At 47.1% G+C, this 128,549-nt stretch overlaps 2 protein-coding genes and 1 pseudogene across 2 annotated transcripts; 2 read left to right on the top strand and 1 right to left on the bottom strand.

Moving 5' to 3' along the window:
• The first annotated feature begins 17,054 nt into the window (after positions 1 to 17,054).
• On the top strand, positions 17,055 to 95,470 carry JPH3 (junctophilin 3). The gene is made up of 5 exons (XM_066637640.1): positions 17,055 to 17,436; positions 43,018 to 43,795; positions 87,067 to 87,191; positions 89,979 to 90,886; positions 95,384 to 95,470. The coding sequence occupies exons 1-5, from the start codon at positions 17,055 to 17,057 to the stop codon at positions 95,462 to 95,464; spliced, it is 2,274 nt and encodes a 757-aa protein (XP_066493737.1). The 3' UTR covers positions 95,465 to 95,470.
• On the top strand, positions 89,366 to 89,485 carry LOC136660818 (5S ribosomal RNA; annotated as a pseudogene).
• A 5,171-nt stretch (positions 95,471 to 100,641) lies between the features above and the next one.
• KLHDC4 (kelch domain containing 4) lies at positions 100,642 to 122,037 on the bottom strand. The gene is made up of 12 exons (XM_066637285.1): positions 121,826 to 122,037; positions 120,812 to 120,903; positions 119,689 to 119,767; positions 117,372 to 117,470; positions 114,541 to 114,677; positions 113,148 to 113,240; positions 111,961 to 112,120; positions 108,815 to 108,884; positions 106,906 to 107,114; positions 105,605 to 106,028; positions 103,005 to 103,124; positions 100,642 to 101,015 (listed from the first exon to the last, which is right to left on the bottom strand). The coding sequence occupies exons 1-12, from the start codon at positions 121,922 to 121,924 to the stop codon at positions 100,837 to 100,839; spliced, it is 1,761 nt and encodes a 586-aa protein (XP_066493382.1). The 5' UTR covers positions 121,925 to 122,037; the 3' UTR covers positions 100,642 to 100,836.
• Between the last annotated feature and the right edge of the window lie 6,512 nt (positions 122,038 to 128,549).

Here is a 128,549-nt window from a genome sequence, read left to right as displayed (position 1 = left end):
CGTGGCTGCCGCCCCTCTTCCTTCCTCCCTCCCCTCACGCCCCGGTTGCAACCGCCACTAGCGCGGCAAATAGTCCCCGCGGGAGGCAAGAAGGCGACGGCGGAAGCACACGCCTCGCCTCTCCTCCCGCCGCCGTTACGTGTGTATGATTCCAGCGGCGGAGGGATCCCTTCTGCTGCTGAGGCAGTGAAGAGACCCGGCCGGCGCGCTGGGGAGGGGGAGGGGGACGGGACTTGCTCGCGCTCATAGCCACGCCCACTCTCCCCTCCGACGGCTCGCGATTGGCAGGCGCTTCCCCACCCTTCCCTTCATCTCGCCCGTCGCCCGCCGCCCACCTCAAGGCGACCCGAGCAGCCGCGGCTGTCAATCATGGGCGGCCAAGCTCCGCCCATCGGAAAGCGGTTTGATTTCCCTGGAAATCCCTGTGGCAGCGGAGACTGTGTGGGCGGGGCTTTCTGTCTTGTTTCTGTGGGGCGGGGCTTTCTGTGTGGGCGGGGCTTTCTTTCTTATTACTGTGTGGGTGGGAATTGTGTGGGCGGACCTTTGCATGTGGGCGGGGCTTTCTGTCTTGTTTATGTAGGGCGGGGCTTTCTTGTAACTGTGCGGGCGGGGCTTATGGTATGGGCGGGGCTTTCTGTCTTGTTTCTGTAGGACGTGACTTTCTGTGGGGCGGGGCTTATTGTGTGGGCGGGGCTCTGTAGCTTGTTTCTGTAGGGCGGGGCTTACCATGGGGGCGGGGCTTTCTTTCATGTTTCTGTAGGGCACGTGCTTTGCCTTCCCTCTGGCAAAAAGCCAAGAGCCTGGACCAATAGGAGAAGGGGGAAGTGCTGGTTACCTAGCAATGAGGGAAAGAGCGGGGCAGGCCTGAGGGAGGGGGAAGAGGGCAGGCTCAGAGATGGAGGAGAGAAGTTGTGGTTGCCTAGCAACTGCAGTGGTGGGCCAAATGGGGATGAGGACTGGTGCCTGCTTGGTGCAGGGAGGCAGAAGAGAGGACGGAGGGGGGACAAGGGAAGAGGAGGGGGCTGGGAAACTGGGGCATGAAGCCGGCATGTGGTGGGTGGGGAGGCAGGTGAGGCAGAGCCTCCCCACCAGAGTCCTTCGAAAAGCACCGCTGCCATGTGAGACACCCAAACACTCCACTCCGGCGGGAAGGCTCTGCCTCCCCTGCCTCCCCACCACCACATGTCCCTGGCACAAAATGGCCTTCGCACAACACAACAGCACCCAAACACAGAGGAAAGAACAAACATGCAGGCAAAGTGTGATGCAGAACAGCACCCAAGGCGGGCACTGGCCACTTGGTGGGTCTAGAAGCAGAACACTCAGGACAATTTGTTCAGGCGCATTCATTCATTTTACTTTTTTGTTTACAACATTTCTGTTCCGCCTTTCTCCCCAAAGGGACCCCTGGCAGCTTTTTTTACTTTGGTGTCTTTCCTTCCAAACATAGTAACATTCAAGGCAGCGATCAAGTACCACACAATGTGAAACAAAACAGCAACCCCCCCCCCTTTCCAAACTGGCCAGAACACTGCAGGGAAATGGGCAGCCCAAGCCTGTGCTTCCCAGTACCCAGGACTGTAGCGCCGCCGAAATGGCAACCGATGCATCCAGTGGAAGTGCCAGTGCAGTGACCGCTGTATCCAGGGAAGTGCCAGTTCTCTTCGGGGTGAGGGAACTTATGTTCCCTCACTTCGTGTAGCGACTAGGCAGCCCCAATGGGTCTTCTTGGATCTGCGCCCGGTATTGAGGGGCTATTGGGCCAGAAGGGGGATTAGGTTATGGCAGCAGAGCCTGCTGCTATTTCCACGCCCCTCCCGCCCCGCTGTCACCCCCTGCCCTGCCTTCCGACTTACCTGGCGCTCCAGGCAGCATGCAACTGGGGCATCCTGGGGCATTTGGTGAGCCACTGTGAGATACAGGAAGCTGGACTAGATGGGCCTATGGCCTGATCCAGCATGGCTCTTATGTTCTTATGACTGGCCTCCGCCTGGCGCTGGCTCAGTGTGGACTTGCACTGAGCCAATGCTGTACCAGTGGTGAGTGTTGCAGTCGTGCTTTACAGCATGTTTGCAACACTCAGTCAGCAGAGGGCCAGTGCTAGCCCAGTACAATCGGGCCCTAACTGTGTACACCTGTGTGTGTGAGTGCATGCGCATGGTGACAATTTATTTTGAAATTGCATAGAGCTGGCGTCAGGTGCAAAATGCTGCTTTTGGGGCAGAGCCAATTGCTTCCTGCACTCCATGATCCATTGACAAAGATGACCTTCATATACAAGTACAGTGGTATATCCGAATCACTACAGATTAGGACTGCTAACATAGGGGGACCAGATGTCATAACTGCAAAAGAGGAACAGGCACCCCAAAATGTAGGACATCCAAGAAAAATGTAGGACACAACAAAAACAAAAGCTAAAAACATTAATATATTGATTTCATGTGGTTAATTTAAGCACTATATTGCTTATTATTAAATTTAAAACTATATTACGTATAATTTATTAATTACAAGGAGGATATGAGCTGCCTGCTCACAGGGAAAAGGACATTTAAGTTTTTCCAGGACATGAAGCTAAAAAAGAGGACATGCCCTGGAAAAAGAGGGTATCTGGTCACCATGTACCAGCATAAAACTCCAAAATTGGTCAGTAGAGCTGCACAAAGACTGGCCAAAGGCAGTCAAGTAATATTCTTATTTGACAAACAAAGAACACTGAGAGCTGAGAAGTGATCAACATAAACCTGCCCAGTGGCAGAGACTTCTCTTTCTTGCCATTTTGCATGCTGTGAGTCAGAAACCCTTGCCCAACTGCTGGAAATTATTCAGAGATCTACCAGCAGATCCTGATCTACCTTCTGTAACCCTCTGATGGCTATATCTGTTCAAAGGAGCTTAGATGAAAACTCTTTCAATGAGAGAAGGACCACTGACTTGCAGAAATGCTGGTTCGACTGTAGGATTGAGGATTAGAGCAAAATTCTATATTTGTCTACTCAAAAGTAAGCCCATTGGGTCCAATGGGGTTAGTCACAGGAAAGTGTATAGATTTGCAGCCTTACATAACTGAGAGCAGGCTGTGGCTATGGCTTCTAGGCAAATGTCTTCAATACAGAATAAAGATATTCAGGAAAGACAGTTTCCTATCCAGTAGCAAGGCATTTGCTAGCCTCACTGAGACACAGACAGATGCCCTGAGTGCTTGGCCAAGGAAACGCAAGGAGCACATCACAAAGCCAGCTGCTCAGTGCCACGTCTTCCCTTTTGTTCCCACATGCTCCTTTCGTAAGGCACACATAGCTAATACTGCAACTGTAGATCAAGCATGTATTTATAGACCCACACTCTGCAAAGAACACAATTGGTTGTTGCCATGGAAACTGGGATTCTAAAAGTATTCAGAGAGGGAGATTTGTTCAGAGAGAGAGACTGAAAGCCAAAGCATGGGCTTTAAAACAGTGGGGTTTTTAAATTGTGGTGATCTGAGTTCAAGAGGCTGCAGTTTGGAGTACCTCTTGGGTTAGAGAGCAGTATGCAACTCCCCACCCCCCGCCCCCGCTTTTCATAGGATTTGCACATATTTTCGGGAGTGGAGCATTCTTGGCCTGTCATTTGGAGGTATGCAATGCAGCTGCTGCAGCCAGTCTCTGAGGGCTGCGCTGGCTAGCCTCCATTTATTCAAAACGTTACCTGCAATGTCTCTGGTGCAACTCAGGTGGCGGTTGAGTTTTGCAAGTGGCTTTGAAAAGAGTTTCATGCACACCCTGCCAGCTTGATCTTCTCCTCCATTGCACTCTCTACCTGTCCCTTCCTGCCTTCTTGCTGGCTGTCACTAAGGGCCCAAGCCAGACATGATGACACAGTGCAGGAGAACCATGACCAGAGCCTCTCCCAACTCTTTTTGGTCATATAAAGCAGCTGTGAATTTGACTGGAGCAAAGGAGCTGGGGGAGGGGTGTTTTGCCCTCCCCCCCTGCTGTTTTCCCATTCTGAACTGTCTCCTCCCACACAGCTGCTGTTAGCTGCAAGGGGGGTGGGGGGAGAGAAGTTAAACCTTGACATCAGCCAGCCTGTGACCCTCAGTAGTGCTATCTGGCCCTTCCCAGGTTTGGTGAGCAAACTACTTTGCATGGAACTGTGCCAAAGGCCATCCTACTAAAGCCTAACTATTGCATACTGTTATAGTCTTGATGTAAGGTGGGACAGTGTGACAATTAGGTTCAAATATTGACCTCTGGCTCAGTGATTGCTGCTAGTTGCTGCTAGCAGAGGAGGGCTCCTTCTGTATTGCTTAGGATTCCTGGGGAGCAGAGATGGCGCCTGGATCAGAGTCTGGTAAGGTGTACTACTCCTTGGCCACATGACCAGGCCTCCCAGCGCAAGACTGGAAAGGACTGGGTTAGAGGGCACATGGGCATTTCTGGAGCATGCGGCAATGCCTCTGCACAATGGTCGGAGAGAATGACAGAAGTTGCCCTTGATATTTGATCAGGATGTCCTTTGGGGAATCTCTCAGTGCAGAACTTGGTAAACTCATTTGCTAGGTTATTACAGCAGTGGAGATTGGAGGGGTGGAGCAGAAGCAGCAAAAGAAAACCTCATCAAGCAGTTGCAATTGCTCACTTTTTCCACTGGAGGGAACCTGGGACCTTCCTTTGCAAGATGTCTTTACAAAGAATCAACTCCCCATACAAAATTACACCCTCAGTCTGGGATAATTGGATTGCTGCCAACAGCCTTTTACTGTTCTCCCTGCAAGACCAGAAGCTCATAGATGGGAGGAGTGCCCAACCTGACACTCAGTCCCACTTAAAAGTTTTGTGAGGCCTGCATCACCTCTTTCCAGGGGGGTCTTCCCTGCCTAAAGAGAGCCGTTTCCCCTCCTGACCACAGAGTAGATTCTGAAAGGCCTCTGGAACTGTTGTGTGGGTGAGTGTGCTTTTGCACATATGTGTGGGGAGCACTCCTGTACACAAGAGAATGTACACTATGTGTTGGCATCCTTCAGTCTTGGAAGACTATGGTATCGCGCTCTGAATGGTGGTTCTGGAACAGAGTGTCCTCTCCAGTGCGCGAAGCCTGGGTAAAGTAGATATGGAGGATAGACTGTTTCCCATGCAGCAAATACCCCCTCTCCACGTCGCTGAAATGGTCCAATGGAAAGGCAGAGGCCAATACGGTTGGTTCCAGCGGCGTCGCAGGAGTTGCCAGAACGTGTCTGTGTTCAGCCATGAACTGCCTCAGGGACTCCGGCTCCGGATTTTGCCTCGAGGTTGACTCCTGAAGCCTTTTCCATAACTGGATCTACAAGGCAGTGGAGGTTTGGGATCAGAGTTTTCCTTCTCTTAGATGAGCTGCCTTCCCAGGCTGACGAGTCCCATCTACCCGGTGGCTGTTTAGTCGCCTCTTACAACAAGTACAGCCAAACTGAGGGCCTATTCTTATCCCCAGCCCCCAGGGGAAACACTATGTACACTGTGTACAGCAAAAATAAGACAGGCTATTCTGATTAATGTCTAATGCACAGGAGCAAGACCTGAAAGTCACCCTATAATGTCACTGTGTTCATAGGGCAAAACCTTCCTGGGCTTTTAACAGTGTGTGACAAGCAGAAAACCAACAGGTGAAGTACTTCCTGTCATGGCATCCTGCCCTGGAGGCAGCCTCACCTGATATATCATTGCCTATCATGAAATTGGTAAAGGTGGGGTTGTGGCTCTGCCAAGAAAAGGAGATGGTGACTCTCCCAAGCAGGGCAGGGTTCAATAACTCACCTGTGGCAATTCTTCGGCAACAGCAAGTCTCCTGATTAAAGAGCCTGTGCATTAAACTCAATGCCACCCTCCTTCTCTTTGAAACCCTTGTTGGGATTCTAACAGTTCCAGACCTTCTGCTCTGGTTCTGTGCCACAAGAACACTCTGTATGGATGAAATGTGGCTTCTGTTTCATAGGCATTCGATCCAGATGGAGGTGCTATAAAATTTCAGCGTGAGGCCAAAAAACCTACTTTCAAACCAAAATGTTATTAACTACCACTAAGGATGTGAGGAAAGCGTATACAAGATCATAGAGGCCGGAAAGATAGCTTATTTCACTATGCGAAATGCAGGATTGTTATATGCCAAACTCTCTTCTCTTTTAAATTACTAATTATAAGATCACTACAGAATTTGTTGGTCTTTCTTCTGCTTTTCCTTTGCTGCTATTGTTTCATGGCCTCTCCCCATCCCACTATTTTAAGAAGCTTTTTGCTCATTTTTGCTACAGCATCTGTAAGCTAATACAGGCCCAAATCCTAACTGAATTTCTAGCACTGACACACAGCCCAATCATATCCACAATTTGCACAATTAACTGCAATGGGACTTACTTTTGAGTAAACATGCATAGGGTTGGGCTCACAGCTGTACCAATGGGGCATGTGCTACATCCTGTGGTGGAAGAGCATTCATGGAGACCTCCTCAAGGTAAGGGAATGTTTGTTTTCTTACCACAGATCTACATTGCCCTTACTGGAATGTTGCCTGTTCTGGAAAGTTGGTTAGGATTGCATTCCAAGATGAGCTTTGCAAGAGGTTGACTGAAAGTAATGACTGGCAACAAAACAACAACAAAAAACCCTGTTATCTATTGTTCCATCTTACCTGGTAACAATATGTCTAGTAGATAACAAGACAAGTATTTTTAATGTAAACATTAAAGTAAATAAAGTGATCCCTGGGTGGTCTTTACCTGGCTGTACATTCAATAACTGGAGCTATTCTTCCAGCCAAAAGAATGGAGCATGACAGGTGTTCAGAAGTACCCAAGAGCACAATGCAACAGACAGAAAGTTGCAAGGAATCTTGAAAGCCAGCTGAAACAGCTGGGGTGGACAGGGAGGGGGGATTCAGGCTGATGGAACATACTGTACAGTAATTAACAAATCTGGGATTTGGCCAGAGAAATTATCCAGCATCTGGTACAAACTATGGACAAGATACACCAGGCTTTTTTCTTGTTACAAATGAATGAAGTTGCCTTCTACTGAATCAGGCTGTCTAGTACTGTGACTGAAAGTCTGACTGAGTGCTCCACGCTTCCCTAGCCTCCTACCAGAGGCCCTTTAACTGTGTGCAAAGAGCAGTCTTCTTTTCCTGAGCTTTGGCCCTCTCTTGCTGTTATTCTTATTGTTGATAATGCATAAGTCTGCTTGGAACAAGGGAACTTGGCCTCTGACCACTTCAGAAACAGCTGTGCAGCTAGTTTACTACTTACAGGGCTTCTATCTATAAGTTTTGGGATTGGTAGTTTTGTGGGATTGCTGAGTATGTTCTGCTGGAGAGCTCTCCTTCCCTCACAGAACTACACTTCCCAGGATTTCTTAGCAAGAAGTCCAGCTGTGGCTCCCCTGCTTCCAAAGCATCCTGCACCATCACAAAACTTCAGATGCCTTAAACTGCACCTGACTAGATGGCAATGCACATGTGTATTTTATTCCTTGGTGTTTCACAGCTATGGATGGTCTCCTTCATCACTGAGGCAAACTGCAGAAGCTGTTATATTGTAACTGTGATGGCTGCTTCGCACATGCAGGTCTTTCCTTGATGCCTGCATCACTGAGAATTTCATCAAGCATGTGTGAACTCTTTCTTATTTCAGAATCTTCCTGTCTAATGAAATAGATGCTCCAACCATTACAATGTCCCACGGGTCAGTAAACATGCACAGGACTGCACTGTGTTTTGTATTTTGATATACTTTTGGTAAGCTGCCTTGACACTATCATGAAAGGTGGGACATAAATACAAACCAGCTTCTGTGATAAATACAACCATCTGTGGTCTACAAACCAACTTTTACTTCTGGTTTGTTGGCCCCAAGCAAACCACAGTTAGCGGGTAGGCTTGGGTTTGAATGTTAAAGTAAGCCATGGTTTGTTTAACTATGGTAACCAAACTAACCAAACCATTGTTTCTCCACGTGTCTGAACCCAGCTCCAGGCAGCCCAATCCTAACTAACAGCCCAATCTTATCCCCAGCGGCTCAGCCTGTTGCAGCGGTGCAAAAATGGCTACCACTGCATCGAGTGGCACCACCAAGGCCATGGGAGATCTCCTCGGAGGAAAGGGACTTTTGACCCCATCCTCCAGGGAAAGCCCCAAGCCCCACAATGGAACTTCTCAAGTCTGTGCCATTTATTTTGCCAGCACAAACTTGATAGCCTCTGTGTCGGGCTTTTCAGGCTATCTGAAAAGAGGATAGGATATGCAGTCCCACACCCTCCAGGGCAAGTTCCTCCCCCTGCCCTGTTCCACCCACTCTCTTCCTCCCCCACCTCCCCCCTGCCCTAAAAATACTCACCACCAGCTGGTGCTTTTTGCAGTGCTGAGACTCAGTGCAGATTGACACTAGCCCAATGCCAATGGCCCTTCCCTTCTGGGTGTTGCGAACATGCCCTATGACACCCAGCACCAGTGCTGGAGCTCAGCGCCAGTGCTAGGGCCAAATAGGATTGGGCTCTAAATCACCACACAACGATGCAGTGGCATTGCACGCTGCAGGGGATTTTCAACTGCTGGAAGTCTCACTTGGGTAAGGCAGCAGTTCCCAAACTTACCACTTCTGCAACACCCTCAGAACCCAGAAGTGAATGATGATGACACGAAACGCATCACAATGGTGATGTCACCACTATCCACTTCTGGGTTCTGAAGCCTAACGTAAGGCTTCAAACACTGGTAAAGGGTCAGGGTGGATGGGAGGGCTTTTTGCAGCATGTGATTTTCGTGTGCCACTGGCTGGCACTGTCTGGAGACTGGTGCTATAGTCTCACTGCTAGGCAGCAGGCAGCTTGTGACACCCCAGCAAGTGCGTCACAGCAATCCAGGGTGTTGTGATGCACAGACCGGGAACCACTGGGTAAGGGGACATTTGTCCCTTTACCCTGGGGTAGGCCCCAACAGTTGCTATGGGTTAACTCAGACCTGCATCACCAGCAATATTGCTAGTGCACATCCGAGTTAATCGGTGCAAGTGGATTGGGCCTAGAAAGGGGGTTAGGATTTGGTGTGTGCCACCGCTGCCAAACCCGCCCCCCTCCCAGCTCAATCCACATACCCCACCCCATCTGCTCCCCATTCTGTCCTCCCCCTGCTCCAATCATCCCCCTGCCCACCTCCCCAGTCTGTCCTACCTTCTGTGCTCTGCTTACCTGTTCCAGCTGTTCTCCATTTCTCCACTGGTGCACGGGGCAGGGCTCCAGCCTTACCACTTGCATGCTGGCTGGCTGCATTGCTACAATGTGCTTTACTGTGCACTTCCTTTCAGTACAATTGGGCTAAGTCTTCAGGTCTCTTTCAGACAAAAGAAGCAAACCCTGGAACTTTTCACCAACCAGGGAAGTGGGGAGCGTTTCACTGTAGAAGAGCACAGAGGCCACCAAGTCTACGTGGTTGTTACCTATTTTTCCTTATTGCTCTGAAAGGATGCATTTTGCGAAATTCCACCTCGGTTTGGATGCTCAGCTCTTCCCCGCCCCCTCCTTCTTGCTGCCTTAGTGACCTACCAGCAATGTGGGAATGACTCACTAAATGCTTGTGGCAGGTCCACGCCTTTTTTGACACTTCTATTTTAGTTGTTGCTCTGAAAAGGAACCAGAACGGGGGAAGCCTGGGAACGGAGAGATAAGAAGGAAATAGCTCACTCTCCAGAGAATCTTTGGCCTAGCTGATCACTGGAGCTCCTCACTTGCCTTCCAGCCCGTGGAAGACATGAGACATTTTGAATGTGTAAGCCTGGATGTGCATGGCAGTGGAGGGGGTGGCAAGGATGTAAAACACCAGTAGCAGCATGGCCTGCATGTGATTTTTCTGTAATCCAGTGGTGTCCAAAGTTTTTGGCAGAAGGGCCACATCATCTCTCTGACACTGTGTTGGGGGCTGGGGAAAAAAAGAATTAATTCACATTTAAAATTTGAATAAATTTACATAAGTTTACATAATTGAATATACTAGAGGTGGAACTTATATGAATGAATGAAGGTCTCGCAATAGTTCAAGGCCTATAAAAGGCCTTGCACAAAGCAAGGCTGGCCTTTTCTTTGCTGCTGCTACTGCATCATAGATGTGAAACAGCAAGCAGTGGAAAGAGCCCTCAACCCACAGCTCACACAAGAGGTCAAACAATTACCCTCGCGTTGAGAGCAGTTGCGTCGAGCTAGTGCGGGCTCCAGCAAGTTTCCGGAAGGCCAGAGACTCAATGGAGACTGGGATGTCCCTGAGGGCCGCTTTGGGAATCCTAAGGGCCACAAGTGGCCCCAGAGTCAGGGTTTGGGCACCCCTGCTGTAATCTAACAACACCCAGATGCATTTGCTGGACAGGGGAAGCTCAGTGTCCCAGGGCAGCAAAGCAGCCGATGCCCAAACCTGTCCACTGCAGTTCTCTGGTACATGACAAGGTACCTGTTCTGTTCATAGGAAGCAGAGCCCCACTGCTACCTAAGAGAAGAGCCCCTCTTGTTTCAATACAATGTATTGAAGAAGGCAGCCACTGTCTAAAGAGACTAGTCAAGGAAAACCAGGCTTGGGGAAGGTATTAATACCCTACCCAAGATCCTGAAAAGAAGACCCTGATGGTCCAACATTGAGCATCTCTTCTCAGAAGTAAGTTCAGTGGGACCTACTTCCAAGTGGTGACCTAAGGCTACAATCCTATCCAATCCTGGGAGTAAGCCTATCCTAACCAATCCTATCCAATCCTATCAATCCTCACTGACTGTAATAGTACTTACTTCTGAGTAGACATGCATAGGATTGGGGTCTAAGGGCACAATACAGAGCAGTAGATAGACCGGCACAAGTCCCTTGCACCGGTCTATCATTATTGCAAAAGTGCAATAAAGCACTTTCGTGCTGACCTAAGTGGGGTTAGGCAAGTGCATGGGCAGGCACCAGCCTCCCTAGCGAACGGGTGAGTTGCATTGGTCGAGCTTGGCTGATGCAGACATCTGGGGGGCATCGGGAGGGCAGGGAGGAGATGTTTCAGGGTGGGGGGAGGAGGATGGGCAGCAGGCAGGCGGCGAGAGGCGGGGCTAGGATCCAGCTGTTATGCTGAATCCTAACCCTGTTTCCAGGCAGCCTGGGCCAGTCCCAGGCTGCTCGGATTTGTGCCACCGATTTTGGTGGCGCAGTGCAAGTAATCCCATTGGGGCTGCAGTGGCTCTCCCCAGGGTAAGGGGAAGCAATTCCTCTTGCCCCGGGCTGAGCCACTTAGTGCCTGAAACTTGCGCAGGATACAACACAGGCCCACTGGCCTGCCTGTTCCAGCACAAGTTAGGATTGCACTGCCCATCACCTAACCGCTGTTGAATTTGCATTTCCTTCAGCTTGCACCACTCTCATTACCTGCCCCTCCCCCTGCCAGTGCTGAATCCAATATTCCAGCATCACATGGTGGGCAAGTGCCTCCCTTGGGGATCAGGGCATTGATCAACAGCTGCTGCTGGCTGGAGACACAGCTCCCCTCATCCCTCCATTTGCTTGCAAGACTGTGCAACCAGCTGATGGCAGATACAGCTTCTCTGTTGTCATTGAGGAGTGCCTGATCCCATGTGCAGTTCTGTGGTTCATAAAGTATGAGGTAAGGGTGAGGCATCCTGCCCAAGGCTCTGCAACACCAAGCCCATGTAGCCTAGCAGCTGGGTCAGGTTCTCAACAGCCCTCCCTTATTTCTGCAGGCCTAGATGTCAGGGTCTGCAGATCATCCTGCAGAGTCAGATGGCGTAGTAGTTCAGGAGTTGGACTTCAACCTGGAAGATCCAGTCAGCTGCACCCATCTCACAGGGTTGTTGGGAGGACAAAAGGAGGAAACATGTACACCAACCTGTATTCCAATCATGTACTCAAACCTGAGCTCCTTGGAAGCAGGTGGTATAAAAATGTGGGGGAAAAAATACTCAGGTCTAAGTTCCAATGTGACCAAATTGGGAGCACAAAATCCTGGGGACTCCGTGCTCCCTGAGGGATGGCCTGAGGCTACTCCTGACACTGCCCTACTCAAGGGCACTCCCACCGTGGGCATCAGAAGATTCCTTGCTGGGACTCCGGCCTCTGCTACTGACCTTTATCCCCAATGGGGCCTCAAGAGCAGTGATTGCTAATGGACCAGGCCCAGCTCTGGTCCAATGAAGCTTCTCCTGCCTGGCAACCTGAAGCTGCTCAGTCACCTGCCCCCGCTTTACCTGATGTTGTGTCAGGCTCACGTCTTTCCACTACCTGGAATGGAAAAGAGGACAGAGCGAAAGAGAAAGGGCAGAGGAGAGAAGAGTGGTCAGGCTAGAGTGGGCCAAAGCAACAGCAATGCCCCAGCCCCCCACTCTCCTCCAACCTCCTCCTCCTTTTTCAATCTGGGGAGTGGGAGGAGGCATGATGGAGGTGAGTGGGTGGATAGAGGCAAACACCCCTCTGCTAATCTGCTGCCTGAGCCAACTGCCTCAGCTGGCCTCTTCGGTGAGCCCGGCCCGGTCACACTTCGTCTAGTGTGTGACCGATCAACCCCCTTCTTGTGCTGCTGTAGTTGAACCTCTTGATTTTCCTTTGTGGAGACCGGCTCTATTTTTATCCAGCTAAGGAAGATCAGATTTGCAGTAATTGGCTGGATAAACAGACACACTCTGTACAAACCAATTTAATGGGATACAGCCAGTGGCCAGCAAAGGCACTTTGCAGATGCCCCGCCCAAAGTGATCAGGATAACTTCTGGCACTCATGTTGCTGGCATGTCCATTCAAAGCTTCATTTGAGTGCCCCCCCCCCACCTTGCACACAAAATCTCTTCTCCCCTTGCAGAGCTTGCAAAGCCTTGTGTTCGTCAGGAGTAAGTATGCAGCATTTCCTGACCACTGCTAAAGCTCTTAGCAAAATGGAATTAGAGTCAAACATGTGCCCAGGTTTCTCTTTCCGGTTAACCCAGGTCCTGACTTTTATTGACCTGAAAGAGATTATTGATATAATTGCAGTGGGCCCCTTACCAAAGGGAGGTGAGTCACTGATGGGAACATCTGTGTGAAATCTTTCCATTTCCAAAATGTCTAGCAGCCTGTTAAGAGGATAATAGACCAGCCAATTATTCTTTACTTTTTAAAAGGATACTTTCCCCTTCCTTCCTCCAAGAAACCCAGGCCAGTGTACGTGGTTCTTCCCCAACCCATGTAAGCCATTCTGATCATCATTATTATATCATAATTATATATATTATATTATATCAGATCCCTTCCCTGACAAGCTTTCAGGCTTAAAGATCAGCCAGAATGGTGTAATGGTTCAGGAGTTGAACTCAGACCTGGAAGAGTCAGGTTAAAATCCCCACTCGGCCACTGAGCTTCCTGGGTAACCTTGGGCCAGACATTATGTGTCAGCCTCACCTACCTCACAGGGTTGTTGTGAGGACAAAAGGTGGAGAGGAAATGTGTACACCACCGAAGATACAAAAATGTGAAAAATAAATAAATAAAAGGCAACACAGGAGAAAAGATAGCGGACAGGGTGGTCCAAGCAATAGGGTTACTGAAGCCCTTTGCTATCTCTCCATCAGCAGAAGCTTCTGCCCATCCACCCCCTTCACAATCACCCTCCAGACTCCACAGGGCAATTGGGAAGTGTAGGTGCAACCAGCAAGAGGTCAAGTGAGTAGGGTTGGCCAGGGCAGTGTTAGGCAGGTGAGGGGTGCACAGGATGCCCTTTCCTCACTAGTCCTGTATCACAAGCTGCTGCCTGAATCAATTGCATCACCCTGTCTTGTGGGCTGCCTGGGTTTGGTAGAGGAGAGGGAGAAGACAAGCAGCAGAACCCAAGAAATAGGTCAGCAACAGGCCATGGTCATGCTGTGCACCTATTTCCAAAAAGGGTGCAAAAGGTGGCTCACACATGCATGCCCAGTCTGGGTCCACATGTATATTGATGTATACACACATGCTTATTTAACACATGCTTGTTTCTAACTGCTACACGAATCACATTCCATGTAGCAGCTCTAGGTCTAAGGACTGCTGTAGCTCTCCTTATATAATGCCCATGGGCCAGAAGTACTTTCTCTGCTGGAGTCTCCTGATAACTGGTTCACCTGCTTCTCCCACTCCTGTTCCCCTACCACTAGGCTGAGTATCCCTTGAAAAGGTTATTCAGCAGCTGAAAAGGCACCAGTGATGTGGCAGGAATTCAGAGAATGAGATGCTCACACATTCACCCTGTTATCATAGAGCACAATGTGAAAGAGCCACTAGGAAAAGATCAGAAAAGAGATTGCACATCAGAAGAGCAAGCATTATTTCAGAAATGTGCCATCGAAGGTGTCTCATGATGATGCTGCTGCTCCCAGTTGCCCCTTCTACCTGGAGTTCTACTCTGGCCAACTCTTCCAGAATGCAGCAACTAAAATCCCCCCCCCCATTTTTTCCCATAGGTTAATTAAATGTGAATTAGTCAAAAAGCCAAAATAGGGTAATATCTTTTTTAAAAAAATCAAAACCAAATAAACCAAAATATAAGCCAATCAACCAGTAATATCACAGGCTGGATGCTAAGCAAAACATGGAGTAGACAGAGATAATTGGGTGTGATGTTGGTGCCCCATGACTCCAGTTTAATGCGTGCACGTGCTTTGTTACATGTTACATTTTTATTGTTTACATTTTTTGCTCCACATTGGGGGTCTGCATTTCATTGAAGATGTACTGGGTTTTCAAAAAACTTTCTGTAAAAACATTCGAAAGCTTTATAATAAGTGTTTTAATGAGTAAATGACTTTCAGGGTCAAGTGTTTAATTTTGGTGCACACTGTGTAGTGCAGCCCCATTCTGGAAATTAATCAGTTCCAGATGGACAACTCAGAAGTGACAAGAACATAAGGAGCCCCCCTGCATAGTGGAGGGAGGGAGGAGGTGTTACTGGGTCACGTTTACATTTTTAAATGCTAGGTAGTGGTGTTGATCTGGGGGGGGGGGAACCCAAAATCCACTGTAGGGTATTGCCTGTATTTGGAGCAAGTTAAAATGGCCTCTGGGGTAGCTCTGGCCACACAGGCCTGTGAAAGGAGGCTGTGATGCAGGTCAGCAAGACACAGGCTAGGCAGGAGGGATGAGCAGGCACCACAATCCAGTAACTCCAAGATCCAGTGGGTTAGGAGGTATTTCCATATCCTGTGCTAAGTTACTGTAATGCACTGCACACAGTGCTGCCATTGATGACTGGTCTTAAAACTACTATTATGCACTCAGACACTAAGGCTGGTAGAGCATTTAAACAGGTAGGCATTATCACTTTTGGTTAATGGGTATCTAGGAGGGAGTACCTAAAAAGATTTAGTGTAGGAGTGCCTTATTTTGGGTATAGTGGGGAGGGTTACAGTTGTACATTATTTTTAATTGGTCCTATATCTGTGGTTTGCTCATTTTGTCAGTTAACGGCAATCCATGACAGAGAACAAATGTAGGTCTTCCAGGTGTACAGATATTTCAGAAAAGATTACCGTATATATACTAACTGCCCCCCATCACCAGTAGCTGCTTCTGGGAAAACTTTGCAGTGGATCAAATATGCTATATTAAAATATCAATTTTTTTACCTGATGCAGATCTAATAATCAATGATTAAATCCCAGCTGAGTTGGTGGGAATGCAGAGAAGAGAATTGGCAGCGGCCCCATAGGGATGCTGAAGCTGCAATCTTTACTTGCTTCTTCCACTGAAATCAGTGCCACTTACTGGCAAGGAAATATGGTTAGGCTTGGATGGTAAGTGTGCAAGACCACCACTCTCTCACTTCTTGCCTGCCCTTAGAAAACCCCTCACTCAGAACACCCCTCTTTGATTCCAGCCTGCCTTTAAAATGCATTCCCTTCTGGCCAACCCTGTGGACAGAAAGAGATGTTTTTCCCCCTCCTGTCTCCAAGGAAGTGATAGAGAGAAGAGAGATCTGCTCAGGGAAAATGTGTGTTACACAGTTCCTGTACCTTTAAATCCAAGGAGCTTGAGCTGAGACAGAGAGGAGGAGGAGGAGGACAGAGAGAGAGAGAGAGAGAGAGAAAGAGAGAGAGAGGATCTGTTCCCCTTAATAAGCAAGATTTATATCCATTGGGAGGCAGGAAGAAGAGAGTGAGGGGCCTACAGGGAAGAAGAAGGGGGGATGCAAGAAGATTCCAGTCCTTCCCAAACCAGAGCTTCGAAAAAGGACCCCCACCCCACTGCTTTCCATCCATCCTTGGTCCCTTCCGCCTCCTACATCCTTTCCTTTGCCACCCTGCTGAAACCAGCCCTTCGGAAAGGGCATCTCTGGAAGCCAAAATGTGGGACTCATTCCAAAACACAAGCCAAGATCTAACGGAGTGAGGTTTGCCTGGTGGTGGGAGGTGTGGGGAGGAAGAAAATGAGAACAGTGGATTTTGTAGGGTGAGGTGTAGGTGTGTTCCTGTGTGTGCATGTGTGTGTGTGAGAGAGGGAGAGATAGAGAGAGAGACAGAGAGAGGAAGAGAGTGTGCGTGAGATTGAGACAGAGACAGACACTGCATTGCTGCTGCTATAGGGATCTCTCCAGCACCAAGATGCTGCTTTGGCTTGGACTCGCTGATCCATTTCACCATCGCAACAGCAGCAGGTGGAGGTCACAGAGGGGGATTTGAGACCCTGCCCTGCCTGGGTGTTATATATATATATTTTTGCTCCAAAGCCAGGAATTATTATCAGAATTGTGGGTTGGCACTTGGCCTCCTTTTCCCACCCTTCGCTCTCTGAGTTTTGCCTCGGATGGTTTTAAAAGAGACTCGTTTGCACCAAAACCTGCCTGATCTGCTGCTCTTGATGGTATTATCCTTGCTGCTTTGGTCCAATACAGCCCCCACAGCAGGAAGACGAGAGGACGGATCCCAAACCTCCCCCTAGAGAATGTGCCAGCGGCAGGAATTGATTCAAACAGCTCTTTGGATTTGGTGCATTATTTAAGGTGTATTGTTTTTTTCTTCCCTTCCTTTTCTGGCTTTTTTTTCACCTTTTTGAGAATTTGCAAACCGAGTTACATGCATGTCCAGTGGGGGAAGGTTTAATTTTGATGATGGAGGGTCTTATTGTGGAGGCTGGGAGGACGGCAAGGCTCACGGCCATGGAATATGTACCGGCCCAAAGAGTCAAGGCGAATATGCAGGTTCTTGGAGTCATGGTTTTGAAGTGCTGGGGGTCTACACCTGGCCAAGTGGCAACACATACCAGGGCACCTGGGCGCAAGGAAAGCGCCATGGCATCGGCGTGGAGAGCAAAGGGAAATGGGTGTACAAAGGCGAATGGACTCATGGATTTAAGGGACGTTACGGAGTGCGCGAATGCACTGGCAATGGAGCCAAGTACGAAGGCACTTGGAGTAATGGACTTCAGGATGGATACGGGACGGAGACCTACTCGGATGGAGGTACGTGCCATTGGCATGTTCTTCTTGTTAGCTTGGTCTTTTCTTTTCTCCTCTGGATAGAGACCCTTCGTTTGTAGAACATCTCTGTAGACATCACAGTCCCATGCATGGATGGGAGCATCTATCACACAGCAGTTTCCTCCAAGACAGAGGAAAGCAGCCCACCCCTGTTATGATCCAGTGTCGGTTTTTATGTCTAGGGCGTGCCTATATGAGGCACTGTCAGAGCCATTTCTGTTCAACTCCACTCTGCCTGATTAGCAGAGAACTGTTTTCCAGAGCTAGTTGTAGTGGTGGTTTCAGGAGACCAGCTTTGAATCCCTTCTCAGCCAGGAGGCTTGCTAGATGTCTTAAAAGCACAAGGCTACACTTATCTTCTCAGAAGTACCATTATGTTCAATGGGGCCTACACCCCAGTAAGTATGGATTGGATTGCAGCCCTAGTTCCTCTCTCTCAGCCCAGCCTACCTCACAAGGCTGGAGCAAGAATAATGAAGCAGTCCTGTGTTGGGAAAAGAACTTAGAAATGGTTCATCAGTGGTTGTAAGGAAGAATCTAGAGGCATAATGGGAGGAAGGAGAAAGTGGAGGGGCCGGGTAGAAAGGAGTTCAGCTGAACTGCAGTAGGAGTTGGGCAGGCCTAGGTCTTTCTCACGTCTGATGCAGAAACATGCAAACTGCTCCCCCTCTGCCTCTGATTAACCTGAAGCTCCATTCAGCAGGAAGTGATGTAAAAGCCTCATCTGAATGAGGCTTGAGCAGGAGAACTTCCCAGGGGGTTGTGTCCCATGAGCCAGGCCTGTGTATCTGTCACTCTGCCGTCCTTAATGGCACTCATAATCTGTCCCCCACATTGACCATCTCACCTCATCTCCTGGTTGGGCCACCTCTTGAAAAGAAAGTGTAGTTCTGGGTGCAGCACCATAACCTGTAGGAATTTCAGCAGCTAGGCTGAGTAAGAGAGGGGCTGAAAAATCCACCATGCAATGCAGGGGAACCTCACTTGGCTGTTGCAAAACTCTTGCTGTGCTTAAACCATATTTAAGCTGTTATCATTCTTCTAATTCCCCTCCAAGCTCAGAGCTCAACTTGATGCACTTGCAGCTTACCTATAAAACAATTGCAATTCATACAGGATTCTTATGCTGAGATTTCACAGCTTAATGCAGAAGCCCAGAGGTGTCTGTGAACTGCTGTTCTTAGCTCAGGACGGGCCTGCAGGTGTTATTGGGGGAAGGAGTAGATGGGAGCAGGGTGGAGGGCTAAAAGCAAAAACATGTTCAGCCAAGACAGAGAAAAGAAAAATGTGTGGACTTATATAATTTTGAGGTCCAATCCTGAGAAAACCGCTGCCTTTCTTCCTCGAGGGACTGAGGGCCCAATCCTTTCCAACTTTCCAGCACCGGTGCAACCACAATGCAGCCCTGAGATAACAGACCAAACATTCCCTTACCTTGGGGAGGCCTTTGTGACTGTCTCCCCACCACAGGAAGCAGTGCATGCCCCATTGGCACGGCTGCACTGGCACTGGAAAATTGGATAGGATTGGGCCTTGAATTATTCCATCTAGCTCATGTTCAGATACTATTTCCTAAGTTAACCTTCCTTCATAGGTCTGGGCCTACTTACCAGAACCCTGTGGAAGCAAACTCAAGCTTTCTACGGACTCAGTGTTCTGTTGCCACATATCCCCATGACTGTGTTTTTTTTCTGTGTTGCTCTGTCTGTTCTAAAGCTGCTCAGTGGAGGAAGAGGACATGTATATGTGCTTCCCCTATCAATCTTGAACAATTATATTGGCATTGATGGGAAAAAGGGAAAAACAAGAAAGATAGAGAACTGCAAAATACAGCTCTGGAAAACAGAGTTCACTGTTTGGCAGTAACAGGGACCAGCAATGAGCAAACTTTGCCTAACTCTGCTTTTACAACCTGTGTGGTGCTGATGAATTTACTTTTCAAATGGTTTAAAGAGTGGAAGGTTGGCTTTATTGAACACATGATCAAAAAGAGCAGAGCATGTCTTGGTACATTTAACATGCCTCGGCTCTGCCTGTACTGCCTTTATCATGCCATAAGGAGGCCTTAGATTTTGCTGATATGCTTCTCTATAAGGACACAACTGAGATCAGGATTCAAGGATCTAAAAGTGGTATCCATGGGATGAAGGTTTTCAAGAGGATGCTTAGCATGTTTGTGCCTTTATCCAGAAATCAGGTGGGCATGATTGTTTCTTACTATAGCACTGCAATTTCTGAAATAATCTGGAATTCAAATCTGGAATGTATATAGAGGGGAAAAATAGACAAAATAGGAAAGTAATTTGAAGAACCTCCAAAATCCACCAGGCATTAAAATCTACAGCTGCTGGCCTGCTGGCCTCTGAATCTTGTCTCTTAGACTTAAGAGGCAATGTAAAGAAAAGAAAAAAAACCCTTAAATTTCAGAGTTAAAATCATTTAGGAAGAAATGGTTCATTGAGGTAGAAATGGTTCATCGAGGTAAGCAAAAATCTACCCAGCAGTGTAAGGAAGAAGCATCACTGAACATGTATATTCTGTGTTATTGATTAACCATGTGGATGTTAACATAGAAACGGAGCTAAATGCATAAAATAATACAAGCCCCTAAGAATACCCAGCACTGGTTTAGTCTCTTGTCTCATACAGCTTTCCCCTCCTTGTGGTTCATCTGAGGATGAATGAACCCTGTGAAATTCTGTTGATCTCCTGAGAGGAGACCACAGATGTCTCCACTCAGTCTGAAGTTGCAAACCTAGCTTGAAGAACAGAGCATCTCCAGGCTTCCTGATCAACTCCCTACATTCAGATAATCAACTTCCTGCATTCAGATAATAATAGAGTCAGGATGTGTGTATGGTGATTATATTGCACTGAGCAGGAATGGCTTCCTGATTATCATGAGAAAAGCGGCAGCTATTGGGGAATTAAGGCTCATACGTCTTTTAATCCACCTGATTTATTAGCCTCATCACTTCCTGGGATGCCAGAATTATTATCTACCACATGCCATTTTAAAAAACACAGATAAATAATAGTAAGCAGCTGAAGGGATGCCGATAGGTTTAGAAAAGACTTGGGTCTATTAAGAGTCTGAAGTCAGGACCTATGTATTCTTGTGAAAGAGATAAAGAAACCATCCAGGAACCATCCAGCCGTCAAGACTTGGCCAAATGGCCAAGACTTTACAAATGGCCATGAATAAAGGTGTGGTCTATTGTGCACACCACTATAACTTGAATTTGGAATGAGGGATCCAGACAGCTCTATTTTCACCAGCTGTTCATCTCCTATTCACCTGTTGCTCCTCTTTCATCCCCTGTTGCATTGATGCTCATTTACCATGTGCAAATGGCAAACGTTCCCATACGTTCACTCTGGTTTTTCACATGCACACACAAGTACATCAGGGCTGTCATACATGTAACAGCCATCCCATATGCCCATACCCAGGCCTAGCTCAGGATGGGCCTGCAGGTGTTATGGGGGTGAGGAGTAGATGGGAGCAGGGTGGAAGGCTACAAGCAAAAGCATATTCAACCAAGACGGAGAAGAGAAAAGTGTGCAGACTGATATAATTTTGAAATCCAATCCAGAGAAAACTGCTGCCTTTCTTCTTTGGGGGACTGAATTACTCAATCTATCTCATGTTCAGACACTATTTCGTAAGCTAACCTTCCTCAAAAGTAGGGATAGGCCTACTTACCAGAGCTCTGTGGAAGCATACTCATGACTCCCCGTTTGCTTCCAGACATGCCTGTCAGAAATGCCACATGCAGTTATCTCTCACAGCCACATGTGCTGCGGAATCCATGGGGCAGAAACACTGTTAACAATCACTCAGAACCACACAGATGCATCACATCATCACAGAGGTTCAGTCAATGCTTCCATAGAGGACATGGAAGTTTTGTGACTGGAGCTCCTGGTGTTTTGTTTTTCTTTAAAAAAAACAACAGCCGAGGTGGGCCCTGATTTGGATCAGGATCGTAGCATAAGGGAAGGGGCTTAATGAAAATTGCTCCCCTCACCCATTGGCTATAGAGGGGAAACCCTATAAGCACAAATTTGTGGCTAACAGAAGTTTGGGGGAGATTTGATTTAGGGCCATAACACAGGGGAAAGGATTAGACTCCCTACACTATATATCCAATACAAATACAGGCATGTACCACTTAACAATCTTCTGCTTAACGACAGACCGCATATATGATGGTGGTCAAAGCACAACAAAGAGGCTCTTAATGAACCATCATAACCTGCAGCAGAGTGTCTGTTTACACAGCTAAGAGGCTCTTAATACAAAGAAGAGGCAATCAGCCTTCAGTATCCTGTGCAGCCAGTGAGTGTCTGTCAGGGAATGTCTACACAACAAAGGCACTAGATTGGGCTGAATGTTCGCTTAACAACCTAATCCCATAACAACAGGGGTTGGAGAACGTATCCCCGTCATTAAGTGGCACACACCTGTAATCCCCCGGCTGCTTTTTGAAAAAGAGAAGATGTTGAGAGTTCTCACTATGGAGCACCTGTGGAATGTTGAGTCTGAACCATAATAGACATATCCTCTTGACACAAACAATAGTTCACTGAGGTCCAAATCACAAACATGCTGAGCTCACTCTTCTTAAAGTCACAGACTCACATCTGCATCCTTGCTGCTTACACGAGCATATGCACTTGGACCTGTATCAGCCATGACCACACTGCTATTGACATAGTGAGTCCCATGCAGACTCTCAGCAAGCATTCATGCACAAACTTTCCTGTGCTGGGGAAAGGGTTTGGATATGTGGTTGCTTTCCAGTCCCACAATTCTCTCCCTTTCTGGTGTGACAGTTTCAATCTTAAAGCATGTGCATGTACCAAGAAAGGCAAAACTTTGTATTTCTGCTTACAAACTGTTCTTACAATGATAGTAACAGTATGACAGTGATAGGAGAGGTAAAGGAGAGAAGCATGCACTGGTTTCAAGTTTCTAGGCCAGTGGTTCCCAAACTGTGACTCCCCAGGGAACTATGGAAACCAGTTAGGGGAGTCGCAGAACCATTGCAAAAAACTCACCACCCTATACAATGTATAGGATTGTAGTCCTAATGGGGAGTTGTGGCCAATGGCCCAGTAGGTCAAGGGGGCCACCAGTCAAAAAAGTTTGGGAACCAGTGTTCTAGGCTGAAGTTTGCAGTCTATGTAATAAAGAAACAAGCCTTCAAATTCATTGTGTATCCCAGCAATCTCTACTTTAGCTGCAATATATTTGGAAATTCAAGCAGAGTTAACCAAATAATACCTAAGAGGCAGCCCACACCTGGAAATAACTAAGCGATACAGTGACTATGTCAGGCTGATGTGAGCAAATTGAATTAGCCTAGCCAATCCCCAAGAATGTGTTTTCCAAAACTCCCCCAAGTTACATTTCTAGCACTCTAATAATCTCAGAAAAGCCACATTCACTCTTTCACCCTCTTTTTCACCTCTCTTCCTGTTTCAGCACCTCGGAGAGCAGCCACTACAGTACTTGAGCTGAGGGTCAAACTACCCTTTATGTTAGATTGGCAGTTTGGCCCTCTGTGTTTGTGGTTTTTGTTTTGTTTTTCAATGTTAATGGCAGCTGCAGGGCTCCCCCAGCATTGCATGGGGGAAGGAGGAAATTTGCCTCTTCCCCCACTATGTTCCCAGTTTGGATTTGACTCCCTGTGGCTGCTGTTTGTCCCAGGGGAAGGGGTCAAGAAGCTCCCTTTGACACCAATTCATGGTGCAGTCCAGTCCTATGCAGCGCTGACACAGTGGAGCTGCATGGCCCACACTGTATCCAGCACTGAAATTGAGCATGTTGGACGTTTCCTCAGGGTAAGGAAACATTTGTTGAGCTTCGGTCTGCCCAATGGGGCTACTGGGGTCTGCAAATCACTGGTGCAAGCCTGAGAAGCCTTGTGCAGGGCTTCCAGGCCCAGGAGGAGATTAGGGTATTGCAAAGGCTTCTTCTGCCGACCCTGCTCCTTCCCAGGCCTGAATCGCCTGCACCATGCTCCCCGTCCCAAAACAACTCTCCCTACCTCTGTTCTGCCCTCCCCCTGCACCACCCGGTACATAGCACTGTACTTACCAGCACGAGTAGCTGCAGCTGCAGATCTGGAGCCAGTGGGTTGGCATAGGCATTCCCACCAGCACTCCCTACTTCTGAATCATTGCAAACATGTCCTATTGCACATTTATGATGGCTAGCAGCTGCATAGTAACTGTGGCTCCAGCACTAGCCCCAAATAGGATTGGGTTGTGAGTGTATTGAGCTGCCCTCTACTGATTCAGACCACAAGTCACTGTAGCTCGGCATTGTTAACACCAACTGCTAGTGGCTCTCCAGGGTTTCAGTTACGGGTCTTTCTCCCTGCAACAGCTTCTTCCTCTCTACCTGAAATGAATGGATCTTCAGGGCCATAATATTTGATCTGTATCAATCTTGGCTCACTGCGAGAACAGCACCCAGATGGCAGTTACAAAGGAGGATGTATGTGCATCAGATGCAGTGTTGTCTCCCTGCAGCTCACGTGTGTGAGCTCCATCCTAGATTGGTTGCAATACAGTAAAATATATTAGCTCTAATCATGACCTACACTTGTCCTGTGCTTCACATTGTTTAGGGAAAGACCAAAGTTCTCCCCAAGGAAACATCCACTGTTCATATGGCATGAGTATCACTTTGATAATGGTGCCATATTTTGAAAACACTTCTTGATTGACCAAGGGCTAGTTTATTAGTTTCCATATGTCCAACCTGCACAGCTGGTAACTCACTCAGGCCAAATGCAACTCACTAGTAGAGATTGCAGCTGGACTTGTGCTTCACAGACCCTTTATTTTTGCAGTCCCAGGTAGTAACAAAGCAGGAATTCCTGGGGGCTTGCCATACAATGACAGGTGGCCTCTGCTTCACTTGGTAGATCACAAGTTGTACATGCATAATGCATATCGCTGTTTGGAAGTTTTATCTGCTGTGTGTTATCTGTAATGTTTCCTTCACCCATGCAAGCAATCTCTTCATCCTGCAGTCCGCTGTCTGGTAAACAATCATGTCTGAAGTCACCCTAAACATGCTCCAAATTTATCATTTGGTTGCTCAACTGGATGTGGTGAAAGCTGATGTACAAACCTGCCTAAAATGCCACCCAGAAAACATGCACTTCTGCAGATTTATCAGGGTATGTGCACATGTGTACAATTGGCTGGAAACAGGGACATTTTTACTTGTGCATTTTTCTCTCCACTTTTTTTTTTTGGAGTAATAGATTTCCCTAACATAATTTAACAATCATGTCTGAAGTCACCCTAAACATGCTCCAAATTTATCATTTGGTTGCTCAACTGGATGTGGTGAAAGCTGATGTACAAACCTGCCTAAAATGCCACCCAGAAAACATGCACTTCTGCAGATTTATCAGGGTATGTGCACATGTGTACAATTGGCTGGAAACAGGGACATTTTTACTTGTGCATTTTTCTCTCCACTTTTTTTTTTGGAGTAATAGATTTCCCTAACATAATTTAACTAGCTAGGGAACAATGACAAGTCAAATGTAGGAAGTTTCTCCTTCTATGTCATATAGACATTTAGAATCATTAGAGGCTTTGGTTGTCAGCAGAGGTGTCTGTGCACTCTGTCATCCTCCTTCCCCTACCAATTTTGCAGTAAATTTGGTACTAGAAAAAACTTGTTGTCACCATGGATAACCTGGTGAAAGCAGCACCTCCAGAACTGTCTACACTACAAACTTATAATGGTTTTATGCCCATCAAAGCTTCCTTCACAGAATCCTGGAAACTGCTCTTTGGTGACCATGCTGGGTTCTTTGTTATGGATCCCTAGCACTCCTTAGAGCAGTGGTTCTCACACATTTAGCACCAGGACCCTCTTTTTAGAATGAAAATCTTTCAGGACCCACCGGAAGTGATATCATGACCGAAAGTGACATCATCAAACAGGAAATTTTTAACAGTCCTAGGCTGCAATCCTACCCATGAGTAAGTTCCATTTACTATCACTGTTAAAAGCATATAGTAGCCTATTAAAAGCAGACATGTGACATTTCCCCAAATGTAGTCACATACCATGGGAGCATCAAGTCTAATATATTGAAAATAAAATATTGAAATGAATGGGGACCCACCTGAAATTGGCTCATGACCCATCTAGTGGGTCCTGACCCACAGTTTGAGAAACACTGCCTTAGAGAACAAGGAGCTGGGGTACTATATACATGCAGCAGCTCTGTGTGTATATCACAGCAAATACAAGGCTCTGCCTCATAGAAATGCCATAAACACATATATAAATAAAACTGCGCTGGAACATTGTATCCAGTGCAGGGTTTGAAGTGGATCCCATGCAACTTGGAGTAAGGGGATTTATTTCCCCTTACCCCGTGTCACGTGGGAGCCACCTCAATGGGGCTACTTGGATCTGTGCCAGCAAAATCACTGGTGCAAAGTCAAGCAGTGCAATGTAAAGTCAGGCTTCTCGGGTGTGGGGTTAGGATATGGCCTAAGTGCTGGAGTCTGGTCCCACTTCCCTTCTGGGCCAGTTAACCCAGCCACCCTCCCCCCACCCTTAAATGCCCTGTTCCACCTTTCCCCTTCCCTCCTCAACCCCCCACACTGGCCACCCTTGGCTGGTGCATCTGTTCTTGATGTCGACAGCGCAGGGGCTGGATTTGGCCTCCATGGGCTGGTGTGTGACCTCACCCTGGCCCCACTGACTCCCAAGTTGTCACAGACATTCCTTACAGCATGTATGCAACAGCCCTGGGTTGTCTGGGTTTGCACTGAGAGCGCTCTGGGTTGCGTTCTAAGCCTAACAGCCGAATTCTACTAAAATCCCCATGCAGTGATGCTGTGGCACTGGCATGGTTTCTGCTGGGGGATTTTCTTCTGCTGGAGGTCTCCTTGGGGTAAGGAGGCATTTATCCCCTTTCCCCAGGGTAATCCCCAGCAGCTGCCATGGAGCAACTTAGATCTGTGCCAGTTCAGGGCCCAATCCTATTCAATTTTCTGGTACTGGTGCAGCTGCACTGCAGCCCCAAGGTGAGGGGACAAATCTTCCCTTACCTTGAGGAGGCCTCTTTGACTGCCTCCCCACCACAGGATGCAGCACACACCCCTTTGGCACAGCTACACCAGCACCAGAAAATTGGATAGGATTGGGCCCATAATCACTGGCACAAGTTTGCATTACTCCATAAAGGATATAGCTCCAGGTCAGAAATACCCTACTGAAATCCATCATCCCACCTTCTGCAGGAAGTGAAAGAATTTTGTTCCTGCAGCTCCAGTCATTAGCAGGACTTGTCACTCTCATCAGTGCATATGCACCAAATCTGTCATCTTCAGCAGAAGCTAAAGACAAATTCTATGATGACCTGGCCACCACTATCAAGAAAATCCCTGAAAAAGAGCCATTGTTCATCCTTGGCAATTTCAATGCTAGAATTGGTGCTGATCACAGTTCGTGGCCCACTTGCTCAGGCCAGTTCGGCATTGGGAGGATGAATTAAAATGGCCAGCACCTGCTAGAGCTTTGCTGTCATCATGTTCTCTGCATCAGCAACACCTTCTTCAACACGAAGCCCCAACACAGAGTCTCCAAGAGACTCCCAAGATCAAAGCACTGGCACCAGCTCGACCTGGTTCTCACCAGACGCTCCAGCCTTCCCTGCATCAAGATAACATGCAGTTATCAGGGTGCTGCCTGCGACACTGACCACTCCCTGGTGTGCAGCAGAGTGAAACTGCTAACTAAGTGACTGTATGACACGAAAAAGGAAGGAAGACCTCGCATTGACGCCAGCAAGACCTGGGACCATGGAAAAGTGGAGGAATTTGCACAAGTGCTTGAGGAATCTCTTCCAGGCTCAGCCGATGCAGATGCATCCAACAGATAGGAACATTTCAAAAATGCTGTTTGCAACACCGCCTTGTCCATATTCAGCAAGAAGACCAACAAGACGGCAGACTGGTTTGAAGCCCATTCTGAGGAGTTGACACCAGTCATTGAGGAAAAGAGGAGAGCTCTAGTAGCATACAAAGCCTGTCCCAGTGAGCACAACCTGCAGGTCCTCCAAGCTGCTCACAGCAAAGTCCAGCAGACTGCCAGGAGATGTGTTTATGACTACTGGCTCCAACTCTGTTCCCAGATACAGATAGCAGCTGACATGGGCAACATCAAGGGGATGTATGATGGTATCAAGCTGGCCCTAGGTCCAACACAGAAGAAAACTGCCCCTCTGAAGTCTGCCACAGGCGAGGTCATCCAGGACCGGGCGCAGCAGATGAGACGCTGGGTGCAGCACTACTCTGAGCTATATTCCTGAGAAAATGCAGTAACCGAGGAAGCACTGAACAACATCGAGTGTCTGCCTGTGTTGGAGGAGCTTGACAGTGAACCAACCCTAGCAGAACTTCACGTGGCCCTGGACTCCCTCACCTCTGGCAAGGCACTTGGAAAAGACAGCATCCCTGCTGAAGTCCTAAAGTGCTGCAAAGAGATCATCGCCACTGAGCTGCATGAAATCCTCTGCCTCTGCTGGAGAGAAGGTGGAGTACCACAGGACATGAGGGATGCAAACATCGTCACGCTGTACAAGAACAAAGGCAACAGGGGTGACTGCAATAACTACCGCGGCATCTCTCGCCTTAGCGTTGTAGGAAAGCTGTTTGCCCAAGTTGCACTGAAGAGGCTCCAGGTACTTGCAGAGAGCGTCTACCCAGAATCGCAGTGTGGATTCTGAGCCAACAGGTCCACCACCGATATCGTATTCTCCCTTAGACAGCTGCAGGAGAAATGCAGAGAACAATGACAGCCACTCTTTATAGCCTTCATAGATCTCACAAAGGTTTTCAACCTGGTCAGCAGGGACGGCCTCTTCAAGATTCTCCCCAAGATTGGATGTCCACCCAGTCTCCTCAGCATCATCAGGTCTTCCACGAGGACATGAAGGACACTGTTTGATGGCTTCACATCAGACCCCTTTGACATCCGAAGCGGAGTGAAGCAGGGCTGTGTTCTTGCGCCGACTTTGTTTGGGATTTTCTTCACTGTCCTGATGAAGCAGGCCCTTGGAACTGCAACAGAAGGCATCTATCTCCGGACCAGATCAGACAGAAAGCTCTTCAACCTCTCCAGACTGAGAGCAAACTCCAAAGACCAGCTGAAATGTCTGTGTGACTTCCTCTTTGCCGACGATGCAGCTGTCACCACCCACTCTGCCAAAGATCTCCAGCAGCTCATGAACTGTTTTAGCAAGGCCTGCCAAGACTTTGGACTGACAATCAGCCTGAAGAAAACACAGGTCATGGTTCAGGATGTGGACTCACCTCCCTGCATTGCAATCTCTGCGCATAAGCTGGAGGTTGTCCATGACTTTGTGTACCTTGGCTCAACGATCTCCAACACTCTTTCTCTGGATACCGAGCTAAACAAACGCATTGGTAAAGCAGCTACCACATTTTCCAGACTCACAAAGAGAGTCTGGTTCAACAAGAAGCTGATGGAACATACCAAGATCCAGGTCTACAGAGCTTGCGTCTTGAGTACACTTCTGTACTGCAGTGAGTCATGAACTCTTCGCTCACAACAGAAGAAGCTGAACGCTTTCCACGTGCGCTGCCTCCGACGCATCCTCGGTATCACCTGGCAGGACAAAGTTCCAAACAACACAGTCTTGGAATGAGCTGGAATCCCCAGTGTGTATACAGTGCTGAAACAGAGACACCTGCGTTGGCTTGGTCATGTTGTGAGAATGGGCAATGGTCAGATCCCAAAGGATCTCCTCTATGGAGAACTTGTGCAGGGAAAGTGCCCTATGGGTAGACCACAGCTGCGCTATAAGGATATCTGCAAGAGGGATCTGAAAGCCTTAGGAGGGAACCTCAACAGATGGGAAACCTTGGCCTCTGAGCGTTCTGCTTGGAGGCAGGCTGTGCAGCATGGCCTTTCCCAGTTTGAAGAGACACTTGCCCAACAGACCGAGGCAAAGAGCCAAAGAAGGAAGGCCCATAGCCAGGGAGACAGACCAGGGACACACTATACTTGCTCCCAGTGTGGAAGGGATTGTCACTCCCAAACTGGCCTCTTCAGCCACACTAGACGCTGTGCCAGGACCACCATTCAGAGTGCCATACCATAGTCTTTCGAGACTGAAGGTTGCCAACAATAAGTTTGCATTGCTCCATGAAGGCAGATCAGGCCTGGGAAGGGGCTCAGAACTTGGCATGTGCTGCCGCCAATCCCGTCCCTCCTGGGCCTGATCCACCCTCTTGCCCCATTACATGCATCCTTCACCCATTCAGCCCACCACTTGCCCCGTTCAGCCCACCTCCCACCAACCTCCCACGCTGGTATACCTAACCTGGTAGGTGTCCGATGTCCAACAGCGGACAGAGCTGACTGCTCAGGCAACCAGCCTGCGTGCACTGACCTAACTATATTTGCAATGGCTGTATAGGAGTTTATGCCTGTAGGACTGGGCCATTAGTGTATCTGAAGTAATTGCATATGCTTCTCCAGTCTTTCCCTGCTTTCAAGTAACAGTAAAGAAACACACACATTACCACCTCTATCGTGTGTGTGCATGTGTGCGTGCGCGTGCGTGTGTGTTTAAAACATTTCTTTGCAGCTTAGGAATTCCCAGGGCAGTACACAACAGTTGTAAAACAATACGAAATAAAAACATACACATTACTCCCACAAAACCAAACCAACAACCCAGCAGCAACCAAACATTAAAAGGCAATAAAGGCAGAAGATTAAAATCAGCCAGGTAATAAGCTGGAAGGCCTGGGCAAATAAAAAGGCCTTTGAATGGTGCTGGAAATGCATCAGGCTCGGTGCCAGGTGAGCCTCCCTAGGCACATGTGTTCTGAAGCAGAGGCGCCAGACTCACTCCAGTTTGGACCTGGCTCACTCCAGAAGGCAGGGACGTGATGGATGGTGAAGATCTTAAAGTTCAGGCAGGAGGCTGTCCTTTAGGTACATAAACTGGGCTTCCACCCATTAAGTTCAGTGTCTAACTCTGACCACCTTGAAAAAAATCCAAATTGTTTTCAGACCTGAATCTTGGATATAGAACAAACCATCCAAATTCAGCTCAGTGCAACAGTTGCTTATTTTTTAAACAGTTCCTAGTCCAGGAAGGCAAGGTATGCAGCATGTACTCTACCCATCCTTCTAGTTCAGTGTTTCTCAAACTGTTGGTCAGGACCCACTAGGTGGGTCGTGAGCTAATTTTAGGTGGGCCCCCATTCATTTCAATATTTTATTTTTAATATATTAGCCTTGATGCTGCCCTGGTATGTGACTGCATTTGGGGAAATGTTACTTTTAACAGCTGCTATGTATTATGCTTTTAACAAAGGTAGCCAATGGGGCTTACTCCTGGGTAAGTATGGGAAGGATTTCAGCCTATGATTGTTAAAAATGTTCCTGCTTGATCATGTCACTTCCAGACATGACATCACTTCCGGTGGGTCCCAATTCTAAAAAGTGTGTCCCTTTGCTAAAAGTTTGAGAACCACTGTTCTAGTTCATATGTCTCCCTTTCTGGCAGGGAAAACATCTGGACAACCTCAAGATTATGCAAGTCTTTTGGTTTAGCTGTTTACAATTCATCTTGGTGCACTCGTAAACGTATCGTCATGCATTTCATAAAGGAGACGAAAGGCCTTAACGGCAGTGAAGGGAAGCAAGTGAGATCACAGAGTTCGTGATGAGGAAACTTGAGGATTAGTGAAGAGAGAGGGGAGGCAGAGGGAGAGAGAATTAGCCAGATTCTACTGTGCTTTGTGCAGGAAGCGTATTAGAAATAATAAGGCAGTTGAATGAGTTTGGGAGCATTTAGCATCCTGCACGCAAGAGTTTCAAACAATTTGTGAAACTAATCCTGCCGTCGTAAACACAAAAGAATGATCCTGGTTCACATAAGGGCTGTTTGCAAGTTCAGTTAGAACTCTATTGCCTATCTCCAGAGAATAATTGAATGTTAAGAGTTGGAAGTGACCATGGAGGTCATCTAGTCCAGCCCTCTGCTCAGAGCCAGCCACTGCTCCAGCATCCCTGGCATGTGAATGTCCAGAAAACTTTTCAATGACAGAGAGCCCACAGATGCACAAGGCAGACTGTTGCAGCATCATACGGCTCTTAGTAACTACATCCCCTCCCTTGAAGGGAGGTTTTCATCTCGAGGACACAGAGCTCTTGGGGATAGATGCTCAGTGTCACATGCTCTCTAAGCCACATGCATGAATATTGCCATAGATACAGGTCCTTGTGCCTCATTTGCTATTCAATTGCTTGGGTGATGCCTGCCTTGATCGCCCACGTGCAGGCATAGCAAAGAGGCTCTCTCTTCCCCCACCCCCACCCCATCAATCACCATCTTGTCTGGAGGGAAGATTCCTGTTAGAAAAAGATTCAGTACCCAATTGCGAGTAGATCAGAAGGTGCCTACTATGTCATTAAGTACCCCTGTCATCAATGACTTTCCATCTCATGCTTTGGACAGAGGAATGTGTGGATTGTAGAATTGGCTGTTGCTGAATAGGTCTTATCCCTTGAAGCATTTCTCCTAAGCATTTATCCTAACTAGGGATCAGAAACTGTAGATCCCTGGGTCAAATCTGGGCTGCTGAGGGCTACAGTAGCCATGTGTGGGAGTTCCATGATTAGAACTGCTGATATCCTTGTTTATTTTGTAAAAAACAGGCACATGGAGGGGGTGATTTGAACCAAGCTATGCTGCTGGGCAGCAAGAGAGGCCCAACCCTTCCTTTCTGTATTAGACCCAATCCAAGCCCCCTACCCCACTGCTGTATTGTTAAAAACTAGCAGTATAACAAAATAACACACAAGCAGCTGCAACATACACTAAAACAAAGTACAGGTAGTAATACAACATTCAGTAAAGCAAACAACAGAACAAAACTGAGTTGAAAGCTCTGGAGGGAAAAAAAGGCATCTTCCTAGTATATCTTTAGTGGCTAAGAAATGAATCAGGACTTTGCCATTTGAATTTTGCCTCTGCCAGGAATGCCTTGGATAAGTCACTTTCAGTCTCATTCTTCCCTGCCTGCAAAATGGAGCTAATAGAAGTGTGGTAAGAATTCCATCAAGATAATATATGGGAATATATAATTGCACACTCAGAAAGCATTACACAAATGCTATTATTTATTGGTGTCAGAAAGATAATAATGAAGGTGCTTTCTGGATTTGTCTAGGGAAGGTATTCCAAAGAGAGGATGCCACTGATAAGAACCTTTCCCATTTGCCATCTGTATAGTCTCTGAAGGCAGGAGAAATATGGTGAAGAGCCTCTGAAGCTAGATTTTAAGGACAAGGGAGAATCCTATGGAAGAAAGAAGTCCTTTCACTACCTTGTTCCCAAGGCGCACAACAAAGCATAACACAAAATACTGGAGGTTTATATATATTGAGACATTGGGGGGGGGACGACTCTCATTCCAAACCTAAAGACAAATTCAATTTTTTTGTGGAACAAGGTAGAATGAGTTGTCCACTTTCAAATCCTAGGTAGGATAGAAACTCATCAGATCACCTTGGACAAGTTCCTCTGCCTCACCCTCAGTTTTCCTACCTAGAGAATGGGCATAATAGTGCCTTGTCTGGTCTAATAATGCTTTTTCAAGAATGAATGAGGTATGGACAGTGAAGCACATGGTATCTTAATGGAAGCTCATAAATCTTGCCCAACTGGTGTGATTATAAATTCAAAAGAAATAAAAACCAATTTTTGTAGCATTTGTGCAAGTGTAAGGACAGTAGTATTGAAAGCAGAGATGTGATGGCTGCTTGTACGGTGTTTGCTTTGTGCTAGAGTGCAGTTGATGAAGGCTCTCCCTTGGGAACCTTGTAAAAACAAGTCTTTTCTCTCAGGAGGTTACAGGGCAGCAAGCCCAAGAGTTCAACAAATAAACAAAATGCTGGAAGGATCTTCTTTTGGAATGTGTTGCACATGGAGCCCTCTCTGTTAACACTGTATCAAGCTTAGATTCACTATTAGTACAGAGTCTGTGGTACTTTCCCCAATAAATGTTGTTGCTGAATTGTTCTTCACACAATGCATAATTAATGTATGGAACTTCCTGCCACAAGATGCAGTTCAGGTACCACTGGTTTCGGTGGCTTTAAAGAGAGTTAGAGATGTTCATGGCGAGGCCTAGCATCAGCTGTGAGTCATGATATTTGTGTGGAACTGTGTGCACCAAGCACATTCCACAGAGGCAACCTGTCTCTGAACTGTTGGTGCTGGGGAGGGGAAACATCAGAAGAGGGTTGTTTGCTTCATGTCCTACTTCTGTGTTTCCTGTAGACATACAGCACAATCCTATGCATGTCTACTCAGAAGTAAGTTCCTTTGTGTTCAGTGGGGCTTACTCCCAGGAAAGTGTGTATAGGTTTGCAGCCTTAGTTCACTAGTCGGCAGCCACTCCTATGCTTTCCGGTGCCCTGGGGAACAGCAGTGCCAAAATGGCTACTGCTATATCCTGCAGGTGCAGGGAAGCCACTGGATGTCTCTTTATAGGGCAGGACTTTTATCCCCTTCCCTCGAGAAAAGCCCCAGGCTCTGCTTCTCAAGTCTGCACTGGCTATTTTGCTGACACAAAGACTTGAGAACATCCATGTAGGGCTTTGCAGCCCAACACAGAGGATAGGATCAGGCACAGGAGGCCTCTGCTGGTCCCACCCTCCTGCTGTCCCAGCCCCTCCACCGCTCCATCCTACTCTGTTCTGGAATGCCTCCCCTTGCCTCAAAAGGCTGCACCATCACCCAGCAGTCTTATGTTCCTCTGGCGGCCACCCGACATCCTCCTTCTGGCACTGGGCCCAGCACCAACTAACGCTGGCCCGGCACTGATGCTCCCTCCTCCCATGGTGCCATAAACCTGCTTTACGGCATGTTTACAACACCTAGCACTGGTGCTGGAGCTCAGTGCCAGCGCTGATGGCCCATAGGATTGGGCCCTAGGAAACAGAATCCTGGGCATGATGGATCTTTGGCCTGATCCAGGAGGGCTTTTCCTTTCTCCTTAAGATAGCTAAGAATAGAACCTCCAAGTTTAGAGGCAGTCAGCCATTAAATAATCAGATGTTGGGGAGCAACAGTAGGAGTAGGCTATTGCCAACCTGGGTTCTGGGTGCAATCCAGAACGCCACCTGATGTTGTCGCAGGTCTGGTGCCTCTGCGCTACAAAAAAAGCAACCCAAAATTCTTTCCATGCTCCTTATGCGCTACAGACCAACATGGAAGTGCATGACTTCCAGATTTGATGGCAGCATGCGAAGAGCGTGATAAGAAGGGAATGATCTGCTTCTCACTTGAGCAGGTGGGGAGCAGATTGGCACACTTTGCATTGACAGCAAGTTGGAGGGAGGTGGCAGCAACTGCAGGCTACGGTGAAAGGCACCCTGAATCCACCAACCCCTCACTGCTGCTGATGAAACCTTCATAGGTGGTCTATGGCCTCATAGATGGGCCAACCATGGCTATTGCTTTCAACTCCTGTTGGTGGGCTTCACCAGAGGCATCTGGCTGTTCTTCACATGCCATTTCCTCCTTTTCCTGCTTGCAACTCCGTGATGGTGGAATTTAGTTTAGTGACTGTCAGGAAGCCATAATGAACAGTGTCTATGACATCAGTTGTGACAAGTGGCTCAATGCTTCCCAGTGCCTTGCTATCTTTGTGAACCTTTTAATGTTGGTGGTTGCTGCTGCTTTTAAAATGATCTTTAGAGGCTCAGCATTCTCTTGCTCAAGCGCCAAAGCTCTTAAAACCCGCTGGCTGTTCCTAGGCATCCATCATGCACAATCTGGGGACTGACTCTCTGAGTCACATTACGCGATCACTGTGTCTTTAAGAGCAGCTTCTGTTTTCATTGTTGACGACCTCAGCTTTTCAGCAAGAGCTTTGCTCCCTGCAAGATATTGCAGAGTTTCTTTTTGTTTTGCCCATTATGTGTCTGAGATTCTTCTCCACAGCCGCTTTGCATGGAAATGAAGCCTGCATTCCCCGTTCACCATTGGAGGATAATGCAGCAGATTTTCAGGCTTGCAATTCAAAAATCGAAATCCAGGTCGACACTCTGGTGCAGTGTTCGCGTTCCTTTCCCTGCTCAGGAAAGATTCAAGCCAGAGCACCTCCCATTTCTCCATAGCATGATTCTCCCCCTCCCACGCCCCGGTGTCCCAGTGTCCTTCCCTTTTTCCTCTTAAAGTGAGTCCATTTCCTCCCTGGCACTCCACCTTCTGCAAATGCCTCCTCCAAGAGCTTTCTGCTCCTGTAGAAGCAACATCCTCCACAAGTTATCTAACAGTTTAGCAGCTTCTGTTACATCAGTTGCTTCCCGCTCCATCTCTAATTATCTTTTCAACTCTCCCCTACTTGTTTTGGGTAGTCAGGCTTTGCAGTTCTGCTGTCTTCTGCCTCATCATTGGTATTACTATTTTCTAAGAAGCCTGTTGCTCCAGCACCCAGGCTGAAACCAGCAGAGATTACATAAGAACCTAAGAAGAGCCCTGATGGATCAGGCCAAAGGAGCCCCAACTAGTCCAACCTCCTGTTGCCCACAGTGGCCCACCAGCCGCCTCTGGGAAGCCCACAAGCAGGAGAGAAAGGCAGACATCTCTCCTGCCATTGCTCCCTCGCAACTGGTATTCAGCAGCAAACTGGTGCCAAACTGGAATTTTTCAACCTCTGAAGGAGTTCAGAACTGGGTCTGTTGGTAGTGGGGGGCACACCAAAGAAGCCACCCTTTTCTTCCATATTACAACCAAGGTGATGGTCACCCCAAACGGAAGAGCTAAAGGGGTATGTGTGAGAGAGGGGGCGGGAAGCAAATTTTGCCAAATGTATTTGCAGATATTCAAATACAAATTCTCCTAATTCAGACATTTTCCTGACACTTGGTTACGGTCACTGTTAAATGTTAAGGGTTTTAGCAAAAAACAGGGCATAGAGCTGCTGCTGTGGCGCTCTCTTCCTCCTCCACAACTCATATGCTGACATATGCTGATATCATTTGAGCAATGATATGAGCTCTTCCAGGCTGTTGCTGACACAGTCCAAGTTGCTACCTTCCTTCCACACTGCAGTTGTGAGAGCTGTCTGGGGGCACTTGCATTGTGCTGTGTCCTCTTTGGTGGACTGTGTATAGCAGATAATACTTGGGGCATGATTGGCTGAGCCTCCCCTTTTTAGCATGCTGTGCAAGAGTGGTGCTGCTCCCTACAGATCACACGTGCAATCTGTGCTGTGCTGCTGTTCTCCAAAAGGACAGGTTTTCAGCATTAAGGAATGCAACAGTTAAAGCTTGGGGGAAAATGCAGGTGGACTATAGACAAATGTCCTATTCCAGGTGTGTCCAAACTTTTTGGGAGGAGGGCCACATCATCTCTCTGACACTGTGTCAGGGGCCGGAAATAAAATTTGAATACATTTACATAAATATATTAGAGATGGAATTTATATGAATGAATGAAGGTCTTGCAAGGCCTATAAAAGGCCTTGCACAAAGCAAGCCCAGTGTTTTCTTCACTGCCACTGCTGCATCACAGATGTCAGACAGCAAGCAACCCTCATCCCACAGCTCCTGCAAGAGGTTGAGGTCACCCTCATGCTGAGAACAGTTGCATCAGTCCTGTGCAGGCTCCAGCAATTCTCCGGAGGGCCAGAGGCTCACTGGAAACTGGGGGTTCCCCGTGGAGTCCCTAAAGTCCGTAAGTGGCAGTCCCTGAAGGCTGTAAGTGGCCCCCGGGCCAGGGGGCCTATTCTGTGGCACATTTCTAGAGTGAATAAACAAGGTGTGGCTATGGAGGAAGAACTGCCATTCAGCAGCAGAGCTCATGCGCTGATGCAGGAGGTTCAGTCCCTGGCAGCATTTCCAGGTAGTGCTGGGAAAGACCCCCACCTGGAACCCTGAAGCTTGCCAGTCAGTGTCGACAACAATAAGCTATAGCTGGAGAGATTCATGGTCTGATTCAGTAAAGGCAGGTTTCCATCATGTAATCCCAGACTAAACAGCCTGTCTGAATAAGCCTGTTGGGTTACTATATTATTGGCACTGGCTTGGGGTAGGATAGCCCCGAGGATAAAAGATTTTGTGTGATGGTGGTGGAGAATGCTTTGTCTCATCAAGCACAAAGGCCCAATGTATTAACTCATGATGTTCTCAGAGCCCATTTCAGAAGACCTGGGGGCACAGCTAAAGTAATGTTTCCCAACCTGTGGGTTGAGAGCTAATTTTTAATGGGTTGTGAAACGTTTTTGAAACATTTAAAAAAAACAAAAACTTTGCAAGCACCCTTACCCAGTCTGCAAATTAAAATTGTTATGGAATGCAAATGTGGAATGCAAATGAGGTAATCTTCATACCCCCAAATTCAAATGCCACATTTTCCAATATTCTCTAGTAATTGACGTGCCACAGATCACATGTGAACCCAGTTTCAGGCATTTGTCTTTCCTTGAAATCCCTGACTGCACTTCTAGCTCTCCAGTTCAGCCTTCTGGGTACTCTGGAATTACTGTAAAGATTTGGGGGAACAGTTCTTGAACTCCTTTTCTAGGGAGGGTCTAGCAAATATGTACACACACACACACACACATTATATGTAAGGACGTATCCTCAGGAGCATAGATAAACAAATAATTGGTGTCCTATCTATTTATTTACTATAACAACAACATTCTTCCTCTCTCGCGCTCTCTCTCTCTCTCTGTCTCTCTCTCTGTGTAGTGAGTCACTATAGATCAGTGTTTTAAAAAATGAGTTTTGAAGCTAAAGAGTTTGGGAAGCACTGAGCTAGAACAGTGGTTCCCAAACTCTTTAGTATCAGGACCCACCTAAAAAACAGTTTCACTTTACCAGTCACTCAAGCCTGTGGGACTATAATGGTGATTGGGCAGCAATGCTCCCTCCAAGTAGCAGGATGCTTAACCCTAGATGCCCATAGCCTAATCTGCCTTGTCAGGTTCATTGTTACCAAAAAGGCTGTTTTGTTTAGGGGAATTATTTATACTAGCCTTCTGGAAACTTTTGGGACCATAGGCTGGATACAAGACAGCATAGAGCAAAGAAATTCCTTTGTTTAGCTTAATGAGGAGACTGGGAGGAAGGTAACTTTCAATCAAAGGATTATATTTTTATTGCAAAAACACACAAAGGTAACATAATACACATGGAGAATCGATAAGTATATACTTGTCTGGTGTACCTAACTCGTGGTGGATGCATGTGCTATGTATTTGAGTGCATCCGAAAAAGAAACAGAAATGGTTAGGGTGTAGGAAGGTATTTTAGGGGTTCCTTAATCTGCTAAACCCAGTTGCTGACTAAAGATGGGGGGAGAAGGGAGGAATAGGTAGGGAAGAAGGGGGGGGAGTTTAGACGCACGATATATTTACCTGTGGGGAGGGGAGCAGTTGGATGAAGAGAGTCCTGTGTATGGCCCCTCTAGCAGGTGGGCAGTCAGAGAGAGAGAGAGACCTGAGCTCTGCGTTCTCTCTTATAAGAGTTGTCTGACCTGGAAGTCAATCTAAACTGACCGGAAGTATCCCAGAGCTGTGGGCATGCTCAGTAACACACAATGGTACACGTGGAGTATGTGATGAACCTGAAGGAAGGCAGCTTACCAGCCAGGCTGACCTTCTGGTTGGAGGGATGCAATCTGCATAAGGTGCTTAAGAGTGTTAAAGCTACAACAAAAGAACAATAGACTTCCTCCTCTGTAGGTGCATGCTTGTTTTGCATAATCAGGAGACACAGTGATTAGGTTCTACATTGACCTGCAAGGAATTGGGGGTTGTGTAATTCATGTGCTTGTAGCTTGGCCATGGCCCCTTAGAAACATGTGCTGGGGGAGGAGTGGCCTGCTTGCTTGGTCTGTATAGTCCAAAATACATAACTAGATATAAAAACACAACTTGGAAGGGAAAAGGGGATTTTCACGTAACATTATGACCCACCAAAAATTGGGTTGTGACCAGGGTGACCAGATACAGTGGAGGACAGAGTGCCTGTACCTTTAAACACTATATAAGGGGGAATTTTGGCAGGTACAGCTCAGCATGAAAGGGTTTTATAAAGCTGCACCTGCCAAAATTCCCTCTTCTATACAATGGTTAAAGGAATGGGCATTCTGTTCTCCATTGCATCTGGTCAACCTAGTTGTGACCCACCCGGCAGGCCCCAGGCCAACAGTTTGGGAACTGTTGAGCTAGAGCAGGGGTTGTTAAACTTTTCGGCCGAAGGGCTGCATCAAATATCTGGCACAGTGTCAATATCTGGCCGGCATCAAATATCTGGCCGGAAAAAAAAATTAAATCTAAAATTTAAATAAATACATTAGAGATGGAACTTAGATGAATGACTGAAAAGAATGAATGAATGGGCTCAAATGTCCAGGATTTCTCCAGGCATGAACACAGCCCAAGAAATAAAGCACACACACTTAAATGGACCCCCATTCCCCCATCCCACAAGCACAACTCTGGTTGTGTTTGGTCAACTGGGCCAGAGGCTCTCAGAGGATCAGAGGCTGGCCGCGGGCCAGATAGAGGCACTTCGCGGGCTGCATCTGGTCCCCGGGCCGGGGTTTGGAGACACCTGAGCTAGAGTTTTGGTGTGACAAAACCTCCTCACTCCAAAATGGTCTTTCTGTATTTTGTGACTTGTGCAAGTCAGATTGGCTGGTTGTGACTGCGTGGTGAAGGTGGCACAGTTTGATTGGGGAAGTGGATTTGAATGCATTCAACTGCTGTGATTATCAAATGAAAACCAAGTGTCAGATTAACATCAAACTTTTTTTTTGTTAAGGGTACAAGCGAACAAGCTTAAGCTTCAATTCACACCAATTTGTTTAAATCAAATTAGCAGATGGGTAAAGCACTGATCATGTACATTTCAACTCAATTAGATTCAGTTAACTGGATTCCTAACCCAAGCCCAAGTTTGACATGCATTAATTGATTTTATTAACTCAAATCCCACAGAAGGGTTTCTTTAACTTGGACTGGGCTCATATAATTGTCACTCCACCCAGCCTTCCAGTGTCTGGGGACTTTTGTTCAGTTTGCAAGCTACCCTTTTATGCATCTTAAGGATGTCACCAAAAACACATATGTGAAGATGCTAACTTGAGATTAATAAGATAAGATGTAGCTCAAGTCTAGAGGAAAAAGATGGGGAGAAACAGCCAACTTCCACCGCTTTTGGCATTATAGGCAGCACAGCCTGCCTGCCTTGCATATTACCTTTTTGATGGAGCAGTGTCCTCAGATTAATTTTTTCCAGCAGTAACAGATTATAGTGACCAAGTGCATCCCTTCATGGCTGCTCTGTCTGCAATGCTGTATCAATTGGGATTAAAGTGGAGTAGATCCCCTGTACCTCTCTTCTCAGGTGAGCATAGAAATGAGTTGCCCTGCATTTCCTTGGGCATGGCTGTGAAGAGAAATGCTCTTCCCAATGATTCAGTACCAAGAGAACTCATAAAAACAATAGAAAAGCTTTGCAGGATCAGACCATAAAGTTAGTGCAGCCCAGCATTCTGCTTTCATCATCCATAACCAACCAGAAAGCCCACAAGCAAGAGGGGAAGTCCAGGTTCTTCCCTGTTGTTGCTCCTCAGTGACAGATATTCAGTAGCACATCCAGAGGCGTCCCTGGGGTGGGTGCCACCTGATGTGATGCTTGCCTGAAGAGACTAGGAGTTCTGGAAGTTTGGGGGTGGCGTAATAATGTAATCACATAGCCCAGAAGATCAGGGGATATCTCATTGCTTTAAATGCAAAGAAAACACCTCTGGACCACCTCCATTTGGTGATCATCGGCCCACTCCAGACCCAGTTGGTTTGTGTTGTCGCCAGCCATTGGAGGAAGATTGCCAAAGAGAGGCTTGGGTGGTGTGGTGTCACCCCTCCTGAGGGTGACACCCAGTGCAGCCCACACCCACTGCACACTTCTTGTGATGCTACTGAGCACATTGTCTCTGAACGTGGAAGTGCCATCCAGTCAAAATGCTTTTTCATCCATGATCGACTTCTCCTCCTCTATAAATTTGTCTACTTCTTAGGTGACCCCAAGTTTTAATATTCTGAGACTATGATCCTATCCACACTTAGCTGGGAGCAAGCCCATAATGAGACTTACTTCTGTATAGGACTGGGCTCTGCAAGGGGAAGAAAATTACTCTCTCCACCCCAGGCACTATTGTGTAAACCTCTGTAATGTCCCTTCAGGACATCTTTTGCCCAAACTGAAATGCCCCAGGCACATTAGCCATTTCTCAGAGGAGGGCATTGCCGCTCCCTGACCTTTCCTGCCCCAGAGCAACCCATTTGTTTTATCTTTTGTACAACACCCATCACCAGGGAATGTTGGTGGCTTTTGGCACACCTCCTAAGGCACCAAGAGGCCTTGGGTGGGCCCTGGTTGGGAAGGACCTCTCCTGGAGGCCTTAGAAAGTTGCTGCTGCTCAAAGAAAGCAACACCAGGCTTGAAAGGACAAGGTTGCTCTGAAGCCTTTGCCCAGTGACTTCCTTCAGCCTATGGTGCTCCTGGTCCACCTCTTTGCCTTTCCTTGGCCATCTCATTTTCCATGTTGTAGCCAATTCCAAAATGAGCCTCAACTCCTAACCCTCCTCATCCTAATCCCTAATCTTTCCCTATTTCCCTACGCTAATCCTATAAATCCTCAATTAATCCTATCTGTCTAATTCTGTCTCCGTCACCCTTCTCTGTCTTTATGTGCAAACTGAGGAGGGAAGCAGGGACAAATCGAAGACAGAAATGGCTTTTGCATGCCTTCCCACTGCAATATTTAATAGGCCTGGTCACTGGTTTGCTTGCGCCATGTGTGCAGGTGTGCGCATCTTCCTGAGGTGTGTGGAGTTTGTGTCTGATCATGCAACGCACCTGCTGCGTGCCCCTCCTTGGCTGGTAAAATTCAGTCCCTCTTGCTTGGGCAAAGGATCTGACAGTTGTTGCTTCCTCCTTGGCATTAGAGTGGGGTATAAACATCACAAATAGCTCGTGAAACATTTGCTTTAAGATAAGCATTGCTGTGTGACACAGACCACTGACCTCTTCTGGACCAATGTAGAATTGCTTTGCAGTATTTCTGGCTTTCAGCTATGGTGATCTTGCAGAAGCCCAATGCCGCCCCCCCCCCCTTTGGTCACAACCTCGATGCACCATTTGTGATGGCAAATGATATTGCCTTTGGCTGTTGACACCAAACCCCACTCATTCTCAGCTTTCTTGGGCAGTGGGTGCTCGGAATAGCCCTTCATAATAAGTGCCATTTTAAAAAAAATCTCTGTTTTTTAAAATAGTACAGACTAAAATGTTGGTGGAATGTTCTCAAGTTTTGGGGAATTCTGTGTGAACTGAGTGCAGCAAGCTCAGAGGAAAGGTCTTTGTGGCTCAGAGTGTGTCGTTGTTGTTGTCAGCCTGCTCACCTGACTCCCTTTCCTTTCCTGCCTCTTTGCTCACAGGGACATACCAGGGCCAGTGGGTTGGAGGGATGCGACAGGGATACGGCGTCCGGCAGAGCGTACCGTATGGCATGGCTGCGGTTATCCGATCACCCCTAAGGACATCAATCAACTCTCTGCGCAGTGAACACACCAATGGCACAGCTTTGCATCCAGATTCTTCTCCCGCTGTGGCAGGGAGTCCTGCTGTCTCCCGGGGAGGATTTGTCCTGATGGCTCACAGCGATGCAGAGATCCTGAAGAACAAAAAGAAGGGCATCTTTCGACGGTCCCTGCTGAGTGGGCTCAAGTTGCGCAAGTCCGAATCCAAGAGTTCCTTGGCCAGCCAGCGGAGCAAACAGAGCTCTTTTCGTAGCGAGGCGGGCATGAGTACTGTGAGCTCTACTGCCAGTGACATCAACTCCACCATCAGCCTTGGTGAAGGGGAGGCCGAGCTCTCTGTTATCGAAGATGACATCGATGCCACCACCACTGAGATCTACGTGGGAGAGTGGAAGAATGACAAAAGGTCAGGGTTCGGGGTCAGCCAACGCTCTGATGGGCTCAAGTACGAAGGGGAGTGGGCCAACAACAAGCGCCACGGCTATGGCTGCATGACCTTTCCGGACGGCACTAAGGAAGAGGGGAAGTACAAACAGAACATTCTGGTCAGTGGCAAGCGGAAGAACCTCATTCCACTGCGGGCCAGCAAGATCCGTGAGAAAGTGGATCGCGCCATAGAGGCAGCGGAGCGGGCTGCCACTATAGCCAAACAAAAAGCGGAGATAGCAGCGTCCAGGTAAGGCTTCACCAGTGGCCATATCAGGCAGCCAGAGAATGGGGGGCACCTGTAGCTAGGGTTCAGATTTCTGGAAGGCTGTTGCATGTAGATTCCCTGACACTTGGTGACAGTGAGGCACAGCCCTCTGTTATTTCTTTGTTATAGATGAAGCTGCGAGGTGGAATCAAGGCTGGTAACCTTGAGGGCCAGGCCAATGTCATGTTGCAAAGGTTTTTCCCTTTGATGTAGAAGCTGTGGGTAAAAAAAGCACACATCTGATGGTTTCTTTGCCACACTTCAGGTAAAGAGTAGCAGAAGTTTCAGTTGGAGGGGAAAAGTGTGAAACATGCAACATTCGTTGGAAAACCATTTGGAATGGAGAAGGAGGAGATTGACAGAAGGAAGATGGAGGGAGGGGCACAGCTGGCCCAACCATGAGGCCATCTGTTGCAAGTTGCATCAGTGGCAGATTGTGAGGGGTCTGAGGGGGTGGTGGATTCAGGGTGCTGATTCCCTCCAACCTGCCACCAACGCTTTGCTCCCTGTCTTACTGTGTTCATCTCATGCCGCTGCAAAAATTTGGAAGTCCTGCACTTCTGGTTTTGACAGTAGCATGCAAGGAGCATAGTAAGGGTTTTGATGTGTGTGTTTTTTTGTACCACCGAGGCAGCAGACCCAAGACAGCTTCAGGTGGCATTCTGGGTTGTGCTCAAAGTGTGATTGAAAGATCAGAGCGCTCCAGAAGGTATTTTGATCTCTGTTTCCCATGTGCTTTAATCTGAACCTAAGAGAGCTGGTGATCTTCTTGTGTGCTGGGATTGGACAGGATGGTGTGCTCTGATGGTCGGTTGTTTTCTGCTAAAGGCTTCATTCATCCTGGACCACAGACATCCCATACTGACATGTTGATAGCTCCTGTCAGCAAAGTCCTTCTTGGGTCTTGTTATGGACTTTCCTTCCCACTTGAATTTAGGATTCCCACTTGAATTTGTATAGGATTTCAGTGCCTCTGTGACAGGCAGAAACAGAACAGGGGCAGCTGTTTCTAGTCATGAATCTCTAGGCCAGGAAAAGCTGCACCTGTTAAATATGTGTCTGAGGCAGTCTTGGAAGGCAAAAGGAATGCAACTACAACTGTGCTGGTAATCCTATGCATACCACAGCAATCTGGGAAGCACCACAGGTGCTTCTGCATCAAATGACTAGTGTCTGCTTAATGTATAGTGGTGGTGGTGGTGGTGGTATATGGTGCTTGACAAAGGACAAGTTCCTGCCCTGAGAATCTTACAATTGAAAATTCGACACAGAGGAGAAAGATGCATTTTTTTTCCAGCTCTGCATACCTACAGCACAATTTTATGCATATCTACTCAGAAGTAAGTCCCACTACATTCAGTGGGGCTTATTCCCAGGAAGGTTTTTATAGGATTGCAGCTTTAAGCTTATTTGCAACAGGGAGTGGGGACTAAAAGTTGTGCAAGGGCTTCAGAGAAAAAGTTGGGTTTGCAGAGTTACTTAAAGTAAGTGAGGAAATGCAAATATCCCTGGAGGGTTTTCAGGCATAAGAGACAGCAAGAAAAAAAGGGCAGAGCTCTTGTGGAGAGTGAGTCTGTCCAGGGCTACTGGTCATGAGGGCTGCATGAAACTGCTGGGTCAGAGGCAGATGGCATTCCTAGAAGAACACAATTATCCTACATGCTACCAACAGTTCAGTACATACCGTCTGCCCTTTTAATCCGTGGGGTATCAATTCCAGGACCTCCCACAGGTATGCAAAACTGCAGCCACTTCCAGTTTGATGAGCAAACCAGAAGTGGCTTTCCTCTGGTATCCACACCATCCACAGTGAGTCCAAACCGCTGACGCCAGATCTGTAGAGACTGGGGGTACACTGCACTACAAACGCTGCTGTGTGCAAAACAGCCCTAAGTTCTGCCGTAATCTTTGTATTTGCATTTACCTACATGTGCATTGATGAAAAGATGCATCCATTCCTCATTCAGAGGTTGAACCTCTAGAGCAGTAGTTCCTAAATTTTTTTGATTGGTGGTTCCTTGAGCTACTGGGCCATTGGCTGTGGCTCCCTATTAAAGCTACAATCCTATACATTGTATAGAATGGCGGGTTTTTTATGAGCATTTTGCAGCTCCCCTGGTTGGGTGCCACGACTCCCCAGGGAGCCAAGCTCACAGTTTGGGAACCACTGCCCTAGAAGAGACTGGAGAGGGAACAGTTGTCTAAAATTAACCCCCCCATTCCAAATTATTTTGTCTTTTTTTCCCCCATTTCTGTCCAGAGGGGGTACCTATGCATTACATCTTTTTTCTAGTCCAAAGCCTTGTACTCATCTAGAAGGGAGAGGACATCTTGTACCTTGGCAAGGATTGTGATCATTCCCTTTACTGTGTTTCTTTCGGGGGGATAAATAATCGTCCTGCCTTTCCACCTTGTTTTCAGACAGGCCCTTGATTACAAGCCCAAATGTTGGCCTCTTTTCAGCTGACGGTTCCTCACCACTGCCAGGCAGTAAGGACTTCTTGTCCCCAAAAACTCATGCATGCCCCAGAAAGGCAGACAGTTTCCACCCAGAGGGAGCTTTTCCAATAATACAGTCGTCACCGAGCTACACTGGCCACCTGTGGGACAGGCCCAATTTTATTCCTATTGTTTAATTACATGGATATTCCAAATTTAATTAAATTTTTAACAAAACAAAAAAAAGCATTTGCTCCAGAACACCATGATAATCCTTTCTTTCTTTTCTCAGACTCCAGGCCCTTTCATTTTTAATCCCAACCTGAAACAAGATCCAATTTAAAAGAACATATATCTTCCCTTCTCTCTGTTTCTGTTTTTCCCCTTCTTCCCATCTTCACAGAGCATACTTCCACTGCGGACACAATGGTTCAACAGTCATCCCTTCTCTCTAGGAAACATTGGGAATGTTTGGCGAAAGGTCCCCCCCTCCCCCAAGACACTACAATTCTCAGGATTTCCAAGCTGAAACTAGTATAAAACCAGTTCAAATCTCAAGTGTTGACTGGGTACCCCCTATTTCTCCCTCTTTCTTTTCAGGCCCAAACCTTTCCAACTTTCTAGTGCAGGGGTGGGCAAATATTTTGGCAGGAGGACCACATCATCTCTCTGACACTGTGTCAGAAGCCAGGAAGAAAAGAAATTGATTCACATTTCAAATTTGAATAAATTTACATAAATGACTACATTAGAGACAGAACTTATATGAATGAATGAATTTTACTGAGCTTATTTACCATACACATGAGAACTATAATACAGGCATGTAGGACCACATGAGAACTACAAACTCTTTGCCACACACCTCTTGCACAATGAAAACAAACAGACCAAGCCAGAAACACATGGAGTCATAAATTGTTCAGAGGCAATTTGGGGAGGAGGGTTAAAATAATTCCTGTGGGCCAGAGTGGGCTCCAGCAGTCTCTGACGGGCCAGAGGCTCATTAGAAACTAGGGTATCCCTGTGGGACTAATTGGGGGCCCCAAGGGCTGCAAATGGCCCCCAGGCCAGGGTTTGCCCACACCTGTTCTAGTGCAACGCAGCCCCAAGGTAAGGGAACAAACATTTTGTTTTTCTGTAAAAGGGAATAAACATTCTCTTACCTTGAGGAGGCCTCCATGACTGTCCCCCACCATAGAATGCACTGCGTGCCTTGTTAGCACAGCTGCATCATTGCTGGAAACTTGGCTAGGATTGAGCTCTTCCTCTGTCTTTCTGCTTGATCTTGAACTGTTTTGGTGCCACATGCATCAACCACCTTTAGTCAGACCTTGACCAGACCAATGTGCCCCTAACTGTGCTAAGTCTTCAGGGTTGTCTTGGAGTTTTAAAAATGGCCCCATATGCAGGTTTGGGAAGCAGGGTGCAGACCATTTTGCACTAGTAGCCCAGAATGGCTCAGAAGGGAAGAGGGAGGGGCTGCTTGCAAGCTGAGTTGAGGCACTCTGCAAAACTTAGCGTTTTGCACCCCTTCTAGCTACACTACTGCGTGGGGGTAAAGAGACATTAGTGTGACCTTGCACTAAACCACAGAGATACTTGACATTAGCAAGGGAGATTCACTCCTCTTGGCTCTGGAAAACAGTAGAGGAATTTCTATGACTCCTGCTAAGTCTCAGTATGAGCTGGAGAGAGGCTACTGTCTCCTCTGGAGCCAGGAGTAGGGTAGGGAGGAATCTCCCATACAGACACTGAGTTCTAGAACAGTGGAGACCCTGAGGTGGCTCTCAACCTGACCTCAGGGATGTCATGGCAGAACTGCCACTGTCCTTTCCTTTGGAAGCTGAGCTCTACATAGCTTGAACAGGGTTGAGCTTGAGTCAGGGTTCCAAAATGCACAGGGTGACCAGATGTCCTCTTTTTTTAGCCTTGTATCCTGGAAAATAACTTAAATGTCCTCCTATTCCTTAGAAGCAGCAGCGCATAGTCTTCTTGTAATCAATAAATTATTTGTAATAAATTAGATGTAACATAGTTTTAAATTTAATAAGTAATATAGTGTTTAAATTAACAACATGAAATCAATATAAGAGTGTTTTTAGTTTTTATTTTGCCATGTCCTATCTTTTTCTTGGATGCCCTACATTTTGGGGTGTCCTCTTTTATGGTTATGACATCTGGTCACCCTGAAAACACAAGACATTCTGCTAGAAACATTGGCTTTGGAGGGGTTTGCTTTGGCCAAGGCATCCTCTCCAGTTTTCAGTAGTCCCCATCTGTTTTCCACCCATCCACCTGCTCTCAGCTGGTTGCTTGCTTCTTTAATCCAAGCAGCCCTGAATGCACAATCTTCAGATACTGGGGGCCCAATCCTATCCAACTTTCCAGCACTGATGCAGCGTTGCCAGTTTGGTGTGTGCTGCATCCTGTGGTTGGGGGGTAGTCATGGAGGTCTCCTCAAAGTAAGGGAATATTTATTCCCTCAGGACTATGTTACAGCTGCACTGGCACTGGAAATTTGGACATGATTGAACCTGTGTCAAACCTGCAGAAAACCCTCCTGAACTCCTGATTTCACAAACTGGTGGTTAGGGAACTCACAACTTGTTCTCTCTATGTACCCTCCTTTCTTCTGCTGACCATCTAGCCCAGTGATTTTCAACCAGAGACTTTCAACCAGTTCAACCATGGCACATTGGTGTGCCACAAATGATCTGCTGGTGTGCCACGGGAATTTGGTGGAGGGTCATTTATTAGTAGGGCCATTGGGGGATATGAGCCCCCCACTGGCAGTGTGCTGTACCTCAGGGCTTCTCAAACTGGGGCATTGTGATGCCCCAGCCTGTGGGCCCTGGACTCTGGCCCCTTAAGGGGTGGCAGCAGGTGGAAGGCAGTGATGCGATCCCCAGGGCTCCCCATGTCTTAGAAAGTGAAAATGGAGCGGTCATGCTCCACTTCTGGTTTGTGATTGTAATCGCTCTGCTTTCTGATGGTTGGGGAACCCCGTGAAGGGTTGTGCAGGGCTCCCTGCACCCCAGGGGGCTGCAGCAGGGACTGGTAAGTGCATGCCAGTCCTTGCACCCCCCCCTTAGCGACGTGATCCTGGGGATCCAGTTGCTGCCTTCCTGGCACTGCCGCTGCCTTCCCCCATTCCCCTTTCTGTGGTCCTCAAACTCCCTGAGAGTTTGAGAACCGCTAGTGTCAATTGTTAAAAAAACTGATGGTGTGCCTTGATAATTTTAGCACCTTATCAGTGTGCCATGAAATGAAAAACATTGAAAAACACTAATCTAGCCTGATGACAAATATTTTTGGATTATAAAGCATCCTTTTTGATGCCTGGTGACTTTGGGTTGGTCTTAGAAAGGCATCCCCCTACTTTGAATTGTGGATGCTTCTCCTAATGGACCAATACAGCTGCCTGCAATTTTATGAAAACTGAAAACGGAGTCCCTTAGAAAGCTTGCCCAGAAGGAAGGAACTTGGCGGAAGGAGTTCCTTGGATGCTGAGAGATGCTGCCCCTTCATACCACGTGGTGCTCTGCAGGGGAGCCCGATTATCCTGGCAAAGCTCTCATCCTCTGAATTTTTCTGAATGGGTCTGAAATAAATGAGGAAGCGAAAGGAGGAGGTGTTGGCTGAGGCCATTCAGGCCTAACTGGATTAGATTAATTGTACGTTTCAATCATGTAGAAGATTCAAAGTGACACTTAAAACCCTTTATCAGAAAGCCTGCTGCCTCCCTTATCTGCAGAATGAGAATGAACCCTGTGGGCCTGCTCTGCTGGCGTGTGTGTTTGATGGGGTTTGTGGCAATGCTTGAAAGATTATTGTCAACACTGGAGAGAAAACCGACTGAAGCTGCAGCACTCCTTGTGCCTTTGAAGCGGGGCTGGTCTTGCTCCCACAGATTTCTCAGGGTGTCATCACCAGGCTTTGTATTCAGTGGCAAAAGTCAGTTCCCACCCCATGAAAGCTGGTGTTGAGCTGGTGTTGTGTAGTGGCTAAAAGAATGAGCTGTGAATCAGGACTTCCCTGGTTCAAATCTCATTTCTGCCATGAATTTTCCCTAGGTGGCCTTAGGTAAGTCACTCCCTCTCTGCCTCAGTCTTCCCCTTCGTATATAGGAAAAATAACACAGGCCTACAAAAACCTTTTTTTTTTTTTTTTAGTTGCCAAGGAAATGAATTTAGGATATTTGGGGGGTCCTGAATCCAAAAATGGCATTGGTTTTGCCCGATTGGTTCTAGTTTTGGGGTACAGCATAGCTACCTTATATGCTGATTCTAGCAACTTCCTTGTGAGGAAGCCGGCACCATGGCTTCCTCATGAGGAAGTTGCTTGAATCAGTATATAAGGTGGCTATGCTGTACCCAGTAGTGTCCCCAGAGGGGGGCATAGTGCTATGTTTTGCAGGGTGCCTCAATGTAAGCTGCCTCTCCTCCTCACTGTTGGAACCATTCCAGGTGGCAAGAGCAACATGGAGGAGATGCCTCCACATTGCTCTTGCTGCCTGGAATGACTCTGACTGCAAAGGGCAGTGTGTTGATGTAGCACTGTGCCCCCCCCCTTGGGAACACCACTGGCCATATCCCCCAAGCTAGAGCCAATAGGGCAAAATGGATGCCATTTTTTGATTCAGCACCCCAAATATACCTAAGAATAGGACTAACTTTTATGTAATTTTTACTTAGGTAGAGGTGTTTCTTAGGCAGAGGTGTTTGTTTCCGGTGAGTAAGATAGGATTACAGCCTACGTCTTACTGAACACAATGGGCTTACTTCTGAATAAGGAAAATAACACCGTATTCAAACACCTCTGCTTATAGGGTTGTTGTAAGGAATGCACCGAGATAACTAAGGTGCAGTGTTTTAAACAAACATACTAAATATTGTTAAGAAAATATGTGTACAGTATTGTAATTTCAAGTTCCAAAGGAGATGCAAAATGGGCAAATGGGAGAAAAGACAGCAAAAGACATGGGAACTTGGAGAGAAGGGTGCAAGATTGATCACCATGATGGGAAGAAGGAAAACTAGAGGCCCAGGGGTAGGGTCAATGCAGTTGATTTAGATTGCTGCTAAGCCTGCCTCCTCTCCCCACCCTGCTGGTTTCCATGAGCATTTGACTATTAGTAGCTGTCCATTTCCAACTTTCCTTTAGCCTCCTAAGAACCAGGGCCTTGCAGATGTAGATTGCCCAGAAGCTCTACAGCAGGGGTGCCAAACTCGTTTCATACCGAGGGCCGAATGGCATTCACGATGTCTGCTGAGGGCCAGAAGTGATGTCATTAGGCAGGAAGTGATGTCATTGAACAGGTCATAACAAAAAATGAGCACTTTTCTCACTTAGGAATTCATTCACTACAAATGACAGAAGAGAAAACACAAAAATCTTGATCATATTTTAAGATATGGGAGAGCCCAATTTTCGTGGGGGCTGTCCTTTTGGCAGTAACACCTCAGCACTGCTCAGCAGCTGAGAGCCTGAGGGCCAGATAAAAAGCTTCCGCGGGCCACATCCAGCCCCCGGGCCTTATGTTTGACAACCCTGCTCTACAGACCTGAATTGACTCACAGCCATTGATAGACTCCCTCCTCCATGCTCAAATTAGAGAGACAGCATCATGGCCCCCTTACCTTTTGTGCTGGCTCCCTTGATACTGTTTTTAGAAGGCTATAGGGAGAAGAAGAAATGGCTCAAATTGAGGAGGAATCTTGGGTTGGTGTGTGTGAGTTTAATTCAGGTCCTCAGTCCTTTCCCACCCATTGCTTGATCACTGCTTCTCTTCAAGAATTGGCCTAACGGCTTTTCGACCATGTGAGCCAATGGCCAGACTCTCATCCGTAACTTATGTGCTGTGCATGAGGAACCCTTTTCTTTTGTCTGTCCTGGACTTGCTGCCAGCTGATCGATGTGAGCTACTCACCAGTGCCCCACAGCTCTGTTGTCTGGAGTTAAGGAAGGATGTTCCATGGGGGGAATGTGTCTGCTTCCAGGGCTAGTACAGATCATGCCTCACAGCATGCAGACGGGCTGCTTTGTTCCTTGCACAGATACCAGAGGCACAGAAGGAGGAAGCGTGGCTCCTGCTTTGAAGTCCTGCTCGGCACAGGCAGCAATAAAAACCTGACGTTTTGCTGAAGAGATGCCTGCCTGCCTGCCTGCCTTTCCTCTCTTCATTCCATTAAACTTCTTACTTTTTCTGCCACGACAGGCAATGCCTGCATTTGTCTTTTCTGGAGAGATTTGACAGGTGACTTTCCAAACAACAGATGCTGTAGCTCAGCTATTTTCAATCTTTTAAATCTCACTGCACACTGTCAAGGCCCTAAAAATGATCAAGGCACACCATTAGGTTTCTGATAATTGACAAGGTACACCATGCTGCCAGTGGGAGGGGGGTACACATTCCCCATTGGCCTTACTAATAAATGACTTCCCTTCAAGTTCTTGTGGCACACCTGTGGACCACTCGCAGCACACCAGTGTGCTGCAGCACAGTGATTGAAAATAGCTGTGTCAAGCTGTTGCTGCTGGCTACTTGTTACACATTTTCTGTCTGTTTCTCTAGCCATGTCTTGGCTACTGGAACAACCTTGGTCACTTTCCTGGGCTGGACTGAGACCTCCTGGTGCCTGAGGTGGTGGACCAAGTGCTGTCCTTCTCCTGTGATCAACCAGCCCAGCACTTCCTGCTCCCTGAATTGGAAAAGGAAGAGGGGAATGGTGTGGAAGACGGGAGAGGAGAGTGCTGGGCTAGAGCGTCTCTGACACCCCACTCCCCTCTTCCTTTTCCAATGCAGGGAGGTGTGGAGGTGGGCATCCCCCATCAATCCACTCCCTTAGTCAGCTTCATGGATGGCTCAGCCCTGTGAGTTTTTATTAACCCTCACGATGTCCTTCCAAACTGCATTAATATAGGGTTGTTTTTTCTACCAGGTAGACAGAAATATATGTGAAACTGCCTGATACAGAGTCAGATCATTGATCCAGCTAGGGATTCAACCTGGGCCCTCTGTGTGCAGGAAGGCCACTGTACCACTGTGTTCCCCTTCCCACACGTATACCCAGTGGACAGGGCTTTACTTTTGCCATGTAAGTGATGAGAGCAGAGGTTGCAGTTTCCAAGTAGTCCCTGGAACCAAAGTGCAGCAGATGGGCCAAGGGCATGACTGCGTCTGCACATGAATATGCCAGCCTCAACCCTTGCAGAAGTGGAAGTATGGAGTAAAGATGACACAAGGAAAGCTTGGAGACAATAAATAAATAAATAAATAAATAAATAAATAAATAAATAAAGCACCTCCTGCCAAAGAAGCTGCACCCCTCCAAACACATGTACTCTCCCTGCACTTTGCCGCAGGCTGGTCCCACATGTCAGATCCCATCCAGGATGCGTACAGAGAGCAGAGAGCAGGATGTGGTACAGAGAGCAGAGAGCAGAGCACCATGCTGCCAGTGATTCAGTAGGTGGCATTCCCCCACTTCTGAGGCAGGATCAAACCAAAGTCCAAGCATGATGGGTTCAGCAGGGTCTATAGGGCACAGTGAGAGGGCCTCCAACTTTCTGAATATACTCTGGTCTTGGAAAAGATGTCAGAGCACTGAAGCTGACCTCATCAAGAAGCAAGCATAGCCAGTAACAGCTTTGCAGTGATCCATGAGCAATCAGAATGTGGAACTTCCTGCCACTGGGGACTTGTTCAGTACTTTGGTTCAATGTTCGCCCATCTGTGGAATACCTTGTTTTATAAGCAGTCTTAGGTTTATCTGCTGTTTTATTGGCTTTTTATTCTTTTTGTCTGCTACTTCTTTTTATTGTCTTATCTGTAGCTCATCAGCAACTGTTACCCTGCACATGCCCGATTTCAGAAGCTAAGCAGGGTCAGGCCAGGTTAGTACTTGGATGGGAGACTGCCTGGGAATACTGGGTGCTGAAGGTTGCCAACCAACCAACCATTTTCAAGTGTTGATGTATTGATAAGTTATCATTGTTCATTTGCAGACATTAACCACCTTGAGTGGTTTGTTAGAACCAGAACTGCACTTGCTCCCGGTGTGGAAGGGATTGTCACTCCCGAATCGGCCTTTTCAGCCACGCTAGACGCTGTTCCAGAACCATCATTCAGAGCGCAATACCATAGTCTTTCGAGACTGAAGGCTGCCAACTACCAACTAGAACCAAAAAGAGAGAACAAAAAAATTATTTAATGAATTAATTAATATTATGACCAGCACATGGAACCTTCTTTAAATCTCTCCTTGTGGCTGCTGTTCATGCTTGCTGAGCTGTTTGTGTGCTTTGGGCAGTTTATTTTCTAGACCACTACAAACCTCTATGGCAGCAGGAAGCTGGGAAGAGGGTCAGTGGGCTGGGGCTGAAAGGTCATCCAGGCAGATGGAGGTTGGAAGCCTTCTGAGAATATGGAAAGAAAGAACAAAAGCTGAAGAGCTAACCCTAGGAGTTGGCTGTTTTCTGGCCCTCTATGGGTACATGGGAGCAAAGGTTGCCACTTAGCCTCTTGGACTAAGATTTCCACACAAGGATGGGTGAGGATGGGCAGTCAGATCTTGAGATAGCAGGTAGAGTCACCATATTTCTCATTAAGACCCTGCAAAACAGAGAGCAACATACAAATTAGACCTGAGCATGGACAAAATAGCTTGGATTCTGCTGAGCAGGTAGGTGGGAAAGAGAGTGTATCTACAAAGTGGAAATGATGGAGATGGGGACTGTAGGAACACTCAAAATGAGTGCACCGGACAATCAGATGCCTTGTGCTGTTCCTCCTCAGCCCCTTTCTCTGCAGCTCTTGAATAGGTGTAGTGAAGGAGAAAGGGAACAGCCTCTCTGAGAATGGAAGCCTGTGTTCTTTTTATCTCTGGGGAAAAAAATGCCTCTGGTATGGTGAGACTCCTTCCTTTTTGTAAAAGTCCCTTGCTGGTTCTTTTATGTCTTTCTTGTTGAAAAAGAAGGGGAGGGGGGACAGAGAGGTGCCTGAGGGGTGTGATCTGCGCATGGGCAATGGAAAGGTAAATAAACATGTTTTCCTGGCCACCGGATTGCTCAGAATGGGGGCCAAGTGCCTTTTAGCCATTTACATCAGTGGTGCTCACACTTTTAGCACCTGGACCCACTTTTTAGCATGAGAATCTGTCAGGACCAACAGGAAGTGATGTAATGATCAGAAGTGACATCATCAAGCAGGAAAATTTTTAACAATCCTAGGCTGTAATCCTACCCAATCCTGTTAGTATTTTATGTTGTTAAGTGCCTATGTTAGGATGCTGTGATGGGTCGTATGTACATATGTTCAGTTGTATACTATGAATGTATTGTTATTTTTATGCTGGTCGATGACCGTAATAAAACTGACCGGAACTGAATGGAATGCACACATATCCAGGAGTAAGTCCCATTTACTACCATTGTTAAAAGCATATTCAGAGTAGCCTGTTCAAAGTACAGGTCTGTAACAGTTCCCCAAATGCAGTCATATACCATGGTAGCATCAAGCCTAATATATTAAAAATAAAAGATTAAAATGAATGAGGACCCACTTGAAATTGGCTCATGGCCCACCTGGTCCTGACCCATAGTTTGAGAAACATTGATTTACATGATGCTCCTGTAGGAAAACTTTCAGTGCCAGTAGCATGACAGCCCATCCACCCTGACATTGGTGTATGTCCAGTGGCTGAATTATATACCCTTTTGTGGAAGAAGGTAGAAGGTATGGCCACCATGACAACGGAATGTGCTATCCAGAGGGAATGTTGCATTTCTCCAGATATAAAATCTATTACTGTGTTTGCTTGGAAGATTCACAAGGGTCTCTGCTAACATGTGGTGAGGATGAGAACAATGATGTCATAACTAATATGAGGGCCTAACCCTATCCAATTTTCCAGTGCTGATGCAGCCACATAGCAACCCCAAGGTTGCAACAAACATTCCCTTACCTCGAAGAGGCCTCCATAACTGCCCTCCCCGCCGGATGCAGCACACGTCCCATTGGCATGGCTGCATCAACACTAGAAAGTTGGACAGGATTGGGCGCTGTGTCAACTTTTATGGCTGGGTCATAGACATCTGTACATGTGCAGAAGTAAAAATGACAAAAAATGTGCTGGGGCATATGCAGAGTGCATTCCTCACACCAATATTTAACCCATTTTTGCCCAGCCCAAAGATGTGCACATTTGGTCCCTGTTGTGTATATGCAACGCTGGTCAGAAATGGCTTAACCACAACCACCCACCACACATGAAGTACTAAGGGAAGTGGTTGGTTACTAGGTTAAATAGAAGTTCAGCCTTTCTAATATGGCGTGTAAATGCTGAGGGGGGAGGTTTCAGATGTTCACACTGGAAACATCTGAGCAGGGAAAAATCTGTTTTGTTTCCGCCTTGACTGGGACCCATTTGGGGTTGTGTGTGAGAAAGATTGTGTTTTAAGGTGAACTAGGTCAGGCCTAAGCAGGATTCTTGAGAAGCAATCCAGGCATGAAGGTTCATCTTGCAGGAAAAGCAGCAGCAGACCATGTCCCGCCCTGACCTCTTTTCTAGAGCATCCACAAGAGTGCTTGTTAGCACAGGCAGTAAACCAGGGTGGATGCAGCTGGTGGCTCTGAGCAGCAGAAAGGGCACCCATTCATAACAGTCTCCTTCCTTTGGGAATGAGCCTGGGGAGCAGGCATATTTGTGAGCTTCCCAAAGGCATCTGTTTGGCCACTGGGTGAAGTAGATGATGCATCCGTCGGACCCAACAGGGCTTTTCTTGTGCTCCTAGATTACCTGCAGTCTGTTGGTGCCAACATAAGCAGTCCTGTTTTTATCTTCCTTACTCTGTGTATTGTCCAGTTGTGTGCATGGCATGGATTGCCAGAAATATGCCAACCCCTGGTCAAGTGCAGACATGATGCTGATTGCAGCTGGACCATGTACCAGATACCATTGCCAGCCGGCCAGGAAAAAAAACAAAAACCCTGACTTTGCCTTCTGCTGTCCCTTTAACAAAGGTTTGATATGCAGAAACTAGAAAGTGAATAGAAAAGAGAAGGGAAAGATAATAGATAGAGGGGAAAGGTAATCACTTGCTGTCAAACACCCAAATGTAGCTAACTGGTAACTAACTCCTGGAGGAAGGAGGTCAAAAACTGGAAACACAGAGTGTGCAAAATGAGATTGTTTGCACATGCCCTGCCAACAATAATGGTTTGGGGGCTATGCATGAGCAGTAACCTCTTAACTGGCCCTTTCATTTTACATTTTAAGTGCTTTGGAGGTGAAAGGGTATGTCCACCTCAATGTGAAGGACCCCCAGTGGTTCTTCAGACCCTACAGCCTCCCTGGTCAAGCGTAGACATTGTTTGCAGTTCCAAAGGTGATGCTTTCATTTTTGATATTATTGGACTGCAGTCTGAATGAATGCAAATACTAGATTCCATTGCCTGGTTCTAGTACTCTCCCCCCCCATGTTGTGTGTGTGTGTGTGTGTGTGTGTGTGTGTGTGAGAGAGAGAGAGAGAGAGAGAGAGAGAGAGAGAGCGCGAGCGAGCGAGCGAGCGCCAGCAAGCTTGTTTCTCTTGTATTTTCTAGTCGTCATAGCATGGATATCAATGCTTTCCCCACATTCTTCCAATGGGAGTAGGGCCTCAGGAGCAAGACTCAATTGCTGTGCAGGAGGAAGGAAATAATTTCTGTTCATGTGTCCACATACACACAGATTCAAAGGGTTTTGCTCTTCTTCTCTGCTTTACAAACGAAGGGCTTGTGTGTGTGTAAATTCTGCACCATCTCCTCCTCCTCCTCCTCCTTGCTGACAAGGGTCAGATGATAACCCCCATCAGATGTGATTAGGATCAACTGTTGTTCCTCCCTCTTGCATCCGCCTATTGAGCTGGGAGGCTGGATAACAGGGGCTTCTCCTCTGACTCATTCATAGTGTGGGTTGTGCTCGCTCTGGGCCACTGAAGGTTCTGTGAATGGCACAGAGCAAAGCTGGACTTGACCAGCGCTGAAAGTGCCCTGGGCACACATCATCGGCTTTGTTTTTAGATACTGCACTACACCTGTCTCCAGCTGCTACCTGCCTGCTATTTGTTTAGCATACGGAATATCTACCTTACCTATGGAACCCCACCTAGCCCTGCCTTGTAAGATTGAAACTGCAATCCTATGCATGCTTTCCCAGGAGTAAGCCTCATTGCCCAGAATTGAATTTACTTCTGAGTAAACATGCATAGGCTTGCATATCACTTACTAGGAAATAAGTCCCATTGAAGTAAGCTAGTCTTCCAATTAAACATGCATAGGATTGTACTTATATAGATTTTTAAGATGCCAGAAGGCTCTTTTGGGGGGTGGATTTTATCCATCACTTGCCAACGCCTTCCGGTCCTCGACCTGCAGGGGTCAACAGCATCTGACACCCATGAGACATACTCCTCTTCCTGAGTCAGGAGGACCTGTTTTCATACAGTGAAATACTGAACAGAGCTTATACTGTTCCAAATACTGAATCCAGAGCTTTAGGCCCCCAAAACCTGTTTTAGCTTTTCTCCTGCAGCGTGAAGCCTCATGGAGGCTGCTGGGGGCCATCTGGGGGTCTCTCACTGAAATGCGCAGGAGAAGAGAGCTCTGCCTCTTCACAGGGCGGAATGAGCACCAGCACTCCACCGTCTGTCACTCCCCTGCAGAGAGTCAGCCTCCTCCTCCTCCTCCTTGCCTGCCCAAAGCTCCTGTGTTAACAAGCCATGGACACAGAATACAAAATCAGTGCTGCAGAGTTTTCCCTGGCAGCAGAGCATCAAGGGCTGGACCGTCTGGAGCATCGGCATTGCCAGCCCCTCCTCATCTCTGTTGTTTTGGCCGTTCTGTCATTTGGGGGAGGGTGAATAGCATGATGTAGCATTGTTGAACCTCTGCCTCCACTCTCTGGAAGGATCTGGGAGGAGAAAGCTACAGGTTCCCTTCAGAGTAAAGGACACATCCTCAACTGTTGTTGATCCTGGGACACTTGTGGCTTTGCAACCACCTTGGTGAGCAGCAGAGGGGAGCCCCCACAGCTCAGATGCTGTTCCGTGGCAGGAATGGTGTGGCCTCCCTGATCCATCTACATGGCTGGAGTTCACATCAGGGCTTGGAGAGGGGGCTGTACTGTATTTGTTTTCAAGGAGAATGGCCAGGAAGTGAAGCAAGGATAGACGTGTCCTTATTTAAATCCAAGGGACGCTCAAACTGCCAGGTGCAGGTAGCTGCGGCTTGGATTTTTCCATGATGCTTTGCTTGCGAACTTCCTGTGGCATTTTTGTGCTCACAGCTGGATCTCACACACACTCCAAGCATTCTAAGTACAGCCCCTGTTTTCTGGTTCTTTCCCTTGCTAAACTGCTATCTCTGTTTTGTCTCTATTTCTGGGTGTATCTTCTTAAGCCATTTCTGCCCAACATTGCATATACGCAACAAGGATCAAATATGTACACCTGTGGGCTGGGCAGAAATGGGTTAAGTTGTTGATGTTATGTGTTGCTAGAGGCCTCCAGAAGTTCAGTGCTCAGAAACTTCAGCTGGTATGAAATGTGGCTGGCTGAGTGCTGATGGGCATCTGTTTGTATGCTCCTGTGACACTACTGGGGATGCAGCTGCATTGCTACCTGTATGTTTCTAGGCACAACTCAAGCCTGACACAGCTTCAGGCTCCAGAACTGTTTCCCCCACCATGAGTTGCCCATCCTCCAAGATCCTTTTGGGAGTTGTGGGTCCTTCGGATGTGCAGCTGGTTTTAGCCAACCCTGTGAAATTCCTCAGGCACCATCACACTTCCAAGCAGGAGGGCAAGCTGAGAGGCCACATCCTCTCTCAGGACCACACCACAAGGGTCCACAGGGCTGAGGAAGATGTGCAGGGAGGGTGTGGCTGAAAAAAAGTCAGTGTGGAGCAGAACTTTCAGCCCCAACAGTCTCTGGATGTTTTTAAACAACAGGAGCAGATGGAAGCAGGCAGGAGTGGCACGGCAGGGTAGCGAGTCAGGAAGGAGAAAGGAAAGATGCGGGTGATTCACTCCTGGCACCAAACTGCTTTTCCAAGGAGGGCAGTGTGCGTTGGAAGGGAGAGTAGACAGGCAGAGTGCAAGGGAGAAACATGACACCTCCTTCCTGGCTCTAGGCTAAGCCACTGGATCTGGCTCTGCCCTCCTTCCCTCTGGTCCCCACCTCCTCTTAGTCACAGCCACTTCCTTGTTGCTATGTCTGTCTCCCTCTTGCTCTCTGGCACAGATGATACCATTCAGAAGATCCCTCTCATGGCATGCACTGAGTTCCACTAATAAGTCTGTCATTTTGATTAGGGTGGGATGGGCCAGGATGGCATTCCAGGGATTGGAAAAACATGTGAAGGGGGGGAATTCAAAGATTCAGGCTACTTTCAAGATTAAACAGCAAAACAGCAAACAGAGCCTCTTACCATCATTTCCTATTTCACTATGTCAATAGCACAGGACAGGGGTGCCCAAACCCCAGCCCAGGAGCCACTTGTGGCCCTCGAGAGCCCCCATTCTCCAATGAGCCTCTGGCCCTCCAGAGGCTTGTTGGAGCCCGCGCTGGCCCAACGCAACTGCTGTCAGCAAGAGGACAACTGTTCGACTTCTCACCTGAGCTGTGGGACAAGGGCTCCCTCCACTACTTGCTGTTTCATGTCTGGAATGCAGCAGTGGCAGTGAAGGAAAGGTTGGCCTTGCTTTGTGCAAGGCCTTTTATAGGCCTTGAGCTACTGCAAGACCTTCATTCATTCATATAAGTTCCATCTCCAATATATTCATTTATGTAAATTTATTCAAATTTTAAATTGTAAATTAATTCTTTTTTTCCCAGCCCCCAACACAGTGTCAGAGAGATGATGTGGCTCTCCTGCCAAAATGTTTGGACACCCCTGGTATAGGACAAACAAGCACCCACCCACCCCCATTTCAGTGCTTTTGCTTTTGCCACCCCACTGAATTGCTTATACCATTTACTCATGGGAGGAAACAGTGAGTTGGAATAAGGGAGCTCCTGAGGAATCTTCATATGTGCCCACCATAAATACACAGAGGAAGGGTACATGTCCTTCAGAGCTTGAATTGGGTGGGGCAAGTGCAGGGGCCCATTCTGCCTGGAAGTGAGGTCTGTTGCTGCCATGGTACTGTCCCCCACTGGTAAGCTGGGCCCAGGGAGATACAAAGTGGGCAATTGTAGGAGAGGAGCAGCAGACCTCCATCTCCTCCTCCTCCCCCCAGCACCATTGTCCCTCACTTTCTGGGTGGGTCAGCCCTCTGTGGAGTCATAAAATAAGATGGGGAATGGGGCTCTAATTCCTGAAGGTTGGTGACAAGGTGTTTGTGTGCCCATCCATGCAATTTTTTTAAAGTAACGGCTGATATAGAATAAGTAATAAAAATAATTCATCCAAACGATCATTACTGCCATTAAGGGACACCTTGATGAGGGAGGTACAAACTCTGGGGAAAAAAATGACTTTACTGTTTGAAAAACCCAAGTGCCAATCAGGGCAGAATGTGGTTTTTAGTGCGGATGGCCATGTCGTGACTGGTACACTCCCAAATATGTACTGAAGTGGAAATAGGCTTGTGTGGAGATACTTGGATAAGCATGCATGAAGCAGCCCAGTATTGTCTACTCTGAGTCATAGTGTGTCTCCAGGGTCCTTGGCTGAGCTCTTTCCCATCTCCTGCTACCTGAGGTCCTTGTAACAGGTTAAATGGGAAACTTTAGGCCTGCAAAGCAGTCCTGAACTAAGCTGAACATTCAACCCACGCAGTTTAAGACATTTACTATGACTTTCCAGGCTCTCACCCATCACTTTCTCCTTACAAATGAAAGGATTAAGGTTGGGAGGACCCACTCCGTGCAAAGCAGGTGCTCCTTCACTGAGATAAGGCTCCTAGCTTTGTGGTGTCATTCCCTCCCACTACCCCCCTGCTTTTTTGCTCTCTCCCTTTTTTGTGCATTTACTATGCAGAGAGAGAGAGACAGCCAGGCTGCCATTCCCTGCAATTTCAAGAAGAAAGAGGAGCACACCTCCTACTCCCTTGTTTTCAGGCATCTTGGCAAGTGTGCCTGTATTTCTGGGCTCCTCTACATTCTCCTTCCTGCCTTCCCTCCCTACGGGGGCTGGGGGTGGCTCTGTGACAAGTTAAATAGGAGTAGGTGGAATCCCAGGGCTGTGTCTTGGAGGAGGTAGAGCTTGACAAATTACTGCTCTTACACATTCCGTAGCCAAATGAGGGCAGCTGTATCTAACTGCATAATCTAGTCCTGTTTCCAGATGGGCTATTGATTATTTGGTTTTTAAAAAACATTTATATTCTGCCTTCGAACTGAGATTTTTCTAGGCTGCAAACCAAAGAGTGCAATGGAAAATAGCAGTTAAACAGGTGAAGCCTGACAAATAAAAATATCACAACGGGAGGAATAGCAATAAAGCTGTATCAAGGAGAGCAGCATTCAAATATTTCAATCAGTTAAAAGGGTGGGCCACAAACCAGGCAACCGGATTGATCAGGACACCAAAATTGAAAAGATGCTTTCACCTGTTGCTACCTTCCTAACCTCTGAGCTGCCTTCTGTGTCCAAATTTTCCCTAATTACTAGGGACAGTTTTTGTGTCCTGGTACCTGTTCCAGGTAAATCACTTTCCCTCTTTTATCCTCTCTTTGCTTTTTAAGATGCTTAAATGAATGAATGAATGAATAAACCTTTATTAGGCATAGATTTAAGATGCTTTGTTAAACTGTTCTCTGTGTGAGCTGCTGGACTTGTTGATCTTTGGGGCTTAACTTCCCCCCACCCTGGGTCTCTAGAAGTGTGTCTGAGTTGGGAACAGATGCATCTCATCTCTAACATGCATGCATGTTAATGAATGCACATGCATGATAAAGCATCAGGCAGTGCAAACTCTGCCACTTCACAGGCTTGGGAGAGGCTCACTTTGAGTCCTGCTGTGATAGACTGCAGGACTGAAATGCCATCCTAGTATAGCTTGAACTGGCAGAACCAGCTTTTAAGAGCATGTTGGAGAGACTGTGGCAGGGAAAGAAATCCAGGCTACAAATAGGCAGAACAGAATCATTTACAATGCGCAATGGGCAAGGGGGTGCAGGCAGTGACTGTTGGCCTGAGAACAGAGCTCCTACGAACATCTCACAGTTTTCATCCATGAAATTTTGGAGGGTCGATATATAGATAGCCTCCAGCATTCAAGCTGGAAAACAGGTGCAGCATTTTATATATAAGGAAAATCAGGGGCTTCTGATACAATGGTGAGCAAGCTGAAGGAGCATGAGAAGCTTCCCCTGTGGCCTGTTGGGATGCTCTGCTCAAGAGGTTTTGGAATATTGATTTCAAAAGGCAGATTTTATTACAGCCCCAGAACATACATTTATCTGGCTTGCTGAGATGTCACATCCATTTTAATTATCACAGCCCATCTCAGCAGATGCTGAGTCCTGGGCTGATGCCGCCTTTCCTTCTCCTGGCAGGAGTCCTGTTCCTTTAAGAGCTGCTTGTCATGCAGAAGGAAAGCAGGTGAAGCTTTTCCTGTTTCTTCAGCTCCATGCTAGGAAAAAAATACTTCACCTGATATAGTGCTGTGGGAGTCAAAATGGATACACCATCTGTATAATAAGAGCCCTGCTGGCTCAGGCCTACCTCGTCCAGTATCCTGCTTCTCAGAGTGAACAACTAACAGATACCACAACAGGAAGACCAAAATCATAGTATGAAGGCAATAGCCCTCCCCTGGTGCCAGTGGTGTTCCTAGAGGGGTGTGGGTTGTACTGGGTAACACACACAGGTGGATGAAACCACTACCGGCCAAAATGTTTTAAGTCTTGATATTTTTGAATAATACCCTCATGGTATATATCATTTGATGCATACTTCATGCAGAATGCAATGAAACAGACTGTGTTGAAATATCTCAATTGTATCAAAAGTTATAGCCCCAAAAACCAGCAGGGCGGGGCAATGGTACATCACCACACCTAACACCCAGAGCACTGCCCTGCCTACTACATGGAAGGAGAGTCATCATGGGTTGATGCCCTGGGCTCCTGCACCAGGTGAAGAAAACCTTAGGGATGCCATTGCCTAGTGCATGTCCCCAGCATCTGCCTCAGACAGAGATGAACTGGTTCTGAACATGGAGGGTCTATTTAGCCCTTGTGGCTGATAGCCATTTACCTAAATGAGACAATGTATGTTCTGGGGTTATGCAGCTGTTAAAGGCATGGGAGTGCGCCTGTAACAAATGAGCAAAACCATCCATCATGTTTGGTACTTGCTAGTTACTGGAACAATTTTGAAGCTATTCTGTAAATGCTGTTGCCTTTTGAAAGTGTGCCAAATTCTGCAAATATTTCCAGTACAACTGACTGGATCCAGGCCTTACATGAAGCCAGATGATATGTGGTTAGTGTAGCTTTCCATTTTGCTGTGGTACTGTGATGGCAGAAGCAGCACCTGAGAAATTTATGCCTTCATAGGGATCATTAGAAGCTCTATTATACAGAGTTGGGCCAGGTCAGTATTGTCAGCACAGGCTGGAACCAGAACTTCCAGGATTTCAGACAGGAATGTTTCTTTGCTGTACCTGCTGCCAAGCACAGAATCTGGGGCCTTTTGCACATGCAAATATGCCCTCAGCCAGTGAGCTGGTCTCTTAAAGGAACAGAAGCCCTGCCGCAGGGCTGGGCATCATTCATCTTTAATAAATCATTTCCGTTGTGTTCTTCAAAGAGGGAAAAAGCAACAAGCTGTGGATCCTTTGTAATCCAGGAAATTAAAGGCTTTGGTCTCAGACCCAGCTCAGCCAGCCTCAGGTGGATTTAACTCTCATGGATCCAGAGATTATCCTCCTAATGTTGTGACTCTCCAGAGGGTGTCAGTCAGCCCCTTGGGTCAGCAAGGGGACACTTAGGCTGCAGCAATCAGGCAGACATTGGGGCTGTGAGCTGTCTTGGCACTCCCAGGCCTTGCAATGCCAGCCCTCTTGATTCCAGGCATCCTCTGCCATTCTGCACAATTTGCAAGTTTGAAGTGGTTCAGCTTGGCCATAAGATGCTCTAGTAACTAGGAAACATAGCTAGGCATCCTGTCCTTGGCACTGAGATTGGGAACATCTATAAAGTGCTTCCTCTGGGGCCAATAGCAGCTTTGGGGAGTGATTTGGATCTGGGCTTCAGTGCCAGGGGAAAGGTTTGGGTGCCCCTTCCTACCACGCCCCACCCCAGCAGCTATTTTTTTTTTTAAAACAGAGAAGGCTGCCAGTTACCAACTTCCCAGGCCACATTTTGGCTCTTGCTGCACCATCTTAGCCAGAAGCCAGTCCTTTTCTGCAGCAGGGTTTACTCTCAGGAAAGTTGTAGGGTTGCAGCCTTAGTATAGTGGCCAAGAATGGGAGTTGGAAGCCTTTGGTACAAACCTTACCTCTCCCATGCACCCATTACATACCCTTTTGCATCCTGCATTCTCTTAGCTTCATCCCTCACCTCCACAATACAGGGATGGTAATATTGACCTACACTACACGGTTGTTGAAAAGCCCTCTGAATGTTTTAAAATTCTGTGTAAATGCTGAATCTTTCTAACTTCAATCTCACAGTATGGGGGGGGGGAAGTGGGGTATAAATGTATGAAATAGAAGCAGGAACTGTGTTGCATTTTGTACACAGAAAGTCTATAGGAATCATGCCTCATAATGATCCTTTGGGGGAATGGTCAGGGTTTTTTGACCCCTTGGGAAGGGGAAAAGAATTTTTCTTTTGTTTTCTGGTATGAAGTGTTGGGGGCTTTTTGAACTCAAAGGATGGGTTGGAGGAGGTAGAAGAGTCATTGCCCAATGGAAAGCAAATCTGAAGTGAGATTAGGAAATTGACTCTCTTGCTGATGGGGCCTGAAGTTCTAATCAGGAAAGAGCCTGCCAGTTGCCACAGCAACAGCGCTGATCTTGGTGGTGGACCGCCACTTAAAACTGAGAAGGGTGGAGGGGGTGGGGGGAGGAAGGCTGGTTCTGGGACAGATTGTCAGTGTGAATGCCAGGAGATAAATCCCAGCCTTTTCTGTTCTGAGGCTGGCAGGAACATTTAGCAAAGAGCATCCTCTTTTCCTTCCAGGAGGTCCAATTTAGGATTTCTGGCAGTGATGTGGGCTCCCAGAGTGATAGCAGCCATATTCATCTGTAGCAACAAAACAACCAAAAGTAGTGTGACACCTGCAAGCCTGACACGTCTCTTCCAGCAGAAGCTTTTGTGGACGGATGAAGTGGACAGCAGTTGCCGAACACTTATGCTGAAACGAACATTGTTGTCTTCCACATACCTCAGGATTCTTTCGGCAATTTTCCTGCCACTCATTGGCAGGAATTCCTCTTATGGCTACCCCAAAGTTTTGGATCTCACAGAGTCCCTTTCACAGGTGGGTAACCAAGTGTTCTGTTTAACCTGAGTCCATTTCTGCAAGCTGCTGTTAAACAGAATTCTTGCCTCTCCTACCTTTAAAAACAAAACAAAAACTCGGTGGGACCCAAAACATGGGCTGTCCATTAGAGGTGCCTCAACCATCTTCCTCTCAATTAAACTGAGTGTCTTGCAATTTCTGTGTTATAATGTGCTTCACTCAAAGCAAGAGGAAGTTGAGTGTATGTAATGCAGGCTGTTCTTGACAAATGTCTAGAAACTTCACCTGATGTTCACAAGTTGGGGCACCTGATGCAATACCAGGCAATAAATTCATACAAGTGTGGACACAGCTGGAGTTTGTTCTCATTCTTCCCCATTAGTATCTGAAGGTTTGCAAATAAGAATACAGTATGGCTGGAAAAGGAGAGCAGACTCAAATATCAATGCCTTGGTTTCCTGCACCCAAGATATTTCCTGTGTATTATTTTTTCCTGCCTACCTTATCTTAATCAGTCACTTGCCTGATGCCCTTGATAGCATTCCATCAGAGGTGACAGATGGCTGGAGATGCAACTCCCTCTCCAGATGTTAAGTTACAATTTGCAAATAACATCCATAAACACAGTACACAGACTTTACATGGCAGTGTTGCCATTTCTCAACAGTCACAAATGGTCGCCTTCGGTCTCTACCACCTTAAAGCCTGTTTAACATGATGAATATGTGCTTGTGATGCGTACCAGGCTGGTTTACAAATGGGCTATGCTTTAAATCCATGTTGCTATCCTAGGTTTGTGGGGGTGTGGATCCTCCTTATATGTATCCGATAGCTGCCTAGATACAACAGTAGATACGATGAACTAGACATGTGGATTGATTCGTAAATGACACTGACAGTCATCTTAAGGCATGCTTTGGACTTTATGCACACAGTTCAGACAGAAGAAGGAACCAGGAGTGTTAACGCTTGCTCAGAAGCTGCCATTACTGAGAGGATGTTGGATGGGTGTTTCTGAGTACTCTAACAACATAAGAAGAACCCCGCAGGATCAAGCCAAAGGCCCATCTAGTCCAGCTTCCTGAATCTCACAGTGGCCCACCAGAAGCCCCAGGGAGCATAGAGGACAACACGAGACCTGCATCCTGGTGCCACTCCCTTGCATCCAGTATTCTGAGGAATTGCACATACCCATCATGGCTTGTAACTTGTGGAGGACTTTTCTTCCAGGATTCTGTCCAATCCCCTTTTAAAGACATCTAGGCTGGACGCCATCACCACATCCCATGGCAAGGAATTCCTTAGACTAATTACGTTCTGGGTAAAGAAATATTTTCTTTTGTCTATTCTAACTCTCCCAACACTCAGTTTTAGTGGATGTCCCCAGGTTCTGGTGTTGTGTGAAAGGGAAAAGAATTTGCACTCTGTACTTCCAAAGAAGTTGCAACTGGTGGTAATATTAAAAGCTGGATCTTGTGCAGTTTATTAGACTCACCCAAGGAGTTGCGTCATTCTTCTGCTTCAAGTTATTTTTTTATTTTTTTTATTTTTGTATTCTCCAGTTCTGTGCCAAGCTCAGCCACTAAAGTTAAAAAGTGGTTTGGTAACCAGCTCAGACACTTCGAACTGATTTTGGTACACTTCCTACAGAATAAAGCAAGCCCTTTAGCTTCCAGGGTAATTTAATCAAATGAATACAGTACTATGATACATATTAAACTTGAGGGGAAACTTAAAGTATTCTCTCTTTTTTGAACTGCCTATTTTTGAATTTTTAAAAAGGGTTTTACAAACAAAATATATATAGAAGGATATTGTAACAGGAAACAAAGCATTAATTGCACAACTGCAGGCTTGGGATACTGTTAACTGAGCTGTGTTCTGAACAAGTTGTGCTTAGAGGTTTAATTTAGGTTCAGGTAAAAGCAGGATCTTAGAATCTAAAGTTCAAGTACAATTATGGATCACTGCCCAAGAAAGAAAGAAAACCACTCTCGGAAACACCTGTTTTAGTTTGGGTTCAGTTTTTGTTTAGGACCCTGCAGGTCACTCACCATAGGCTGGGAACTAAAAGTGGGTAGACATTTCCTGTGCTTGCCTTGCAGGGTTGACCCATCCAGATGACCTCTGCTCCTCCTCCCACTCCCACAATTGGAAAAAGAAGAGGAGGATGGAGTTTGGTTCTCTTTTTCCTGTTTCAGTCCAGGCAGTGAGAGGAGCAGAGGCTGGCACATCACCAGGAAAGGAGAGGGCAACATTTGGCATGGAGCAGTTATGTGTGGTGAGGTCCAGACCTGGGGAGGTGCAGCCACATAAATACTCCCCCCACCCCCTGGAAATAACTCTTTAAAAATCACAAGTCTTTCCCCACTCAGAGCTAGGCAGAGCTCAGTGGCACACCCTCTGAGGCAGCTTGTTAGCTGCCTCCCCTGGTGGTTTAAAGAGCCTATCCTTTGCTCAGGCTCCCTCATTTTTTTCCCATGGTTTTCTTAGAAGAAAGGCAACTCTGTCTGCTGCCTCCAGTGTCATTGCTGATGCAGGCACCCTGTCTTTTTTTTATTGGAAGCCGGTCCATATTTACAACTCTGCCTGCTGCCTCCCCACCAATTGCTAATAGAGTCACCCTGTCTGTTTTTCATTGGAAGCCAGCCATGATTGCAGTGGATCAACTGCTAGCTGGTTCCCTATGTATTGTAATGTGTGTGTGCTGCTTAACAGTAATGCGTAGTGTGTGTTTGTAGCTGTGCTGGAGAAGAAAGGAGTGACACGGAAAGGCAAGGTACTTCTTTTTTAAAACTTGTTGAGAGTGGTGATGCTCTTCCTCTCCTGACTGCATGTCTCTGGCATGCACCTCTGATGCTAGGCTGTTTAACAGCCCAATCATGAGCATCCGTGGTATGCAGCTTTGGCAGCACCGAAAACGGCCGCCTCCTGTACACTACGGGCTACCACGGGCAGCACCTTGGGAGAAGGGGACTTTTGTCCCCTTCTCCCAGGTAAGGGAAGTAGCCCCGCAATGGGGCTACTCAATTCACCGCCGACCAAAAGGTGAGGTAAAGGTATTCATGTAGGGCACCACCGGACCTGCCTCCCTCTCTCCCCCCCGGCACGCCTCCCACCCTCCCTCTCCCTGGCTCCTGCCTCCCCATCACACCTCCTTCTCACCCTCTCTGCTCTCCGCCTGCCTCCCCCCTCCCCAGAACGTCTCTTCCCTGCCTAACCCCCGCCCCTACTTACCGTGCCGTGGCTCGGCAGTCTGTGCGACCGCCGAGCAGCAGAGGCTGGGCATCTGCCTGGCGCTAGCCCAGCGCCAGCCAGTATTGGGCTAGCATGGGCACTCGCCCGGCAGTAAGGCTTGCAAACATGCCTTATGGCACGTTTGCGACTGTGCGCCAGCGGTAAGCCAACATGTCTGGCTCTAAACCCAGTCCCGCTGTTATGTCACTTCCCCATTATTGTCCCTAATTTGAATCCATCAAAAAAGTTCAAGCCAGTTATGCTATCACTTTTGTTCATGATTAATTTCCTTCTTGGGAACTTTAGAAACAAAGTGAAAAGACAAAAAGAAACACTTCAGGAGTTCAGTAGAACTCTCTCTCTCTCTCGCCTCTGTGACTCAAAGATGTAGCTCTAATATATTGAACTGAAGAATAGAAAATTAAATATTTAACTGACCTGATCCCATTTTAGGAATGAGAAGGTGTTGAAAAATAGGTTGTCGAGAAAGATGCGTCATGGTGATGAAGAGGAGGAGGATCTGACTGGGAACTTAGCCGTGTCCTCATTTAAATTATTCTGTGAATGGCACTGATGTTCCTTCCAGGGCTGAGCAGGAAGAATGACAAGAGTGCCACAGAGAACACATCCAGATTCCAAGTGTAACACATGCCTCTGTTGAATGTTTACCAATAGTACCCACACAGGACCAACTCCAGTTCTTTTCATGGGCCCACTCCTACACAGGTGGTGTGGTAGTCCTCTCCCAGCCTCAAGGGTTTACATTGGTGGCCTTGGGAGTAAGACTCCCCTTTGCAGGAAAGAAAGGAGGGATGTTATTATTTGAAATGGGACAGGGATACCTGGAGGAGACCCCAACATTTACGCTATGGGCATACTTCTGCCCCCTCCCCTTAATCATTTTGGTCTTGGAGGCATCATCTTGGAAGTTCTGATTCAAGGGCAATAAATGGGGATGTGGTCCACATAAAATGGAAGTGAGAGAGAGAAATTGTACTTTTCTCCCTTCCTTTGCATTCAAGGCAGGATGGTGTGCAACAGAGTATGAGAGGAGAAGAAAACTCTTTTCCAAGTGCTGAAACTGACTACATGTGGGACCTTGGTATCCACTGATTTGGCTCACCACTGATACTGTGATCCACCTTTAAATGCCTTTTAACATAGAAAAAAAGCACCAAAGTCCAATTTCCTACCTTCATGCTGTTAAATAATTGTAATTTCATTCCATTATTCACCCCATCTAGTGGCTGAATGAGATATAGTGTCTATACCAATCCAGTGGGTCTTCAAAACTATTTTTCCACTAATTTGGTATCTACTTTTTTTTAATCCACTGACAGTTCCAGAATGAAATCCCTGTAGATAATGAGGCATGACCTGTAGTATAAATTGAAATTGTGGAGAAGCCCCATGTCAGTTTCACCTTGGCAATAAGGCCAACATAGTCCCAAAGTAAAACCTGAAAGCTGGTTGAGGGTGTTGAAATTCTGGTTGTGTGTGTGTGTGTGTGTGTGTGTGTGTGTGTGTGTGTGTGTGTGTGTGTGAGAGAGAGAGAGAGAGAGAGAGAGAGACTTCTCTGTTGGGGCAAGGCAAGGCAAGGCTTATGCATAAATCTCTTATTGGCAGGCTGAGTACTGTTTCAAAACATGGCAAGGGGTGGCACAGATCTATTTAGCATTTAGCACACATTTAGCACAGGGACCCACTTTTGGGAATGAGAATCTGTCAGGACTCACCAAAAGTGATGTCATGACTGGAAGTGACATCATCAAGCAGGAAAATTTTTTACAATCCCAGGCTGCAATCCTACCCACACTTGCTCAGTAAGTCCCATTTACTATCATTATTAAAAGAATATACAGAGTAGCTTGTTAAAAGTACAGGTTTGAATCATTTCCCATGTGCAGTCACATACCATGGTAGCATCAAATCTAATATATTAAAAATATATTAAAAATAAAATATTGAAATGAATGGGGACCCACCTGAAATTGACCACCTAGTGGGTCCCAAACCACAGTTTGATAAACACTGATCCATGATGCTACCAGTACTATCCAATAGGTGCCTGTCACCAGGGCCGGCTTTAAGCCAAGTGGACCATTTGCTTCCAATTGGGTCCTGCATTAGGGTAATCTAGCCTTGTATGCAATTTTATTAAAATGTGTTTACATCAATTTGGTCCATTAACCCACATGCCCTTTTTAAGTACACATTTTAATTGCTTTCCATTCTGCCATAGATATGAAGTCTCTAATAAATTTTATTTGCATGTTGGCATCCTTCAGTCTCGGAAGACCATGGTGTCATGCTCTGAATGGTGTCTCTGGAACAGAGTGTCCTCTCCAGTGCGCGAAGCCTGGGTAAAGTAGGTATGGAGGATAGGCTATTACCCATGCAGCAAATCCCCCCTCTCCACGTCGCTGAAATGGTCCAATGGAAAGGCAGAGGCCAATACGGTTGGTTCCAACGGCGTCGCAGGAGTTGCCAGAACGTGACTGTGTTCAGCCATGAACTGCCTCAGGGACTCCGGCTCCGGATTTTGCCTCGAGGTTGACTCCTGAAGCCTTTTCCATAACTGGATGTAGCCACAAGGCAGTGGAGGTTTGGGATCAGAGTTTTCCTTCTCTCAGATGAGCTGCCTTCCCAGGCTGACGAGTCCCATCTACCCGGTTTAAATTTTATTTACATCGCTAGGATTCCACAGACCTTGGCTGTAAACTTGGGGCCCTGCAGCTCCTAAGGCCAGCCTTGCCTGTCATTCTTGCATAATAACATTATATGGGGATGTGGCAATTTAGAGTAAGGAAAAATCCTTTAGAATAACAGACATCTGGAAGCCAAACTATTTTGCATGCAGCCCCACTCCCCTCCTCACAGTCCTCCTGCAACAACCATCAATTAAACTGGGACTTGCAAGTCAATTGTCACCTGTGAAAACCGCCTATTCACAGTGCTTGCTCTCTGTCTGGTTGCAAAGTGCCAGAGCAGGTGTTCTCCTCTTGAATTGCATCATGTCAGAGGTCGCATTAGCTGCTTTTCTCCTCTTAATTAGGGATCCAGTGAAAGTGCTGGTGCCAGGGGGTGGGCAGGGAATAGCAGGCAGTTAACAGAGGAGTCAGACTTATCTGTGATGAGCAGGTAATTTGGAAACCCTCCACAGAGAGTTAATTGCTGTAGCTAATAGTTCATTCCTGAATTCTGACATTGTATTATTGCTTTCGTAAATCACTGATTGCAAATCCTCAATGCAGATAGCAGCCTGGTTAGGGTTTGGGCACATAAATGTAGATAGGAATGGTTTTATTAGAGCTACATTTGACCCAGTGGTAAAAAAACCAACACACACATCCCCTAAAATTTGCTGCTAGCTTTGTAGTTTTCCTGGAAGGCTGTGCCTAAATGATATAGCCTTGCAGTGTGCATTTTCAGACACAAGTCTTTAGTTTCACATTTTTTACCGGAGGTCATTGTGGCCTTGCCAGTGTCAGAAAGGGTTCCTCTAATCCAAGATTTGAGATCGTTTTTGCCCCTCTTTCTCAACCAGTTTCCTTACTGAGAACTGGGTGGAACATTCCACGTGATTTTTAAAATCCTCTAGTGATTCTGTATTTGAATCGTAAAGTCTCTGTTCTAGTAAGTACACAGTATATTAACACGTGATACTGCCTTACACCTTAATCCTTGGTCCAGTTTGCTCACTGTAGTCTGCACCAGGGGTTCCTAAAGTGTGGGTCACAACCCCCAGAGGGGTTATGAGCAACTTGGAAGGGGATCACAAAGGTTTGAAGAACTGTGGTAGGTTCAGTCCCTGGAATCCCCAGACAGTGCTGTCTGAAAAGTTCCCCAGTGACTTTTGGGGTTGTTCTGATCTGCTTCATCCTGCTTGTCTGTCTGTTGCTGTCATGGCTTTTGTTCCTTTGTTGGAGGGTTCATTTTATTGTGTAAGCTGCCCCAGGCTCTTTAGAAATAAGGCAGAAAGGCAGGAGTTAAATATTCCCATGCATAAACTCTCCTGCTTTTGCTGCCCCCTCTTCCTGACCAGGGCTCCTATACTTCAAGCTGCAGAGAGAAGCCAAGGAGTCTGCAGTCTTGATGAATAATTCAGTCACTGCTTCCCTCCCCCAGAGCTCCCGTCCCAATCAATGGCTTCCAGGCAGAACCTGAGAGCAGAAGGGTTGCCACTGAGCCTGGCCAAAGGCATGCAAAGGACTCCCTAGTGCTTGTCCAGGGCTATTGATCCCAAGCTGAGTTATGGCTGCCCGGAGAAACACAGAGCCTTTCCTCCATTAGTGGGGTTTGTGGCAACCATCTGATACCCTTTGGGGAGAGTTATCACATGAAGTCTGCATAATTTCCACCACCCCTCCTACCCTCTGCTCCCTTTGGTGGAGGGATCCATTTCATATCCCTGACAGTAACCTGGCTGCTTTCCTCACCCTGCCCCACTTCTTCAATGCATCCAGATTTTTGTGCTTCTTGTAGTTGAACTGTAGCAGTCTAAATCTGGAAGGATTCCCTTGAATTTCACCCATTCTAGGTTTCTCTCCCCGTCTTAGCCTTTTGTTGCTTCCTTTCCAAGTGAGCTCTCCAGGAAAACAGATGACTTAGTAGATTCTGGCTCCTGGAAGCTCTCTGACACCTGTTGCATCTTCCCTCTTGAAGGCAAGGGACCCATCTCCGTGGCAACCACCTGACATCACCAATAGATGCTTCAAAGAGCAAGGTGTGGTCAACTTGGTCCCTTGTTAATTGTGGCAAGGACCCCAAGGCTCTGTGTGCCCTGCAGGGAATCTAAATCTGCCCCAGAGTAGTCATGTGTGCATGCAAGTGTGTGCCACCTTTTTAAAATAAAAAACCGGTGCATTTAGTTTGCAGTGCCTGGTCCTCCTTTTCCTTTATTATCTATATGCTTTGCAAAGTAGAAGCTACCTGCTCTAGGACCCTACAGTCACAGAGTTGACAGTGGAGACAAAACAGGGAAATGGAGTCAGAAGGAAAACAAGGGAAGGGTATATGAGAATTCCATTCACATATACCCAGACTCCATTTCAGGACCTGAGCCGATGCAGGGACTGACAATGACCTTCTGGTGTGGTGTAGCTACTCTTCCACAGAGCAACAGCCCTTTCCATGATAGTATCCCCACATTGCAGCCAGGGAGCTGAAGCTAAGAGAGACATGGTTTGCCTGAGGCTACTACATGATGAGATCATAGGAGAGGCAAGATGTAAACTGGGCAAGTCTTGATTCACAACTCCCTTGTTTGGACGCTGGAAGACACCAGCTCTTAAGAAAATATTCGTAAACTGCTTTGAACCCTCAAAAGTGCTATACAAATCTTAGATGTGATTGTGTCTGCGTGTCTCTGGCTGCTGGTTCATTTCTCAGCTCAAAAGTGCAGGGATCTGTGCTTGTGGGTAGGTGTGCAGAAGATTTCAGTCTATCCTATGAGCCTTACAGCTTCATTAGTTCAAAGTGGTACAGTCAAGATGCCAGCTGCTGACTGCTTTGTTTTGTGTTTGTGTGAGAACTGGTCTGTTCTGTATGTGCACCATCAATGACCCTGCCATGGAAAGAAATATCCCCTAGCCCTGCCAGAGGAAGATGTGTGATGCCTTCCTTAAAAACTACCTGCCTGTATACTGACCTGAAAGACAAAGCAGTTTCCATGGAGCCAGCTCAGCCCCCTGAGGAAAAGACCAGACAGCTGGTAATCTATGCAATGGAGTTGCTCTGTGCATTAACTCCTTCACTGCTAGTTTACAGCAAAGGTATTCACCAGCAAAAGAAGGTTCTATAGGCAGGACAAGCAGACAAGCAGCAGCCTCTTGCATTCCGTATGAGGTACAGGATAATTTTTTGCATTCCTCTGCAGACATTACAAGTGTTTGTAGAAGGGTGTGAAAATGAAGCTGGAAACTGGGTGGTGATAGGTGCCAGGTTCAGACCCACAGTTTAACCCACATAGATTCAATCTATTAGTGCTTAAACTACAGGAGGGTAAATTTGGATGGCTCCTTTTCCTGTTGCCAGATCTTTTTAAATAGGATGCAAGATCACTCCCTTCATGTGGTTGCTTCAGGGCATGTCTGTCTGCACAGCCTCAAGATTTTCTTAACTGTCATGGTTCTCTACCATCAGGCAACAGAAATTGCCATCCTGGAAGGGGGCTAGAGGAATCTCTAATGAAGAATGATGAACACCCTTGTCCCATCAACCTTGTACTGTATTCCCAAAACACTGAAGGTAGTTTCAAACCAGTTAAAATTGGTTGTGATTTGTTACCTGAATGTAATGTAGAGAAGCAGCCTTCGTCCTATGGGGGAACAAGGCAAGGAGGAGCCTATGGAGAAGGTATCTATATGTGCCCCAGAATGCAGGTGACAAAGCTTATCCAGCTGTGTCTCCCATGGAAAGCAGTGCAGACTACAGAGTCAAGGCATCCATACAGGCAGGGGCTCCTTCTGATGCATGTTTCTGGCCACAGTTCCTGATCCAACAGATGATTCCCGCACAAGAGCTGCTTCTGCACACAGATCTCCCTGTGCTTGGTTTTGCCACCAAACCCAGGTTCTTGTTCTGATCTGATGATGCAGCTGTCTGTGAATGTGACACTTTACACAGGATAAGGTTCCCTAAAGGAGCTCACAGTCTGAATGGGGGCACAAGGGAGGGAACATAGGAGGGGAAGGGAAAGGGGAGACAGGGAAAGGCTGTGGGAATATTTCATGTTCCTCCCCTTGGGCTTAGTTACAATATTATATGTGCAGTAGGGAGTTGGGAGAAAGGCTTCTGGGCTAAAGTGGGTTTTTCAAGGAGGGATGTGGAGTGAGTAATGGGGAGAGAAAAGAAGCAGGAAAGGGGTATGCTTTATGCAGACTTGCAGCTTAAGGGCACAAGCCTAATCAGGTCTACTCAGAAGTAAGTCCTATTTGGTTCAATGGGGCTTACTCTCAGGAAAAAGTGGTTAGGATTGCAGCCTAAATTTAAAAAAATTCAGGTGCTTGGCATAATCTCCTGGTTAAATGTTAATTCAGAATTTTTTAAAAAGCCAATCATTAAAAAAAACATGTTCTGAAAAAAACCTTGTAACATTGCAATAGGCAGGGCCAGGGGAAGTGGTTTTGGGAGTGCCATAAAGACCAGCCAATCAGTACTGCATTGCCAGGTTCTGCTAGAAACAGAAGGAACCTTCTCTATTGAAAGCTGTACAGCCGGCCAAGGTGACTGTGGGTCCACGGCAGCTCCCTACTCAAACTGTGTACGTCTGTACATAGTCCTCCTTGGACTAGGGTTCAAGTGTGTTCAACAAGGCAGTAGAGATTTCTTTTCACTACAATCTAGTCCTTTTGCATGGTAAGCAAAGTACTGAAGCTGGTTCAAGGCTTATGCCATGGTAGAGGTAAGGGGGAAGCTGCTTCCTCTGTGCTACAGAAATAATTGTTTGCCTAAGGCAGTTTTTGCTATTAGCGTGATCATGTTTATATCAAAGGAGGAGAATAACATCTTATTTTGATAGTGCTTCCTGGAAAGCTGGAGGATGCTTATTTTGGCAGGGAGACACACATCGGCCTTTGCAAAAAAGCTGGTTGCCTAGTTAACTGTAGTCATGCCACAACCTGCGCCCCAGGAGTACAGCATAAACCCTGGTGATGGCTCCTTGAAAACTAGCAAATAGTGTTGGCTTAGCAATGAAATCTAGCTAATTCCAGGACATCAGGGTCCCTTAGCCATCACTTACTGATGGTAAGGAGAGGATATCCTGTTCCTATGAATCCATAAAAATGAGAATTGTTTATCAGGCAGGCAGATTTTATACTGAGTAATTTTCATTGCAAAAGGATCATTCACTGTAAGGCACAACCGCTTAATTCCCTTCCTTAGCCCTTGAAATGCTTCTTCATCTCTGAGTCAGTCCCCCTGGAAGAGTTGCACAAGGAGAAGGACTTGTGTGAGTTTCCTTCTGGTAAGAGGCATGATCTACACATGCAGGAAAAATCACAAGGTAGTTTTCCCGAGACTGCACCATTTCAGATCTCCAGAGGATATTTTCTCATGAATTCTGTTTGGATATTTGCCCGTGAGTTAAAACTCTTCACATTTGTGTTTCAAGAAGGAGGCCTTTTCCCTGATAGGCTAGTTAGGGCTTGAAAAGACCATAACCCTGCTGGATCAGACCAAAGGTCCACCTGGTCCACCTTCCTGTATCTCACAATGACCCACCAGATGCCTCAGGTAGCACACAAGACCGCAAGAGACCTGCATCCTGTTGCCACTCCCTTGCACCTGTCATTTTGAAGTAACCTACTTCTAAAACCAGGATATTGCATATGCCCATCAGGGTTTGTGACCTCTGATGAACTTTTCTTGCAGAAATCTGTCCAATTCCTTTTTCAGAGGCATCTAGGCCAGATGTTTTTTTTCCTCCTGTGGAAGAATATCCACATCATGATCTTGCAATTACACTCTAAAATGCTACAGTCCAAGAGTTGTGAACAAAGTATGTTGTACTTTTACCAGGTGCTCCACCATTGTAGTCCCCTCCTTGCAGTGCCCATTTTCAACAGCCCTAGAAAAGAAACAGAATGAACATAAGAACAGCCCCACTGGATCAGGCCATAGGCCCATCTAGTTCAGCTTCCTGGATCTCACAGCGGCCCACCATATGCCCCAGGGAGCACACCAGATAACAAGAGACCTCATCCTGGTGCCCTCCCTTGCATCTGGCCTTCTGACATAGCCCATTTCTAAAATCAGGAGGTTGCGCATACACATCATGGCTTGTAACCCATGATGGATTTTTCCTCCAGAAACTTGTCCAATCCCCTTTTAAAGGTGTCCAGGCCAGATGCCGTCACCACATCCTGTGGCAAGGAGTTCCACAGACCAACCACACGCTGAGTAAAGAAATATTTTCTCTGCTTACAACATCAATAAAACATAAAAACAATTAATTCAATAATACAAAAACACAAGGCAATAAATGTCACAGATGAAAATAGGCACCCGCTGGTAAGTTGTAGCTGCACACACCAGCATCTTCACCTGCACAGATCTCATCTTCACCTGCTGGTTGCTCTAGTCATTTAATTTACTCCACACTGCCTTCTCCTCCACTGGGTCATTAAGCAAAACTGCCCTACAAACTGTTTTCAACTACTTAGACCAGTGGTTCCCAAACGTTTTAGCATTGGGACCTACCTTAAAAAAATGTTTCACTATACCAGCCACTCAAACCTCTGTAGCTATAATGGTGATTGGGCAGCAGTGCTTCACCCTGCAAGTAGCAGCTTGTTTAATCCTTGATTCACTTAGCCTAATCTGCCTTGTCCGTTTTGTGCCCCGACAAAAATTGGATCATCACCCAGTGGTGGGCTGTGGGCCCACATTTTGGGAACTGCTGATTTTGAACATATCTCAGTAGCTTCTACGTGTGAAATGGCTGTTGGCTACAATCCTATACACATTCACCTGGGAGTAAGTCCCATTGAACTCAGTGGAATTTGCTTCTGAGCAGACATGCTTAGGATTGTGATGTTAGTTTTTCTGCACATGCCTTTTACATGCATGTGCACTACACAGGATGTATCCACCTATGTGCTCAGAGATTTAAATTCCAAAGATCCTGTGCAGGGAGCTGAACCAGAAGAAAATGTTGTTGTCAATTTGCACACATAAGACTTTAATATGGCATCCTCCAAAAGGTAAAAACACATAGTGATTTACCAGAGACATAGGCCAGAAAACAGGAATCATGCTTGTTAAATAGGGAGAGTTGGAGCAGATGCCTCCTCTCTATTTGTGGCGCACCGTAGGAGGCAGGGGAGGGGAATTCAGTGGAAATTTTCTCCCGGCACCGGAAACCGCAGCAAGAATGGAGCCTGTTCTCTTCTGCCTTGCAGGCACCTGCTTTATGTAAAGTTGGCTTTTGCCACACAGAAGCAGGCTGCTTGGATGGCTCACCAAGCAGGTGAAAAGTGATTAGGCAGCGTGTATGTGTCATGTTGGAGAATCTGCCTTACAAGGAAAATAAAATCAAGCAATTAACAGGGGAATTAAGAAGATGAACTAATGCACGCTGTGTACAGGGTGCTGATACCGCAGCAGACAGCTGTTAAGTGCTTTGTGCAGCGAACACACTTGGCAAGTGCTGAACAGATTGCTTGCATTTATTCAGGGTGCTTATCTTCAATATGATGACAATGCAGTGTGTGCAGATCACCATCTTAATTCTGTGTTTCACTCCCTCTGCTCCCAAAAGGCCTGTGGCATATCCCAATCACACCAAATTCCTATAAAGCAGATGAAATATTTGGGTTTTATGCAGTGCTTTTTTTGTAAATAAAAAGGTGCAGGAACTCACAACTTGTTAATCGTTTATTTATTTATTTATTTATTTATTTATTTATTTAGTAACCATTTTTTATTGGAGAAATAAAATATTTTTTATGTGCTTCCCCCCTAAAGATGAACTTACTTCTGAGTAGAAATGCATAGGATTGGGCTGTCAATCTCCACATCCCCTTCCCCCTAGCTATTTTTTCTACACATGGGGAAAAATACTGTACAGGTGCACTTGTAGCATGTAGTGTGGCACTACTTTGAGGAGAGGAAGCAGTGAATGGATTCCGAAAAATGGCTTACATGAGTTCCATGTAATAAAATTACTCTAAGCAACTGTGGGAGTAAGAAGAAAAAAGGAATTCTTACATGAGAGGGGTCCTTAGGTGCACATAGAAACAGCTACGTTTGCAAACAAGCGATTAAATATGGTTTAATTCAGGTATCCGAATACTCTGTGTCTTTGGGAAGGCGCTTGGCATGCAATTGTATGTTCTCTGCTGCCCTGAGCAGCTGCTGTGCATTGCTGGAGAGGAGCTGCAAACGCTGGCTGGCGGAAGGCATGCTTGTGGGGGAAGGATGAGGAGGATCTCTGGCAAGGCTGGACAGCATGTTGTACACACGTAGAATCCCTTTTCACCTGCCCTTAGCATGTGAAAACGGGTGCAGATATATCTCTCTGCCAGGATTAAGAGCCCAATCCTAGGTATGTCTACTCTGAAGTAAGTCTCAGTCTAGTCAATGGAGCTTACTCCCAGGAAAATGTCTAGGATTGCAACCTAAGAGCCCAATCCTATGCATGTCTACTCAGAAGTCCACTTTAGTGAATGGGGCTTACTGTGGATAGGATGGCAGCCTCAGGGCCCAATCCTGTGCCTGTCTATTCAGAAGTCAGTCCCATTAGAGGCAGTGGGGCTTCCTCCCAGGAAAGTGTGGACAGGACTGCAGCCTCAGAGCCCCTCCTGTGCCTGTCTACTCAGAAGTCAGTCCCACTAGAGGCAGTGGGGCTTCCTCCCAGGAAAGTGTGGAGAGGACTGCAGCCTCAGAGCCAAAGCCTGTGGCTGTCTACTCAGAAGTCAGTCCCACTAGAGGCAGTGGGGCTTCCTCCCAGGAAAGTGTGGAGAGGACTGCAGCCTCAGAGCCAAAGCCTGTGGCTGTCTACTCAGAAGTCAGTCCCACTAAAAGCAGGGGGGCTTCCTCCCAGGAAAGAGGACTGCAGCCTCAGAGCCCTTCCTCTGCCTGTCTACTCAGGCTGCAAGGCTATGACACTTTCCTGTGAGTAAGCCCCATTGAACACAATGGAACTTACTTCTGAGTAGACATGCTTGGGCTCTCAGGCTGCAAGGCTATGCACCCTTTCCCAGGAGCAAGCCCCATTGAGCACAATGACACTTACTTCTGAGTAGACAAGCCTAGGCTCCTGCTGCAGATTGGCACAGGGCTGCACCAACCAGCTTCCTTCCCCTCCTCCTCCGCCAAGCCAGTACCTGGGCGTTCTGTGGGTGCTGCAGCCCATCTCCCTGGCTGGCTGGCTGTCCGTTCTCCTCCTCGGCGTCAGCGTGTGTCCCCAGCGCCCTCCACCGGCTTGGAAGCTGCACTGGGAAGCAGAGCGCGGGGGGAGGGGAGGCAGGCTGGGCTCAGGAGAGAGCTTGGAGATGGGGGCAGGAGGGGGTCATTGTGCAGTTAGGCAGGGGCCAGGCACCCGCCCACCCTGCACCCCCCAGCACCCACCCAGCAAATGCCTCTATTTTGCTCCCCCCTCCTGGAATGCCTCCAAAGGGGAGGGGCCCCTGCAAAAAGGTGCCGGAACTCTGTCCCCCTGCGCTCCATTAGAAAAAAAGCCCTGGTTTTATGTAACAACACCAGAAGAATACTCCTCCTGGGGCTAGACAAAGGTGGGCCCATCTAATCCAGGTTCTTAATTCTCACAGGGTCAACCAGATGCCTCTGGGAAGCCCACAAGAATCAAGGCAATAGTTCTTGCCTGCTGCTGCCTTCCCCATCAACTGCTATTCAGAGGTAGACTGCCTTTGAATATGAAGGTACTGCATAGATATCATGGTTAATGGACTTAGGTTGCAATCCTAAGGTGCCCTTGGGTTGGCGCAAGTCCCTTGCACCGGCCCAGGAGGGTTGGAAATGTGCCTTAAAGCAGTGTGCACCTCCTTGGGAGTTGGTTGGGCCGGTGCATGGATGTGCAACGGTCTGCAGAGGCTGAATCCAGGGGCAGGGGGTGTTCCAGGTATTCCAGGGGAAGGGCAGTCCCAGGGGCAGGCAGGCGGGGAGCAGGAGGCGGGGCTGGAACCTGGCAGATATGCCGGATCCCAACCCCTGTTCCCGAGCAGCACGGAGCATCTTCAAGCTGTTCTGCTCTCTCCAGAGGTGGCACAAGTCTGAGGAGATCCATTGGGGCTGCAGTGGCTTACCCAGGGGTAAGGGGAAGAGTTTCCCCTTATCTCCAGCTGGGCCATTTTGGGACCCTATCTTGCGCTGGATACAGCACAGGCCTCCTGGCCTGCCTGTTCCAGTGCAAGATAGGATTGCGCTGTAACTTACTCAGAAGTAAGTCCATTGTGCTCTGTAAGACCTAGGGTGTGAACTTATTTTACTCACTAGAAACAGACACCTCTATTAATAGGTGTTGATAGAATGTTACATGTGATTTTATCCAGTCTTGTTTTTTGAGCTAACTGTTGTAGTCCCATCAACATGTCCTTCAGCAGCAAACTCCAGAATTTAACTGCATGAAGAAGCTCTTTTATTAATTTTATCTGACCTGGATCTCTAGCCAATCAGTTTCATTAGATGATTTTGAGTTCTAGAACTATTGGCAGGGGAGGGAAATTTCTCGGTACCCACATTGACCATGCCACGCATTATTTTACCAGCTTCTATTAAGTTGCCTTCTTTTCCTGACTTAAACAGCCCCGATGCTGTAGCCTTTCTGTACCAGGCAGGCCCCTTGACCCCCGGATTGTGCTAATTTTCTTTTCTGCGTCTTTTGGTTTACATACTGACTGTCTCAAAAGGAACCCTTTCATACAGCATGCCCACCACTGCCGGCCCACATGATGAGGTTGCATCAGTGACAGATTGCATGGCATTGAAGGGGTGGCAAACTAAGATTTTCTTTCACCCTGGGTGTACTACTGCCACCTCCACCCAGCCCATTGCCAATGCAAGCTGCAATCATCTGCTTCTTGCTCACACAAATGAGAAGCGGATCATTTTCTTCTTCACTGTGTTCCTTCAAGCCCAGAAGTGTGACAACAGTGCACAAGGAACATGGTAAGGGTTTGGGGTTTTCTGTAGCACTGAGGCAAAGGACCCGAGACAACATCAGGGGACGTTCTGGGTTGCACCACCCCTGATCCCCACCTTAGGTTTAGCACTAGATGTTTATGAGCCCTGGGCAAGAAACCTTTCTCTGGACCCTGCAAAACCTTCCCCAGAGCCTAGGACCACTGAGACCCTGACTCAGGCCAAGGCAAAGAGCTGGAAAGGCAAAGGGATGCCAATTAGGCAATTACATCGCACATGAAAACTGTTTTAGTCCAGCACTTGGAAGAGATGGGATCCTGGCACATTCAAGCTATGCTCTATCTGACATCTCTTCTGACTGCACCCTCTGGGTGCTGTCCTTGCCCATCACAGCCTTGGCATCTGCAGGTGTCACCTCCACTCAGTTTACTGCATGATTCTGCCTTCATGGTCCAGAGGTCAGATTTGCTGATGTGGTCAAACTGACCCCTGTCACTTCCATGTGCCATCACGAAACAGCCAGCAAGAAGATGTTCTCAAGGGATTGCTGCAAGTTCCTTGATAATATCAACAGGCCTGCAGCCTGTAATCGATTATTAGATTGGATTGACCTTTGAAAAATCTTTTAAAGTGTCTTAAAAAGGCATTCTCAGTTAAATATAGTTAAATGGGCAACATGCAATTTTTTAAATGTTATAATGCTTTTAAAAACTGTGGCTGGCTAGTGGTGCTTTAGAAGATGCCTTTGTAAATACATATACATCCACGCACAGACAGGTACCAGATAGCAGAGCATGTTTTGTACTTCGCCATCATTTATTGTCTGTTTTAACTGTTGTTTTATCTCCTCTCATGTTATTGTTCCATGGTGGTTTTACATTCTTAACTGCCTCACAAATCTATATTATTATTATTATTATTATTATTATTATTATTATTATTATTATTACTACTACTATTATTATTACTATTAACAGTATTTATATACTGCTTTTCAACTAAAAGTTCACAAAGCGGTTTACAGAGAAAAATCAAATAACTAAATGGCTCCCTGTCCCAAAAGGGCTCACAATCTAAAAAGATGCAAATGAATACCAGCAGACAGCCACTAGAACAGACAGTGCTGGGGTGAGGTGGGCCAGTTACTCTTCCCCTGCTAAAAAAAAAGGAGCACCCACTTGAAAAAGTGCCTCTTACCCAATTAGCAGTGGTGCCTCGCAAGACGAAATCAATTTGTTCCACGAGTCGTTTCGTATTGCAAAATTTTCGCCTTGCGAAGCGCGATTTAAAACAAACCCAAAAAAAAAAAAAGCAAAAAAATTTGTCTTGCAAAGCACGGCCATAGAAAAATTTGTCTTGCATGTCACCAAAAAAATCACAAAATCTTGCGAGTTTTTCGTTGCGTGAGGCATTCGTCTTGCGAGGCATCACTGTATATTGGGGTATATGATTTACCTTTAAAGGCCAAAATGGTCAGGCAGGCAGAGCAGGCACCGGGCTGAGGGAGCTGGCAGGTGAACACAGAGTTCTGGGCACTCCCACACATACCAGTTTGCCACCCCCCCAGCCCGCCACTCAAAGTCTGCCTTGAGTCTGCCTCAGTGGTGGTCCACCCTGTTGGTTGGGGCACATTTCAATTTATTATAGTTTTAATTTTTTTAAATAAATAAGAGCAAGGTAGTAGTCCTGGACTAGCAAGGGAGCTGGGTGTGTGTGTGTGTGTGTGTGTGTGTGTGTGTGTGTGAGAGAGAGAGAGAGAGAGAGAGAGAGAGGGAGGGAGGGAGGGAGAGTGAGTGAACAGGAGGTTTTGCTGTTGAGCAGTAAGAGCTAGAGAGCAAGCTGTGATGTAGCCCTAGGCTGAAGGCACCAGGGGGCCAAGAGCATCACTCCCTGGGGATCTGATGTTGGGAAGCAATCAGCTGCCTTTGCAGCAGTTTCTGCTGTTGCTCTGCTTGTATGTGTGCTTGTGTACATATTTATACTCATATAAAACGCAAATATTACAAAGTCTCCGATACTTCCTCTCAGTTGCATGTACTTATGTGTATGTGGTTCCTGTATCTTATGGGAACTAAGGGGTTTAGTGGCTGATGAAGCAGGCTCTTGCAAAGGAATATAAGGGCTATTATGAGCTATTCAAATAACTTACATTAGGGTTGTTGAAGTTCCAAAAGTCACACAAATCTCTGTTGCCGTTTTTTCAAGAATCACCTCTCCCTCTGTTGCTGTAACTGAGGCCGAGGGCATATTTGCCTACAGAGATCCATTTGTACCAGTTAAACTGTCACTGGTTTCTCTAAGGCACTGGTTCTCAATCTGTGGTCCATGGACATAGGTGGTCTGTGAGATCCTGAGAAGTGGTCTGCAAGGTGTCAGGGGAAAAAATCACCTTTAATCGCTTCTAGTGTCTCGCTGAGCAAGAAATCACCTTTAATCGCTTCTAGTGTCGCGCTGAGCAAGAAATCTCCCATGGGCCACCAGAGAGGGAGGAGAAATGGACCTCCTGCAGACACAGCCACTGAAGGACAGTCCATTCTCCATCTTCTCTGGCTGTGGACAGTCCATTCTCCATCTTCTGATAGTCCATGGGTGAATGCTCGGGAGACAGACAACCAGAGAGGGCAGAGACCAGACCACCCACAGCCGCATATGGTCCATGATGATTCCAATTTTGGTCTCAGTGGTCCACAGACTCCTAAAGGTTGGGAACCACTGTCTAAACAGCCATTTCATCCACTGTGCCGTGGCACACTGATGTGCTGCAAATAGTCCACAGGTGTGCCGTGGGAGTTTGGGGGAGGATCCTTTACTAGTAGGACCACTGGGGGATGTGAACCCCTGACAGCATGGTGTGCCTTGTCAGTTGTCAAAAACTGATGGTGTGTCTTGACTATTTTAGTGTCTTGACAATTTTAGTGCCTTGACTGTGTGCTCTGAGATGAAGAAGGCTGAAAATCACTGATCTAAGGAATCTTGAGAATTGTTGTTCAGTGAGGTTCCAAAGACTCTTCTTTTAGAAATCCCCAAACCCTTCACAGCATTACAATTCCCAGGGTACCCTGAGAACTGGAAATGACTGTTAAACCATTTTAATTCACAGAAACCTGACTGCCATTGTAAGCCACACTTTTAGCCACCACAACAGCACTGTCAGCCTCTGCGGAGGAAAACATGGACAAATATGACATGTACTCAGAATATGGTACATGCCAACCCTTGGGTGGAGTGGGAAATGACTTCTCCCATCCACCCATCCACCCCACTTTGCATTGGTATTGCAGTTGGCACAATCTTGCAGAGCTGCACCAGAGTTGTGGTGTTTGGACGTTGACTCATTCATTCTGGTGAAATGACTGCTGTGATGGGCGGGATTTGCCCTGGAAGCTACAACACCACCCCCGTGCTGCTGAGCTGGAGGACCCAGGCACGTTAATGGGCAGGATGTGGATCCTGGAGCCACTCTGGGTAAACACAGTGACAAGTTCTGCCTTTTGTCTCCCAATTTCTTGCAGGACATCCCATTCCCGGGCGAAGGCAGACGCAGCGGTGACAGCCGCACAGAAGGCGCAGGAGGAGGCTCGGATTGCCAGGATCACTGCCAAAGAGTTCTCGCCTTCCTTCCAGCACAGGGAAAACGGTCAGTGCAAAGCTGCGGAGCCTGCCAGGCCATGGGGATGACTTCATCCTCCTCTCTGAGTATCTTCCAACATGTGCCAGGGAAATGTGTTGGAATCGTATCCTGTTTGGGCCACGAGGCTCTGGAACCAGCACCATCTGATCAGGAAGCCTTCCACCCCCCCAACCTAATGCATGGGGATTCTATGGGAGTTCCTCAGAGCTGAGGAAGAAGCACTCTGCATGTTATCAGGAGCTATTTGTTGACTTCATGTGTTCCAGGGTTGAGTGCTAGCACTGCAAGCAGGTAGCAGAGCTGGACTCTGGTGAAGTCTGGTGCAATTTAAGCCCTGCAAGAGAGGAGGTGTTTTCTAACTAGTCTAGAGATTCAGTTCCTCTCTCTTTAGAAGTCAGGCACTGTCAGATACATTTGTGAGTGAGCAGCAAAGTAAATAAATCCATGCAGTTGTGCCGAAGCATGGCAATGCAATCCCTGGAGCATCGTCATACCTCCGTGTTGTTTGCTTCAGTGCCAGCAAGGACTGGTTTGGGAAATGTTTACATCATTTAAGGAGGATATTTGGGCTCCTCTGCATGGTGGGGGAGGAGATCACTGTGGCAACAGTGGTCAGGAACATGAGCTCAATTTATAAACTGAGTTGAAAGCACCCCTGGTGCCTTTTGGGGCTTGTGTCTCTATGTGATATTCTCTGCAAGTGTTTCAGCTGCTGCAGAAGGGAATTTGTCAGAGTTATTAAAAAATGGCCATTCAGAGGTAACAGGAGAAAAAAACAGCAACACATGATTCATCTTAAGCAAGGAATAGCAAAGCCTCACCAAAGACGAGTAGCAGGCTGGAATCTAGAGGGGCACCATAGATGGGAGTCATGTGCTTATGTTTGGCTTAAGGCTGTATGGAGATGCTGGATCCTGAGTTGGACCCTTGACCCTCTGCCTCAGTATTTTTGGCACTGACTGGCAGCAGCTGTCCAAAGAGTCAGGCAGGAATTTTTCCCTGTCCTGCTGGAGATGCTGCAGAGGACTGAACCTGGAACCTTCCATATGCCAAGCAGAGGCCCTCCATTCACTCTGTATGTGTATGTGTAACAAATTAGTAGGATGGGAAAAGGGATCTGAGTTGCAGTCATTAAGCAACAGGTTAATTAACGTGTGCACAATTCTTAGCACAAATGCTAGGGATTGGCATCCTTATTCAGTGGCATAGCTAAGGGGGCAGATGGTACATTGACCCAGGTACCACGCTTTGAGAGGATGCTGACCTGCATCCCAATGGCTTATCCCAAGGTGGGTGGGCATTTGGAGGAGTGTCTGGGAGGAGTTCTGAGGTGCTGGGAGGCTGTGTGCTGCCTCCCTGAGCCTCAAAATGCCTTAGAAGGCCTGCAGGAAGCTGTATGTGGACTCCCTGCACCTGAAACCACCTTCTGGACACCCCTGGGGGTGTTCTGGACATCTGGCCTGGGGGGAGGCTTGTTAACATTTTTGTGCCCCCGGGTGCCAGATTCCTTAGCTATGCCACTGTCCTTATTAAAACACTTCTGCTAACTTTCTTTTTAGATGCAAACATTTACAATCAGAGATTACTCATCTTCTTTACTCTTGATTTGATAAGTGATGATTCATTTTGAAAGTGCCTTGTCCTTTGAGGTCCCATTCCCTCCACCTGCCTTTCCCTCAGTGGAGGTGACATCCAAGAGCCATTCTGCATTTGGCTGTTTCTCTGATCCAAGCTGAGATCTCAGCTCATATTGCAGTTTCTCCAGCTGTAAGGCAGAACTTGTCCTTCACCTGCCCCTCCCGCAAGATTGGCCACTGGGCCATAAAGGGTGAGCTCATACAGGTTTAGCCATTGAATTTTGTTTGTGATTCTTTGCACTGAGGAGGGATTTTAGGGTGCATTCCAGTTTATGCATGCATTGAAAAATATTGAACATGCCAATGGAGAAGAACTTGCTTTCTTAAGCAAGATAAAGAGACTGAGCAGATAAAAGATGAGGAACCTAGTTGCATGCTTTCCCCTCTAGTTGCAAACCTCAGTCAGTCAATAACACAGTGGTTTTCACAAGGATGAGGAAGGGATTAACCCATTTCTGCCCAGCCCGCAGTGTACACATTTGATCCCTGTTGCATATATGCAACATTAGACAGAAATGGCATTAATATGTAGTTATACCTGCATAGTGCAGCAACTGTTACCCTGCACATGCCTGATCTCATCTGATCTTGGAAGCTAAGCAGGGTCAGGCCTGGTTAGTACTTAGATGGGAGACCACCTGGGAATACCGGGTGCTGTAGGCTTATACCATAGTCTTTCAAGACTGAAGGTTGCCAACCATACCTGCATAAGTTCAAGACAGTTCAACACCTGTTCATGTTTCATTGAGGCTTGATTTAAAAGCACAATCAAACGTTCACCACAGTTTGTGGGTGAGAATGCCATGTGCTTGAGACCACTTGTGGGAACTATTGGGATGCAAATGAAGTTGGCCTAGACCATGTGGGACTGCAGTCATGCTTGGCGGGGCCTGAATGAGGCCTGAGAGAGGCATTCAAATGTGTAGGGAATGGATTCTTGTTTAGTGAGAGGTGTGCACTCCCCTGAGTTTGAAGGACCTCCTCTGTCCCTTCTCATCGTTGTTGTTTCAAATGGTTTGTGCAGGGCCATAACATAGAACCAGTGTGTTTATTTTCTTCTGTCAGATGTCCACAGGTATGCCCCAGATTGTTGCAGTGTCACTAACTGTGTTTGTCTCTTGTCCTTCTCCTTGCCTCCCCCTTTCGCTCTCTCCAGGGCTTGAGTGCCAGAGGCCAAAGCGCCAGAATTCAAGCGATGATATCGAGGTCCTCTCGACAGGGACACCCCTGCAGCAAGAGAGCCCAGAGCTCTACAGGAAAGGAACGACCCCTTCAGACCTAACCCCAGATGACAGTCCTCTGCAGAGTTTCCCTGCCAGCCCCTCCTCCACCCCACCTCTGGGCCCCTCCTGCCGGAACAAGAGCACGCACTTCTCCAGGCAGGTCTCCATGGACGAGGAGAGGGGTGGGGAGATTCAGATGCTGCTGGAGGGCCGTGGTGGGGACTACATGCGGCCCAACAGCTGGGGCGAAGACAAGGAGGGCGGGGCACGTGGCACGAGAGGTGGAGCCTTACGTAGCGGCCAGGTGGGCTCCTCCGAAGACTATCGGGGTCGGAGTGGTGGGCACAAGCACATGGCCTCCAACCATAAGCAGCGGGAAAGGTGGACAGACCCCCTGGCCGCAGTCTCATGGACTCACCACCGCCCGCACCATCACACCTTGGGGAGCAACAAGCTCCTTGAGCTGGACGAAGAAAAGCTGAGTAACTATGAGATGGAGATGAAGCCTCTCATGAGGATGGATTCTTATATGCAAGAAATACACTCCCAAAAAAGACATTATAGCAAACTGGGCCCCAGCCGGAGCCTTGCGGAGGACCACCATGGGGAAGAGCGAAGCTTCGGGGTCCAGAGACTGAGGTCTAAGTCCCAAAACAAGGAGAACTTCAGGCCAACGTCTTCTGCTGAGCCAACAGTGCAGAAGCTGGAAAGTCTGAGGTTGGGGGACAAGGGGGAACCCCGACTTTTGCGGTGGGACTTGACCTGCTCCCCACCACAGAAATCCTTACCTGTTGCACTAGAACCAGAGGAGGAAAATGGGGACGAGCTCAAATCTGGTGCGGTAAGTGGAGAAGGTTTTTGTCTTTTTAGGATCCTCACCCAATTAAATTCAGTGGGACACTCCTAGCAAAGTGTTTAGGATTGCAGTCTTAGGGTGCAATCCTAACCCCTTAGTGCTTTCCATCACTGACATAAGGGCAATGCAGCTCTGAGGTAAAGGAATAAACATTCCCTTACTTTGAGGAGGCTTCTGTGAGTGACACCCAACTGCAGGATGCAGCACACGTCCCATTGGCACCGCTATGCCAGTGCTGGAAAGCACTGACACAAGGGGCTAGGATTGTGCCCTTAGTCAATTATATAAGTTTTAAGTGATTAATTAGTTAACCTATTGATTACATTTACATATAATTAAAACAACACATATTTTCTTTGTATGAGTATATATGAGTCATCTCCTCCTCTACAAGAGCTAAACGGGAATGTTTTTCCTAAGATGGGGCTTGTCATCTGAACTCTTTACAAGAACGTGTATTAAATATAATGAATTTTTTTTTAAGTTTTGCTGTGTGATTAATCAGGCAGGCATTTCAAAGTTAGTTGAAGCTTTAAAATGGATTAATCTAACTCAGTGGTTCTCAAAGTGGTGGGTTGCAACCCACCATTGGAACCAAAAAGGATCTCTTTTGCCTTAAAGGGAGTGACCCATAAATGGGTGTTTGTTGTCAGAGCTCCGGAGCGCTGAGTTTCCGAAACAAGAAGTGGGCTCTGACTGCAGATCAGAGCCCACTGCAGCAGAGGACAGACTTATGGAGGGGGCTGCAAGCCTCCAGGACACTCTGGGAGCTGCACACTCCCCCCAGCTATGTTTAAATGCTGCTGGGTGCCCGCAGTGCTGCTGTGATGCTGTCAGTACATCCCCCCCCTCAGGCACTTACCCCCTGTTCTCAGACTTCTAGAGAGTTTGAGAATCACTGATCTAGCTGATTAAATGTTGCAAGCCTTCATTTTTTGCCCTTAAGCAGCGCAAATGGTTGGCGAGGTGAATGATGAAACTGACTATTAGACATGGCAAACAGGCCCACAAAAATATGGTTTGTGAAACATTCTCTCTCTCTCTCTCTCTCTCACACACACACACACACACACACACACACAGACACACACACACCCCTTCCCATTTTTTGCACTGAACCGGAACACAGCAATGAGGGACAAGAGTTAAAGGCTACTAGTGCAACTCTCAGCCTTCTGCTGGCTGTGACAAGCTGAATCAAAATCCCATCTCTGTATGTTTCCCCTGTCCAGGCAGTTTGTAACATGGTCATTTGTGTGCTCATCTCCTGCAACACCCAGTGCTACCTGCTTAGCTGTGCTTGCTTCCAGACAGGCGATTCCCTTCATCAGAAAAATCTGGTTGCTTCCAAAAGAAAAGGACACACAGGTCTATTTTTGACCTGCCCAAAGCAACCCTGAGCAGATCTGAGGTCAGATATATATAAGGCAGCCTGTTCCAGAAATAACCTGCGGCCAGCCATCCCTGTCACAAGCCAGAGTCCGTCTCGTCATGACCATTTATTTCCTTTTCTGTGTCACGCGTGACGTTGCATTCTGGAAATGACCAGGAGTGGCTCAGAGACCTGCATCCCCACTTTCCCGCACAGTGAGGAGTTCCGGGGACTGCGCTGCCTAGATTTAGCATCCTTAGGAAGGAGGAGTGTACTGGAACTTTATGGTGCCCATGTATCATTTGCTCTGTTTGCAGACATGGTGCATCAGTACAGACCGCCAGAGAGTGACTTTTACAGTCCTGTAGGTCTCACCTCCAGGCTGAGCTAAGTCCACCTAAAAACTCTCAGGTCTCTTTCTGCCTCTGCCTCTTCCCAAATAGACAACTTCTCATCTCTGACCCACATCTTTCCCCTGCTCTCAGCTGGCATCGCTTTCCTCCAATGATAGCAAGTATCTAATAAAAAACTGGAAACAAAGAAGACTGGAAATCAGAATACAGCCTGTTTTGCTGCCTCTTCCATGGGCTAAGATAGGAATTCTTAAGGCATACATGTCATATCTATGAGTGTTTCTTGACTTAGTCTTGACTGTGGCTACCTTTTTTTTTGTTTTTTGTTTTTTGCATCCTAATCCTTAAGGTGCTGCTTGCCACAGGGGTGAATTTCAGATATTTAGTAACCATCTCTGTAGTCAACCCAGTTTGTTTTTGATCCCTCCCATGTTTGAGCTGGTTGTAACAATTCTTTCCACTGTCTTATTGCCATCCCAGTTCCTCATGGGTTTACCTTCTAGAATTCGCTGCTACAAGATGCAGTGACATTGGTTCCAGTTGTCATCACCCTGGAACAGAGTTCCCTCAACCGGGGTCAAGGTGGATCACTCCGAGGAGGGGGAGGCAGAGTCAGGAATCTTGTGGGTGCAGTCCTAGGGTGCCCCTTCTTCAGAAAATCTAGTGCAGGAATTCAGCAGCTCCTCTGTAGCCAGAAGACACATCCCTGCCACATAGAGGACTCCTTGGAGGAACTAGCAAGGGAGCCACCATTTATGCCTTAGGAATCAATGTTTGAGAAAGCAGGAACTTCCCAAGAGAAAGGGTGGAGCTGGCCATCTTAAACCCTATGGGACCACTATAAACTCTCAGCCAACCTCACCTCTCTGCTAGAACAACATCCAAGTCTGTATTGAGTGCTGTGTCTGGGCTGTTCAGGCCTGCAGTTTCCCATGGGGCTGTCCATGGTCCTGACTGTTGATACTGTGTCTGCAAGAACTCCTGAATCCTTGGAGTCCTGGCTCTCTTGTATTCTACGTGGTAAACTCTGAGCTGGGTAGTTCCTAAATGAATGTCCAAGACCTTCTATCAGAGATATCCTGACACTCAGGTTTAGTAACAGTTTGCCGCATCTCGCAAAACACAGAGTTCTTGCAAGGAGGCCTTGTTTGATTCAATGTTTTTGGCTCTGCAGGCCCCTTTGAATCAGCTTGCAGGAGAGCTGAGGTTTGACACTACGATGATCTAGCAACTTCTATCTTGGGCAGCTTGCCCTAACTGCCAGTAATGCATGAAGCCCCAAACCAGATTTGTGGAGACAGGCCCTCAGGAGAGAAAGCACCATAGGCTGTAGAAAGGCAGGTGTTGACAGGCATTGCCCTTCCCTGGCATCACCTGCAGTTGCTGACTACATACAGGTCATACTTACCAGTAGGGTAACTCTGCATAAGCTGGGCCTAGGAGGTATACACTTGTTGCTCCAAAATTAGCTGCTTTGCTAACATGCTGGTGCCGAATCAAATAATAAATCTCTATTACACATTTAAAACAATTGGACTAGTGGGGAGGGGGGAATCTTTGGTACGAAGTACATTTCTGAGTCCCCTCTCAATTAAACCAGCATATTTGGAATTTGTCTTATTTACGCCATGTCCTGGATTTCAACTACTGAAACTAGATTAAATGCGTAACTGGTTTGGCAGATTGACTTGAACAGGATTTGTCTAAACTGGCCTAAAGCAGGTACCTGGAGCAGGTATACAGGGGTGGGAGGGAGAGGAGGGCTCTGTGAAGCTTTTCCATTTGGTTTTCTCACTTTAATTCACCTTGTTGCTATGCAACAGCAAGAGCCTTTTCCATGCTTTGGAGAGAGAGAGAGAGAGGCTCTTCCATGCCTGCGACAGGTTTCTGCGACACCTCACTACGTGCCCTGAATTCCTCAGCTTCTGGAGGAGAAAGATCTCAGTCCAGGCAGTGCTGGGCAAAGCAGGACTGTTGGATCATTATTAAGCTACATAGCACCATCTATGTGCATGACACTTTGCAAAGAATTAAACACCAGATCCCTGTCCTGAGGGATGTATAACATTTGCAGGTGTATATGCAAGGAGATGGAGAGAAGGGGAGCAACAGAACCAATCCTACCATTTGGGGAGCTAAAAAATACATAGCAGATGGAGATCTACAGACAAATTCACTCCATTCCTGTGAGTCCCAGTGTTACCATGCTTGATTTGGGCTCATTCTGGGCACTGTGGCCAAGCCCAGATGTTACTATTCCCATATCATGACTCTCCTAAAGGCTCTTACATTGCATGTGCCAGCATACCAAAAGCAGTGAATGGCCTGGGAATCACCCAATCACATGCAGCATGTGCATTGCACGTGGTGGCACATGGGCTGAACCTTTCCCAGCCCGGGATATGGGAGGAGTAGAGAGAAGTGCATCAACAGGTATGGTGAGGCAATATTTGGCCTGCTGTCTTGGGCACTAGGAGATTGCTAGTTACTGGAGCTCACACCAGAAGGCTGTCTCTACCCCAAAGGGAAGGAACTATACTTCAGTGGCAGAGGACATGATGTCTATGTGGAAAGTTCTGGATTCAGTTCTTTGCATCTCTGAGTAGGAAGACCCCTGCCTGGTGGACTCCTGGAGAGCCTGTCCTGCCTTTGGGCCAGGTGTGCTTAAAGGTCTGACTCCACAGAAGGCAGTGTCATATGTCCAGTGGGGCCTTGGAGTGTTTGACCATGCTTTCCTTTCCTCTTTTTCTCCCACAGGGTTCGGCTCCCATCCTGGTCGTCATGGTGATCTTGTTAAACATTGGAGTCGCCATTTTGTTTATTAACTTTTTCATCTAACTCGAGACTGTCTTGTTTGCAAAAATTAACCGTTTGGGAAAAAAAAGGTGTACGAATGGGGGATGACGAAGCAAACAACAAAAAACAAAAGAAAAGAAAAAAAAGGAAAGATGTGGTCTTTTTGAACTGTCCTGCGACAACTTCCAAATCTTTTCACAGAAGAACAACAACAACAAAAGATTGAGTATCACTCACAGTTTGCCTTTTTTCCCTGGGTAATGTTTTTTGGATTTTAGCCAAAATTCTTTGCTTGTATAACACTTATGCTGTGTGGCATGGCAGAATGGAATCAGCACTCCAGTCCTCCCAGTCCCGGACAGGATGAGCAGGTCCTCCGCATAATTAAGCAGCAAACCTTTGGGGATAGTAGGAAGGCCAGATGGTGGAAAGGAGGGGTATGCATCCAGTGGGGGGGGGGGGTTACATTTTCTTCCAGATGAATTGTGAGGGGGGGGAATCACACATGCTGTTGCCTTGGGATAGCTTGGTTGTATGAAATGATTGTCACAGATCAGCAAGGTCAGAAGCAAGGCTTAGCAAGTTACCACTGAATAAACACCCACCTCCAGTGATTGCATGATTGATACTGCAAGAGAGTATGTTTGTGTGTGTGTGGGGGGGGTGGTATACCCACATAACTCTTTTGCTGTGAACATGAGAAACCCTTTGCACTCCATCCAAAACAACAGCAGAACCCAAATCAAGGTAAGAGAAACAGGTAACTTCTACAAAGAGCAATTCCCCCGAATGAAAGTATTTAATGAATTGTAGGGGGCAATAACTAGAAGAGAAGTCTTAAAGCACCTGTCCTTGCAACCCACTCTCACACTTCCCACCAAAGGTTCTTGTGTTTCAAAATGCCCTCACATTTCTCACCCAATGCAATGATTTCCCAATGAATTTTCAGAAATATGCACAAAACATGGCATATTAACTGTTGCATACTTAAAAAGTGCCTCTTTGGCACAGGTAAAATCCTTTCCCAGTTAATTCCAGAAAGTTAGAAGTCTCATCCAGTTCCTCTCAGAGTTTTTGCAGTTTCTGGCATGTGGACTTGCAATGAACCCACATCAAGCTTTTCAAGATGACCCCAGTTCTCCCGGATATTTGTTGCTCCATCTCTAAACCAAATTTCATGACTGGTCAGTCTGGCCCAAGGCCATCTTCCAAGGGGCAAACATTCTTGCTTGCCCTCTCCATCAGGAACCTCAGCTACTTCTGGCCTCTGGCTACATTCTGTTCCCCTGAGAAGGTGCTGCTGGCAGGTTTGAATGTGCACATGCACCCAATAAGAGTGTGAGGAGCAGCTCCCCCTTGTGGTAAGGGAGGAGTGGAGTGCCGAGGCGTTCCTGTTCCATCTTGCCATGGGCCATTTCCAGATGTCATGCTTGGCCTCTGAGCATGTAATATTTTTGCACTTTGTCCGTAGGATGTATATTCCAGCTTCTGACATATCCCTGTACAAAAAAACCAAAAAACAAACAAAAAAAAATCATTGACAACAGCAGCCTCCGAGTACGTAAATGCTCTTTTTATATTTTTGGTTTGTTTTCTCCTCCTCTCTGTATCACTTAATTTTGGTTTGGTTCAAAACATCTTTGTAAGATGCCTGCCTTGTTCTCTCTCTTTCTTTCTTGTTTCAATTCCCCTGGTAATCCACTGAAAATATGCATTTGTTCATTAAAAGATGCAGTACCCCGTTTTAAGCTGTCATCGTCCCAATGAGAGCACGTTGCTAGCCCAGTCCTGATGCATATGGGGCACGGGGACAGAGGAAACTATGCATATAAAATTATGCAGGGGATGGATGGGAGGATGTTCTTTTCCCTCTCACACCACACCAGAACCAGGAGACATCCACTAAAACGGAATGTCAGGAGAGTTAGAACAGACAAAAGAAAATATCTCTTTATTCGGCATGTAATTAGTCTGTGAAACTCTTTGCTACAGGATGTGGTGATGCACCTGGCCTAGATACCTTTAAAAGGGGATTGCACAAATTTCTGGAAGAAAAGTCAATCATATATTACAAGCCATGATGGGTATGTGCAACATCCTGGATTTAGAAATCGGCTACTTCAGAATGCCAAGTGCAAGGGAGTCACAACAGGATGCAGGTCTCTTGTCTTGTGGGCTCCCAGAGGCATCTGATGGGCCACTGTGAAATACAGGAAGCTGGACTAGATGGGCCTTTGGCCTGATCCAGTGGGGCTCTTCTTATGTTCTTATTATACAACTGAAATGCTCCCCTAACCCCTGCAGCCACCAAAACCCACACTGCTTGCTTCCTGCTGATCTTGCATCATGGATCTTCTGACCAGATTAACACCACAGTGGTCTGAATTTCATCTTCTCTCTCAGGACTCACTTTGGCTGTTACTGCCCTTCACTTCCAATACATTTAGGACACTTCCTAGTTGTGCAGATGGCAGGTGTTCTCATGCATGGTCCTGATAGCCCCCCCATCACATTTTGCCTCAAGGACCCTCTCAGGATAGACGGGGGGAGGGGGAGTGAGTTGCATGTGAGGCCAGCCCAGATATCACCTCTTTCTGCCTGGGCTGCTGTGGGTGGGTGCCAGTCATCTGCTGCATGGGAGAATCAGGCTCTAGTTACATTCAGAAAGCAGGACAACATTGAGATCAGTAGAAGCACCAATAAATGCTTAGCATGATCAAAGATACATACGGGGAAGGGGGTCCATGACAGTCTTTTCCATATTGCTGAATGGTGTTTGTGCTCTTCCATTGCAAGACCAACAAAGCTGTCCTCTTCTGCTGCATGGTCTCCATGCATAGCCCACACCTGTACAGACCCACACCCTGGAACCTTCTAGAGCTTACGACAGCATTCTGGAGGCAGCCTCTAGCTTTGAGGGGTTCTTTGGCCACATGCCCTCACAGTGGCAGAATAAAGAGAATATTTCTTTACCCAGTGTGTAATTGATCTGTGGAACTCCTGGCTACAGGATATGATGGCACTTGGCCTAGTTGCCTTTAAAAGGGAATTGGATAGTTTTATGGAGGAACAGTCCATCTCAGGTTACAAGCCATGATAGGTATATGCAACCTCTTCGTTCTAGAAGTCGGCTATCTCTGGATGCCAAAAGGAATGGAGTACAGGATCCAGGTATCTTGTTGTCTTGTGTGCTCTGAAGGACCACTGTGAGATAGAGGAAGCTGGACTAGATGAGCATATGGTCTGATCCAGTGGGACTCTTCTTATGTTTACCTCTCTGTCTGGGTGCTGCTGCTATTTGAATCCTTCCACAACAGCTCTAATATGGCAATTGCTCCTGTGGTGGTGGTGGGGGGGGGGTCTGCCTTGTAGCAGGGCAGCAAAATGTGAGGGTGCACTTCACTTTTTTTTTAATGCCATAATGCAATGCCTCTCCCACTGATGCAGCAGCCCAGGCATATCGGCGCTAAATTGTCATGGTTAGCAGTGCTGAGAAAAACTCTCCCTCCCATGCCCTGCAGAGCCTCGCGATGTCAGCTCCCTACCTCAATGTAAGGAGCCTACTGTGCTGATTTTTATGTAACAGAGGGCACAATCCTAACCAGGTCTACTCAGCAGTAAGTCCTACTTTGTTCAATGGGGCTTACTCTCAGGAAAGTGTGGTTAGGATTGCAGGCCGACTGTGTGTGTTTGGGGGGGGGGGGGGTCTGACAATTTGCCTCCCAGTTTTTAAACACTGAAAGAGTCCTGCCTGAGCACCAGATTCTCCTCTAACTCATTTTTTTCTTTGTAAATCTCAGTCTGGAGAGGGCACAGGGTGTCTTCAGGAGTGTGCATTCTTCAGCAGATAATCAACGTACGGCTCTCGTATCACTCTCCCTGAGACCAGTCTCCTGAGACAAGAATCATCTCCACAGCTGATGAGAGTCCCACTGCCTTCCTTCAGAGCCCGCCCACGCTCTTCCTCACCTTGACCAGGAATATCCACCTGCCATATGGACTCCCTGGGGCAGATGCAACACTTGGTCGGGGAGGAAGCAAAATGCCAGGTGCAAACAGGGCCATTTAAGCAGGAAAATTTGGATTGGTAGCCTGATCGTCCAGGGGGTTCCGTGGTAGCAAGAACTTGCTTCTAAAGTTGTCTTACAGGGTGCCAGTTGACAAGGGCTGGCAGCAGTTTTCCAGAATATCAGGCATCTTCAGCATGCAAGGCCAGTGCTCTTCTGCTATGCACCAGTTTTGCCTCTGGACTAGAGGCCTTTCCTAGCCCTTTCCCATGAGTTCCCTTTTATGAATGTGCAGCCACAGTTAAAGCTCGCATTCCACAATATGAAATGTATAAGTTTGGCAGGCAACTGGGGGTGAAATTCAACCTGTGGCACACTACTTCTTAAACGGGGTTAAAGGGTGTTCGGTTGATGACACCTCACAGTTACATAGAACAGAGGGACCTCACCATAGCCTGGTTCAAAGGTTTCCCAGACCCCCACAAGGAAACAGTTCATTAAGAGAAAACAAACTAGGCACCCCAATTAATACAGGAATTTTAATTATAAAATCCTCTGAAATGTATAATCCTGGCTCCTGGCCTGCTGACTGGGGTAGAACAATGAAGGAGCCTACAATTCTTATACATTTGGTCTCAACCAAAACAGTCTCCAACAAGAAAAACTCAGCTTTAGGGTCTTGTTTCCCCAACAAGTCTCCTGAAGCAGCCCTCCAAGCTGCTTCCACTTCCCCTCCTCCCTTGCCACTGACCATTCCAGTGACATCACACCCATAAGTGTACACTACACTATTGTAAGGAAATGAAGCTTCAGCCTTGGAGGATGTACTAAACAGTTGCAGTCAGCAGAAGCACAGGAGAGGTGGCGGCTCTGGGATAGCAGGGCAAAGATGGGCTGCTCCACAATTTAGCCCAAATTGCTGCCATGCAGAGAGCCACATGATATAACTTTTTGTGTTGATATTCAGACTAAATGAAGAATTGCATGTTTCAATACGGGGGGGGGGGGGAGGGGGAGGGTTGTGTATAAACTCCATGCAATCAGAAAATTAGCACACCAAAGAGAAAACTAGCCTGCCACTCTAATTTTCTATATGCCGGGCTTTTCCAGGATTAAAGATGCAGCCCCTCTTTGCTTGCAGTCAATGAAACCTTTACCATGTCATTCTGCTGGCATAGGTAGATTGGTGCATAGTGAAAACTCTGAGACAGCTTATTTAACAAACCTGCTAATTAACTGTAGATTTATTAGGCCCATATCAGCAATGGAAAAAACAAAACACTCACACCCTACAGGCACCTCTGAGTTCTTGGAGCCCACTATGCAAACCTGGAAGAGGAAACATCAGGTGGAGCTGTCCCGATACAGGGGTTCCAGCAGCAGCAGCATCTCTGATGGAAGTCACAGCTAGGCGGACGTTTCGTAGAAAGCCTTTGCCATTGCATGCCCTACTTTCACAGTCTTTTTCTCTTTGGCATCAGGACCCATATTCTGGCGGGCCAGTCTCACCCAGTACTGCTCCGTCCTGGAGAGGTAGTCTGTGTACTTTTCATTGCCTTGGGGGGGCGGGTGCTCTTCCTCCTCTCCTAGCACACAACCAGGAGACAGAAAGCAAGATGCCAATGTGCAGCCAGACGGAGATGCTCCCCTCCACTATCACGTGTGAACACAGGAAGCTCCTTATACATGGTCAGTCGCCAGAATCACCTGCCTTGACTGGCAGTGGCTGTCCAACGGACTGAACCTGGGACCTTCTGCCCGCAAAGTGCACACTCTGCCACTGTGCTACGACTCCCGCCATGCCAGAGTTCTGAAAGGAACACAACTTTGGCAGGGCTGCACCTTTTCTATGATCCTCTCAGCACCTGCCTTATCAATGGTGCTATGGTTAAAAGTCAAAACAACAAGAATATTCATGCAGGTTTTGCATAATAATGTATCATTTTGCCCAATGTATATCTCAATAGCAGCTATAAAAGTGGGAGAGGCAGCCCCAGAAGTGGGGGATACACATATTTAATTTGCTAAGTCATTCATCTGAAGAAAGGAGTCATTGTCGTCATCCCCCACATTCTGGATGTGGCTTCATATAGACTGGCACCTCCAAACTGTGGACCGCTGCGTCCCCAGATAACCCGTTCATGTGTGGCACAGTAGTAGCAAAGGCTTTTCATTCTGGACTGCAGCCTCCACTTTCACAGCTGATCTTCTCAGAAACTCGCACTGGGTAGGTGCTTTGGCTGCCCGTTGCCCAAGCTGTCTCTGTGCCCCAATTTCCTGGGGGAAAGTGGCTGCCCAACCTGAGTCTTGCGATCATCTGTGAAAAGTGGAGGCTTCGGAATGGAAAGCCTTCACCACTACTACACCCAGACAAGTAATTTGGGACCTCCAGATCTGGCCCGCAGGTCGCAGTTTGGAGCCCCTTGGCATAGACCCTCTTCCCTATTAAATGTTTTCCCAACCATAAACCTTTCCTCCTGGCTGCACTATTTGGCAGGGGACTAGTATAAGCCTAAGCTGAAATATTGACCCTGCACTTAAATTCTAGAGCAGTGTTTCTCAAACTGTGGGTTGGGACCCTCAAACTGTAGGAGAGTTGCAAGTTAATTTAAGGTGGGTCCTCATTCATTTCAATATTTTTAATATATTAGACTTGACGTGACTGCATGTGGGGAAATGTTATAGATCTGTACTTTAAGAGGCTACTATGTATATGCTTTTAACAAAGATAGTAAATGGGACTATTGGGAAAGTGTGGGTAGGACTGCAACCTAAGATTGCTAATAACTTTCCTACTTGATTATGTCTCTTCCAATCACGACATCACTTCTGACACGTTCTCATTCTAAAAAGTGGGCCCCAGCGCTAATAGTTTGAGAACTGCTATTCTAGAGCAATGTTTCTCAACCAGTGGTACTTGTACCACTGGTGGTACTTCAAGTGTTATCTGGTGGTACATATAGGACCCCCAGACCCCCATCTCCTGGCAGCAAGACCAGCAATGCAACACAAGCGTTAGGAGGATAGGAGCATCGGCTCACTGGACAGAGCTCCAACATGCGCTTTTCTTGCACTCAAAAAATCCCTCCTGTCTGCCCTGAGCCTCTTACTAGTGTTTGCTGCATTACATCTGGCCTCCCAGTCAAAAGTAACTGGTGATGACATCATTACCAGTTACTTCCACCAGGTGGACCACGTGAAGTCATACAGTGGGGAACAAACGTTGAGAAATGCTGTTCTAGATTAATTCCCATCTGGGGCCTTGGCTGAATTACTTACCATCTCAGCCTCAAGCTCTTTTGTTTCCACAACTTGGTTTGAATACAACCAATGTAAACATTGGTTTGAAACAAAAGCAAATGACCTATAATGTTCTACACTGTTGACTTTTTTTTTTTCCAAATCGCCACTTTGTTGACTTGGATTTTTATGGCCACTTTATTGACTGTACGTTTGGTTTCCAAATCCACAACCCGAAGACTGCTTCAGACCCGATGTTTGGAGCAAAAAACTACCCTTTTTCTAGGACACCTAAACACCCTGTTTCCACCCAGTTTCTGTGCAAGCATCTTTACCTTCATCTCCACTGTCATCAGAGTCCTCTTCTTCCTCTTCATCCTCCTCCCCTCCTTCAGCACCTTCTGCTTCCTCTTCCTCTTCATCAGACTCAGATTCTTCAAGCCATTCTTGGGTTTCTGCAAAAAAAAAAAAGAAATTCAGAACTAAATATAGTGAAAGCCACATAATCCTGAATTTCTCTTATTATGGGTTAACATCAACACCCTTCTTTTATGCTTGGAATTAGGGGAAATATTTTTCTACAGAAATTGATGCAGCATAGGATTCCCCCATTATCTCTCATTTTAGAAACAAAAACATGGAATCTAGTTCCATCAAATTTTCGTTGTCAAAGCTTTAAATGCTGCCTCCCTCAAAAAATGCTCTGCAGAGTGGAGGAACAATGGCAAAAAGCCCCCGTTTTGGCCATGGTGGTGTGATTCTGGTGCCAGGTATTCAGAAAGGGATAAAAACAACTCACTATAGCTTAGAAGGAACTGGCTGGTGACAAAATAGAAATGGTGGGTGGAGAGAGAGGCAGAATTCATTTCCTGGCCTCCCTGGACTGGCAGGTGGAGTCAGAAGGACCTGCTGTGCAGCCAGAGGAACTGGAGACAATGCTAGCCAGGTGCCATGCTGGTGGGGCACCAAGAACATCTGACCTCTTCAGCTCTGAAAAAGCACACACATAATTAGCTGAGGCTATCGCCTGTGTTGAGACAGTAGGAAAGGCATGGGGGTGCTGGGAAGGGTTTAAGTGAGTGAAATAACTAAGACCTGAGCTTGCCATCTCATGGACTGGGTTGCAGCCACTCAACTCAGAAACATCTGCCAGTTTCCAGCTGAGCTTGCAGAAAGCTTCTCCGCTTGGGATCAGGCATTTCCAATGAAAAACAGATTAAAGCTTCACTAGTGCATTTGCTGACCCTGAACCATTGACTTTGACAGCAGAATCCAAGGGAGCATGAGGGGACTCCATTTGATTCCTGAAAGTTGGTGTACAGAAAATAGTCAGCCCCAATTAAGGCTGAACACAGTTGTTGAGCCCACTGGGGTTAAAGGCAAAGGTCTCGTGTTCTAGCTAAAAACGGGGCCGCACAGCTTAGCATTCCAGTGCATGGGAAAAATGTTTTCTTCAAATTAACCCAGGCCAAATTAGCCTCTATGTGTGCAGTTAATGGGAGCCATACTACTCACTGCCCCAGCAACAGGCTACACTGCATCAGGGGCATCACTATTAGGGTTTGCCTCACTCTGTGCGGGTCGCCAGCATGTCACCCCATGATATCTCCCTCCGTGCCGTGGGTGGAGTATGCCGTGGGTGGAGTATGGACTTGGTGGTGGGTATGTAATGTACCGTTGCTCCGCCTCACTGGTTTTTTGGCTATACCTTTTGATAGACAGATATTTCAAAGTGGTTTTTTTATAGCATTCTCCTGTAAATTATGCCTCAAATGATATATAGCATGATGGTATGATTCTTACAAATCACAATTTTAGCAATTTTGTCACTAGCGATGTCACACACACACCCCCAGGCTGTCACTTTACTAACACCTTATTGGTTCCATGCTGTGTCATAATATCTCATTGGCTCTTTGAACAATCACTGGTTCATTTTGAATTAAGGAAATGTCCTATTTTGTTACATAAGACAGTTGCAGTTTTGTTTTCTGGGTTTTTGGTAGTAACTTTTGATAGAATTGAGATATTTCACTCCAGATCTTTTCATTGCACTCTGCTGTAAATTACGCATCGAATGGTATATAACATGATGGTATTATTCCTAATAACCCGATTTTAGCTATGTTGATCACTAGTGCCCATCACCCCCGATGCCACTGCACTGCCTGAAGGTCTCTTGTCTGGTCACTGGAAATGCTATCCAGGTCCCAAATGGCTTCTGGGATTTCATCAGGCAATGCCCACAAGTTTCTAAGCCTCTCTTTAGACACACAAGGGATAGAAATTCTTTAAAGCAGTGGACCTCAAACTTTTTAGCATTGGGTCCCACTTTTTAGAATGACAATCTGTTGAGATCACAGGAAGTGATGTCATTAACCTGGAAGTGATGTCATGGTTGGATGTGACATCATCAATTTAGGCTTCAAACCTAAGCCGCGATCAGCCAAAGGTCCTGTTGCACAGTGCGCTTGTGCTGTTACTTTGCATAGCTCAGAATTCAAACATTCCAGCTCAGAAGTCAAAGCAGAAGGCAGACCTGGATTCTTCTCCAACCACACATCCCTTCCCTCTTCCCAGTGTCCCGTCCTCCCACTTATTCAGGGCAAAGCACCATGCCTCCCCCCCCCCCCCCACCGGGAGCCCACCCTGCCCAGCAGGTCTGTATCCTGTATTTTCAGCTCTGTATTTTCAATGGCGGCTGAGCTAGGTGCTATGCAACCCACCTGAAATTGGCTTGTGACCCACCTAGTGGGTCCTGACCCACAGTTTGAGAAACACCGCTTTATACACTCTGGGTGTTGTATTATGTACTCAACAACCATATTTTGTGATTTCACAGTGAGATAGCAGAACTATGGAACACATGCATCCCTGGCTAAAGAACTCAAAACAGGTACTTGCAGGAGAGGTCCGATCAGCAGTTTTAACTTACTTGGGTCCATCTCCACAAGGACTTTCCATTCTTCCATCTTGTGCAGGTCAATGGCATAGAGGTCATTGAGAGTGAACTGGCGGTCGCCCACCTCAAACATCCCCCCATAAACATACAGCAGTCCATGTTTCACTGCCAGCATGGCGTTGGAACGTGGGCAAGGCTCCACCTGCTGGCTGGAGGCCTCATCACCTGCTCCGTCCTCTACATCCTCCGACTCCAACTTCAGAAGCTCCACCTCCGGCGATGAGATCACCTGCTTGATGGTCATGATAGTGCCATCTTCAGCCACCACCTCCTTGACGACCTCAATGGGGCCTGGGGGAGGCTGCCCCTCAAGCCCACCATCCTCATCTTGCACAGCTGGTTGGGAATCCTCCACAACATGACCTCGTCTTCGCTTCTTTTTCTCAGATCTTGATTCCTGTGGAAGGAAAGAAAGAAAAAAATTGCTTTACTAGACAAAGACTAAAGCCTGAGAAGGAACTTGGAGGTGAGCCTTGCTGGGGCTGTACACAATTCTTGCAAAATAGTGAGCAACAGTACACCTTCTAACAGGCAAGGATAACAGCCCTGCCTCTTTGCTACTGTTCCTCAATAACTGGTATTCTGTTGACTTGGTGAGTCATTGTGGGAAACAGGATGCTGGTCTACAAGGCCAGTAGGTTTTTTTTTTTAATGTTCTTACCTGGGTGGACATGGCATCCTTGAAGGCTCTCCTATGAAACACCCCTTTCCACACCCTGCAGGCAGAAATGTGGCACCCCGAGGAGAAGCTAGCCCAGGACCCTCATCTGTGACTCGCTACATTTCCTCAAAGAAGGGCTTTTTGACATGGCAACAGGTATCCTGCCAAGTTCTCTGAAGTTGTACACTCCAAAAACAGGTCATTTCTGAACATGTCAAGATATTTTTCAATGCAGGTTAATAGTACTCCGATACTGTACACTAACACAGGGCATGCAATACACCTTTCTCTAGATTTCTAGAATGGAATTGGTTGTCTCCATCATACTAGACCTTGGCAGCCTAGGTGTGCTCTGATCTCTCCAGCAAGGCCACATGGCTGCAATAGAATCACGTGGCATTTGCATAATGCCTCTCGGTGACCCATGCTCTTCACCTGCGCTATCTTGCAGCAAACCTTACAAAAATGCTGCAAGGTCATTCAGGATTCTTATCCCTTATTGCCATGGGGGGGGGGAGTGACAGAGCAGCTGGGACTGACTGAGAATGGCTTGCTCAGTCTCACTCAACAAGAGCAGAAGAAGGCAGACCAAATGCTGTGCAGCTTTCCAAACCTTTAGCTGTCCCGGGAACCAGCGGTTCTTGGCCAGGTCATAGAAATACAGGTCGTTAAGAAAGTCTCCCTCGAGACGCTCCTCCTCTTCCTCATCTTGTACCCCACCAAAGAGGAGGGACCGACTGTTGGGACCCAGAGCCACGGAGAAACCAGACCGAGGAGTTGGCTTCACACCCGAAGGGTTAAGTCGAGCCCATGTCCACCTGTCTTGGGAGACAAATAAAAGAGATGATGTCCAAGGGTGAGTCCCCTCACACACAGCTTAACATTCAAAAGCAATCTGAGCCAAACCACTCCTCTTTGACAAGCCTGACATTCTTACCCTGGGACACATTTCAAGACACACCTGGTGTGCTCCATGCTATGTAAAACAACAATTCTTCAAGAAGTGTGACAACCCTACAGGTTGTCTCCAGCCAGCATCCTGCTTTTGTCAAGGATCCCACAGGTGCTCTGGGAAATCCACAAGAAAGACTGAAAGGTAATAGCCCTGCCTCTACAGTTGCTTCCCAATAACTGGTATTCTGAGGTCGAGTGCCTCTGTACAGAGATGTTCTATCAATTATAGGCAAGTACCTGTTGATTTATCTCTTCTCCATGTGTGCATCTAAGTCTTCATAAGAAGGCTGAAGACCTCTGCTGGAGCAGAAAATAACAGTCCAGTGAATTCTGGACACAGCAGCCAGTGGTAAACTCCCTCTGAATATGGAGGTCCCATACACCAATAAGCCTCGCCTCCTTGTCTAATCTCCTTTTAAAGCCATCAAAACTAGTGACCACCGCTGCATCTTGTGGCAGCAAATCCCTTCATGTTGCTATGTGTTGTATAAGAACAAAATAACTAGAACACCTATGCCTCTGGTTATTACAAGGTACACACAAAAAAGAACCATTATAAATGCTTAACATCCACTCTTTTGTTGCAATTAAAAAGCAAACACACTTGAACAGATTCAATGATGGGCCTTTAATCCTCACGGTGAAGTCTGCCTCCACCCCTTCTGTCCTCCCTCGCACGCTGCAACCTGAAAGAGCCCCCTTGCCAGCCACCCACCAGCCTTCCTCGCCTCCTCTGCCAACCTCACTAAGCCCTATCAGCAGAAATGCACCTGCAGAGCAACAACCCCACACATCCCTAGAAGAAAGCAGAGGCAAACACACAAATAGGAAAAATCTCTGCAGAGCAACATGTGGGCACAACTTCCACACACTGGGCAGGATTCTCTACAGACTTAGTTTTCAAAAAAATCACATCTTTTTCTCAAAAAATGCTCACAATGCGATCTTTTTGTTGAAAAGAAGCACCTAAGTATTTGTAAAATGAATAGATTCCCCTCTTCCTTCCCAATTTCAGCAGTGGCAGAGGCAGGCAGTGGCCACCCCCTGGGCTGACTACCTTAGACAGCCTCACAGATAAGCCGACCTCTCTGCGCATACACACTGCTGCCCAATTAGAAAAACAGAGGGTCCTCCACCAATTTCTGCAACTGACTCTACCTTCTTTCAAAGCGGCTTCTCCATCATTAACCTAGATGTTCTTCATGGAGACAAGAAGGTGTGCCACTATGACAGTGGTTCCCCAACTATACAGTACTGGGACCCACTTTCTAAAATGACACTGTATCGTGACCCACCTAGAGTAAAAAAAATGTTTCACCTTACCAGCTGCTTAAGCCTCAATTTTTATCCTGTTTTAGTATGGTGGAGAGGACTACCTTCTGGTTTCACTTCCCATAGGGCTCAATGCATTTTCCTTGTCAGCTCTCAGCTTGTCAGTTTCATGACTCACCAACAATCAGGTTGCAACCCACTGCACTATGGCATTCCCTTCTCCCCATGGAAGGGAGCGCAATTCAGTTCCAGTGGCCTATTTAGAGCTCCCAAATGGCATCAACCCTTCCACTTACCTGTGCCTTCAGACTTCAGCACAAACATGTCAGTATGAAGAGTGCCCTTGTCAACGTCCTTTTTAATATGCTGGGGAAAAAATAAATATTGGGTTAATAAAAAACAACAAAAGGCTTTCCCTCCCAAGCTTGGAACAGAATTATTAATTACTGACCAGGACAGGTGAGTTCTGTACATCCAAAGAACTCTGCAAACCAAGGCACGTTTGCAGGTCAAACCACAACACCACCCTGCCATGTCCCTAGCACTTTTGGGGCTCAAATGCAGAGTCACCTTTACAGCAGCCCTGAAAGGTAGGCAAGAATTGTTATTCCCCCACTGCTGGGGGAAGGGCTGAGGGTAGGAGATAATGGTTTGCTTATGGCAGTGGTTCCCAAACTGTGAGCCTTGTCTCCCTGGGGAGCCACAGAAACCATCCAGGGGATCCGTGGAATCCTCAGGAAAAACCTGCTATCCTGTACAATGTGTAGGATTGTAGCTGTAATGGGAAGCCGTGACCAACGGCCCAAGAGGTCAAGCGAGCCACCAGATGAAAAAGTTTGGGAACCTCTGGCTTATGGTCACCTAGCAAGTGGCTAGATTTAACTTTAGGACTTTCAGAGTTGTAGTTCTTTACCTGAAGTTGCTACACCACTTTCCAAGTACATGTCCAACACAACACCTGTGTGACCTGAACTACCACTATGGAGAAATGTATGGAGAAATGAAGCGTTCCATCCCTAACACATTGCTTTACAAACTCAAAAAGTGGTCTGCCAAATCGCCCACAAAATTCCATATTTGAAAACATCCAGCACAATCTCAGGCCAGATCAACAACTATTCCTTCCATGTTATCTTCTTGCAAGAACAGATGCTCTCAGCATAGCCACACCCTGCAAATACATTATGGCACACACACACCCCCAAATGAGGGCAGGTCACACTGCAAAGTCCACTGACAGTGAACCACTAAGGTAGAGAGGAGGAAAGAGGCAGTCTATGCCTTTTCCTCCTCCATGACCAGAAGACCTACAGGGGTCAAACCAATGATTGTTATCTCTGTGTCACATCATCCCTGATGCAAACACATGGTACATGATAAAACTGTCACACTTCATGGATTGGAGGCTGGAGGGGAGGGAGAAAAGAATCAATGTCTTAGGTAGGGGAAGATGACTTTTCTGCCTTCAAAAGGGTGAACACACACTCTTTGAAATCGAAGCAGAAATGAACTGGAACGAGTAACACAAACCAAGCTCAGAGATAGAAAGGAAAAAGATGAAACCCTCTTTCACGAAACACTGGACAGCAATGCTCGCTGCCTCTATGCCCACAGGATCAAGGGAAAGCATTGTTAGAACATTCTAGCTCTTTGCTATTATGCAACAGACACGTTTATTTCTTCTCTGCAGGCAGGCAGCTTAGCCAAAGTCAATACTGTAACATAAAAATGTTAGAACCAATGGAGGCAAGCAAGCAGAGCATAGGGTCCAACTGCGAGATCTCAAATCTGTGTTCAGTAAGGACGCTTACTGTATGACCCCAGGCAAGCCAGCCTCTCTTGGACTCAACTACCTCCCAATGCTGTCATGAGGCTAGATTAAATGTGGCCTGCACTTAGTCCTTCGGACAGTGCAGGGAAGTGCACAGCGGTAGATCTCTCTCTACTGTCTCGTTATCTACTAAAAAATGGTGTTGCAGATACCTTAATTTCACAACCTTGACTAACAAAGCAAAAGAGAGGACGGCAGGGATGAGCAGCAAGCTAAAAAAATTTTTTTTTGCTCCCTTTGGCTGTTCAGATGAATTAGCTGCTAATGAGATCTGCTTCCCAGCATGAGAAGAGAGAGACAATTCTATCCCTGGCTGTGGCTTCCTCAGCCCTCCAGAACCAACTCATGCTTAGGATGAGAAGCCGAGAAGCAAAATCTTCCCTTACGAAGCCACAACACACCCAGGTGTTTGGTCTGGTGGACAAAATGTCAAGTATGTTGGAAATGTTGGGAAGCTCTGTGGATCATGGTTATGATTTTAAAAACTTCAATAAAAACAAGCTCCACGCACAGCCTTGGACAGTGACCTCCCTACCCCCATATGGGAAATCTCAGCCACAGAGGGAAGATTTGTGCTGAAAGAGGCTGGAGGGATCTTTGATACATACATAGGAAATCTGTCTGGGTCTGCTTTCTTCTGCCTGAAGTGGCTTGCCTTGCTAACCTTTTAACTGAAAATGCCTGGGACTGTATCTAGAAAAGCATAAACACAGGGTGCAGGGCTTTCCCACTGAACTATAGCCCCACCCCAGAATCTGCTGCAATTGTGGATCCATTAGGCAGCTTCTAGGCATAGCAGCAGCTCTCCAACACAGAGGGAAACCTTTTCCAACCCTGCAATCAGAAATCCTTAACGTAGAGATACCGGGTATGGAGCCTGGAACCTTCTGAATGCAAAGCAGCAGCACTGCCTCTGAGCTATGGCTCCTTCCTTGGTTTTTCATGCAAGTGATCAAAGTTCTACCTGTGATATGCTTAGGGAAAGTGATCTACCATTCACACTCGCTCTTAGCCAGTACAAGACATTCTTTCATTTTTATGGTGTCATTCTTGTATGTAGTGCTAGACACAGAGTGAAAAAAAGACAGAATGGGGACCACAGCCCAGGTATCAAAGGCTTCCCAGAAAAGGTGGGTTCTCAGAAGAGATTTGAAGGCTGTGAGTGAAGAACATCGCACAAGTTACCAGGGAGATGGTGGCAGGCATCCGGAGTGGCAAGGAGAATGGAGGGAGCAAGAGAGCTTCACATAGTTGTGCCACCCAGAGGAAAGGTCATGGACAGGCATCTCATTAGAGCTGAGAGAAAAGGGCAGGTAAGGCCACAAAGGATTCTGAAGGTAAGGTCAAGGAGCTGGTGCTGGATCTGGAAGCAGAAAGGAAGCGAGCGCTGGGATTTAAGGAAGCACATGGCATGATGCTATGTGCTGTGAGCAAGATGACTTTAGCAGCAGGGTGGGGTGGACGTCAGGGGCCAAGGTGAGTCAATAGAAAACCAGCCTGGAGAAGGCTGTAGTAGTCAAGCCCAGAGACAACCAGTGTGTGAACTTGGAATTTTGCCCAAGAGGACAGTAACTGAAAATCAACCATTCCGCACAAGAAAGCCCCACTCACCTGCTTGGAGTAGCCACCATAAACAATAACATGGCCTTCAGGAGTGGCAGTCAGCTGGCAACCAGACCTCGGGACTGGGGCGATCCCAGACGGAGACAGCTTCGTCCAGGTAAACGTGTCCAGGTTGAAGGCATGAACGTCATTGTGGTAGATGTAATCACTGGTTAGGTCAAAAGCAGCAGGAAGGGACAATGTCAAGGAGGTGGGGAATGGATAGGCTGGTGCTGTCGATACACAAAGATTGATCCCAGAAGAGCTGCGAAATTGCTCTGACAATGAAATTATCCAAAATGGCAGGATGGATTCTGGGCCATTATAAGCCATCACATGTTGTGTTCTTACTTATCAATCCTTGTTGCCCTTGGCAGCCACACTTGCCAGGAAACTGGACACCCTGGGCAAAGCCCTGGTGTGCTCAGCATTGCCCTGAAGCAACACAGAAGAGTCACTGCTATTAGCATGTCCAGGAGGGTCCCATTTTCAATTCCGTCTGTCACTTAAAAATAAAAAGGGAGCCCCACTCCAGCCTCCAATCCTTCCAGAATATGATCAAGTTCATCAACACCTTGCCAGATCAGACCAAAGATGCATTTAGATCAGCTTTCTGCTTCCCGGAGATGTCACCCAAAAAGCCAACAACCAAGGCATGATGGCAACTGTCCTATCCTGCTTCCCCCCACCCCAGCAACTGATATTAAAGGGTAGGCTGCCTTTAAACATGGAGGTTCCAGATATCCACATGACTCATATCCACTGATAAATTCTTGGAGGAGGACGAATCTAAGCCCTTCTAAAGCTAAGGCCTGGACATAATATCTTGTGGCCATGAATTAATCACACATTGTGCCAAGCAGCTTCTCTTGCCTATCCTGAATCTCCCGCTGGTCAGTTCTACCAGCTAAGTGTCTGGTTTGAATATTAGGAGAAAGGAAGAAGAGGAAAAAAAACCTCTCTGCCTGTCCATTTTCTCCATACCAGGCACATATTTTATAAGTCCCTTGACTGCCGGATTGGAATCAGTTCTGCCAGCAGACAGCAGGAACACCTCTCCTCTCTGCATGCTCTCACCATCACAACTGGGGACACACTGGCACTGGCAAGAACAGCAGCATGAGACAGAGTGAAGGCGACAGGCTGTAGTCTGCCAGAGCCCCAGTCAAACTTTTCCAAACTCACAGCTGACCAACCTGGTGCTTTCATGGAACCCTCCAAAGATAATCAGCTGCCGCTTGCACACCACCATCCGATGCCCACTGCGACCGGAAGGACCCCCAGAGGCCCTGAAAGACAGAAGAACAGATGAGATAAGACCTCCTATCCAGACACGAACCAATCCCTGTTCTCTTCCAATTAGGGATTAGCTGTACTGACTACAGTTTGTACTTGAACCCCTTCTGTCTGCCTGGCCCCTCTTTTCTATGGACCACACTGTCTTCTCAGCAGGCAAACAGCTCCCCCCCCCACAAAACTTCCTCCCCCTCCCCCTTGTCAGGTCCATTTATTTATCTGAAACAAATGCAATCTCGCCCCCTCCTTGGGCACAGCTCCAACATCTGTGCCAACGAGAAAATCTGCAGGGGAGGGAGGTTGCCTGCCTTTGTTTTAATGCTATCCTGACATTGTGTGAAGCGTCAGCTCTCCAGTGCTCCCTCCTTCTGGCATTCTGATTGCAGGGAGAAAGGGGGAAGGGAGAAAGGGCCAAGCAGATCCCAGGCACAAGTGGAGGCTCCACAACTCAATGGCAGAGTGTGTGCTTTGCTTTGCACCCAGAAGGACCAGACCTGAAGCTCTGGAGACTTCAGTTAAAAGCAACACAAGAAGTGGTCTCTGAAGGAATCAGACCATGAAACGCAGGCTGGCAGTGGCTTTCCAGGATTTCGGGAAGGAGAGTGTCTTTCCCAGCCCTGACGGGGGATACAGCCAGGGACTGAATCTGGGACATTTTGCAGGCAAAACAGGGTGGCTCCAGCACTGAGCATCAGCACTTCCTAGCCCTGGTGATTGTGAAAGACTTTTGCTGGAGGGCTGCTGTCAGCCAGAGCATGCAACATTGGGGTACACAGACCAAAGGCCTTACTCACTAGGAGGCAGCTTCATGTGTTCAAAGAAACAGGATGTGTGTGCATGGGTCATTTTCACACATTAACTACAAGAAGGATAGTGTTGTGCTTTCACAAGACCAGGCAGGAATATACAGATGGCATATGCGGGGGTTCCATTCCTGGAACCCGAACAGATGCCAAAACCAACAGAGAATGAAATCCATAGGTCAAGGCACCCAAGGGACCCACATGTGGCCTCAGCCACTCTTTCTGCCAGGCCTGTGCAGAAAGGCTCCCAGATGCAACTGGAGCAAGGGTCTTCAGCTGTGGGTTTGGGACCCATAGTGGGTCGAATCCACTGGTCCCAAAACTATGGATAAAGAGGACCCACCTGTACACATTTTGTTGCTATCACTTCCAAAACTCCTTCTAGCCTAACTGTGTGTTGAAGCTGAAATCGATAAGGTTAAGACCCACCAATTTTGCTCCCACTTCTACCCACTTTGTTGCGTATGCATCACACAATTGACTCACTTACTTGATTTGCTCCCAGGTCTTTGTGGCCAAATGCAAGACCCAGAGATCCTTGTAGTGGTAAAAGTGCTCCCCATCTGGTGAAGCAAATTCCCCGCCAAACAGCCAAAGCTGCCCACCACCCTGAGATACCACCACGGCCTAGAAGAGATAGAGAGAGAGAGAGAGAGAGAGAGAGAGTTAGCTCATCTTCTATATTTTCTTACAGATGAAATGTGTTACAGTCTCTCTTAGTCATCTTTACACATAGCCCTGTGAGCTGGACCATGTTTATTCCCATTTTACATGCCAAAGGACTGAGGCCACAATCTCACTCACTCACTCACTCACTCACTCACTCACTCACTCACTCACTGAGAGAGAGAGAGAGAGAGAGAGAGAGAGAGAGAGAGAAAGAGAGAGAGAGAGAGAGAGAGCGCTGCAACTGAACAAGTTGGCCAAATATCAGCCTATACCAATTCTGAGCCTAACAACCTATCCATTGCTTGCATTGCCAATTATCTTCCCAACAAAGGCTCCTGTGACTTCTTTAACAGTTGGAAGAGGGAGAGCAATAGGTTGTGGGGGTCCTGAGGCAGCATGACTGAGATGAGAAGAAGATGGTTCATGACAACTGCAAGCGAACTGAACTGCCGTTCCAGTTCAAAATGTCAGCGAGATTATCTGGGCCTCGACTCCCACCCAAACATGGACAAAGAGAGGTCTTATCAAACCAGATACTGTAGGGAAGATACTTGGGGAGAGAGGAGGAAAATGCTCCCCCCAAAGGGAGATGATGGGTCTGAGTTGCCCTGACCCCCAACTCAGTACCTTAGCTTAACATCAAGGAATGGAGAACGTCTCTTGGAAATCCAGAAGTGGCTGTAAATGGAGGGGGGGATTGTGACCCACAACTGGATTACACTCCACCCTAAGGTGGGTCACACCAAAAGTTTTTTTTTTCTTTTTTGCCAATTTACTGGATGTGTGTTAAAGGGAAGAGGAAAAAGGAGGGCAAAGGGGGTGGGTGGGAATACAGAGAAAGCAAAGAAAAAGAACAGAGCAGGGTGGAGAAAGAAGATGGGTTCCATGTTGCAGGCTGGGGCTAAAACCCGGTCTCAGAACTGCAGTGGTTGGAGACTTTGAACCAGCTTGGAAAATGATGATTTGTTAAGTGCCACCTGCTGGACACTGCCATTTACAACAGGCAGAATGCATAAGAACACCACCACCACCACCGCCACCCCGCCCTCTCCCAAATTCCCAGGCATCAGTAGCATATTTTTAAAACTTTTGTATTTAGAATACAACAAAAACAAAGGGGAATACACACACACACACACACACACACACACACACACACCATGGGCCCTCGGTATCCATGAGGGATCCATGCCAGAACCCTCCACATATACCAATATCCATGGATAATTAAATCCACTGGGGGAGGCTCACATGGCACCAGAATAACTTTCCTGTGGTTCGTGCCTGGCCCTCCAGAGGTCACATGTGGCCTTCCAGCCTCCTCAGAAGCTTCCCAGGCACAACCAGAAACCACTTCTGGCTCATGCCAGCAACTTCCGGTCACGTCTGGGAGGTGTTCTGTGGTGCAGGGAGACTATGCATAGCTTCTCTGCACATCAGAACAGCTCCAGGCGTGATCAGAAGTCACCAGTGCGAACCGGAAGGTACTTCTCGCTGCATCCAGGAGGCCCTCTAAGGCCCTCTGCAGTGTGGGCTCAGCATCTACAGATAGTCAAATCCATGGATTCCAAGCCCATAGATGAGAAGAGCACACTGAACACACCAGGGAGATTTATCAGATATTATTGCATAACAGTTGTGCTTAATAGTGCCAGGCTGACAGGGACCCTGTCTTGCACTGGTCCTTCCAAAGCAAACGGATGGAGCACTGGGCTCTGCTGTTGGTGCTGAGGGTTCAGGGGTTGGCCCTCTGATGCATGCGAGCCCACAGTCGGTGCTGTACCCGGCCAACTTTTGACATCACCCTGGTGATGGGGTAATGTCCAGTTTCACGAATGGAATATTTTCAAACAGCATGCACGAGGCTTATCCAAGCATTTCCTTCCAAAAAGCATGACAGTTGCTTGGGAACTGATGGAACTCCCTATTCACCGCAGCACGGAAGGGTTGCCCTACTGCACAGAAAACACCTGACCAGCAATGGCTCCTTTCAACAGGCAGATTTCTCCAACCACATGTTCAGATTGGGAGGTTTACAAGCAGAGGCTGGACAGCTACCTGTCAAGGATACTGTAGTTGCCTGCGCTGAGCAGAGGGTTGGACTAGATAACCTCCATGGTCCCTCCCAATGCCTAGGTCCTATCATTCTGATTTACCACTCTTGTCCATAGAGCAGAGTGCAACCTTCCCAGGAAGGACTATTTCCAACCCAGCTGCTATGATCAGAAATCAAACTCTTTCTTTGTGCCATAAGGTCCCTCAGTGCTTCACCACAAAGCATCAGACGAGAAAGTCTGGGGGCTGGCAGAACACCTCACCTGGCTTCACTATTTTAGCTTTTTCTGAAGATCCTCAAACCCAGACTCTCTTTGCTGTTGCACAAGTCCGCTATAAGTGGAAGAAAGAGTCCCAGGCCCCACAGCCCCTCAAATACCACAGGAAAAACTGCACATCCCTGGGATTGTCTCGCACTCTTTACAGTGATATTTTTATTTCTATGTCTCCTGAAAAATCAAAAAAATAACAAAGCAGGGCAAATGGTTCTTCTGAGACATCATCTTGCTGGTTGTCAGGGCAAGAGGATCTCGACTCCAGCAGAGCCACTGTCCACCTCCACCTTCCCGAGTTACCCAAGAGGGATGAGGGTCTTACCTGGTGAGCGCAGCGCCGGGGTGGAGGGCTCGGGATGTCAATCTTAGACCAGCTGTTCTTTCGAATGTTGTAAACAAACAGTTCATTGTACATGAATGTCTACCGGAAGACGTGAGAGAGAGAGAGAGAGAGAGAGAGAAGTGGGTGACAGTTTATACTCAACAGGTGCATTTTATTAATTCACTTAAAGCTCACCCCTGGATTTGGGAGGGGCAATAATTTCAAAGCATCACAATCCCCCTCCCCACCAGTTCTACATTTCTGACCACATCCAGCAGCCGAAAGGCAAGCTGGGCCCTACAACACCTAACACAGTACTCATCCGTTTAAGACGAGCAAAACAAAATCCCCATTTATCAAATCATGGATAGTTTTAGGGGGTGGGGGGAAAGCCTTGTGATCACTTTTCCACCTCAAAATAGAATATTAGCATCAAGGGCCTGCCTCAGAAGACGGTGATAGCCCAGAGTGGGGCAACTGGATGAAAATTCAGCATCTGAAGTAGCCCTGCACAATCAGCAGCCTGTGCATTCCCTCCATGCACATACCCTGGTCCTTCCCCTGCTTCCAGGTTAGTCTGGCCAATCACATCAGTGCATCCAAGTCCGGATATGTGCACAGCAAGAGTGCTCAGGCCACTAACTGCATGGGGTCAGTTTGGGCACAGCAGTTTTGTCTGAATCTCCCTCCCCAGCAAACTAACATGGAAAGGAGGAAACTAGCACTATTCTCTCCTCCACACTTCCTCTTACACTCCGCCCCCCTCTAATTTTACATCCCAGGAGTGGAAGGAGAAGGAGAAAGCAGCAGCAGAGGTGAGTGGAGGCACCCCCTGCCAATCTGCTGCTTGATGTAACTGCTTCAGTTGGCCCCATAGACGAGCTGACCTTGTCCCTGGAGTCATCTTTTCTCTACAAAAGATGGGGTCTCTAAACCCCAGCCCGGGGGCCAAATCCGGCCCTCCGGAGGATTTTATCTGATCCCTCAGGTTCTTCAGCTTCTCAGAGCTAAAGATAATTCAAAAGATGCACTTCTGGGTATATACCGCATTCAGCACCTCTAATGGCTGAATGAGATACAGACTGATGCTGAGAGACCTGGAATATAAATATTATGTTAATTCAATGTATAACGGAGCAGAAACTGAGAAAAAAAAGTTTGAGATTTGTGTCATAGGTTGCTTGATGCCTTTTCAAAATCCACCTCCCCCTCTTCTTGTGCAAGTCAATTTTCCCCTCTGCTCCCCCCCTCCTACTACCCCCACCCACTTACTGTATTCAACCATCAGTTCTCCATGTATTTATTATTTATTTTCCAGCCCTCAACACTGTCAGACATACAGTGCAGCCCTTGCACCAAAAAGTTTGGAGTCCTGTGCTCTAAATGAAAAAGCCTCACATGCTTTAACCCTTCGTCACAGGAAAGCTGCTCCAGCTTCTAGAACACCTTCATGGGCTCTCATCTGTCCTTCCTCCAGCTCCTGGCAATCCTTCCGATGCTGAAGCACACAGCGCTCCAAAGCAACCACACTAGAGATTTGTATCATTTTCAGTTCCTTTTCAAATCAGCCCTAACTTGGAATTGACTTTTCTTCAAGGAAAAGAATAAAGCAAGAGAGACGGGTGTGATTTGCACCTTTCTGACTTGCAACCACAATCTGTCTGTTCTAAATATTTATTTATTCATAAGGGAAGGGCCCTTGCTCAATGGTAGAGTCCGTTTTGCATGCAGAGTCCCAGATGCAATTCCTGGTAGCATCTCCAGGTGGGTCAGAGAAAGGCCCACCTCTGCCTGAATGCCTGGAGAACTGCCAGTCGGTGTTCACCAAATTAATCAGATGGACCAAAGGTCTGACTTGGTTGCCTCTTCTTGCAAAACCCGTAGCCAGGATCTGCTCATTTGGTCCAAAAGTGAAACAAGGTACAGTACTTTTGAATGGGAGGAGGAGGAGCTTTCTGTGCACACAGAAAAGTATGAGAAGCTAAGAGATGAAAATAGACCGTCTGAATCCAGCCTTCAGACATTATGAGCTCCTGAAATATTGATCATGGCCAGGCAATCACTCTGACCCAGTTAATGCAGCCCGACACAGCTGCTGACAGCTGGGACATTACAGCCAGAGGTACAGCAGGCCATTCATTCATTCACCCATCCATTCTGGGATTAACGCACATTCTTTATAGCCTCATCTTCATCATTTAAAAAAAGAGTCAATGTGAAATCGCTGGAATGTAGAAATTGAGGTAGAGTTTGTTAATAGGGGGGAAAATGGGTTCAGGAAAGGGAGGGGAGGATAAGACAAAAGTATATACTTTACTTTTTGGCCATTGAAATATTCACCTCCAAAGAGAATCAGCTCATCTTTCTCGGGATGTGTGGACAGAGACGCGTTGAGCCTGAGACACAAAGGGGGACAGACCTCAGGTGGGGCAATCTGAGAGATGGTCCATGCGCACAACATGTTAAAGCAACCTAAGGATTCAAACTGGTCTTTGGAAACCATCATTTCCAGGCTTTGACAAAGGAACACCCTTTTAAAAATTTGCATTCAAATTGGGAGTGGGTGTGTGTCTTACTTTAATTGTCAAAGGAGCATGCAGGAGAGAGGGGCTGAACTCCTCCCCCTCTCCCCCCACTAGGCAAGACTGCTCCTCAGTTGTCCCTTCAACCACCAGATAAAAGCTCTTGGAGCACTGGACTGGAGGGAGGCAAGGTTCAAGCATGAAGTGGGTACGGGAAGAGGGTGGCAAGCACTTCCTGTCCTGAGCACCAGACAGGAAGGGGGAGGACTTGGGACCCACCTTCCCATACCCACCTGCCCACTTCAGGGCCAGTTTTAAGTCAACTGGACAAATTGCTTCCAATTGCTCAGATGAAGACCGGTGATCAAAGCTTACTAGGTGACCATGGGCAAGCCAGTCTTTCGTAGCCTCACCTACCTAAGAGGGTTGTTGTGAGAATAATGGGGGAAGGACGGACAAGCCACCCTGAGCAGTGTGGAGTAAGGATGGTATAAAGATGCAACAAATAAACAAGAATAACTCCTTATGTTACTATGTAAAATTCTTCTATACGCTGATGGCATTATTACAGCAATAACAGGGGACGTTTCTTGGTATGGTATTGGTCAAAACAAAAACAAGAGTGAAAATATCAACAGAACAAATCTATTTTTAAAAACAGCCTAAATGAATGACAAACACCAGAGCAAACATACAGGTGGCAATTAGCACCAGAGTTTAGTCAAGTGATAATAAAGAAGCTAATTTAAAAACTGTTACCTTATGGTCACTAGATGGCATCGAAAGCAAAATTATAATTCAACTCAGGTCTTTAACAGACTGATGGGAGTAAGACCGCCCCCTCCCCTATGCTTGGCAGGTTATTTGGGGTCAGCACTCATATTTGTAGGATAATAAACTCTCTGGCCAGACTCTTACCTGGGGGAGGGAGGGGGACAGCTGCTTTCAATCACCTGGGTCTTTTTCGCATCCAGAGTCTGAAATTCAGCAATGAGAGCTTCAAGATCCTCCTGGAAAGAAAGGACCAGCATACAGACTCAGTGCCCACAGCTACAGGAAAAGAAGGCAGTCAAAAACGTGAATGTTCTGAACATGCAGATTATGGAAAGGACTGTACCACTTCCAGTTGCCAACTTTGAACACACCCCCTTGCAAACATTCCCAAGGCAAGGAAACAAAAACTCACACACCTATGCAATGTTCTAGCCTAGTTCAGACCACTCCCCAATTTGTCTGTTTTTTTACTGGCAGGGAGTTTTTCCATGCAGAGGAGAATTCATGGATGTGACACTCCCCAATTGCAGTTTTAAGTGCTGTGCTGCCTTCTACCAACACAGTCCTCTACTATCTCATTATCCTGCATGTGCAGACCACACCTAAGTGGACAAACAATCCTCTGAAGAAGTTTTTTTTTTTTAAGACCAGATTGTATGATCACAACACGTTGCCTTTTCCCCCTCCCCTGAATGTGATTCAGGGCCCAATCCTATTCAACTTTCCAGCACTGACGCAGCTGTGCCAATGGAACATGCAATTCATCCTACGGTGGGAAGGCAGTCATGGATGCCTTCTCAAGGTAAGGGAATGTTTGTTCCCTTACTTTGGGGCTGCATTGTGGCTGCATTGGTGCTGGAAAGTTGGATAGGACTGGGTCCTCAGATGCTTATTCTAACTCCTTCACACTCTCAGGGGCTGCCACAGCCCTCCCAAACCACCCTCTATAGAATTGCCAACCATCCTTTTCTGCAAAGGTGGTTGACAATTCTCTAGCGCCTTTAGTGGCTGAACAATGTACCAAAATCCAGCAAGGGAGGCTTTCCCTCAATTGCTGCACCTCCAGGCCAGGAAAAAGCTGCATCTGTTGACTTTCTGCTTGTTACACCGCTGTTGATAGCACAGGAGCTACATCACATGGCAACCCATCTGCCTTACCTCTTCTTTTTTACTCCTTTTGGAGACTTTTTTCTCCATCTTTGCAGCTGTTTTCTCAGCCCCCTTCACCTTCTTCTCCTTTTTGCTTTTCTTGCCCATTTTTCCTGACCCGGCGAAGAAGAGACACACACAGTCCGGGGTGCAACAGCTGCAGAAGGGCCCTCTTCAGAGCCAGGACCTGCATGCAAAAACTCACATGTCAATTGCACACTTTCCCTTTCCCAGGACTCCAAATAAAGGTCATTTCCTGCCAGGGAAGGGAAAAGAGAGAAAGGAGCAGAGGCTCAGCCCCAAGACTGTTGCCATCTGCTGGGAGGGATGTCTCCTTTCAGTGCATGAAAGACCACAAGTGCGTGGCACATGAAACCAACCAATGTGTTGTAGCAGCACAAGCACTTCCCTTCTTTAACTTCGTCATTGATCTTGGAAGGCATGGATATGTATTCCAGAGGAGTAGCTATGTCTGTCTGTTGAAGGAAAAATCAATAGCAAAGAGTCTTACGGCACCTAAAAGTTGCCCTTTTATAAGATGGTTGCTGCTGCTCTGTTTTATCATAGTAGCATTTTATTGTTTTAAGACTGGCTTTTTGTTGTATGGGCTTTAGCTTATTGTGCAGTTTGTTTTTAATTATGATTTTCTGTGCTTTGTACATTCTGAATATGTTTTTGTAAACCGCCTTGGGTCCTTCCAGGAAAAAAATACTGCAAACAAATGAATGAGTGAGTGAGTGAGTGAATGAATGAATGAGAGATGACCTGAGTAACTGGCATTGGATTTTGTAGACTAGGTTTGTAGACCACAAACCATCCAACAAAGCAGCCCCCCATCCATTCAAGCTGAGGCCACAGTGAATTTGTTCACCTTTCAGGTGCCACCTCAAGACTTTATATCATGCTTCAAATGTATTCCCCATCTTCTGTATCAGCCATAAAGGGGAGGTAATTCTTTCTGCAGTGGTTTTGACCTTGAAGCTCACTCAGGGTGACCAGATATCATAACCACAAAAGGCACCCTAAAATGTAGGACACAACAAAATAAAAGCTAAAAACACTTTTATATTGATTTCATGTGGTTAATTTAAACACCATATTGCTTATTATTAAATTTAAAACTATATTACATGTAATTTTTTACATATAATTTATTAATGACAAGAAGGTTATAGGCTGCCTGCAAGGGTTCACTCATGGAAAAAGAGGACATTTAAGTTCTTTTTCAGGACATGAGGTTAAAAAAGAGGACATGTCCTGGAAAAAGAGGACATCTGGTCACCCTGAGCTCACCAGAGCTCTTGCACAGCTCCCATTCATTTTAATGTGGCTTGTGCAGGAGAACTGCCTTTAAAAAGACTTAGACGGGCCCAGCAGGAGCTGCTCACCGCAAAGGCTAAGTGGAGCCTTCCCCAGAAACTAGAGGTAGTGTGTCTCTGTCTGAATACCAGTTGCTGGGACCAAGGATGGCACGACCCAGATCAGAGCCTGATGCCATCTTGGATCTGCCTCCTCCGTGCTACACAACAAAACCCTCTTACTATGCTCCTTGCACACTGCTGTGAAACAGGAAGTCCTGCACTTCCGTTTCATGGCAGCGAACAAGAGGCATGAGTGAGGAGGGGAATGGTCTGCTTCCCACTCAAGCAAGCAAGAAGCGGATCCTTTCAGCTTGAACCAGCAGAAGGTTGCAGGGAAGTGGCAGGATTACTGTGAAAGGCACCCTGAATCCACTGCCCCTCAGATCCCACACAATCTGCTGCTGATTCAACCCAAATCAGGTGGCCTCAGGGATGGGCCATCGGTGCTGGGGACAAATAATAGCTGAGGCTATTGTCTTCATGCCCTACCTGTCATTCCCCAGAAGAGACATTGGGCTATTTAGGTACTGGAAGCAGACTGATGTACCTTAACAAGATGCTAGCCTCGTTTGGTCTGATCCAGCAGGGCTCTTCTGAAGCTCTTATCTCCCTGGGGGGTCTCTTTTTGCTGCAAGAGAATTTTGCAGAATTCTCTTCTGTGCTGCTGCCATTCATGACTACTGGTGGGGGGAATCATGTCATACAACCTCATGGTATTAAGGTATTGGCAACCTTCAGTCTCGAAAGACTATGGTGTCGCGCTCTGAAAGGTGGTTCTGGCACAGCGTCTAGTGTGGCTGAAAAGGCCAATCCGGGAGTGACAATCCCTTCCACACCGGGAGCAAGTGCAGTCTGTCCCTGGTCTGTCTCCCTGGCTATGGGCCTTCCTTCTTTGCCTCTTAGCCTCAGACTGTTGGCAAAGTGTCTCTTCAAACTGGGAAAGGCCATGCTGCACAGCCTGCCTCCAAGCGGGCCGCTCAGAGGCCAGGGTTTCCCACTTGTTGAGGTCCATCCCTAAGGCCTTCAGATCCCTCTTGCAGATGTCCTTGTATCGCAGCTGTGGTCTACCTGTAGGGCGCTTTCCTTGCACGAGTTCTCCATAGAGGAGATCCTTTGGGATCCGGCCATCATCCATTCTCACGACATGACCAAGCCAACGCAGGCGTCTCTGTTTCAGCAGTGAATACATGCTAGGGATTCCAGCACGTTCCAGGACTGTGTTGTTTGGAACTTTGTCCTGCCAGGTGATGCCGAGGATGCGTCGGAGGCAGCGCATGTGGAAAGCGCTCAGTTTCCTCTCCTGTTGTGAGCGAAGAGTCCATGACTCGCTGCAGTACAGAAGTGTACTCAGGACGCAAGCTCTGTAGACCTGGATCTTGGTATGTTCCGTCAGCTTCTTGTTGGACCAGACTCTCTTTGTGAGTCTGGAAAACGTGGTAGCTGCTTTACCGATGCGCTTGTTTAGCTCGGTATCAAGAGAATGAGTGTCGGAGATCGTTGAGCCAAGGTACACAAAGTCATGGACAACCTCCAGTTCATGCTCAGAGATTGTAATGCAGGGAGGTGAGTCCACATCCTGAACCATGACCTGTGTTTTCTTCAGGCTGATTGTCAGTCCAAAATCTTGGCAGGCCTTGCTAAAACGATCCATGAGCTGCTGGAGATCTTTGGCAGAGTGGGTAGTGACAGCTGCATCGTCGGCAAAGAGGAAGTCACGCAGACATTTCAGCTGGACTTTGGATTTTGCTCTCAGTCTGGAGAGGTTGAAGAGCTTTCCGTCTGATCTGGTCCGGAGATAGATGCCTTCTGTTGCAGTTCCAAAGGCCTGCTTCAGCAGGACAGCGAAGAAAATCCCAAACAAGGTTGGTGCAAGAACACAGCCCTGCTTCACTCCGCTTCGGATGTCAAAAGGGTCTGATGTGGAGCCATCGAAGACAACAGTGCCCTTCATGTCCTTGTGGAAAGATCTGATGATGCTGAGGAGCCTGGGTGGTACCTACCTCATGGTAGTACCTACCTCATGGTAGTACCTACCTAATCTTAAAAATGTGTAGTTTTGTTTCAGTTCTTTCTCCTCATTTTGTGAAAGTCACCTCTTCAGCCAGGGCCAAAGATAACATGAATGAACTAACCCAAAGATGGATTTTTAATATAAAAAATTAGCTTCCCTTGCTGAACAAAACCATTCTGGACCATAGATTCTGGGTTTCCTAGCACCAAGACATGTGAGTTCTTTTGAACCTGGAATCCTGCAGCCCCTGATGGCACCAAACAATGGGCTGCCCCAGGGAAGGTTCTGATAAAGAGGCCGGTCAAGAGAACACACAGCATCACCTGAAGATAAGATACGGGTTGCTCTAATCAGGACCATCCCAGCATTCTTGGACAGCAAACTTAAGTCCCCTCCATGTTATTTTAGGCTCAGCAAGATCAGACTTGCTCAAACAAGCAACAGCCTATTACAGACCTCAAAGCAGATGCACAGTCATTTGTAGCTTTGCATAGGTGTTGTTGCAGATATGTGTATCCCTTTAGCTTTAGAAGAAGACAGAGAAGATTTCTTTGAACTGGAGAGAGCATTCCATTAGGTGCTGAGAAGGTACAGACAGAGGTCAGGTTGTTGTGCCTCCCTCTGCCTTTATCTGGCCCCGACATACATGCTTGGAGGGAGATGATCCCATGCATCACTACTCATAGCAGATTTCCTTTGCTTTCATGGACATAAATGCATATCTAAACAGAGAATGTGCTGACGGAGAAGATACTCCAGCTGCCCTTTTTACTGCCCTTTTGTGCCAGAATCTGCAGACTGCACATATCTGCCCCGATACCCCAGCTATCGTCTCTGTCAGTTGGTTCAAGGCTCGGAGCTTTCCCTCTGTTATTTCAAGTTGCAGTCTGGAACTGGCTGTATTCGCCAGTCTTGCAAATTTGTGCAGGATCAGCAAAGCAAAAAATAACAACCCACATGGAGGGTGGAGGGCTGGGCTATTTCTGCCCCCCCCACTGAAAAATGAGGGGGGTTGTCTGTCACCTCATCCCTGATCACATACAAAGGGTTTCAAATCATAATAACATGAGCTGGGGCCTGCTGGGTAAAACCAAATGTATTCACTCATCTCTTCTAAGTCCTATATACAGCAGTGGCCAGCCAGACATTGCTGAAAAGCCCAGAAGCTGGGCTTGAAGTCAACAGTGCATTCCCACTGTTGCTCCCCAGCATGCTGCCTCTGAACATGGAGGCTCCATCTAGCCCTCAAGACCAACAGCCATCAACAAACTTCTCCCCCTCCCCAATTTGTCCAAATCTCCTTTCAAAGCCATCTCAGGCACTGGTTATCGCTGTATCGTGTGCCTACAAATTTCACACAGTATCTCAGGATCGTGTGAAGAGTCCTTCCCTTTGTCTGTCTTTAATCTACTGAGGAAAAAAAAATGGGGGGGGGGGAACCAACGGGAAGGATGAACTAAATTGGCATCAGTTTCAAACAAGTTACTAGCACATATGAAATCTAGGCACTTGCCTTCCTTAACTCTCAGTGTCCTGCAGGGGAAGCTATACTCCAATTTATGTGTAGAAAAAGAGGCCATGAACCTCATAGCCTGCCTGCTTGCCAGCAGTTTGATTTACACCTTTGCCATCGGCTAATATCTTGCACTGCCAACAAAGCCTGTTCACAAACCTGGGCACAATCCAGAAGACACTCTCCGTTGCAAGCCCCAGCAAAACAAATGGGAGACATGCAAGCAAAAACATGGCAGTGCCCTTTCACGACCCCAGTTAATTCACGGGTTCCACCCAGGAGAGCTTCTTGATGGATTATGTCAAAGGCTAAACATCTCCCAAACACCCGCTCTTCATGGTATCCAAACTGTGCCTCCTCACCACTTTTAGTAAGGCCGTCTCAGGCGGGCCCTGCCAAAGACATTCCAGTCTCTGAGGCAGATCTCCCAAAGTTGCCCCCCATGCCCCACAGCACACCTGACTCCTCCTCCATCACTCCTCCTCCTCCTCTCATTCCCTGGATTAGAGAACAAGAAGAGGAAGTGTGGAAGAGAGCATCTCCAACTCTTTCCTCTCCTCCACACTTCCTGCCTGCTTTGTGCCCCTCAGTTGTAATCCAGGGAGTGGGGGGAAGAGAAGCAGTGGAGAGGAATAGACTGGCTGAAGCCACGTCCCTGCCACTTTGGCCTCCCAAAATAAAATCAGTCGTCCTGTCCCCCCCATTCTGAAGCAGACAGAAGGCACAGCCTCAACATTTCACCAGCTCTGTTCCTATAGAGCTCAACCCAGTTTTTGGGTCCAGGTTTCTGAATGTAACCCTTGCTCAGAATGATCCCCATGATTTATTCAAGGAAAGGGAGTATGAAAGAAGATTTCTTGCAAAGCTTCCCTGGGGAAACCACCCCCAAGTCCTTCATTAACCAGACTAGGGAGCCACAAAGAAAGCTACCTAAAGCTTCTTAGGCAGTATTAAACCTCTGCTGTGTGTTAAGCTTTGCAGGGGTCAGGCGGCCAGGGAGACACACAGCTGAGCTGATGAAATGAGCCCCTTTTCTTTCTTTTTTTTTTTGTGGTGCAATCTAAGATTTTGTGTGAGTTTGAAGGTAGGTGTAGGCTGTCAAAAGACATTACAGTCAAGAAGAACTGAGGGGGAGAAGGGGTGGGTGCTGGAACGCTAATGAGGCTCCAATATTTCTCTGTGAATGAGCTTTAAAATAGCCAAACATGAGACTAAAATAGACCAGACCAGAGTGTACCTGCCACCCTCAAAGACTCTCACTACATTTATTAAAAATAATTAATCGTTTTCACAAAACCTGCTGCTCTGGCGGTAGCTTTTAAATTGAGCAAACATTTTAAATCAATTAATCTAACTAGTTAATCAGCTCATCAGAAAAGTGTAAGAACAACCTTGCTGAATGGGGCCCAAGGTCGACCTCATCCAACAGCCCATGTCTCCCAGGGGCCATCCTGATGCCAAATGGGAAGCCTACAAACAGAAGATGAAGAGGATACCCCCCCCCATGGTTGTTTCCCAGCAACTGGTATTCCAAGATAGACTGCATTGGAACATGAAGGTTCCATTTAACTGTTATGACTCACAATCCTCAATACACCCGCCCTCCATGAATCCATTTCCCCTTTGAAACACTCCAGTGCTTACTGACTTTCAGTTGGAAGGTTTGCACTGTGTTTGGAATCTCATGGAGTGCTCAGCTGGGTCCAAGTGGAACTGGAGTGCCTGCTGTGATCAGCTGGGCATTGGCAGAGTTCTTTGGGAACAGTCCTTTGTTGTTTACCCTAGAACAGTGGTTCTCAAACATTTTAGCATCATGGTTGGCAACCCTCAGTCTCGAAAGACTATGGT

This window comes from Tiliqua scincoides, chromosome 9, assembly GCF_035046505.1.
Source record: "Tiliqua scincoides isolate rTilSci1 chromosome 9, rTilSci1.hap2, whole genome shotgun sequence".
NCBI classification, from domain to species: Eukaryota; Metazoa; Chordata; class Lepidosauria; order Squamata; family Scincidae; genus Tiliqua; species Tiliqua scincoides.
The sequence above is the reverse complement of the archived record's forward strand: the minus strand, read 5'-3'. Positions and strand labels throughout refer to the sequence as shown.

What these genes read in the sequence shown, in the direction of transcription:
- KLHDC4 (XM_066637285.1), bottom strand. Translation starts at nt 121,924, where the DNA reads ATGGGCAAGAAAAGCAAAAAGGAGAAGAAGGTGAAGGGGGCTGAGAAA. An exon ending in TGTCCCCCTCCCTCCCCCAG is followed by an intron (nt 119,768 to 120,811) that starts GTAAGAGTCTGG and finishes TTTGTGTCTCAG; the next exon opens with GCTCAACGCGTCTCTGTCCA. An exon ending in CCTTGTGGAGATGGACCCAA is followed by an intron (nt 103,125 to 105,604) that starts GTAAGTTAAAAC and finishes TTTTTTTTGCAG; the next exon opens with AAACCCAAGAATGGCTTGAA.
- JPH3 (XM_066637640.1), top strand. Translation starts at nt 17,055, where the DNA reads ATGTCCAGTGGGGGAAGGTTTAATTTTGATGATGGAGGGTCTTATTGT. An exon ending in GCGGAGATAGCAGCGTCCAG is followed by an intron (nt 43,796 to 87,066) that starts GTAAGGCTTCAC and finishes AATTTCTTGCAG; the next exon opens with GACATCCCATTCCCGGGCGA. An exon ending in CTTCCAGCACAGGGAAAACG is followed by an intron (nt 87,192 to 89,978) that starts GTCAGTGCAAAG and finishes CGCTCTCTCCAG; the next exon opens with GGCTTGAGTGCCAGAGGCCA.